Genomic DNA, 112,750 nt, shown 5'->3' with positions numbered 1-112,750 from the left:
TTTATAAAAACACAGCCCCAAAAACAAAGGGCGACGAGTCAATACAATTAATTGACGTTTAATACAACCGACATATTGATTTGATAACATAACATGGCACCTGGCTGCAAAGGTGTGGCTGCACGCATGGGCCTGCGTCCATTTTCGATAGACCCCGCATTTACTCTGAAGTTATGAAATTGATTCTTAAATACGTAGGTCAAGGCCGAGTGGATATTTTTATCGATTTCTCGGGATTTAATTTAGTTATAGGAAATGGTCAGGGTAAGGAAAAAGTGGCGAAAATACATTTTCTGACACGTGATGTATAAAATAAGTATACTTTATAGTAAAAACTATTATATTTCAACCCTTTAAATTTATACCCCCTGTAATTACTTTGAAAGGAAGATATTCCTTGCAGTTTATTACATTACATATTCATAGAGATATACTAAATAAAAAAAAAAACATATTAAGAAAATATTTTAATACAATAATTTGTCGCAAACGTTAAATTTTCCGACAACATTCTACATATTTGTTTTCTAACATAACCCAAGTAATCAGTAGACTCTCGGCACTGGCGGGATACTCTGCACCTCGTCGTTCAAAGGTGTGTCGATGACCGGACGGTAAGTGATGGTCACTTTACCGGTGCACAAGTCCACGGTAGATATCGAGTGCTTGCGCCAGTGTTTGTCCATGGGCTTTTTCGTCTAAAAAATAATTAATAAACATAGCATTAATCACAGTTGACAGAGGTTTTATTATATCACAAATTCGCCAGCTATTTCGGGACGATCGGGACTTCTATTTGAGAAGACAGCTTTCCAGAGGCTGCCATTGCTCTTTACCTCTCTACCACACCTTTCGCCATGGAATATTCTATGACAAAGGAGACAATCCACATTACCTGTCCTTTAGTATCTTTACTGTAATCCATCTCGTCCTGTCTCTTCGGGTGGTCGTCTCTGAAGTGTGCGCCGCGGCTCTCCGTGCGGTTCTTGGCGCATGCTGTCACCTGCACGGCCCCTAGCAGCATATTCTGCAGCTCCAGGGTCTCGATCAGGTCGCTGTTCCAGTTAAGCCTCCTGTCCGATACCCTAATATTCTCGAAAGCCCTGTACCAGCTCTGAATTTCGTTATCGGCTAGAAATTAGACATTTATTTCATGTTACAAGTTGTGAACGTGTTTTTGAATGATTGTGAAGTAAAGGCTCACGGAACGCAATTAGATGAAGGAGCTATTACCATTGCAGGCCTAGTTAGTGGATCTCATTAAACCTAATGGCTATAAGTAAGTTATAAATTTAAACATTTTTAAGCACTTTTAAAAGTCACCACAATTATTTGTAGGTACATGTATTTGTTGAACAATTCAAACGATCTTGTGTATTTCAAAATGGCGGAAATTTGAAGCAAGCATGTGAACCTAATATACATATTTCGCATAATATGTATAAATAAAAATTAAATAATAATTAATCACATCCAATTCAACAAAAATAACGATATAATTTTATATTATTAATCAAATCGTTCATCTAGTAAGTATTTATTTAGTATAAATGTTATAATTATGAGTTAGATTACGAATGGATAAATTAATAATAAGATCTTATTATTTTAGTATATAAATAAATAAAAACAGACGTCATTTTATTGTTCGCATCTGGACCTGCGCCTCAATGAGTAATGGTCATTGCTCTTTAACATACAGATAGGCTATATCCTGCATTAACATATTATAATTTATAGGCTACTTTTGAGATCGTGAAAGTAAGTTCTGACATAGTCACAGCATTTAGTATCTCTTGAAAAGATCTTTCTCGTGGACGTTCCACGAGCTGTACCGATTATGTCAAAATTCGTGTGTGATATCTAAATATGTTAACACTCAAACCTGTCTAACGTCTAGTTATTTATACTGTGTAATTTGTCGGTTTAATTGAGAAAATTATTTTACTTAGATAATAATACGTAAAGAATATTCAATGCGCTATACTGCGGCTATAATTTACGTATGAAATATAATAACTTTAGGAGTAGATATAACATGTTTACTCCACCTATATCTGTCACTTAAGACGTACCTTATCTACTCAAGTGTTCACAAGAATAATGGAAATACTGATCTATGCCTCCATTACCTTCTTAGAAAAAGCTGAAGCCCCACGGGATCGGTTGTAAGAATATTTGATACATAATCAAGGTATTACTTAGCATCAAATATTGTTTCCATAATTAATAATTGCGCGCCAGCTTGTTGCCGAGAAACAATAAATTAATGGCTTCAGCAACTTCAACAGTTGTCCGTCTCATATTATTGTATACTGTATATCGGCAACAAGTAAAAAATGTCTGAGCGGCAGTGGCAAAGGGTCCATATAATCCGTTTTCTGCCGGCTTCCCTTAATGTAGAAGTTATGCAGAATTTAATTATAATTAGGACGATTTGCAGCCCGCATTTATGCATATTAGTACTTATATACCTAGATTCCCTTTCGGAAAATTTCACCTTTCACCACTGCTGCGGAGTGTAAGTTGATAAGTGAGATTGATGAACATAAACCCACCTTCCCCCAGTAGCTTGGCCTCTCTAAACACTCCGCATTTGTTCTGCATGGTTTGCCTCATGGCTGCCCTTAGCTCGGCCGTCGGCGCGCATCCATTCGCGTTCCGTATTTTGTCCAGGTTATCAAGGATAGGCTCACAGATATCCTGAAACATCCATCACTTACCAACCATTCACCACTACTGTAAAAATAAATTCTAAATGCAGCTGTGATGGTATGGAATTTTGACGTCAACCACAACTAATGAGAAAACTACGAAGAGGGCTATTAAGGAAATATCTGCTTGTCTATCTTTGTAGGATCTATATATATTTTTAAACTGTACAAAAATAATAATAATATCTAAAACACTAACATCTTTCAAATTAGGTTGTTTGTCGCCAGGTTTGTGATTTTTGCCGATGTTGTCGCTGATGGCTCTTCCAAAGATGACGACGTCAAGGATCGAGTTAGCTCCAAGTCTGTTGGCACCGTGACAGTTGCTGACCGCCTCGCCAGCTGCGTGGAGACCCGCCACAACACAATCTTTGCCATCCTGATGGATTATAACCTGGAATATAATGTAGTTTGATAATCAGGTGAGTTACTTCTATTAGTATATTTAAGAGACGAGCGGGACACACAATTGATATCATCTGTCGGTTCATAAATATAAACACCTTCTAGAAATCTACAGTTTATTGCCTAGGGTTGACATAGGCTTCAAAGTTTTTCAAATTGAAACACAGTTACATATTTACGCTGCTACTGGTGTTAGCGACAACTATTTATTTTACACCAGGAATTAGTTATTTTACATAACATTTGAAATTTAATAAAGAATTTTATGTCCTAGATGTTTCTGTATGGAATTTTGGTAATATAAATTTTACAGTCCCGTTAACCCCAAAGATGCTTTGTGATTCACATAGATCTCATACTTCTCCTTTATAGTTAATAGGTATCCCCCCCATCGTGTAATGTACGGTGGGTATAACTGGTACGGGCTGGGTAAACACATCCACTCCTGTGAATGTCCAGGCAGTCTCGCTGATGCCCGGCAATCGGTTTTTGATCACCTCGGGCTTGAGATGGTGAAGCTGCAGGTATACATGATCTTTCTTTGGCCCCACGCCGCGACCTTTAGCAATGCAAAAATGTGTGATTAATACAAGCAAATATGAAGTAGTGCAGTTTACTTTCAACAAAGATTGTTTTAATTAAATGATAAGCAGGAATACATTCTTTTACAAGGGTAGGCACAGGTGTAATACATCCATATTTCGCTAGCTATTTTGAATCTCATGTATTAAGAGGCGAGTTTATTGCCGTTTATTGGGCACATTTTCTGACTCCTGGCTAATAATGAGTAGAAAAACCCAATATCTATTTTGACCAAGCCGGATCTAGCCGGAACCACGCCATCAAGCACCCAGCACTATACTATCTACGTACACAAAGTCATTTTCACATTGCGTTATTAAATGAAACCACATACTAGTCTTTACCTTTGCGGATGTTGTGCCAAAAATCATCCATTAATAACGAATATTTTCACCAAAAATCATGCTTTTAGTATTCAGATTTTTTTTATTATTTTGTGGTTTAATGCGAATGTGGCGTGTGCGTGGGTGTTTTCTGATTGAAAGTGTGATGTTGCCGCTGCGACGAATTCTCTTAGAGTAGTAGTAGTGGCTTTAGAGCGCGTAAAATTAAAATTACTTTTTATTAATATTTAGTTTTGTTCGACACTTAAACTTTTTTATTTTACATCTACGGCTCAAGTAACTTATTGTAAAGTGTTATTTTCAAGTAGATAAGTATGTATGTGGTTTCAGTTAGTAACGCGATGTCAAATTGACCCTGTATAAAATGTTTCTGTTATTCCTAATTATTTGCTATTGTTAATTAATTGTAGTCATTTCCACCTGCACGAATCTCAGTTGCCATAGATCTGGACACGACGTCTCGACTAGCCAAGTCTTTAGCTTTCGGCGCGTACTGCTCCATGAATCGCTTGCCCTCGCTGTTGACGAGATAGCCACCTTCTCCTCGGCATCCTTCTGTCATCAGACAGCCAGATCCGTACATACCTGTGGAGATATTATTTAAGCTTAATATATTGGTAATAGGTTCTTAAACCTATTTCGTCTACTGCGTACCTACTTCAATAATAAATTATTTCCTAAGACACCCAAATTATTTCAAATATATAACTATTGTCATTTTTTAGTCATTTTTCAGTGTTGATCACATGTTTACTAATTATTAAAAATGTGAAAGTATGTGTGTTTGTTTGATTGTTGCTTTAACGGCAAATTTTCCGAATAAATTTAAATGCAATTTGGTTATTACTTCATCGCCCCCAATATCTTCTAGAGGGTAACGCTAAAATGATACTTTCGTCCTAAAAGCGCCCATAAGGGAACCTTATTGCTCACTGAGCAAGACTGCTATGGATGTAAAGTGAGCCTAACTGCTTTGAAGCCATTAAAGAAGTCTTCCCATTTAACCAGGCCATACCATGACCGTGCTATCAACGTATTAGGCACGGAAAAAACAAAACCTCTAGAACGAGACACTGTAATATACTCGTGCATAACGATTTTAGTGGTCTCGTCGCCTTCCATGCACGGTACCGGCAGAATATTCTAGCAGACAATTATTGATGGTCCGTGCGTGGCGTGAATGATCTAATGGGTACCTATACTTTCGTACAGTTCATATAAAGACTACTCTTTTGCCTGGCACGTTCCTAGCACTGTAGGTAACCATCAAAGTGGGCAGAGCTCTTAACCGTGATTCCTTAGTCTTCACATTAAAGGTCGGCGGTCCATTATTTTTGTGGCATTGGAAGTGTTCATCGGTGGTATTTTTTAACGTCAGACATTAGGTGACTCTTTTGTTCGTTTAATGACATACGCAACATGGAATATATATTTTTTTATATTATCTCAGTTTTAGGAAAGGTTCTCTAATATTGTTGTAGCTTAGTAATGTAAATATATAATTAATTATACAAGGTGTTGCTCGCTGCTTCGCCCGCGTGGAAAGCTTTTCTGGTACAGGTCACTAAATCATGAATAAGTCGCCAGCGCTGTCTCTTTTAAAAATCGGATAAAAATCTATTTTCTCGGTAATTCCGCAAATTACCGGGAACAAAGTATCTAATACATATATGTTTGTTAACCCAAGACATGATCTATCTGTGTGCCTAAATTCCTCGAGCTGTTTCCGGGGTTCGGTTGACACTTCTAACAAATATACAAAGATTTCACAATCTTTTGCATTTACAATATAAATATGATAAGATTAGCCGCAAAAACGCCGTGTAAGTCTCCTCACCTGTCGGATGGAACTGTATGAACTCCATGTCCTGCAGCGGTATGCCGGCTCGCACCGCCATAGCGCATCCATCCCCAGTGCACGTGTGTGCCGCGGTGCATGAGAAAAACATGCGCGGGTAGCCGCCCGTCGCGATCACAGTGTTCTTAGCTTGGAATCTACATACATACACAGCATCATATCTATAGAGGCAACTCTGCCTATCCTTTAAGGGCTAACCTGTTCCAGGGTAGGCACAGTTGTTATATACGCACACTGCATCAGACGAGCATTTTACCACTTACTTATTAGCCACTCTTAGTAATTTATTAGTAATATAATCTGTTAAATCCGTCAGAACAACGAAAGCTAAATAAATCAATCAACAAATAAAAATGTATGTGCTGGAACAACATTCGTAGCTTTATTATCACCAACGTAATTAAGTAGTTAGTAAGTGCATTACGCAAATACACTTCCACCAGGACCTGGGCCGTAGCCACCGTATAGCTAGAAGGTGCAGGGCACTGGACCGTGATCAGTGATCTTTTTTTTTCTAAGTCACCAACCTTCGATAACTAACCAAAGTATCAGCCCAAACTGCAAGGGCGTAGATAGGGGGAACAGGCATGAAAGAGCCCACGCCAGAAAAATCTTTGCCTAGAAAATATTACAGGGGTTTCGCGTTTTACAGCCTTTTGTAGAATACGGCGAGCTTTTTTCGCTTTTTTTGTTCGCCCTTGAATATACCCCAATGCTAAACAATTTAATCGGGAACCGTTTTTGCTCCCGCTCGGGTCACTCGCGTTGGTTTACTTCGTGACTGGACGTGTTACTAAAGATACCGGGACAGGGGGGCATATTTTATGCACTTGGGCTCTTCGTTAAAGTTATGCCACCAGAAAGGCGACATAATTTCGACGATCGTTGAATCGACTCCAACAACTTTACAATTTAGTCATGCCAGAATATAAAATAAAAGTTATTATTTTCACCTGTGCAAACTGCTGTCGTCCATATCAATGGCTAGAGCTCCCACCACCTGCCCATCTTGCACTAACAAGTCCAGCACAAAGTATTCGGTGAACAAGTCTATGTTCTTAAATTTTGTGCTGTACCCGTATAGAGTGTGTAGGAGAGAGTGGCCCGTTCTGAAAATATGATTTTAGTATTAGGTCCTTTTTGTTTCGTTTCTTGGTGATAGGCAGATGGCAATGATGTTGTAAATAGATTAATACTATTAGTCATTTCTTTCCCGTCGTTCAATATTGTTTACTTACTCACTTACTACTTTTGCTTTACTTGCGAAAGTAACTAGGTTTGTCTGTCTGTTTATTATGTACACTTTAATGGTTAAACCATTATACCGATTTTAATTGAAAAAGAAATGTGTAGAAAAAATGAATAGAAAGAATATTTATCACAAACTGAAATTAAAATAATAAAATTACTGTAATTATTATTTATATTTGCTGACAACTTTGAATCAGTCACTGAAGTAGTGGCCTCTGGTCTTCGTCCTTATCATTCCCTAGTGCTTTCGTTTTATATCGGTTATTAAACGTATGAGTAGTGACCTCTAGTTGTTATGATGTGCATTTTCTGATGCATTTAATACAAAATGGAGAATTTGAATGCCCTCTGGTTTTCATCTGTTGCCTATACCAATTGCTTTTGAAGTGAGAATTAAACTAGTGACCTCTAGTTTTCACCCTGTTAATCAGGTGAATAACTTAGGTAAGTATCAGTTACGCGTGAAGAGTGCAGAGGGCATATGACAGCGTCCAGGTCTATAGAGAATCTACACAAATTATAGTTGGTAGCACAAAATTGATACAAGTACACAGTGTGGAAAAAAATATCCTGACCTATAATTTAATTTTTTTTAAGTGACAAATTATAATATATTCGTTACAGCCAATTATTGTTTATAGGCAACGTGACCATAATATTATGTTTTTTTTAGATGGAAGCCTGTTTTTTTGGATATTATTGAAGCAAAACTATAAGGTTGTGCGTATTGAATTACTTACTTATATTGAATATCTTTAAAATTTATTTATATTTACAAATTATATTATGAGGCATGTCGTCTAAATACTTTTAGAACTTATACCTGTGTATGTTTTTATAACATTTATAAATTTTCTCGCTTTTTACATAAATAATGCATGTAGGTAGAACGTAATAGAATTTTACAACATTCGACTTGTTTTTATTTTTATTGTTGGAACATCCAAATATACGACAGTAAATTTATTATTTATATTATATTGATAATGATCAACAAATTAAACGTTATTTTTTATTTTTATTACAATGTCAACTATTAATAAGGTAAAAGTTTCAGATTGTGTCAATAGATGGCAGAGCATTTTACGTGCAAGTTTCCTATCGTTTTAAAATAAAATGTTCGGCTCTTTGATTTACTAAGGTTAGCTCTAGATGGCGCCTCTGTTATTAACTTAAGTTCTGGATATATCCTCAAGATGGCGTTCAAACTACTGTAAGCTATTCTCACTAGATGGCAGTATTTCCCTTAAACAATTATGACGTGCAGTAATAAAATTATAATCCAGGCACACGTAGCACATGTTATTAGCTTCCCGTACATTGGTTAATGCCTGATGTAAGTTATATCTACCTATTATAGTGATAGCGACTAACAACTTTAACCTTATAGTAATTACGTTACCACTTACCCATGACGCAACATACATTATTTAAAAAAAAATCGGCGTATCTTTACACCGAATTAACAACATTTTTCTTTTTAGAATTGGGTTATAAAGATTATAATTGCCGGCAAACAACCTAAACACACTGCCGTGTGGCGGTTTTTTTTATTACGTTGTGTGCTATTATAATAAGGCGACAATTACCTATCCGCAACGCAGCAGGTCCTCTTTGCTACCTCTTTGCCATTATGAGTGGTGCCACCTCCGAAGGATCTTTGATAGATTTTCCCCTCTGGGGTTCTTGAGAAAGGCATGCCCATGTTGTCTAGTTCGTAAGCTACCGAGGGAGCTCCCTGCGTCAGGATTTGAATGGAATCCTAAAAATTAGGTATAGGGATATAGGTTACTTGACAAAGTATTTCCTAGGAATTTTTATCCAGTGAACCAGTAGTTAACATTAAAGTACAGAGTGTTATTATGAAGGCCCCCATGCTCTGCCAATATTTCGTCCCAATATGACAGCAACACCGATATTAAAAAGGTTAAGAAAAAGAATGCTTAAACATAATATAATACCTAAGTATAAATAATTTTACATTTGCCTGCAGCTACACTGCCCCTGAATAAATAAATTAAAGTGTTAAATATTTCTATTGGTTTATAGAACTACCTGTTTGAGGAAGTTTTATTGGCCTTTAACTTAACAGCGTACATCGCACTGTACACACATTAAGAGTTTGTTTTACAACTTTTGAGTAAATGCTATTCATCACATAAATGTATAGGCTTACTAATTACAGGTCACATTATAATTTAAGCTCTCAAATAAATGGTAATAAAATGAATTCTATCTACATTCGCTGTAAGATACGACAACTGTCTAACGAAATTTAAAACTTAAAACTTGTTAAACAGACCCTTAAAAACAATAACATTATTTATAGAAAATTATTCCGTTCTGTTTTTAGTTATTTTATTGACAAATTTTAATGTAACTTGGCTATGTTTAGTATTTGCAACGACAATTTATGTATACTGGATATAATATGGTCGGTGAATTTTTAATTTGATGTTAAGAAGATCATGCATTACTGAATACGATAATTTCTGTAATTAGCCAAATACAAACTGGATTTATCATCAAACATGTTTAATAATGTTCGCCTTTACAATAAGTATGGTAATAAGATTAAATAATAAATTGAAACATATTGAAATAAATTCATACATATTATCTCAAAATTCTTATTCATACTCAAGGTCCTAATGTAAACAGTATCATTCATATAAATAAACAACACAGCGTAAAACCGGCATGTTGAAATACTATTCAGTTTATTTTTGCGAACTTCCTGGAAAGCCGGCTAGACGGCGAGTACTGAATGAAAGCAAAGCCTGAAATACCTGGAAAGTCAATGTACGGATAAATATAGCGCACGGCGCGACGTAGTACATTGATCGAGAACGCTGGATGGTGCATGTTTAAAAGCGACACTTGGATTTCTTGACTGATTGACTGGTCAAACTAGCATCAATTTAATTAGTGGGTTACAAAAGGCGGGGTGGTCATGGACTGAGTATTTGTGACAGCTTTAATAACTTTCAGGTGACTTTAATATCGTGTTTGGCTCTCTCAAATTCGGATTTTTCATAGGCCCGTTTAAGTATTTTGAGCAACTTATTACTGAAATTGTGATATCTTAAATAAGTAACTTTAAGCACAAAGTTTCAAGGCTCATTTTTTCTTGTACGGTACATACTATCTCTATTACGAATACAGCGGAGTTTAGTAATTTTGAATTTAGATGAGATTTTAAATAATTTAGAATGTTTTCTTATAATTTTATTAATCTTGTATATAAAAAATTCCGAAGACTGGTTGGCATCATTGGAATTGGTTATAAGGACTGAAGTCTGTATTGATTAAAGATAAGTGATCTGTGATACAAGTATCAATGTAGGTACCTACTAGACTTAAACTCGCATTTCAGAAACACGTAGTCTTTTGCCCACGTGTTGGAAGGGTGTGAGTGTGAAGAAGCCCTTGTAAAGCGGTTAGATTGAGATATTCGTGCTTGTTCTGGTGGGTCTCTTAGGTGTTGATATTAATGTTCATATCACCCATCATAATAATAGTTTTGATTGTTATTATAGAAAATGGCACTGTGTCAGGACTAGCAAAAATTGTTTAGATTGTGAAAAGATGATGAACGATAAATGGCAACAATGGCTAGGCTGTTGGGTACGAGTGTACAGACCAAACAGTTACCTTCATCGAATCGAGATTCGGAAATTATATGTACAATATTACGCCAACATTTTGATTATAACTGTGTGGAGTTGAGTATGATAGGCAACCTTCCAGATGTGGATTTCGAATTCGAATTCACAGTACCTTTTCCGCCGCGGCGTCTCAAAAGTACAAAAGGGAATGGTTATAGCTTTGGAGATTATAAAGGAAATTATTTAGGTACATTAAATTTTTTAAGACAAATATTTCAGAACTTTAATTCAAATTGCTGACAAAATTAAACCAGATAAAGTTAAATATGTAAAGAATTGGTTGCAACGCAAACAAAAATTAATAAAGCGAACGATTTTAATGAAATTAATAATTATCTGATAAAAATAAGCGAACTGAATCAGGCGACGGGTTTTTCAGTTTCTATAAAATTGTAAGTTATTTAAATAAATTATAATTAATTGAGTCTTGTTGGAAGTAAAACCATTCATGCTCTTTGTATTGGATCTGATTCCTTGTACGGAATTTAATAAAAAAGGTAGTCAAGTAGATCTGTAGAGAATATAACAATATACATTTTGCGATATCAATGAACGATACGACAATAATCCTACCGTAACCATAAAGGCTGCAAAGTCTACGAAACGTTGACAGAAATTATAATATAAAAATCCCCGATGGAATACAAAAAAGTTTTATATCAAAGTTTTATTCGCGTTTAATTTATAAGTTTCACAGTAGTCACTTGTATAAGCTACTAACAAATATTTACTGTGTTGTGACTGCACGAAGGACATTATTTTCGCAACTAGAAGCTTACTTATAAATTGCGTATATGTACTTTATAGACGTAAAATTTACAAAAGTAATTGCAGCGTTATGATTTATTTGCAATAGAAATTCGAGTTATATCAATAAGTCCTTCCATGACTACAGTACCTGATCTCCAAGCCAATCCGATCCCTTCACGGTGTCGTAGTAATGCCAGCGCCAGTCATCTTCGTGCATGCTGCCTGTGAATAATTTTTTTTTAACCTTCCCATAAATAATACTCGAGTACTGCTCTCTCAGACCGACAAATAAAAAGAATCGTTTTCTCAATAATTTGCATCACTAGGACTTAAAGGTGTCTTAATACCTCCATAATTTGATATTGGCATTGATTAGCGTAGCCGTTTCCCTCGTGCCAGTTTGACAGTGGACACGTGATATCTTTTTACATTTAACGGTCCGTGAAACTGGGCCCTTATTCTGTATGATAGTGTAAACGCGTAACGCGGCCGTGTCATGTTATCTTCGAGAAATGTGCGTGGAATGGTATTCTGTAAGCCAAATTTCTATAATCCTAAACATGATGCGTTGTGTTACGTGCTTGTTACGCACTGTTAAAATAACGTGCGGGATAGAGAATAAGGCCCCTGACGCGAATATAGGTGTCACTAATATATAGGTAGATATTATATTATAATCTTACCTATAATATTATAGTACACGTTTGTAATTTAAGAAATAAAAGTACTTATTTTATTTTAAGTGGGTGTAAATAAAACACTTATTAATATGTGTAATATAAGTAATATATTATCATATTATTTGAAAACATTTCATTTATTTGTATCATACTGTGTAAACAATTTATGCATGGCCTACAGTTGAATTATTTTTATTGCTAACCAAATTCGCTTGGGGCCTCGCGTGGCTGAACCAAACCAGATTATGTCCATTTAAATAAATTAAAATATTTTTAAATTAAAACATATTTATCGGTTACAAAATATGTTGCATGCAAAATATGTTTTATCCACCATGTCAGTCAGTCAGTTTGACAGATTTTATAAATGTTCTAAGGCTGTCATTGTATTAGCGGTTTCGCGATATGTTGTGTCCCAACTCGTTTTGAATTGAATCGTTATAGAGATTCGATAATGGTATCGGACCCTCTGTACAAACTATGTGTCTATTTATATATGTACGTTCAAGAGTAATTTCTTACGGTGAATGTTTGGGGCGCTGCAAGATACACAGACTGATATCTTTGTCTGGTAGGTAAAGATGTACTTAGTATTTAAGAATGAAAGTGCACAAACTTGAGATTCAAATATGCATTGAAAATTTAAACATAAAGGATCATCCGCCACTAGTCCGTGAGCTCTTACTGCCTAGATCGGACCGTTAACTTTGAAATTTTTAAATGAATGTAGTTTAATTCTAACATTTTGGATGACCAACGTTTCAATCTGTCCCGTGACCAAAAAGGCTGAAAACCTTAAAAACGTCGCCCCGGGAAAAATATACGTATGTTTTGAATTCTAAAACAGGTAACGTTAAAGCCGGTTTAGGATTTGTAGAACTGATCGCCCCTCCATATTTTCCATTATATACACAGATACAATTAGAAATACAGCGGTGGGTTTTGATTAAACACGCACATACAGGGTGTCTTAAAGAATCATGATTATAGGGGAGCGATTCTATAAGAGGACTGTATTTGTAGGTGCGAGCAAATTCTTGATAAAAATTATCGCTTTTCTATTAGAATTTTATTATTTTCTTTGTTACGGAAATCTTTTGATGCAAGCAAAGCTGCGAGATAAAACGAGTAATTACAATATGTAGTTGCTGAAGTTGCTTTAGGGGCGATGTATAAGTTTGTATTCTGGATATTTCGACAATTAAATAAAAACTTATTTGTTTGACCGGTTCGGTGGCGTAGATGTACCAACCTGAGTCTGAGTTTTATAAAGGTAGTCTTTTAAATTAAAACCAAGCAGTGCAATATGTTATTTAACATCTAATTTGTTATCTTCACATCGGTGTTAAGAATGTAGACAACATTTTAATTTTTTCTTGTTGTTGTTCTGATACATTACACTTGTTACTCCAAACTGAGAGCATCGGATAGGCGGTAATGTTAAGGCCCGACTAAGAAGGATGTCACGATTTCCGTATGCAATTATCTGTAAGCTATTATACTATCAAACAGTTATGCGAGATGTATCCAGCCTATTCCAACACACTAATGCCAATATTACAATTATAGTATTCAAAGTAAGAGTCGTATATCTGAAATCTTCTTAATTAACTAATTGCAGTGTTTACTTGACAAACTGTAGAATTAGTAACAGTTCGAAATGGAAAATCTCATGAACATGAAAAAAGGTGATGTACCTATAGCGGCATTCATGCCTCCTTGCGCTGCGATGGTATGAGATCTGGTTGGGAAGAGCTTGGAGACCAGCGCCACGGAGAACTGTTGCTCAGCCAGCCCTACAGAGGCGCGCAGGCCGGCACCACCAGCGCCGATCACCAAGCAGTCATGGCAGTGGTGCTCGATCGTGTAGGACGCATTGCGGACAGGAACACCTAGTGGTACAGCAAAATATGATGAATGCAGAATCATTTGGATAAAATTAATTCGGATCATGGAACTGGGCGTGTGAATGTAACAAAAATGGATCAACCGAAGTCTATTTTCTAGCATATTGCGCGCAAGATGGTTTAATAGATTTTGCATAATTAAGTTTATATAAAGAATGAGTGAAGAATAAATTGAAGATTTAATGAATTGCGCTAAAATTTCCACCGCTAGGTTCATACAGAGCTTGATTATCGGATGGTAAGTGTAATTTAAATAAGTACTGAGTAGTAAAGATTCGGAAATGTTATTTAACCCGGCGAGCGTGTGGTGAAAAAATGTAACAAGGAGTATGAGGCAGGGTATGACATACCCCTTAAAAAAATTGGCTATAAAACTTGTTTCTGAAGAAGTATTATACTATTTATTTTTTGGTATAATAAGACAATACCATCATAACGCATTGGAAATAAAACAATCGCGCCATTTTAACAATTTTATTTTTTTACCTCGATGGAAATAAGTCATTTTGAATTTCAAACAAACACTTTCAGTCTCTTAAAAACTAAAAGGAACTAAAGTAAAACCAGTTTTATGATAAACTTAATCGTATGATAGAATATGAAATAATTTTCTTTATAAACTAAAAAAAATCACAAAAAAATTTAGGAACATCTTAGGAACTGGAGATAAAATCTGTGCAGTTTTTGCAAAAAAACGTTGCATGCTCCACACTAATAGCCTTTCCTCAGCTTGTTCATGAGTATTTTGTCTTATGATTATTTTTGTTGGGGTAATCTCTACATCTAATAAAATGACCAGGAACATTTTCAGTCGATGAAAGTGATTCGTTGATCTGGGAAGAAATTCTCTGACGTATATAAATCGGAATATATATTTTTTGTCATTTCACATCTTCAGGTGTTCGTAAACTAAAGCCAAGCCTAAGTTACGGATGAAATCGGTCCATTTAGTGTCTTTGCCCTGATTTTCACGAAACATAGGACCCCTGGGTGCCCGTGGGCCCCTCTCAGGGGATCCGCAAGTAAAATAAAAGTTAAAAGAAAAACTATAAAGTGCACGCTTTTGCACTCTTGTATATCTAAAAAATAAATACAGAAGTAAACTGCTAGTAAAAACAAATTTAAGAATCCAACTGAACAACATCAACCCATACATTACGATTTTGGTCGCAAAAAAGGTCGCATAAGGTGGCATTAGTGGTCCGCACTAAATAAAAGTTTGCGAAACCCTGTTCTAGTAAGTACATCTTCTATCATGGACCGAAGTTGTTTTTTTCTATTTTCAACATCCATTTTCTATTAAAATCTACAATTAAACAAAGAAAATAAGTTAAAATAGCAGAAAAAGCAATTTTAGTTTTTGTCACACCAGCTATGAGGCGGGGTATCATGTACCCGAACTCAGTTTGCAAGCGTGTAACTCGAATGCAGGTTGCCGCGACACTGTGATCACCCCACTATTACCTTCCGCAACCCTGTAACTCCAGCTACTCAAAAAGACTATAAGTTTGAAAATCAGGCACAAAAAATATACGCCAGTAATTAACATGGGGGGTATGACATACCCCGCCACACGCTCGCCGGGTTAAATCTAAATTATTCTAAAATTGTACACCAATCAAATAAAAATAACTGAACTTATCTGTGCGATAATTTAACTACAAATAGGGAACAAATAATTTTCAAGCATTTTCTACATATAGATACGGTTGCGTGACGTCAATGCCAACTAGAAAATTGCAGTTTGTAGCAAATAGTGGTACAGCAAACCACACTAAGTATTGTCCGATAGGAGGATGAATACAGGAACAACTTTATGTCTCCAGTACGAGGCGATTTGACAACTGATGTTCTTATATTTTTACCTCAGAACAAGAACAAGCATAGAAGGAATCTAAATTACCCTCATATACTTATACTATTTTTTCAAATAGACCAAAACCGTTGAAAAGAACGAGACAAATATTATGTTGCTAAGGTCGGCTTGCGTACACTTTAATATAATCAAATGGTTACCTTTGGTCATCTTTATGATGCCGAATTAAAAAGCAAATAAAATGTCAAATGTTCCAACTTGCCAATCTCAAAACAATGTCACAAACGCGTCCACACAATTTAGTTACGTTATACTTCAGCGCGTGCTTTTCAAAAGTGGCCTCATGTTGTGTAATATTTTTGTTGTTAATTTTAATAAAAACACAGTGCTGTTTAAGTAAAATATAGCCCTACGAACAAGCTATGGCCTGCGTTATTGTGTGTTGTAAATCTCATTCTTCTCGTAAAGAAAATGAAACTGAAATGATCAGCTTCCATCGGTGAGTAAACAAAAAACCTAATATATTTGCTTAAACCCTGTACATAAGTGCAAAAAGTGTTATTAATTATACTTTATTATGCCGTTGTCATATTATAATCTGCTGTTGGCCATTCGATCCAGTCATTATTAAGTATTTTTTATTTTTACCAATTTACGTAGTCTTTTTCAATAGTGATGTGCTGCATATTCTGTCGATAACATGGATGTTAGTATATTGTAGTTTACTATTTTGCATAAATTGCCTTTTACTTTCAATATACGTTGGTGTAGTGGTAAAAGCCACTTGGAAACCGTGCGCGAAGGCTGGGGTCGAGGAAACTATCTGATTTTCATAGTGTGTTTCATACAATGTGTTTCATTGCAGATTCTCCACAGATGATGCTATGAGGCAAAAATGGATCGTTTCCATAGCTCGTCCCAATTGGAATTGGAAAAAACAGCACCGTGTTTGCTCTAAGCATTTCGACAAAGTTTTATTAACATTGAAATAAGTTATGAAACATATGTGACATGAATGATACCGCTGTGTTTTAATTTTACTGTCCCATTTTAGTAGCTTCTGTCAAATCACACCTCTTGGGTATCTTTTAATCCCTAAGAAAGTCAGAAAAGAACAGAAAGTGTACTGGCTTTCTCCTAGACGAAATTCCGGCCGATTTCTTGTTTGTTACTTACAGCGGTTTACATTCCTTCCGAAATGTCTAACATTTTCTTAATTTAATAATCTAAAAGCTTTAGACAAAATTTAGCTCGAAAAAAGCCGGTAGTTCTATAATTTATTGTAATTTAACAGCTTCTTAATGAGTGTTTTTATATACCCAGACTTCTTTTGGTACTTGAATACCAAATCAGGATATTGATATATTTTTTTGCCTTTATCTAAAATTGCAATTTGCAACGGTTTGTAGTTGACTGACCGAAAAGTGTCTATTTCAGCAGGTCTGTGAATTTACCATAGCCGATAGACAAAGCATTTATCGATATCGATAAGATGTCAGAAGCGATCGCAACACAATTAAATTTCTTGCTGTCTAAGACAGAGTACACTCAAATGTCATAGTGTTACTTCTATGCTTGTCATTGTTCTGAGATTTTTACACTACGAAGTCATTACCTTGATACATTATAAAACATCCTGTAAATAATCAACGCCGAGACTACATATGCCGCTCTTTTATAAAATATCATGCATACTGCACGCACAAATTCGTTAGGCGTAACAAGCATCGATGCATTGACCGCAGTTAATTAAAAATTCCCCTAGCCTTTCATCTCATAGCAGGAGAAATTGGAGATGCAGCGATCATTAAATATTTGTTTCTATTAATCTATAGTGATAAATATGTGTTATTGCACATTTTTTTAGATACCTTCTATTAAACGTGTTATAACTTATCAACAACGTTTTATGCACTATTTATTATAAAGGGTCATTTTAACATCGCGTTACTAAATTAAACCACATACTTATCTACTCGGAAATAATAAGTTACTTGAGCCGTAGACGTAAAATAAAAAAGTGTAATTTAATTAAAAATAATGAATCTTTTAAAAACAGAATTAAAACCTACAAAAATGCATATTCACATAGTCGTGTCGCTAACTTCTACAGATTACCTTCTCTTTTGAAAACTTAACTATATAACATTATGTATAAGAACTGGATATCCTTAGGTGCGGGATACTTCCAATAGGACAATCTGGAAATTTTTGAGGCAGGCCCATCAATGCTCACCACTGGACATCTTGCGGCTGATGATGATAATGATGAGAACCACTACTTATTTATCAAAAACTAGAATTTGCTGTAAGGTGTTTATGTTAAAATTTTGTTATACAATCCGAATAATTTGCGATAAATTAATAGGTGTTAGGTTTACACAATAATCAATGAATGAGCCTTGTCTTCCAAAATACACTTATCCTCTCAATGGTTATAATATTATATATTATATATAATATGTTATAATATGTTGTATTCCAATACCAAAAGTATTCAATGAAAATATTAGTTGAAATAAATTCTCATAACGCGTAACAACCCTACATCTATAGAGTTGCGAAGCCCACCGCGTCCCCGACACAACAAATCGCTCTCGCCGTGCAAACCCACCGAGAGTTGACGCCAAAAAAAAAGTAACGAGTACATAGATACGTTGTCCGAACTCAATACTGGCAAGCCGAAAGCAAGGTAATTGCCCGACATTCACTTAGTCAACGTCCAACCACTAACGCGGCTAGTCGGTTTACTATCTTTTTGTATTTTTATACATAAAATGCCTTTCTGTGTTTTTAGACGATTACAAATTATACTGTGAATGAAATAAACGTTGCATTTCATACGTTAGTAATAAGTTACACTAATTAACTTATTTTTTAACTAATAAATGCATTTTATTCGACTGTCATGGCGATGGTGCGGTTGATGCTCGGGCTCACTCGGGCCCATTCGCGCTCACTCGGCCTTATCAATGCGAGATGCTAGGACTGTGACTATAGTAAATAGTGCGCTGTTTTTATATGCAATTTTGTTAGTCTATGAATGCGTATATTTGTAAAACGTCATTGAAGGAGTACCTGCTAATAATATAGGTTTTCGGGAGAGCTTCTTCGCGAATTTCATCAGTCTCTGCAAAAAATAATGTCGTTTGCTAAATTTTTTAAAATAATGTTTTGTTTTTTGACTATTGTTTAAACTATGTAAATGCATTTACTTTTTAATTGTTGGTACCTCCTACAGTAATGGACTTGGCTGGGTAAGTAAGTACAGTATATTTATTAGATATTTGAAATAAACAATTGTAAATAGATCAATATTTAACAAATAACGAAACGTAAAATGCAATAAAATATGCAAGTTATTATAAATGTAATATATTTTACTAATTTATGAATGAAGCAGAAATTCTATTCATGCATACTATACGTTCCAGCTCATCAATTATTTAAAACTTGCGTACTTTTTGTGGCCTTGGCATTGAAGCAGAAATGTGCATGATTAAACATGAACGTATAATCATAATCTGGAGTCTAGGCCAAGTTATAATCAAATTTTTCAACATAAATTAAAATTATCATATGCCTATTGGCGTTAATTCTGGCGTAGCGCTTGTATTACACCTTTTTGCTCGAGGGGTATGCTTAATTACTTCGAACGTTCGTTGTATACGGAACGACCAACAGTAATAACTAGGGTATCCAAGACTTGCGGTCTTTTAGGGACTTTTTTGTATTATATTCACCTCTGAAGAAAAGGATTGTGCTTTATTACTTTTAATATTTGTAAACCTCGTTAAACTTTATTCTATAGTTATTACTAGAGGCCACATTAACAACCTAATTATATTGTCATGAACTGTCGCATTACTCGAGGCGTAAGTACGACTGATAGCAATAATTTGCTATCAAGTAAGTATATAATTTAAGATTGGTTTTTGATCTAAAATATATTTTTTCCTAACAGGTACAGAGCGTTAAAACCTTTGAGCAGTTCAAGCATAATAGCAGATGTAACTTAGTTGCAAACAAAACCATATAAAAGTCACATAAGTAGGTAGCTCAATCGTCCGACAAAATAAACGAAGTGTTCAGTGGAGGCTCCTTTAATGTAAGAATCATAACTTAGGTACCTACGCCATAAATAATAAATTCTAACAAAATAAGTCCATTGTCGCAAACAAATTTAGTGATAATTGTTGTAAATATGGTATATGTTCTTAGTAATTAAATAAAGTTAGTAAAAAGATGTTATTGACATGAGTGTTTATTTCGGACTAAAAGGGAAGTAACTATGGCAAACAAAATACAATTAGTTCTAAAAATAGAACATATAAAAATAATAAGTCACGACGAAGGTTACAATCTCCAACAGCCGCCCTTAATCGCAGTTGTGACAGAAACAAAACAAATAAAATAATTAAGTTTCTAAACCTAAGTTAACTACACATCGTTTGTGTGCTAGAGGTCCGAGGGCCTTCGTTAGTACATCAGCAGGCATATCGTTACTTTTTATATATTCTAACTTAACAATATTATTAGATACCTTTTCCTAATAAAGTGAAACCTAGTATCTATATGCTTCGTCCTGCTGTGGTGTACAGGATTTCGAACAAGATTAATGGCACTTTGGCTGTCAGAAGCTAAGTTAACTGAACAAAGTATACCTGTTATCTCGTATATAAACCGACGTAAGTAACACGCTTCCTTCGTGGCAGACGCTAATGCCATATATTCTGACTCGGCCGAACTTAACGCAACAGTAGGTTGCTTCTTGGACTCCCATGATACTGGACCTCCACTTAACTTGTAAACATAACCGGTGTATGACCTTCTGTCGATTGGACAGTTTGCCCAGTCTGCGTCACAAAAAAACCCTTTAAATGGTTCTTCATTCTTATGACTTGACCATCCGTTCTTCTTGCCATATTATTTTAAACTAATGGAGTATCCACGGTCTTACACTCCTTCATATTAAATTTTTCTAATATAGAAAGAATATAATTTCGCTGGTTCAACCTTATACTCTCGGAATCACTTTCAACTTGTAGTCCCAAATAACATTTCAGTATTCCGAGATCTTTTAATGAAAAATATTTCGACAAATCATTCTTGACAGTGTCAAATGTTAAATCAGAATTAAAGAAGACTATTATGTCATCAACAAAGATTCCTAATATTACAAGTTCTTTACCAAAGAGTTTGGTAGTTTAATTTTGTAAATCCATTTACATGGCATAACCTTTTTTTTTAGGCTTATCTACTAAATTCCATGTATGGAGTTTCATTAAAGAACTATACTCACCAGCCATATTATGGTGCCACTTATCAGCATCATCGGCATGAGTAGCTTCGTAATATGTCGTAGGTTCATTAGAATCTACCATTGACGTATTGTAAGCTTTATAAAAATTTGTTGCTTTTCTGTCTCTGGAAGGGTATCTGCGCTCAGGGTGCGATTCCTGTTCCAAATTCGCTGTCTCTTTTTCCACACTAGGCATCCTTAAGTCACTGAGAGACTCTCGCTCTTCCAGAGTCACTGACTCTTTTGCACTTTCTAGATTTACTGGTAAAATTGCTTCAGCCGCCGGGCTGATATTCTCATCACAGTCATAGAATTGACAGTCATGATCAAACTCAGAATCAATCTCTTTTGCTCATCAAATAACAATATAGATTCTGACTCTGCGACAGACTCAGATTGCTTCTGCTTTAGCGCTGTAAAGCAATTTTCAAAAAAGGTTGCATCTCTGGATATAATAACTTTTCGTGGGTTAGCAGGATCCCTAAAAATATAAGTGCCTGGATTTTCAGAATAACCGACGAAAATTGCTTCCTGTGCCTTGACATCTAATTTCTTCCTGTGACACGAAGGTATATGGACTAGAGCTCTACAACCAAATACTTTTAGATGGCTAAGATCACCTTTTCGTCCATACCATTTGTCATAAGGAATTTGTCCACCTAAGGCTCGATGAGGAGACCTATTCTTAAGGTAAATGGCAACTTGGAATGCATCTTGCCAGAATGCTTTCGGTAGTGAACTTTCAGCTAGCAACGTTCTTGCCTTTTCTGTAACCGAACGATGGGTGCGTTCCGCTACTCCAACTTGCTGAGGACTATAAGGCGTCGTTGTTTGATGTTCAATACCTTTTGAAGCAAGATAATCAACAAACTCTTTATTCACGAACTCCTTACCTCCATCAGTCCTTATTGCTTTAATTGTTTTATCTAACTGATTTTCAACAAAACATTGAAACACACAAAATATATCTTTGACTTCTGTTTTAGAAGAAATAAAATAAGCAAACACTTTTCGCGTATAATCGTCTACTATTGTCAACATGTATCTATTTCCTTGAAAAGAAGTTGTAGACACCGGTCCCATCAAATCCATATGGATCAGTTCCAAAGGGGAAGTAGCCCTATTAAACGCTAACCTTTTGAAAGGTTTTCTTGCTTGTTTACCTTCCACGCAAGCGATACAACTAGTTTTATCTACTCCTGTATACTTTATACCTACCTTGTGATTTTTCAGTTGGTTCATGCCTATACGACACAAATGTCCTAACCTCTTATGCCAAATTTGATAACTATCCTGACAGCCAGAGTGCACATCTTGTGTCAAAAAATTATCCGCCACATTCTCGGAAACATTTACAGTTCCATCTAAAACGTATAGTCCACCACAGGGCGAGGCATGAGCAACAGATTCACCTGTAAAATTAAAAGTATTAGATTTATAAAAGTTACATCCATTTTTATCAAAAACACAAATAAAACCCTTTTCAACAGTTTTATATACAGATAACAAACTAGCTTTCAAATCTGGTATATAAGCAACATCACTAATATTGTTGACCACGTTCTCGGGCGTGTTTATTGAAATATTTCCAATTCCGCAGCACTTAATCTGTTCTCCATTTGCGACAGTAACAGAACCTTGATTTTGTATCGAGATATTCTGAAACCAGTCCCGTCTAGAAGTCATGTGTCTAGTACAACCTGAATCTACATAAATTATGTCCTTTCTTGGGTTTCCAGAAGTATTAAGACTTGTAAATATCGTATCATTGGTATTTACCGCATTGCCTTTCTCCTTCTTGTTTCTCTGTGGACAGTCTGGTCTCTTATGTCCAGGTGTCTTGCACTCATAACAAACTATATTCTTCTTCATTGACTTAGGCTTCTTCTTCGCATGAAAAACAGAGTCTAATGACGTAGCCACATCTTTGGACATTTCATTAAGCAGTTTTGTTTTCACCAACTCTGTAGTCACGTCTACATTGCAATTTTCTAAAGCCATAATGAGAGGTTCATACCTTGGAGTTAGACCTCCCAAAAGTATTGCAGCAATAGACTTGTCCTCTATGACTACATCAATATCCGCAAGATCCTGTGCGGTTGACATAACTGCGTTAATATATAGTTCAATATTTTTGAACTCTGATAGACTCAACCTGTACAGTCTACGCTCCAAAAATAATCTTCGTCCTATTCCCTTATCTTCAAAGGCTTTTTGCAAACAAGTCCATGCCTCAGATGCAGTTTTCGCACATCTTATATGGGTTATCGCTGCACCTTCTACTGATAAGCATATCTTTGCTAATGCCTTTGCGTCTTTGCGTACCTTTGTAGAGGCAGGGGTTGTGTCTCCATCTCGGTATCCACTAATTGTTTCCCATAAATCCTCATGGATAAGGTAATTTCGCATCTTGAACTTCCAAGTCGGATATCCATCTTTTATCCTCAAGCAAGGAAATGGAAAAGATGTGATCGACGCAGGGGAATACAATTAGTTCTAAAAATAGAACATATAAAAAATAATAAGTCACGACGAAGGTTACAATCTCCAACAATAATAAATTGGGTAATGGAGTTAAGACTTGCGTCTGCGTCGTAATATGCAGGGAACAGTCCATTAACAATTACATTACCAATAATTAATAGGTATATTATACTGATGATAAATATTCAAACTTTATTTATTCATTTAGATTTTCCAGCATATTCCACTAAATTTAATGTTTTTTTTAAATACAAAATAAAGAAACTAAACAGAGTATCATCTTAATTTTATCATAATCGAACTTAGCAAATAGAATAATTTGGTAATACTACAGCAGAAACATTGTGTCGGCTAGTCGCGTGTGCTCAATAAAAATCATTATTGTTTCCGAACTAAAATTGTAAAGGCTTATCGATTTTCCTCTCCTGATTTCGGAGCGTCAAAGAGGACACGATCTTTTGTATACGGGAGCCTGTCTGGGCTTTAACTTGTAATCACCCCATATTTGTCAACATTTATGTTATGGTTAATAATTATATATTAACCGGCAACGATTATGGCGATAACATATGTTCCACATTATTCTTCGTTGGGTAACAATGTCTCAAATTATGCTTCTTTCTCTACATGCCAGTTGTGTAATACAAATTTTTGTCAACTACTAACAAGCGATTTCATAGTCTTAAAATTCATTTGCAATACGTCAATCATGATCAAATGAAACATTAATTTTGAAGATCAACTCATTCATTAGAGAAGGGAAACTCATACATTGAAGATAGTACCATTGTTTGCAAATATAGTTTGATGTCTTTGTTGCATAGTAATAATTTTGACAATAAGTTTTTAACAGAGCGAAAGCTGTTTTTGAAATATCGTCTCAATAACTAATATACCGTCATGTTATTTATTAACAGCGTTGGCGCGTTTAAATAATCTAAATGTATGCATTGTTTGCATACAATTTTATCGGAGTAGAATAGTCTAAATATCTTTGAGATATTTAGAGAGATTTACCTCGCGTTTAACTTATGTAAAGCGGTAGATATTTTAAATATAAGCTTTAAGTTTATTGAATATAAAACCTTTAAAGCTCATCCTTACATACTTACCTTGCACCATAAGTAATTATTAAATAAATGTATAACGTGACCAATCCGGTTTTTAGGAGCAAGAAGTCACTGTTAGGGCGAACGATAGGGCTGTTTACAAATAGCCCTATCGTTTTTCTTCGTTGATATGCCTGCGGGGCCAAAACAATTGTGAGTAGGGGAGACCGAGGAGGATTGTGACAGAGGAGAGTTGTGACAAAGATGATTTCTCAGAACCTCCGACCGTTAGGGAACTGGCTACAGCGCACGATTGTTTCTTTAGAGAAACGCTACACGATACTGTAAGCGCCAGTGGCGCATGGCCAGCGATTTCGTAAGTATGACGTCTGCATGGAAAAAAAACTGAAAAGTAAGTTTTATATCAAAATTTTGATTGTATTTATATCGATACATATTATGTTCAGGTGGATTTGCTATTTTTTCTTATATTTTGCGGTTTATGAAGTTTCTAAGCATGGCACTGTATTTTTGTGTTTGGATCTTGTTTCGAAATTAAGCAATATTATTTTGACCAGGTCACGATTTCTGGCACCTAGGAAAGTTGTGACAGCGTGTCACAACTCTCCTAGGCTAAGTTCATTTTCTGATTAACTTGTTTTACATGCTTTTTGCAATGTTTGTTTTCTATTTATATGTATAAATTCGTTTGTTTTAATTAATTCTTATAACCTACTTTGACTTTAAAGTATGCTATAATTAAAATTCGTCTTTAAAATGATTTTTTTGTTAGGAACTCGTTTGGGTATGCGGTTTAATGTTGAATGCTGAATTATCTATTTTTTGTTTTAGAATGCCGAATAATTACACGCAAAAGACTGATATGGGCCTCGCTAGTATCAATATTTATGAATTGGCCTCTGAAGAAGTTGCTAATAAGAGGTCAAGGTCTTCAAAATGTCGCGTCCTCTTTCAATCTCAACTACATATCTTTACATAGGTTTATTAAGAAGAAAAAGGCTTTTCAAGATAATGCAACTGATGTGGCTCCGTCTATGAGTTATGTCAGTCTTAAGTTATTTACAGAAGACGGAGAAAATATATTATGCGATTATTTATTGACATGTGCAGCATCCAATAATGGGCTGACAACAAAAGAAACGAGAAGCATTTAATTATTTTGCCTTTATGTTGGCAAAAAAATTAGAAGCCAGGAGAAGTGTAGCTCAGTGCCAGATCAAATGCAAAGTGGGTCCAGTGTCTGAAATGCAGAGGCTGGTCTCACGAAGATTGCACTGGGGGCGAGCTGCGATGTCTGTCATTTATTTATTTTTGCTTATCAGACTAGATTAAGATTTTTCACTGAATTTAAAACGACTGATCTCATAAATATGTCATAAATACTTATAAAACATTTAATGCTTGATATGTTAATGTTTCATGTTATTGTAGTTCTTATAATTCTGTCATAAATAAATAAAGTATTTTTATGCAAAAAAAAGTTTATTTTGTTTATAATACATACAGGGTCATTTTGACATTGCGAATGAAACCACATGAAACCACATACTCGTCTTCATCTTTGCTAACATTGTGCCAAAAATCACACATTAATAACTAATATTTTCACGAGTAATCCTGGTTTTAGTTTTCTGATTATTTGATCATTTTGTACTTTAATGCGAATATGGCGTGTATGGGGGTGTATTTCTGGCTGGAAGTATGATGTTGCCGCTGCGACAAATTCTCTTAGAGTAGTAGTAGTGGCTTTAGGATGTGTAAAATTGGAATTGCTTTTTATTAATATTTATTTTGTTCAAAACTTATACTTTTTTATTTTACATCTACGGCTCAAGTAACTTATTGTAAAGTGTTATTTCCAAGTAGATGAGTATGTGGTTTCATTTAGTAAATCGTTGTCAAAATGACCCTGTATGTAAATTTACTTGTCTATCAAATATAATCCAGATACACAGCTGTCACAACTTACCTTTGTACCTGTCACAACTTACCTCGGCGTTAGGAGAGTTGTGACAAAGGGAGTAGTTTCAGTTTTCATGGACTTTCTCAGATATCATATACCTTTTTATTTACTTTAATGACTGTTTTCAAAACGATAAGGACTGAGCTATAATGAGGCATACAGTTCATAATCGTGGTATATTTCTTTCTTGAGATATGTTCATTTAAGTAAAAATTGTCACAACCTTCCTAGGTCTCCCCTACAATGGTGTGCATTAGGGAATGGCTAATATTTTGCAACTCGTGATAAAATTACAGAAATGTAATGAGGGGGCTATATTTCCTCTCCGGAACTTAGAAAATTATATTAAATTACGAGGCTATACCTATTTCAAGTAAATTTTATTTGACAGGTATCATATTGGACAGCGAACGTAGATGGTACACATTAATTGATTACATTTTATGAGGGAGCATACTGTGACATTTGTATTTGGTTGGACTATACATTTATTTGATTATAATTAGCATTTACTGAAAAGTTATGATATTTTTCCTCTGAGTTCAATGCTTAGTTACAAAGTAGTGTTGATTTTTGTTAATTAATATTAGTATTAATTCATTTCATTTAGATGAAAGTTTTAATTTATCATATGCAAGAATATGATGACCTTCACTAACGAACTAACGTATATTCTAATGAGCTATTGCTCGCGACTTCGCCCGCATCAAATAGTTTTTCGGCATCAAAGTCTGGTTATAGAATATTTTCCAGCTATATAAATAAGCTATAGATATATGTCATATCCTTCCCAAGGTCTCAAACTATACCTATAGCTATACCAAATTTTATCGAAATCCTTTTGGTAGTTTTTAAGTTTCTCAAGTTCAAATAAATAAATAGACACAACGAAGGATTTTTTTTATAATATGTAAAAATAATAATGAAACGCAGTATTTTAAAGGCGTACTAAAATACAAACGAGATTTTAACGCTTTACATAAGCAACGGTTAGTCGTACCGATATGGCTTAAAAATAGATTTTCTTAAGAAATAATAATTATTGAGTAATATTTTTATTATAGTGTACCATTTCTGCGGGAAATCACGGCATAAAGGCCGGTCCTTTTGAAAGGCTTGCGTGGGGACATGGATCCAACACGTAGAGGCCCCTTTAGGATACATTACTCTAGTTGGGATTTATATTATTATTATCTTTATTTTCAAGGCTTTTTTTTTAAATATATATTCTTAAAAAACATGCACATAAAAAAATTAATGACCCTCCGATGGCGAAGCTCAAGACCCAAGCCACCTGCGGTTAGGGATTCAAAGTGAGGAATCTCCTCACAATATTATTATTAGCATTATTTTCTTATTAAGTTATTAAACAATACTTACATTACAAGCAAAAAACATTGTTTACAAATATAATATTAATCCACGTAATAAAAATATACGTATTTAGAAAATCGACAAATGTCAATGTCAAAGACGACACTTTGTTTTCATAGTATTTCTGATAATTGTTTAAAGTTTTCGTTATTCATCCAATGAGGTTTCATGCTTGCTTCTACTAAAGCGGCTTGAACAGGATCAATATTTTAATGAGAATTTAAGGGCGGTATATAAAGCGTACGTTCAAACTGTTACAGTTACAATGCGGCATTTACCACCCATTACGCTATATTGGCGAAAATATCACGTGTTAACAAAAGCAAACTTAACATACTGAAAAAAAATTAAATACCGAGATTGTACCGAACAATACCGTTACATAATTGATCATTCCCCAGGAAGCGCCTGTGCAGTGCGTAGTCAGGTGTATACTTATTACGTAACTCATACGTTCTTGCAAGACTGTGACGCGTACTGCGTCTACAATAAACCATTTCGGTTGCTGTTTGTCCTGTTGTAAGTACATATTTCCCCAAATATTGCTGTGGTGACGTCAAAGGAATTGACCTGTTTACATTCTCGCGTTTTCCAGTTTATTTCCCATGACCCTTCTCGTTACCAAGACAATAGGGTAGACGCGGTAGTACATTAATTAAACAGAGAAATTGTCGAAAGAGTCCTTCATGGCCCTCCGTAATTTTCTGCTCGCATAGAAATGGCGGTCGGATAATAACGCTCAGTCCTTTCCATGTGAAAGATGTAGTAATAATGTCTGCTTCTGAGGTACCTGCGATATTGTATATGTCTCTCGCTCGCGCATGAATGTCTATATAATATATATAAGCCTTTGTGATGTATGTACATCGACTAAGTACATAAATCAGGGTTTTATTTCATGTGGTATATTGTATTTTAATTAGTTTGAAAAACATTGTTCAAAATTCCTAACTAGCTGTTCAAAATACGATCTCAAAAAGTTGTAATAATATTTTTAACGTATTGTTATTATTATATTCTAACCCTCTTATTCATAGACGTTATTTATCTAAGGACGGAACATTGATATGACAACAAGTCTGTTTCTCAGTGCTGACGGTTGGTCAGCTTTCCGCATATATTATAATTCTTTTTGATGGCAGCTTTTGCAGTGCGCAGACATAGGGCCGTTGTGATTGGCTAGTATTGAAATACAACTTGAATCTAGTTGGCTGTCAGATAAACAAAGCTGAGAAACAGACTTGTTATCACAGCAATGCTCCGTCTTTCGATAAAAAACGTATATGAATAAGGAGGTAAGATGTTTGGGTATCGTTCATCAATTGAGATTAACTGCAGTAGCATTCAGAGCTCAATTCAGTATTCAAAACTCGCGAAAACACAAGAAATAATACAATCATGATCAATATTTAATTATAATTATTAAGTAAGGATTAGCTCGTGTCTGCGGGTCCGCGTGTGTGAAGAAGATTCTCCGGGATAAAAAAGTGGAACGGACTGCCGAGACGAATGTCCGCAGGTTCAAAACCCAAGGGCACACACCTCTGATTTTTCTAAAATTATGTGTAAATTTTTTGTAACAGGAAGGAAAATATCGTGGGAAAACCTGCATATCTGAGAAGTTCTCTATAGGAAATTTGAGGGTGTATGTAGTCTACCAATTCGCACTAGGGCGGCGTGGTAGACTAACGCTTAATGACTCTCAGTAGTATTGGATGTCCATGCACAGCAGTGAGACTGTATATAATACAGGGTTGCTATTATTAGTCGTTCCCGAGATTACGTGGTTATATTAAGTTCATATTGTGTACTTATTATAGTTACTATGCCCATCACGTACTTTGGGAGTGTAGTTTCTGGAATGAAGAGCGCAACATCATGTTAAACAGTATGCAAATATCATTTGGGGTTAAATAATGGACATTGTAGAAACTAGACAGAATTTCCGTGCTTTTAGGCATTTTTGCCATACCTATTGCAATCAAATCTAACAGACAGGTTGATTGACTGATTGTCTTGCTAAACACAAATCTCGAGAGCAGCTGAACCGATTTCGCTAATTATTTTTTATAATATTCCTTGAAGTTCGAGGATGGTTCTTACGGAGAGATAAATTTAAAAAATTGCCTGAAAAAGCCTAAAACAATGCATTTATACATTCCCATACAAAATATTATAGGAGTATTGAAGTTGGCAGTGTGATACCCTCCTGCTTTAGAAAGCACGTAAAACCGTTGGTCCTGCGCTCCACCGTCTCACCGGACTATGAAAGTAAGGAACAGGGAGTGAACCTGTGTATTGCGCACACACTTATGCACTATAAAATTATATCCGCCGGCGCCGAGGCCGAAACTCAGCTAGGAGGGATTCATTCATAAAATGGTGGGCATTTCATAAAATACCTAACAGTAATCATCTTGATTACCTATTCTCTTTGTATGAAAATAATAAATCTGCTATTTCTGATGTCCATATATTTTTTAAAATTAAGTTTGTCGAACTTGTTGGTTGGTCCCTTTTAGTATGAATGGGTCTGTGCACATGTAGCAGAGGGTCGACAAAAGAGAGTAAAGCTCCCCTACGTTCAGGGACTCAAGGTCAAAAGGGAGACAAATATCAAAAAACAGTTCATGGTAAACATATGGCCTCTGCACAAGTAGAATTTTTATGTAATGAATTTGCATTTAATTAGTCTATATTATATACTAGCAATATTTACATTCCACTATATTATTGTTTTAAGATTTTTAATGTAATTGATTTTAAATCAAACAATCTTTTTGTATGTAGCGAAAGGCCTTCAATGAGATTACAGTTCCTTTACATTAATCAAGGTTAAAAAGTAAACGAACCTGAGGGTTAACTGATGATTACTTATTTTATGACTATTAAATTAAAATGTGTATAGTCGGTCACAAGGGGCTGAACTTATTCAAATCTTTAAATCATCTATACTCGAAAAATTAATGCAACACATTCATAATCTTTACCAATAATAAACGTTTTGTGTTTATTTTTCGGTACTGAAAATTATAGAGACAATTTGGAGTATTGAGTTTGTACAGCTGCTCTTGTAAATTAAGAAACATATAATATTAAAATACGAAATACATTTTTAACTAAACAGTAAACTAATATCAACATACAACGAATAAACTGCTATTTTAAATGACTACTATCATTAATTATTGAATCATGTTAACTTTAATATTCGTTTCTTTACAAGTAAGGTGATTTTTTTCCACACGAGAAAGAAATATGTTACATAACATACAACAAACTCACAATAATTTGCTGACGGCATCGGCTCATTCCACTTCATTGAGAGAGTAGCAATACTAGCAAACTTCAGCGTGTTCAGCTATATCTTTGAAATCCGCATTGACGTCAATAGCGCTTTGTGAACCTACACGACGTGACCTCAGTCTCAAGCCTATGCCTCTTGTTTTAGCATTTCGTGGCAATATTTTATCGCTGGTTAACTTCGCTGTTTATTGATTTATTTCAATTAAAGCTATCCTTGTAAAATCTGGTTGAATAAAAGTTCAATAATTGTATTGAGTTTTACTTTAATGCAATAAAAATTCACTAGCAGCTTGTGTAATCAATATAGCAAAACGTATGATGGCTACTATTGCATTAAATAACGCGTGAAAGTATAGTGTGTATTGTGTAATAAAGTTTCTGGACTAAACTATGTTATTTTTTCCCAACGTCATAATGTCTCATTGAAGGTCGTTGTGACGAGAACTCAATTCAATGAGAGAAGCTTATAATATCGGTGGTTAAATTATAATGTCCTACGAACAGTAGTACGTAATAGTGACCGGTGCGCATCCGCAGCGTGGCCGCTGTTATTGCGGATTCGCTCGGATGTCTCCAGTATTTTTTTTATGTAGTCACGTTAAAGTGACCTCACTCCACTTGATTGGTAAATGGAGTAGGGTCCAATAGAATGTCTACTGACGACCGATGATTACTTCTCGGGAGTCAACAGTCGACAAAATTATGCCGGCCTGTTGGAACCGGATATAAATAGGCTGATCTCGGACCATGACACACTTACGTGGGCCAGTATGACGAGTTTTAACACATTATGTACGGTCGTTGCTATCCGGGCGGATATAAAATATAGGTATCCTATCACTAGCAAAATGAGTTGTATGATGAGAGCCATAGAGTACTGTTTATTCTGCTTGATTTTAAAAACCTTGTGGCATTACGTAACCTAAATACACTCTTCAGCTCAGCTAGTATTAATCGTAGATGTCTTCTTGTTCTATAATTGTCATAATAATAATACGTAAATAACTTCGCATTTCTTGTTTGCTTTTGGGTAGTTCCCTGGTATATCTGAAATCTCTAGTCTAATTCTAATGGAATTTAAATCGGGCACTTTCGATGTTGTACTGAGTCCTTTATAGAAAAAACGCTTCGCAAAGAAATTGTACCCGAACACTTAACGTACTCAAAAAAAAATATACTTCTCATATTTCGAGGTCGGTTAGTAACGTCTAATTAATAGGGGTTGTCGTCTCGGTGGCACCACTGAAGTCCACCCCGAGACTGCCAAGAGCTCAGTGCACACCGCGCTCACCCCGACGAAATACGTTTCGCGAATATCGCGGGTCACTGACCTTCTGCTAGATTACGTCACGGGAATATAAGCGCGGTACGCTTATCTTGGAGTAAAAAAAAATCTAATAAATTCATCGAATATTTTATTAAGCCAAAATGAAATAATAATCGACATCATCAATTAATCCATTGACAATTGTTGGTACTTTAAGAGCCCCTTCTAAAAATTAAGTTGCTGGGGCGAGGTCCATAAGAGGCGCATGCGTTATGTCTGCACGTTATTCAGCCGTCGCGTATACTGTGAACAATCGAATCAGTGGTCGTTTTAATGTATGACTACAGTAAAAAATCCAAACGTTCGGCGCGGAACGCTTAGTGATACGTGTTTAAAATTTTTTTATTCGGACCAATATATTTTAATGTGTAATATTTTATATTATCTACTTAATTTATAAATACTTATAATCAAAGTTTTAAGTGATAATAAAATTAAGTATAACATTAAATAATTCATAAATAAGAAACCATTCAATTTTTTGGTAATAAAATGCATTAAGTAGAACCTATACATGTGTACCGAAATTACAAAATATATTGAAACCTTGAATGGTTTTATCGTAACAAACACCAACGGTCTTATAAAACACATCAAATAATAAATAATTATGCTAAAACCTACGTACGAAGTTGATATAATAAAACAATTAATATAACCAAAGAAAGAACTGCATTGCGCGATCGTGCTGGTGCTTGCATCACTTCACTACCTCAACAAACGGCGGCGCGACGACACGCCACCGTCCGTATGTTACCCATAGAGATACCATTTGAACAGTGCCTTACACAGTGATAACAATAAAATAGTGACAGTAACTAAGATACAGAAGACGACGCGCAGGTGAGTACCTTGTATTATTAAACATTGCAGGTTATGTTGTGGTGTTTACAACTATCGCAGTAATTATTGCTATCTCGGTCTTGCACTAGGTTGCAAATAGGTTAGAGCACAATGTTATATTGGAAAGAGTTACCTCCCTAATAATTTACAGTATATATCGTACTAAAAGTGTTCGATAAACATTTATAACCTAAAAATCATAACCACGAGGCGCCGGCTCCACCGTAATATGCTTTGCTACGACTTCTTTTTCGCGTAGCGCTCTACGATATATTATTCGTAGACGCTGTTTATGTTCACGAATTTTACATACAGAACTTACATAATATTATTATTTAAATTATGTATATTATTATTGCTAATAATTTTTATTTTAAATAAGATATTAAAATATTGTTATATAGTAATATATCTACTTTATATTATAGTGCCGAGTGAAAATGAAAAGGTATTCTTGGTATCTCATTAGTTTGTTCCGTTCAACTTTAAAATCATCTAGTTTAGCGCAATATGGACTGCGATGCAGCGACGGAACGTTGTGGGATGAAGGTTGATGCAGGCTTATTGTTTGGGTGACCTACATTACCGTTATTAATTATGTCTGTAGTCTCGTTATCAATTGCAACGTGATAATTGTATAAAGGTTACCTCGGAAGATGCGCTTCGTCCAATGAAACATTCTTGTCTGGGCAGGAGAAGGGGTTAGTATAACTATAGTAATGTTATATTTATGCGTGTTTAAAGAAAATAATATTTATGGTAACGTATCTGTTCAAATATAGAATCTTTATAGTTTCTAAGTACCTATACTTGTCACTAAGTTACGTTTTTATATTTTTCTTATTATGTGAAGTAAAGTAAATACTTAACTCTTATTATATTTCTGTAAAAAAAAAAATATTGGCAATATTGGCAAGAACAAAAAAGTGTATAATATGCGATTTGAAGTTTTCAATTTCTTCAGTTACTTAGGTGGGTGATTATACATTAGATGAGCGCAATCCAATTTTTATGCAAATAAATACATACATCAATCTCATATTATGTAACATCTTGAGAATCTGTAAAAATTCAGATACATACTTGGCAGTACTATTTCCACATCTTAGCGAGAAAGAGATGGCGACATCGAATCTGATAGGCATGAGCTAAATGCGCATGCTACAAATCAATCTTAATTTCGAGAAAAATACATTTAAGTAAATAGTATAAGTAATAAATATAATATAAAAAAAATCTACGTTGTACCTTACATTCGCTCATTTTATTAGTCAATACTTTTATTGGATGGCCTTGAGCTCGGTCTCATATTATTATGCCGGTCGGTGCTTTATCCGCAACCCTCGGCGAACGCTTTAATCGCCCCAAATAAGTCTCAACGTTATCGATCCATACATTTCGACTGTTTCGTTGTTTTTCATACTGCTTACCAGTGGCGAAGGGTGAAATTTTTCAAAAGGTAACCCGTGGCAATATAAATGCCTTTGTTAACGTATCGCGGCTCATTTAATAGAAAATAAAATTTAAGAGAAACATAAATAAAGCCAAAAGGGAAGCCGGTAGGAATCGGGTTGTATGGACGCTTCGCCACTGCTGCTTACTACTTTTCTGTGTTACTCATAAGTGTGCGTTTGCGATAGTTATAGTGTTTTGTCTTTCTATGTCTAATTATATGTCACATCAAAAGAAGAAAGAAAAGTCGTTGCATGACTATATCATGCGCATACGTACGTTTACAGTACTATATATAGCAGCGTTATCTGTTTCACTCTCGTCGAATAAATGGAGTAGTAACAATACATGGCCGCGTGCCATGCATCCACCATCCGATTTGGTTTTTTGGCACGAAAACTACGACTCAGTATCTGGGTTACGCTTATTAATGGATAAGAAAATAGGGTAAACAGTGAAACCTAAAAACGTAGAAATAGTTCAGTTTCTTTTTTATTTCATGTAAAGACTTAAACTGATACACAAATGGACATATTCAAATCTATACTATTATATAAAGCTGAAGAGTTTGTTTGTTTGTTTGTTTGTTTGTTTGTTTGTTTGTTTGTTTGTTTGTTTGTTTGTTTGAACGCGCTAATCTCAGGAACTACCGGTCCAAACTGAAAAATTCTTTTTGCGTTGGATAGCCCTATGTTCGTGGAGTGCTATAGGCTATATATCATCACGCTATACCCAATAGGAGCGGAGCAGTAATGCCTAATCTTAGGAACTACCGGTCCGAACTGAAAAATTCTTTTTACGTTGGATAGCCCTTTGTTCGTGGAGTGCTATAGGCTATATATCATCACGCTATACCCAATAGGAGCGGAGCAGTAATGGCTAATCTCAGGAACTACCGGTCCAAACTGAAAAAATATTTTTGCGTTGGATAGCCTTTTGTTCGTGGAGTGCTATAGGCTATATCATCACGCTATACCCAATAGGAGCAGAGCAGTAATGGCTAATCTCAGGAACTACCGGTTCGAACTAAAAAAATCATTTTGTATTGGATAGCCCTTTGTTCGTGAAGTGCTATAGGCTATATATCATCACGCTATGACCAATAGGAGCAGAGCAGTAATGGATAATCTCAGAAACTAGGAGTTTGAACTGAATAATTCTTTTTGTGTTGGATAGCCCTTTGTTCCTGAAATGCTATAGGCTATATATATCATCACGCTATGCCCAATAGGAGCGGAGCAGTAATCGCTAATCTCAGGAACTACCGGTTCGAACTGAAAAAATATTTTTGTGTTGGATAGCCCTTTGTTCCTGGAGTGCTATAGGTTATATATCGTCACGCTATGACCAATAGGAGCGGAGCAGTAATGAAACATGATGCAAAAACGGGGACAATTTATTAGTTTTGAGAGCTTCTGTTGCGTGCGCTGCGTAAACGGTTAAAGTTATGCAACAATAATGTATGACGGGGATTGTTTCTCTTAAAAAGTTCTACAAAAATATATCATAAAACAAAGTCCCGCGCTGCATCGGTCTACCCGAACGTGTTACACTCAAAAACTACCCAACGTATTAGGATAAAATTTGGTATGGAGACAGTTTGAGACCCTGGGAAGAACATAGGCTCCCGGGAAAATATATAGCATGACTTTTATAACGGAAAACTTTAGCCCGAAAAACTTTATAACGCGGGCGGAGCTGCGGGCAAAAGCTAGTATTAATATAAAAGCTATTAAAAATGCAAAAGTGAGTTTGCCTGTCCGCTAAATTTCATGGCCAATGGGCTAAATTGATTATTTCTTTATACGAGGGTAGTTTGAATAGAATGCGTTAGTCATGGGGTGCTTTCATTTTTAACCAGTCCAGCGGGGGATGATAAGTACTGAATGAAAGCTATAATTACTTAGATAAAATCTGAGCGCTGCCTAGGGTTGAGGAACGATACGAGTGTTCGCGTAACTCTATTACAATATCCATGTTGGTTAATTACTAATTTTAATTTTGAGCCGATTAACTTTACGGACAAGTCAAACTTAGTAGTGTGAATTTCGTACTATATAATCAACTTTATGAATTAGTTCTATCTACTAATTACCAAATGTTACGCGCCGCTATCCCAGGCGATTAACATCGGGCGTTTCCGGAAGTATTCGGCTGCTCGGGCATGCTGGCAGAAGAGAAGATATGTAACGCGGCGACTGTTCTATAATTCTCTCTGGTTACACGTAGTCAAAAAAATGTCTAAAATTGTATTCTGTAATTATTTTTGCTAATATAAGTTTAATACTATAAAAACAGGGTTTAACAATATGTAACTAAATTAATCTAATTAATAAGTTTACAATTTAAGTTAGTAAAAATATATTTATTTTCATAGAATTCATCTTAAAAAAATAATGGCTTATTTTCATTGCCTAATTTACCTACAGTGATAACAAAATATCAACTATGCTTCTACTATTAGTAAGACAACATATTTTATTAAAATTCTGAGGAGCTCATGCGCGGACTGTATTCATCACTTCTACCCGATGTCGTTGTGCGTTTAAAATAACTGAGATATCTAATACCTTATTTGAATTAATTCCTCTTATGGCCGGAGCGCGGCAATCTTTCAGGAACCGTGTAGCTAATCTCAAGACCAAATCAGTGTCAGTAATCACAGACAAAGACGTTCCATGTAAATTTGTAATTCTAACATTTGATCTGTAGCCGCACATCATTTGAGGCTTACTACCTGCTAATTTGTTAATAGGCTTGTTAGCCTATGGAATGAAAAAGACTTAGATTAATCTGAAGAACTATAGTAATTCATTCTTATGAAAGTAAGAGAAAAAAAAGATGTTTTTCTTTATATTTTATATACAGGATAACTACATTGAAATTGCATTATAATTATCTTATAAAATGGGTACAGCTCTGCAGTGGGTAACAAATAACAATATACAAATATATAATAACCACAGTTACGTTACTTTTGAACAAAGATACCTATTTAGGTATCTTTGTTCAAAAGTAACGTAATACGTATTAAAATTAATATTAAATATTAATAAAATATTAATAAAATGAATATTCAAAAGTAACGTAATACGTATTAAAATTAATATTAAGCATTATTTGCTTATTAAATGTGTCTAGCTATCATAACACGGAACTTGACTGGCTTTCTCATTTTCATCTAATGTGTCATGCCCCATTTAGAATATTGTCGACTATCAATTATGAGTAACGTAAAGTCGGTCGCCCTATTCCATTAAAAGGAACAAATCTTTTAGCAATTATGGTTGTCTTACTTGAAGAACAGCTTCGATAGCCACATAGGTAAGGTAGTCAAAAAATTCTCTATTAACCTATATAGTTAATAGAGGATTTTTATTTCTATTAACCTATACAGTAGACGTCATACGGCCAACCAACCTTATAGTACCGAATAAGCTGTTTACGCGCTCGTGTTCGTGACTATTCATCATCATCAGTATTCGATTAGTATCTAAAACAAAGGTAAGGGTATGTACTACCCTTTGTTTGCCAAGACACGGCTATGGCCCGTTCACCCATATATAAGTTAATCATCTTTCTTTGCTTTGACAATTCGTTTACTAAGTCGATAGATTATTATGAATTGTTAAAACGATGTGGTATTTGTATTTATTGATAGCATAACCTATATTCCGTGATTAAAAGTTTAAGAGTACATTAATCAAGACGATAATAAGTATAGCTTTGCGATTTTTTGTTAAGTAAGTCCGATTATACCTACATTATTGATGTTGATTATAATGTTAAAGAGTTGAGGTGCAGTCTAAAGCAGTACGAACAAAAGAAACAGCTAATATTTTATTATTTTATAAAACTACAAGTTGGGTCAATTACGAGTTTATAGATTCAGCACGTAATGCTATATAGTTTGTAATATCTTTACTCTCTAGTCTAATATACCTATACAAAATCCTAGTCTAATTCACAATTTAGTTTATAATGTGAATTTTTATTCAACCTAAAACAATTGTTATACTTACCTAAGAAGTGAGACGTCTATCACGGATGTTTGTATGAACACAACTTTATGCAGAATACAGACAATGTTGCTAGCGTCTCTCGTTTAGTGGCTTCGTATCGTTTCGTTATTATGTATATGAATCACCAAAATGATTTTACGAGCATAACTTCCAAACGACTGCACCAAATTGGATAAATCTTTCTTTTAAGTGTTCATTATTGTCCGGAGAAGGTTTGTATGTAATAAATATTAAAAAAAATAGAAAAGGGAGTGTGCGTTTGAGACAGGTGAAAAATAATATGGCAGTACAAAGTTCGCTGGGTCGGTTAGTTTTCTATATTAAGGACTCATAGAGCGGAACATTGAATGTGATTTTGTCAAAATGTTGAAATAGATTTGATATACATATTTTTAAAATAGATATTAATTTATAATAATATGATAGTAAAATCTTATTTAGTTCCATCTATTTCAGAATCATGACACTAGCTCGCAGCCTGAAGTTGTTGCTTTTACACTATGCCTTGTGATGCACAGATGGCGTAATACGGAATTTCAACCTGCATTTTGTAGATGGCGCTGTAAACATATTGCAACCAATGCACAATATTCCCCTGGCATGTTTCTTTTATGGAATATTGCATAGAGTTTCGAAATGTGAAGGTCCGCCACCATTATTTAAAAAAAACTGTGATACGAATTTATATTCGGCCTGATCAGTCTATGCGATGAGTATTCAAATCCTTGAAACAAGAAGGTATTCGCAGTGAACCCCAAGTGCATTATCATGTACCAGTATATACATTACGCAAACGATTTAGCAACTTTTTCTTAAATTATGCTAATTTAATGTAGACATAGATTTATTTGAAAACATGCATCGCCATCTGTCATGCTATATAACAATAAGGCGTTTAATTTAGTATCTAACTTTACACACTTATTACGCTAAGACATAAAATGTGATTATTTCGGAACACAAGCATAATAACAACAAAATATACAATACACACACATACATAAAGACACATCGATAAGAAGGGGAAGAAAAAGCAAATCTTAGACAGTTTATGGAATTATTTACTTGTTAAACTTTTTAAGAACATATCTAAGTATTTAAATAAGCCAACAACATATTTTTTTTACAATAAAGCAAATAAGATTGAAAGAACGGCTGCAGCTACCATACTTTTATACGATGTATCGTATACGTCTTTCATTGCAAGCATTTTGCCGAGGGTCCACATGCAGTACCTCATCCCGTTGCAGTAGTGAAAACAAAAGGGAGCACCCAAAAGTATTTTGATCACGAACAATGACATCCTGGAGAGGTCTAAGCTTTGGATGATGGTTACGTAGGTTTCAACGCCGTTTGAGAGAAACAGCGTCCCTCCAGACAACAGCAGTGCGTAGAACGTCAATATTGAGCCTGGAAACAAGAAATATTTCGTTAGAATTCGCAACCTTTATTTTTATAGTAATAATAATAATATACTGTGCCACTGCTAGGTACGGGCCTCCTGTAGTACTAAGAGGGAAAAAGCCTTAGTCCACCACGCTGGCCTATTGCGAATTGGTAAATTTCACACACCCGCAAAATTCCTACAAAGAACTCATCAGGATGTTTTCCTTCACCGTTAAAGCAAGCGATAATTCACAAAGAATACACACATCTTTTCTAAAAAAAATCATAGGTGTGTGCCATTGGGTTTTTAACCTGCAGACATTCATCTCGGCAGTCCGTTACACAATCAACTAGGCTATCGTCCCTTTTCAAAAATACACATATTTTTTAGAAAAGTTACCGATGTGTGCCCGTGTGATTTGAACCTGCGGACTTCTTGGCAGTCCATACTATAACTTACTAGGCTATCGCCGCTATAGTAGAAATCAGATAATGGAATTATTATTAATAATATTAATAATTCCGTTATCTATACTATTACATAAGTTTTATTGTAATTTACTTATAGGCATAGTGTAACTGTAGTTTAGTGAACTAGAGTGTGCTAATTATGGCCCACGAGAAGTATTTCGTACAAACTACAAGTATTTATAATTAATAATTGTGTTCCGTATTACGCTTTTTATTAAAATAAATTAACGCACATTTATCCAATTTATTGTTCCATAGTTTCCAAATGCTTCGTTAGATTACTAATTATAATATATTTTTTATTTTACGGTGTTGTTATGTTTTCCATACTATTTTTATTTTACATACTGTTATTATAGGCTACGGAAAGTTTCAATTATTTAATTTAATTTATTGTCTCCTTGTTTTAATAAAAAAAAACTGTCAATAGTTATAATAGTTTCCAGAGCCCTAATAAATAAATAAGAAAAAAAAAAGAAAGTTCTAATTAAATTTTGAAGGAATGCCATCCTTACGCAATATATAATACATATTATTTTTCATGTTGTAACTAAAATATATGAGGATTTTAATCATAATTTTTTGTTTTTATTTCTTTACAAAACGATTTTATAAACATTTTAAAACTATGTGAATCATAAAATCCTTTGTTACCTTGTACTCAATTTTTAATACATCGTGAATGGAAATATTAATAGATTGGGCCAAAATGTTTTTTTTTTTAAATCCTATACGAAAGTTAATTATTTTCAAACTATTTAGAATTAATTTAATTTAAAGATAAAGTACTTCTAAGACCAAATAAATTTCAATAGTAAAATAAAAACTAAGCGGGATTAGAGGATTTTTTATTGTTTAAAATTATGGGATTACGGAACGAGTAATATAATATTTATAATAGTTAAATAAAATATAAAATTGATGCTAAGTCTTCAATAAATCCCCAATTTATTTTTAAAAAATAATTAATTTCTAAATGTGCAAAACACTTAAAATACTTCCACTTTTATCCAGATTTCTAATGAGGTAAATTAATTGAATTAAATATCTATAATACTGATAGATTTCGAAGTTATAGTATGAAAATTATAATTATTAGCCTTTAAAGGTAACATTATTTATTAAGGAAATCTAGAAAGCTAAATTCTAGAAAACATAAAAATTTCCAAGTCTATTCAGTAATTTTTTTTAATATTTAATTTTGTATGCTCTGATAGGCCTTATATCTATAAATTCAATTAATCTTAAATTACTTGGAATCTATTATGTTTCGCCAACAACTGAGGGAACCATGTGCATAGATTTCAGCTTTTCTGTTTAGAGCATGTATATTATAGTTCACAAGCATTTTTGGAGGTGTTAGATAAACGAAATAACATGTTGAAATTCAAGTGCAACCAGCGCTAGTTTTTCTAAAATAAATATTTTGAATTTTAAGATTTTACCTAAACATAACTTTGTATCAATTAGGATTTTTTTTATCGTATCACTATGCAATTAAAATAGATATATAGCTGAAATATTGCATAAAAGTATGAGTTGCAGGAATTAAAATTGTTTTGTTTTAGATATTTAACGTATAATTAGTTGCAATAAATAATATTTTCCGCTTAACTATTTTGGTCAATTTAAAAAAAGACTAATTACGTCAGTTATTTTTTCTGCTAAAACCTCAAAATATGACAGAAATCCATGTCAATTGCTATTGTACTATATAGTATATACGTTCTTTTAATAGAGATATTGATGCAATTTTTTTATATAGTCTTACCTCAAACCTACGAGGATGTTGACTCAGTCTCCTTTGACACTAAATCGCAAATTCACACCAGGATCTACCTCTAACTAAGCAAAGCCTATCTAACTTGTATGAGTTCATAACCACCCCTTAGTCCTTGCAGTAAACAATTTAAGAAGCAATATAACTTTCACTACAAATATGGTGTAAAATAATCACATGAACTGATCAGACCGTCTAAATTATTACATTGGTCATTATTGTGACGTCACGCTCAAATAATCCATCAAAATCGGCGGGTATGCGTGCGCATCCCCGATGCAAGTGATTTTCGAAATCCGTATGCATCCATTAAAAATGACAGCATATTAATGAATGATCCTTCGCGATGTACCCGTTTATCTTGTTAACATTGCGTGAAATAGATGTATCGAATAGTCATTATTTATTTTAATTGAACAACTCTAGAGAGCGCTGCACTGGACTGCGCTAACGAACTCCCGGCGCGCCTATCAGGGACTGAATGCATGCATTCCCGTTCTTCCCTGAAGTTGTAACAAGGTGTGAATAGCGCTGAGCCTCTAGGTTACATCCCAATTTTATTATTAAAAAAATCTATACAACGCTGTGTTTCTGTAAGAATGACGTAACGTATCAGTATATAAAGTAGGTACTTAATACAAATTGATTTGGTGTAATATTTTTCATACATCATATTACTATTATTCATATTGGATTATTTTTCATATCGTTCAGTTATTGAGTACGGCGTATAAGGTATACAAATTTAAAATCCTATCTATTATACTATTTCCCTACGATGGACCTTATACTATTACATCTTGTAAAATTCGTCTCGGGTACGATTACTGTTCTTAAATTAAATTTATGTATTTCCGCTAAACTTAATAAAAAAATATATTATATTTACTTCTTTTAGGGGAAGGGTACATTTTTGAAAATCTACAGCGAGATCATTTTGTTGATCTGAAATTTAAAATAATAATATTTGCCAACATACTTTTGGTATTTAAGTATTTGGTTTTATAATAATAATATGACAATGAAGCTTGCATTAATCTAGTATCGAAGTATACAAAGATGTTCAAAAACAGTTTTATATTCAACAAAAATGTTAATCAATATAATTTATACATATTTGGATACAACTCTTAAAAATGAGCTTATTAAAATAAATAATTTAATGATACAGGCCTTTGTTGTTGAGATTTTTTAAATATTATTTTACTTCAAAATTACATTTAAATTGCATGTTTTCGAAATAATAAATATAGCTAGATTGAGACGCACTCCTACAAATAAAAAAAAAAACAAATAATGATTATTTATTAGTAAAAATAGCTGCGCATGTAATTTTATAAGTTTTTCTTTTTAATCTTTCCTTTATATCCGCAAATCCGAAAATGTCTGCGTAATTACGCATTCCACCTCTTTTGACGAATCAATGTACTTATTTTTCGAGTTACTCTGCCAAGATGATATATACAATAAGTATATTATATTTTTTTACGTAGTTACAGAGCAACATTCGTCCACTGTACCCAATTGAAATACAATTATGTTTTTGACATCCCGATTCAAACTGCGGGCAAATAATTTAAAAAAGGGTGATTAACTTACGAGCTTTAAACTCATATCGTTATGGGAACGCATACTTCCCGGTTCGACATCGGCGACACACGACATCCTTGTTAAAATTTTCGCATGCACAGTTTTATAAATCTGTTTTGGAAAAGGAAAATTTGGATAGAGCGCAATCCTTCCGGTGGTTTAAATACAACCCGTATCTCCATCATTAGAGTCAGCCATATTCATAATTCAGGATCAAACAGTTATGACAAAACAACACGAGCGGGACATATTAAAAAGAGCAGTCGACGGTAAATGCCGGCTTTGTTCAGTAAAAGAGTTAGACCACACAAATATAAGTAGTTTCCGGACGTAAAAAACTAGCGGGCACTTAATACACTAAGCGACACAACAATATAGTACAATATATTTACTGGACCCTAGATAAAAACATAAATATCCGGTGTCAAACCTGTAGTGGCAAGAACACTTGATGCAACCGCAAGTTAAAGAAAATGATAGCGCCAAACTAATGTGGGAGACACCAGTCCAAACAGATAATACAATAGACCACAATAGGCCGGATATAAGATACATTAACAAAATAGAGAATAATACATACTTAATAGATATCACAGTTCCATCAAACTATAACATAGGAGCAAAAGCAATTTAAAAATTAAGTAGGTAAATACCGTCCACTGAAACATGAAATAGCCAGATTGTGGAACACATAAACAGAAATCATTCCCATAGTAGTAGGAGCCACGGGGGTAATTTAGAAATCTTTAGACATATACTGCAATAAATTGGACTCAGGCATAAACATACATATCATCGAGAAACAGGCATCCATCCATACTACAAAAATAATAAGCAAAGTCCTAGGGGATTTCGTTTTCACTTAAAGGGAAACTGGCCCACCCTTTTCCCCAGGGTCTCAGGGCAGGCGCTCAGTATACCGAGCTTAGCTCGAGCAGAGAAAAACCTCTAATATATGTTGAAAAAGAACAAAAAACATCGGGGAATCTGGGTAAAACAATGATTAACATTAATATGTTATGAACTTAATAAAAGCGTTACGTCATGGGAAGGTAATTTCCGTAATTATGTATAGACATACCTACATATGCTTGAACCACTGTATAAAAAACTCTTAAACTTAGTTATAACTAAAGAGGTTACGTGTATGAGATTAGCTGTATATTTACTTTTATAGTATATATTTATTTGAATAAAGCGGCGGCTCGGTGTTCACCACACGTTCACCGTACGATCCGAGAAAATTTTCAAATCGGCTACATCGCCGCCAATTTTCTCGACAGGAGTAGGTACGCTTATTTCTGGTGGACACACTCATCACCGAACTATAACGAACGTCTTTTACTCTTATTTATACTCATACGCTTATCACCTGCTTAGGGTCCCAAACGTCACGTGGAATAAAGTGGATTGAAGTTGGAGTGGATTTAACACACGGTATTAAATGTTATATAAGATATCATTTACATCAGTCCTCACTATTAAGTAATCAAAATAAAGACGGGTAGTGGGTACAGACTACAGACTAGAAATGTTTCAAAATAAAACATAGAAGCGCAGTGCTGGCCGCGCCACCTGAGCGGGAATAATCTCATAATCCTCTTATCTGCCTAAAGTTTTTTTTTATAGATACAGTGCTAATGCACCCCGCATAGTATGTGGCATAACACACAACACTAACATCCGAGTAGTTTGTGATTAAACACGAATGTTCATTTCGTATTTCACTCCACTAGCCAGGCTGCGTAAGTAAACTACAAACAACGGAAATAAGATGTCGCTGATATAAATTTTACCATTATTTTCTATCAGGGACATCTAGTAGAGTATTCTTGAAACTTTAAAAACTCTAGGTAGTTCATATTGTTACAGCTAAATTAGTAAAAAAATATATGCATAAACTGCACGCATAAAAATGAATTCTTACTGATTTTTGGTATTGGATATTGTTTGGTGGTCCATATAATGTATTGAATCAAGTACCCTAGGCTTGGTAAAACTTTAATGGAGCCCTCTCAAAGCTCTCAGCTGTATTTAGTAAAAATATATTGAAAGCGCCATCTGTATCGACTACATCCTTACGTGTTACGATGTACCTGTTATAAGATGGCGCTTCGATTAACTTAGGTTGATAATATTATCATTTTATATAATTTTAACACGTCCTATCGTAGGTACTTCCTAAGGAAAGAATGCAAGTCTCGGAAAGAGAAATTATTAGACATAAGTATTATTTGTGTATTTGGCAGGTAATTGTTTGGGATAAGGCTATGTAGTCTTGTCTTTACTTATTAGTTATTATTAACTATTGAAGCTACTGCAAAAACAATTGTATTTAAAAAAATATTGTTAATGAAAAACTAATTACAACACAATATTTAAAAAAAATCCTGTTTTTTAAAGGAGCATAGCAAAGCGACTCTACTGCATCTAATGGAAGATAGAGTGGGATACAGACAAGGTGTTCACTAGCGAAAGATGACTATTCATCGCCAGTCTACACCATAATATCGAATGACGTAGACGAAACACTGATTTTAATTTAAGATTTTTTCTTAGTGTAGGAACAAAGGCCTACTTAGAAGCATTGTATCATGTAACGTAAGTTGAATTACTCGCATTCTGCGACACTCGATAAAAATACAATTACCTATCTTGTATTTTATTCTATTATTTTTGTTTGTTATAATAAGGTTGTGTAAACATAATTAATGATTTTATATTCGAAGAGGTATGGGTTAGGCAGAGGTAACTAGAGCATTCATTTTTCACCATGTATATTTCACCCCGTAATGCGACAGGGCGGAAAGCCTCTCCCCAAATTAGACAAATTCTAGACCCCAAGCAGATTCTGAGCAGAGGATTGATTTTACTTTATACAACGCGGGGATCGAACGAGGGGCCCCAGCTTGGCACTCACGTCTCGATACAATTTCATCACTAAGGCCTTTGGCGACGCCAATAATTTTTGGTGAAATATAGTTTTGGTTTGAATTATTTGAATTCCGAACCCACGATGAAATGTTTTTGTGCTTACTAGTCACTTGAGAGTTTTTTAATGTCGTAGGTGATGAAATATTTTTGTTATAATGCCTTCTTAACCTTTTTAACTGGTTGAGTAGCTGGCTCATCATCAACATAGGCTTTAGGTAATTGAACCCAACCACTATACATATTATATTTCATTTGAAAGTCAAGAAATAAATAATTTATTTTCATAAAATTTATTTTAATGAAACAAGGATACTCCGTTCAACCATTTATTGAACATTTGACATATTATGCATTATGCACGCCTAAGAAATTCCATAATTATACAGCCTTACTTATTTTTATTTTTTTATTAAAAACTCCGCAAAGCTATGCTTATGACTAGTCTGCTCTTAAACTTTTAATCAGTGCTTAACTTTTTCTTACTCAAAAACTTAGGTTACCTGCTGCTTTTTGAAGACGCACATAGATAGTTAACGGTCGACGCAGATTATACCTATGCAAGAACTAAAAGGAACTAATATGACGCCAAGACGATGATTTTTGCACCTATGGTAACGTAAATATCTTTGGAATTTGACAGAATGATAGGATGACGTTTGAAGGATAATTTCCCAGTTTTCACCAAGTTTTAGCTTTCGGAATAAACTGTTAATTGTTACGCTTTTACAAAAACATATTTAGAAAAATATTATTATAACCATTCAACACTTGAAGGAAAAAAGCGGCATGTAGGAAACTTTACATCGGGGCATATTATAATTATCGAAATACGTTTTTCATAAAAGTCACAGTTCTCTCTCTGCCTTTACAATGATATTTAACAACAAAAGACTTAGATTTTCTCAGGCAGTTGTAAATCAAAGCCGGCTATCTAGGTTCCTAAGTAGGTTTAGACTAGGCACCGGCGATGTTTCATTTTGACAGCCATTTAAGTAATACTTAATCACCTCCAAACGCTAAAACAAGTTTATAAGTAAAATTATTGGTAATCGTTGACAAAGCAATTGATTAAAAGACAAAACGATTTTATAAATAAGACTATTAATTGACAAGGAACCGAAAAACAAAATAATTTACTACTTTACGGGTGCTATTTTTTCTCTTTCACAGTGGAGTGACTTGTTCTTCAGCTCCGATAATAATTATAATATATTCGTTAAGCCCACGTATTGTGTACATGTACATGAGACGTAGGTCTCTATATTGCTACAGGTTGCAATATATAGATCTACGTCTTATGTTGGAAGTTGTATCGGCAATTACATATTTCCCATTCTTTAGTTCTTCATACATATTTTAATCTATTTAAAAATTTAATTTTAAGTTTTTTCTACCTTAATTTTATGGCTTGCACTGTTTGCTTATCGATAGGCCATTTCGCCAATATCAAGTAATATACTAATATCAAAGCGTCACGGCGTATATTATTTTGACACTTAAGACTTAAGCCTTTCTGTTTTTTTCGAATCAATAATATTTTATTCTAGCGGCACCGAAAGACGTTTGTCTGTCCCATAAAGGAAAAATCCTAGAATACGTTGTAGTAGGAACTAAGTATAGCGCCACATACCGGGCTACCACCTACAAATGTGATTCTAAACCATTCAAGGATCCACACAAAACATATAAATAAAATCATCAAAATCAGCTCAACGGTTTAAGAAGAGTTCAATAACATACATACATGCAGAAGAATTATAATATATACATTTAGTTTTCACTAAATTCACTTTTATCAAATAGACGAAATTGAAATAGTCGTTAAGTTTTCGGAAATTGTCCAATTTTCTTTTTGTAAGAACCTTTAACAAAGTTTTTAAATTTTTTAATAAAAACATGAATGACATCGATTTAGTCGTTCTCAAGTTATGGCCTGAGAAACGGAAATAGAGATTCATTTTTATATACCATACTTACTATAGATTATTTACGTTTACCCGAATGTTGGACATCGAAATAAAACTAGTTTCCGGATTTTATCGCGGCTTTCGTGTATTTTATTTTTCTCGCAACGTTTCAAAGACTTTTCAGCCTTCACAGTCACGGGACTGATAGAAAATCTTCGAAACGTTTGGGAAAAGAGAAAATACATGAAAACTGCGATAAAAATTTTGAAAACTTTTTTACTTCCAATATTTTATTTATTATTAAAGATTCTTTTGCCAATTATCAGATAAAAAAATGAATTAAATTATAATCTGACTGAATATAAATGTGAGATAAATTGACAACTTTATGTATCCACACAACTGAGCAGGTGTACAAAAATACTACCTACTGTCATATTTAATTTGTTTGTGTTTGAATGTATCCTACGAATAAATTTTATTTAATTAAAACATCAATCCGTATGAGGACCTAAAGAAAGAAGGAAGAAGTAATCAATTTCGACTGTTTGACAGTTTATAACATTTGCGCTTATAGTTCACAAACCATAAAATTAGAAGATACCTTTAAGAGGCGCGCATTCAAAATTTTTGTTATAGGCCAAAAATTATTTTAATTCTATCAATATCTTGAACTTTTGAAGATTGTACTTTACAACTTTTGTTTCATCATCACAATTATTTATGTAGATACGAAGCATAATTATTTTGCCGACGGGCGCCGCATGCTGCCCTTATATCGGTTCCATGTTTAATTTGCGCAGTTCTATGAATAATCCAAATTTCCACTAACTGTTTCGGGAAGTCTTCTTTTGGGTCTTAACATTTTTAATCCGTGGGTTGGGACTTTCTTTCCCCTATGAGTTTATATATTAATAATAAAGTGGATACAAAATTAAGTGATTAATTAGGAATAACAAAAATTATATATTCGGCACCCAGCAAACAATCGAATTTATATTATAATGAAAACAGCTATAAAATCTTGTAGGTACGTTCATATTTATTACAAGCCCTGTACCTCCTAAACAACATATCTGTTCGACGAAAAAATTTCGACGACAAACAACATATCTGTGCGAAGACAAAAGAAGTATTGTTAATTTTAAGGCATATTTAAATGGTTTATTTGGTGCTTTCAAGAAATAGATCTGAGTGGAAAGACTACTGCAGACCAGTTCTTTACAACTAGTTTCTACTCTAACAGTAATGCCCAAAGTTAATGATTCTTTTGCCTAAATTAAAACGTTTGTGTTGTAACAACTCATAAATATTAGTTTAGATTTGATTTTTACTTAATTCACGAAACTGACTTAAGAGTCCTATTTAAGTGTATGATAATTGATAATATTTGATCAAAACTAAGCTCATTATTCATGTATCCCACGAGTGAGTAACTGTACACTGTACGTAAGTCTCATAATAGCCAGTAATTGCTTGCTACAATGTCCTTCAAACCGGAACACAACAGCGCATGGCTTTTAGCGATAGAAAAAGAGTTTGTGTCGGTACTAACCCCAACGGCCCCTCATATACGAGAGACTTATCATCAGTATAGATATTGTCAACTAATTTGGCTTTCCGAGCGCGGAATTCGGTTTGAAACAAAGGTTAATCTGTCGGTAATAATGGCTTTTATGAGGGATTAAATTACCTTGAGGGATTAAAATACAGTGTTGTCGTCTGAGGCAGATTATCAAATCATTATCAGACACTTTTAAATTTGTACTAGAGAGGGTCTTTACTTAGCAGTGTCACGGCATTGTATAATACAGGATGTATTATTTGAATTACCTGTAATTCTTTGCAGAATAGACGTCATAGCAGGCAGTGTGGGCGCATATATAGTGAGGTGAGGTGACATCGGTCTCTTCAGAGTCATGTTTTTCTGATCGTGGTCCGTGTAGCACGGTGGCACGTAGGGCTTGAAGGATAGTTGATGCTTGTGCCTGACGTGCTCGGACAAGACACACGAGCTAATCTTTGTATTCGGAAGGACACCCCGTAGTCTTACGCTGAAATAAAACATGACTTTAATGTAACTGTCATAATGATAAATTTTACGCCATTATAATGATTGAAGGTGCGATCAGTGTAATAAATTTTTAACTCATAGCCATTTAATTATTTTACCTATCTTACTCCACGTGGCCTAAAATTAATTAAATCAGTAGTTTAATAAACAGAAATTTTACAACTTTACCTATTCATAAATACGAAATATATTTTTATATTAAAGAACACTAATTAATTATCCATTTATCGATGCACTTGAATGCGGTTTAGAATAATCAGAAATTATGTCAATTTATTATACGATACATTCTTAGCATCAATATAAAATGTGGATATTTTTTTCGACATGCTATATGGATAATCCACGATGCCAAGATAGGGGGCCAATTATACGCTGCACTAGTCGTAATTACGATAAAATTAACTTCGATATAGTTTAATAATTTAATAAACACAAGTAAATATCTCATGATTCAAGAGGTCTGTTTTATTACATACTTCTTTTTAATAGCTACCTATACCGCAGTTCATAGAGATTAATCAGCCAATCAATACAGTATGTATGGATTTGTAAATAGAACTCGACATTTGGACGTGTAGATTTGGATTTATTGATACCACATCTGTTTATAAATATGTTACTAGCTTTTGCTCGTAGCTTCGCACGCCTGATAGAGTTTTCAGGGAGAAATGCCCCGCTATGTAAATAAATACATTTTATCTCGGGAAAATTCCTTAGATAAAAAGTAATTTGTGTCCTTTCCAGAATCTCAATCTATTTTTGTACCAAATTTCTTTGAAATCCATTGGCTACTTTTTGAGTTTATCGCTTTAAGATAGGCAGACAAACACGGTGGCGACTTTGTTTTATAATGTATTTGGTCGCGGCGTCGCCCGTGTGAAGAAGTTTTCCGGGATATTTTTTTTCCGACTCACTTGATATGTTTTGTTATATTATGACCAATTTACACAAAATCATTATAAATTCTAGCCTATGTGTTATTCTGAAATATAACCAATATTACTGTAAAGTTTCATCTAAATCCGTTTAATAGTTTTTTCGTGGAAGAGAACAAACATACATCCATCCTCACAAACATTCACAACGATAATATTTAATATCAATAGGATTTTTTATAAATTTGAAGAGCAACAATTCTGTCACACATGGTTGTTGCATAACTTTAACAATTGAAGCTTAACACGCAATAGAAGCTCTCAAAAGGAATAAACCCGTTTTGCATCATTTTTCTTTGATTCTCCGTCCCTATTGATTATAGTGTGATATTATATAGCCTTCCTCTATAAATGGGTTAACCGACACTAAAATATTTTTTCAATTGGCACCACTAGTTCCTGAGATTAGCGCGTTGAAACAAACAATAAAACTCTTTAGCATTATATTATAGTAGTATAGCAGTGTAGATTTGACGTAGATATTCTGTGAAATTTTGGATAGCGGCACATTTGTGTCACAAACAACAATATTTTCAGGAAACCTACTTCACGCGACGTAACGTTATACATCTTAATTACACAAAATGTGAACTTCTATATCAAAGGGAAGAAATATAGGATTTACTTGAGCGAAATTGTTGTGGAATGCGTATTAGTCTTATATTGTACTCCGCCTCTGAGACGGCGATATACCACATATTTTTTTTAATTACTTTATAAACTACAATAAATGAAGTACAATAAGTACGTTTTTATTTTATTTAAAGAGTAATAACAGTTGTTTATAGTTTATGCGTATCACAGTTAATAATATACTGGCCTATGATTACCAAACACTAAAATATATACATAAGTACAATAAGGACATTATTTCAGACAGTTTTTGTTGAGAAACAGGCGGGGCAAATTAATGCCCTGATAAATAACTTATATTAAAATGACACGAACATCTTTTCGTATCAAACGTGCTATGTGCATTTTATTAGGTATCAATTATAGATAAGTTATTGCACATGCATAATATATACTTACCAATAACATATCCTTATAATTTGCCTTATGGCTGATTACCTAATACCTATAATAAAAGCTAACCTATAAATAAAGGAGTTTGTTTGTTTCAACGAGCTCATATCTGGAACTACTAAACCGATTTTGAAATGTTATTCACTAACAGGAAGCTACTCCTGAGTCCAATAAGTTATTATTTATCCTGGAAAAATATTTATCTCAGATTTTTTCCACACGGGCGGATCCGCAGGCAAAAACTAGTTATTATCAATCAATAAATTTAAATATTTAGCTGCACCTACTAGTCAGGCTACTCATACTAAATATGTGATATTTCACATCAATCTATCTATATATTTAAAAATGAATCCCTATTTCCCTTGGTCACGCCATCACGCGTGAAAGGCTGGACCGATTTCTCTTTTTTTGTTTTGTTTGTTATTGTCAGAATAAGGTTCTTATGAAAGAAAAAAAAAAGAAAAAATTGCGCGAAAAATTAGAAAATTTAAGCAAACAATGAAAATATTATTTTTTTATAACTGTCAATAATTTTTTGAAATAACTGTCAGCGCTTGACAGAATGCGCGATGCAAATCAATATTTAATACGGGACAACGTCTGTCGGGTCAACTAGTACCTACATGATATTAATATGTGATATAAAATATTAATCCTACAATATCGCTCGCGAGTTTTGGCGCGGTGATTTTGAAATGGCGTGCGTCGAGCTGCAGCTCAGCGTCAGCATCCCCCGTGTCGCTAGCCACCTGATTGGTCAGAGCCGTTCCGACGCGGTGTGCGCGGCGAATCACGGCAAGCGTCGGTAGGCCGCAATTCGCGAAACGTTACACTTCAGCCGATACCAGGACATGCCCTCGGGCTCACGGAGTCGACGATACCGAACAATTAATTCTCTGCTTGTTTTTTATTGTAATTATTTTTTCCTATGAGCGAATCAATAAATGAAGGGATGGAGCAATTATGAAATTTTAATCTAGTTCATCTAAATCAATGACGTTTTATAAATAGATGCGTCATACACTAACAAAATGGCACATAAAAATGGCGCACTATTTGCTATAGTCACGTACCTGTACATATAATTACAAATTGGCTCGAAGAAGGAATAAAAAGATGCAGCATACATTCGTTAGAAAAGGATATATACATACATATACATCGACAGTTACGTAACAACGTTAGTGCCGCACGCTCATTGGTCGTCAAGTCGGGCAATTACCTTACTTTCATCTTGCCAGTTTTGAGCTCGGACAGCGTATTTATGTAATAAAAACATCTTAGCAAATATCAGTTAGATTGTCTGGCCAGATCATCCCTTGGACCAATAAGGTCAAATATCTAGGTGTGTACCTTGATCAGAGGTTGACTTTCGTCCCACACGTAAATGCGGTACGCGCGCGAGCCGCAATCGCGATGGGCCAGCTTCACTGGCTCTTAAACAAAAATAGTAAGATGTCTATCCGCAACAAGATTAGGATCTTTACTACGTGCGTTAGACCGATCATGACGTACGCGTCCCCCGCGTTCGCGCATGTACCGCCTGCTCGACTTCAGCGTCTGCAGGTGTTACAAAACAAATTCCTCAGACGTGCTCTCGATGCCCTGTGGTACGTTCGCAATCGCAACCTCCACGTAGACACCGATATGCCGACCATCAGGCACTTTATGCACATGGCCAGCAGACGCTATTTCGATAAGGCGGTCAATCATCCGAATCCGCTAATCCGATTAAATTCCAAATACACTCCATTCAACCGCGCGAAATGGAGAAGACCGCGTTCAGTTCTATCAGATCCAGAGCACGATATAACTCTGGCAATCCGTAGAAAGCACGAGCTGCTCAAAAAGCTCAAACACTCCACACGACCGCTGCTCCGTCCTCGCCGTCGAGGACCTCGCCCCGTCCCCCGTCTTCCCGACCCTTCTGATAATTCGGGCCCGGGCGCCGATGTAATCATGATAGATAGTTAGGCCGCTTGCGCACCTTTCGCATTTCCATAATCGTTGATGTCCCCAAAACATCTTCTCTCAGTAGCCGTCCTGAGCCGAGGCCGTGACCCTTTAGAGGGTCGCCCTCAGCATGGTCACTTAAGGGCTCGCAGTGCCTAAAGCACTCACCCGCAAGATCGGTGTGTTTGTATAAGCCGGCCCTGCCAGGATAACAAAAGTGTCAGGAAAAAAAAAAAAAAAATTAGCAAATAATATAAATATTCTCATAACGCATGATTATAACATTTTTAGTTCTTTACCTCAAATACCTTGGCTATTTAGATCTAAAATGTTTTTAATACATAGATACGTTGTCCGAGCTCAATATTGGCAAGACGAAAACAAGGTAATTGCCCGACATTCACTTAGTCAACCTGAAACCACTGTCGCGGCTAGTCGGCTTACTAACTTTTTGTATTTTTATAAATAAAATACCTTCCTGTATTTTTAGACGATGTGCAAATTATACTCCAACTGTGAATGAAAAAAACTTTTCATTTCAGACGTTAGCAATAAGTATACACTATTTAAATTATTTTTAACTAATAAATGCATTTTATTCGACTATCATGGCGACCAGAGACCAATAAACTAGACGGCCACGGCGCGGCGCGGCGGTCGACGCTCGGGCTGTATCAATGCAAGCTGCTATAGCTGTACAAGTATGTGACTATAGTAAATAGTGCGCTGTTTTATGTGCAGTTTTGTTAGTCTACGACGCGTCTATTTGTAAAACGTCATTGATATTTATAGTGATAATATACTGCGAATTAAGGAATGTATTACCAATAAACTTGGCTCTAACCACTGTGGTCAATTAGTCAGCTTTAGCAATATGGTTCAGAACATATCATGATTCACATCTTATAAGAATATTACGGTTGTCCCTGTGACAAAGATCCGGTCAAAGAAATTAAGGCACAAAACTAAAAGTAAAAAAATAATTTCCTTGGATCAATAAATTCTAAAGGGAACCAACTGACTTTAACTTGTTATATAATAAATACTGCATTTGATACATTTTGTAAGGAGTTAAATTTAGTAGTCACTAGATCAGTGTCAGTGAGTAATGAAACTACATTCAACATTTGGGTCAGCGCAGGCATCCATAATGGAGCGAAATATTATAACAATATCGGTATTCTCAAAAAATCTACAATTATAATGAAGATAAGTTCGTTAAATCCTATTCTAAACTATTAAGACAGTTCTGTCATATAGTTAAATCTTTATGCTTAAGTAATAAGATAAAAACTAAAAATAAAATTTAAAATATTTTGATAATTTATATTAGTATATTGATAATTTTGTACATTACTGTAAAATTTCATACTTTGTATATTCGTTACGTACCTATAAGATCTTTTGTGTTAAATAAAAATATTTTTTATTTTCATTTATTCATTTAATTTGGAGTGTAATTAGCAAAGAAATTGATGAGACTACTTTTTGAAACGGAGTTCAGTCTCAATATTAATAAACAAATTATTAATTCGGACTTAGATCGAGCTAGAGGCCTTTGAAAACTTTTTCACTGATATACCACTTTCAAAAAAACAACAAAAAATCTCATCTATAATTGTCAACAATTAATGGAATATAAGAATATGTGTCTGAATCCATTTTTATTTTACCGTGTTAATAGTTTAGACGTAATAAAAAAAAACAATATTCAGATCACATGACGTTACTTCTGGGGTATTTCTACAAAAAAAAAACGTTCCTAATGTTTGTACTAGCTTCCCAGTTGGGTATATATTTTTACTCATTTATATAGTGTAATAAGTGATAGAATATTTTTCGATAAAATGAAATGAAGTAACTAACATATAAAAAAACGCTTATTTTGCATTGATCTTTCGCTATTTGACGGTAGATTGACTAACCATCAAATATGCGCAAAATTTTTGTACTACAATCTTTCCAATGTCCGCTTTATATGATCTTAGAACTCTTTGTCTAACATCTATTTTATCTCCAATGACAATTGACAGCTTCTTCATACACATCACTAATTAAACATTGTATCGCAAATAGTTACTACAATAATAGTTGGCGTTTCATGTCATAAATGAATCACATAACAAGACTTAGTTTTATATCCTGCTCTGGAAAATAAAAATGTATATGCCGATCAGTTTCAATTTCTGAAAAAATATTTTTGCCACGCGCGGGGCAGAAGTGGGGGCGTTCGAACGTCGACTGAAACATGCCATGCCATCCTGAATGCGGGTTTTATGAATGAATTTTTAACTAAGACTAGCTGACCCGATAGACGTTGTCCCGTCTTAACTATGAATTTGCAGCGCGCATTCTGTCAATCGCTGACAGTTATTTCAAACAATTGATAGTTATATAAAATTAATATTTTCGTTAAGTTTCTTTCAATTTTTTAATTTTCCGCGCAATTGTTAGGTTTTTTCTTTCATAAGAACTTTATCCTGATAATAACAAACACAACAACAACAAAAAATTATGAAATAGGTCCAGCCGTTCACGCGTGATGGCGTGACCAAGGGAAATAGGGATTCATTTTTATATATATAGATTTATTTCAATTTATCGCTTATCTATAAAATGTTGGATTTACCTTGACAAGAAAAATGTCCGGAGTTCACCCGGACACTTTTTACAAGCCCCTGCCGGACTGCCCTTCAAACTAGGACAAAACCGGGGAATTCCGGACGGATGGCATCCCTAATCATACCTAATATTGAATTTATAAGTTTTCATAGACAACAAACCTATATAAGAATTTTGTCTATCTTAAAACCTTACAATAATAAACACTGCTTTTGAATAATATAAGTACTTTTTATTAGTTATACCAATTCGAATTCAATATTCATAGTTAACAACGTCTGTCGGGTCACCTAGTTTAAGTATAAAACAAAAACCAGGACTATAACACCGACCACTGTACCCCATGATTTTGGATACTTCGCAATAACGATAGATAATAGTCGCGTGCATATTGATCGGGCGGCACACGGGCCGCTGTGCAAACCACATCTAATCTATCAAATGTCTCAATGTCGAAGTTGATAGAATACACATTGCCTCGACCGAGCACCCATCAACGCGTGTCAGTTCACACCCGCCATCAATTTGGGAGAGTTACTTACGTCGCTAGCTAGTGCAATCGATACAATATAAATAGGTGGTAAATAATATTTTCCTGTTATATTAAGGGCTCATCTCGGCTCACAGTTCATGAGTAACATTTATGTGATGTTTATTACACAAAAGGGAGTGTGTATTATTTTGGTTATTTCCAGCCATACTTAGTTAGGGCAGTTGATATCTCCATCGCTTTTTACGCTAATTGTAATATATATATATATATATATATATATATTAATATCTGACTATTATTTAAGATAAGGATGTCCGAAACAATATAAAGTATTCCTATTAAATACTGACCTCTGGATACATTGAGCAATAGGGTATTATACTCTTTTTTGTCACTCTTACTCTACTTTACTCTTTTTTAAAAGTGTCTCAAAATAATCTTAAGATGATAAAATATCCCTAGAAATTTTATAAAAAAAATATTCAATCAATAAGTGCCATTAAAATACATTTAAATATTACATTTTAAATTTTCCCGTGTAAATAAACGAAAACGCTAGAGGCCACGGTGCTGACGTCATCTCGACAGTAAACATCAAGTGACAATAGGGTTGCCACCTTTTTGTCAAAAAAGTATGAAATTGTTTATCTAGATAAAAATCGAAAAAATGTCGCTTAGGTCAATTAGCCTTTCAACCGTCGATAGTTTTGTGTGCTTTTAGCACACGCTAATAATTTTTTGTACGCTTTAAAACTCTCAAAGCTATTTTTACAATCTAAAATTAAATTTAAATAAATAAATAGGTTGTATTTTTTAAATTGTTGTCAACATAATATGTACTACGTTCTATTATACCTAATAGTATCGATAAATAGTTCAGTACTTATCCAATTATAAGGTATAAATAAAACACATATCCACTCTAAGTGATTCGTTTTACATATCACAGTAAAGATTAGAAATAAAGTATTTTCGTATACTATATTTTTATACAAAAGTATAAAGTATATTTATCGAAAATAAAGTAGGTTACGTTATTATAAAGTATGGTTAACAACCCTAAGTGACAACGCTGTGCATAGAGAAAGAGGAAAGTATTATAATTAAAATGAGCGACTATCCTTATCATTGGTACACACCAATGATAAGAATACTAGTGTAAAAACGCCGAAGAATTGTGGATTCAAGTGCCAACTGATATAACTATGAGGAAAATTTGGTTACAGCTTCCGAGGAGAGATCCAAATTTATTGTCCAACAAATTTGTTTATTTCGATAAATTAGAAATAGTGAACGCGTATTGACACTTCAAGTAGTTTACTGCCTTGATGATGTCATGTCATGGCGGCACTCGTTTCGCATATTTGGAAAACAGATAAAAAAAGTCAAAGCTTTGAATTGAATTTAAAAATTTAATTTTTAACTTTATGATTTGAATCTACCATTTTCCGATTGCTTTTTGATTAAACTATCTTGTTTATGTATTTTTGGATTTTTTCTCACATACACTAATGTACCCTATTGTAGCGCGGCTGCGGTCATGCGGCTTATTTCTAGGTATTTCACCGTAAAGGAATTGGAATGTTCTTGTATTGTAACAGAATTAGCCGAATGAATAGGGTTAGAAATTTATTAAAAGTTAAAGGAATGAAGGCCAATGTTTTGATGACATAGTCTAATGTTATTTAATTTAAAAGAACACAGTCCGAAATTTCCCTAAACACGTCTGTATAAAAACTTAGCGCAGTAAAATTTACGTTAGAATATTCACATATTTTTTTTGTGTTAATTCTGTTTACTTATATTTATATTTCACCTGTAGAATCATGTTTGCATTTGCAATGTAATTGGAAACGTACGCAACGTTCGAGTGTGCACCGCTGATGTAAATTATTGTTTCATTCATATTCAATTATTGTACGCTATATTCAAATAGAATCCTCGTGTTATTTGATATCTGTTTTATTAGTTTTATAGTGGCAAATATGCTTGAAAGAAATGGAGTGTAATACACAAAATTGACAGTCAGCTGTACCGACACAGGTACTTACAAATATACTACTTAGAAGAACGTTTTAGGACATCTATGTAGTTACTGCAATTTTGGCGATTTGTTAATTAATCAATGCGAAAACCAAGGCCAATACAGGTACAACCCTAGGTAGGTGGCTTTTAAAGTTCACAACATGCATGAATTGCGGAAACTATACAGGTGGCCCATAATACTATGCTTACCGGCCGACGACAAACTTAGGCATATCTACTGGACGTCGCGCATTATAAATTTCATTGTGCGAGCCGGGTCGTAAGTAACCAGTAAATAGCTTGATTTATTTTCACATTAATTATGTATGATGTATGTGCAAAACATATTAATTATCGCAAGTTTCGTAATATCTACTCAAATGAAATGATATTGAAACTTGCGCGAGACGTATTAGATTACTAGATAACAACACGGTTTTACTCACGTACTCTTAGTCGGAATAACCTTCATAATACAGTGTATAAAATAAGGTGAGACTGGTCAGGAGATTCCGATTAAGAATACGCGAGTGAAATCGTGTTGCTATCTAGTCATTTATATGAAATGCTTTCATCAATATTACCAAATTTATAGCTATGAGGGATCTTAAGATATTGCTTGTTTAACCAGAAAAGTAAAACTAATTTCGATGAAATTCTAGTCTTAATTTTAGAGATATGCATGTTTGTGTTCGATTAGTGTGTTCTAGTATGTCTCTAAGAATTCCTACAGGGTGCTGTAAGTAAATTGTTTGCTATTTAAAGGCATTACAGTATATCAGACTGTGCTCAAAATTGTCCGATGAGTTTGACGTATGTTGTGCGTACCATGGGCAATGTCAGAAATGTATTGGCATGTACACTAATAACAATCGTAGTGGTTTATTGCCTGATTGGACCAAATACTTGTTCTGATGGTCTCTATTTCGTATTTCCACCTTGCTTTTGGTCGACCTCTTTTGTGCCCATGAGGATCACTCCACATGGTCACGGTCTTCGCCCACTTATTGTCAGTGTAGCATGTCACGTGACCCGCCCACCTCCATTTCAGGCCTCGTGCAAAGAACAGGACATCCATTACGCCACTTTGTTTTCTTATTGTCCCGAGACGGACTCTGTTCTTCAATTTTATATTTAGTTATCTGCGTTCTGAGGCTCTTTGATATGATGTTAACTTTCCGTTGGTTGTTGAATCAAATATCCACGTTTGACATCATTTCATCTCATTGATGAGATTATTTTAAATTATTTATTTTTATCATTGATCTGAAGTTATGGATTCAGCGTGAATATTGAAATCTACTGTTACGACAAAGGTAATGCAATGGTTCAGTTAATGATATTGAGGGTATACAAACGTCTGTCTTTGCGCTAAAATAAAAACGTGACAATTATACGGTTGTTAGTTTCACGATCCGACGAGGCATGTTTATACGAACATACATAGATTGTTTAATGAAATCTATAATATATGTTTATTAAACTATTAAAAAAACTATTTTCACATGCTACAGAAATTCTTTACATCACCGAACAAGAAATATTTTGAAATCTGTGATGAATTCAGCCGGAATGTAGCCAGGGGGACACAGGTGGTTAAACATTCGATGTAACAGGTTACATCGAAATTTTATTTATTATTTTTGCGAACTCACATTCACAGTTTATCCCAGTAATTTTCATTTCACTGAATATTCGAAAAAGAGTTTCGGTTCTTGTAGTTTACACAGACGGACCATTCGGAGATTTTAACGTGTACATTGTGACTGAAATACTATATAAAAAGTCGTCTGGTTTTTTATAGTCTGTTGTTTGTGCTATACGGGTAAAAAGTTTTATCATTTAGCCAAGTTATCTTTATGATTTTAAAAGTATAGTGTTAGAAAAAATGTGGTGTACAAACACGTACCTATAACTTAAACTCAAAGGTACTCGTAGGCTCGTAGCATGAAAGACTATTATTAATATTTCAAATTCGGAATATTTGAAATCAATCGTACTTTGGTGGTATTTTCGTTAATCATTTAGTCTGCAGGATCCGACTTCTTAACAAATTACAGCAGATACAGCGTATTTGAACTCAAAGTATCGTTTGAATAGGTGATAGCAAAATGAAATGAGGTCCAAGGTAAGGAAAGTGGTAATTTTAAATGATTAAAATAAAAATTGTCGTCTTTTTTATTTTTTTTGTTTCCGATAATTAGTGATTACTAATTTTGCTAATAATCTAGGAAATGCTGGTCTTTTATTTTAAAACGTAATCTTATACTTTAAGGGAATGGATGTACTGAAAACTCCCTGAAATGTATAAACCTTGCAAATGTATACCGCTAGAATCTAAGATATTTTTATTACATAGATACGTCGTCCGAGCTCAATACTGGCAAGAAGAAAGCAAGGTAATTGCCCGAAAATTACTTAGTCAACCTTCAACCACTCTCGCGGCTAGTCGGCTTACTAACTTTTGGAATTTTTTATAAATAAAATGCCTTCCTGTGTTTTTAGAGGATGTACAAATTATACTCTAACTGTGAATGAAAAAAACGTTTCATTTCACACGTTAGTAATAAGTATACACTATTAACTTATTTTTTAACTAATAAATGCATTTTATGCGACTGTGATGGCGATGGCGGTCGACGCTCGGAACGTATCAATGCGAGCTGGAACTGTCGATGTATATAATATTTCCTTTTCTAATGAACCTATGCCTAATCTTTGTCTTCCTTCTTCAAGCGAATTTGTAATTATATGTACAGGTATGTGACTATAGTGAATAGTGCGCCGTTTTTAAGTGCAATTTTGTTAGTCTATGACGCGTCTATTTGTAAAATGTCATTGGCTAGAAGACTATTGTTACATTCATGGAAATACGATCATTTTTAAGGCTTTGACTTGGCGTGATATTGTATTTTATATTACGAACAATCCTTGAAATATTTATAACATTTTTATAAATGTTTCAAAAATTATAGATGTTGTCCCTGGGCGCAGATTCGCGCTTTCTCTTATTTTATACATATATTTATGTGCTCAATGAACCTGACATGACAACAAGAGCCAACATCCTACTTATAAATGCGAAAGTTTGTGAGGATGTATGTTTGTATGTATGTTTGGTCCCCTTACACGAAAAAACTACGCAACAGATTTGGACGAAACTTTACAATAATATTGTTTATACGTCAGAACTATTTATAATGATTTTATGTAATTGGGTCATAATATAACGATACACATCAAGTAGGTCAGCTAAAAATTTTATTTTAGCGTAAACCGTTGGAGCTAGAAAAGATGATGTAACGTAGGATAGTTTGTCTTAAATAGTTTTTTAATTAAAAGTCCGCGGCAACATATATTTAACTTTCATGTGAAAGTTGCTGTGACCAAAATAGTGATTTTCTCAAAATCTATTAAACGTATTTGTATAAAGTTTAGTATGGAGATAGTTGACCCTGGGATGGTTATATACTACTTTCCATCCTGGGAAAATATATAGCGGGACTTTTATGCCGAAAAACTCCTTCACACGGGCGTAGCCGCAAGTAAAAGCTAGTTTAATATAAATACATAATAAAAACGTCCTAAAAAATTCAAATGAACTGGAGGGAAACACAGTGGATTAATTATACGACTGGAATCGCTGATACGTGTGACAAACAACTTTAAATTTGCCTGCAGCTATTTTTATTCGGACTTGGTGAATGATATTGCAACAGTGGTAAATGTTTGAAAGGTTCTATATGCACAGACGAAACATTAGCTATGAAAAATATAACAGTTTTGGAGATTAACACTTACCCTCTAGAACAAAAGTAGTCGTTTGGAGAACGTTGTCTCAATAAGCTTACATTTCCATAATATAATCGGTACATATTTTATACGTGGCAAATAAATTTATAACAAAATTGCAATCTTAAAAAGTAATTCTAAACATCAATGTCATGTGTCACATTAATGCATAAAAAATATAATGTCTGACAGATTTGTAGCGCAGGTTTATTGCAATTTATAAAAAAATATGTAAAATAAAAATATGCATTTTGTATGTACTAAATTCATATTTTTATATGTACATTGTACACGTCTTTAAGGGACAAAATAATTAAAGATACTACAAAATATATAGAAAATGTTGTTTAATATAAAACGTGGAGCCTGCCTGCAAGGTGGACGGACAACCTGGCTAAGGTCGCAGGAAGTCGCTGGACGCAGGCCGCTTCCAACAGGTCGACGTGGAGATCCTTGGGGGAGGCCTATGTTCAGCAGTGGACTTCCTGTGGCTGAGATGATGAAAGTAAATAGTGTTAATTTAGCCCAGCAGTTATGGTCAACTTGCGGCTGCAGAGCTTCCGCTACCAACTTCACTTGACCTGGTCAACCAGACATTTTTACAAAATTAAAAATTGATTTCCCAAGATTACTTGACTTATACAGGGTGTACCAGAAAATAAGCGTGGGGTATCCGAATCGCCCCCATGTATGTTCCGCGATTTTTCATAATTTTCGAGTTATGAATATTTTTCTGAATTTTTGAGAAATTTCGATTTGAACGATTAAATGTTTTCTTTTTAAAAAAGTAGTAGACTTATTTGAGATATTTTTATTGCAACAAAATTTTCAGCTTCATAACTTTAATGAAAATTATGAAAATGACTTAAAGTTTCTTCTTTAAATTTAAAAACTTAAACAAGTGACTTCGTGGTTCTAAGGTAGATCAAAAACTTCTCCAGACTGACAACTTACATATTCATTAAAAAAACACAATCCTTCATAGAGGCTATTTTGGCTAAAATCGGCCTAAAAATACAGAGGTGGAAAATTCTTAAAATTTGCCATCAGATTACAATTATTTATTGTGACGTCTCATCATTTCTATGGTCAATTACTTTATTAACTAACCAAAAATGACTGCAAGAAAGCTATGACTTAAGCATTTGGCATATTCTTATGTTTAAGTTCAATTAATTTTACATTATTAGTTCTCGTGGTTTAAGGGTTGTGAATGTGGATGCAACTCTTTTACCTACAATTACAATGGTCCGAGGGGATAAGAGACCGAATTATTGCTATGTGATATAGAACTGTGGCCTGTGTAAAATAATTTTAAATTGAATCTTATAAGTGAAAATTTATTTTCGTCGTACAACTCTATTGTCTAATTTATTCGTATAATATTTTATCTAAGAACAAATTTTTTCTCGTGATTCAATAATCAGGCATTGTTAAACACATTACACTATGACGTACTGCATGTATGCTACAATGTTTAAAACTTATCGCTTCTCTGGCGTTGTGGACAAAATTGCTCGATCCATTTCAGTGCAATACGTCACATTGAAATATAATTTCATAATTTTCATTCATAACAGAATACAAATAAAAATTATTTTAGAAGAAAACAACCTAACGAATTTTACTATTTAACGCTTTCAAATAAACCGAATCTTAAACCCTATTATTAGTTAAAAGATTATTGTAAGAACAAAATGTGTATTTGTTCTTCAACCTTAAAAGTCACAATATTACAGTTGGTCTAAAATTATAAAACTTTATTATTATTCAATTGGTTTGAAGTTGGATGGAATTTATTCGAAATAAAGAACCAGCTCCCATACAAAAAGGCGACATGTCCTTTCCATATTTGGTTTTTGTTTGTTAATATCATAAATGAGGTACTCAATATAAATGAAATACAGTGTTAGACTTTAATTTTGTTGTAATTGATTTTAAAATATTATTAATACATATTTTTTTTAATATAGTTACTACAGTAGAATACTTTTAAAATGTAACACTGACCACGAATTTACATTGAGTCGTATTTTCCACTAATAATGTCATCAAGAACACCTAAGTTACCAATGCTGACTTTAGCCCATTAATATAAGCATTTCCAAAACGTTTCCTAATTTGTTGGTCACAAAAAATGGAACTGCGCTCTGTTCGAAATACAATCATCATAGTTCATATTATCACAAAATGGAGCAAAAAAGGACTGTTCGACCAAAAACACAAAACTCTAAAAAGGTTTTTTTTTCCTAATTAAGAAACATCTTGAAGATGCATGTAATCCTAACCGATTCCGTTTACCACCAAAACGCAAAGTCACAAAGTTGCTTAGTGGAGTTTTTTGATAATCGTAGATCCTGGTTCTACTAGCCGACGGATCGTGTCATGTAGTTTGTTGTACGCACGCGTTGTAGTGCTAGTGAGGGCAGATGGGAGGTTTAAATATTAGTACCGCCCCATTCTAAAGCGCCCAGGGTAGAATGTAGGAGTTTATTTTTATATCTTTTTACAAAATATAATATTTATATTAATATATTATTAATCGTGCACTTTGACGCATAATTACTTTGAAACAACTTTTTATATTAGATACATTTTATATCTTTAAAGTTTGAATAATAATTTATCTATTGACATATTCATGTAAATATTTGCGGTTGAATTCCCATCTATGCCATATCTGTATTGAAAAATTCGAAGTGTTAATTATCTCGAGTTCTAAAGTGTAACCCTCCTCAAAATGTATAAGCACATAATCATTGTGTTCGGAAGCATAACTCTGAGGCAATATGTGATATAGTAATATTGAGTGCCCTATGGATTAAGGACACAAATTCAGGATTGATAGAATGGTAACTAGACATTTTATTCATAGTATTCTTAATGCCTATTCTCTATTTAGCATTGATGTGTAAACACAAATTCTAATTTTAACAAACCTAAAAGTCATTATAGCATAAAGATAGAAACAGGAAATTCATTTGAGAAAAAGAAAACGGCAAAAAGAAAATTTAAATAATAATTATACAGGAAAATCCCCTAAAATATAGAATTGCTGTAACACAGAGAAGAAAAAGAGAAGGTGCAGCGCTAAATTAAAAGAAACTAATGAGAATTAGATTTGTTTTTATATTTTTTTCCATACCAAAGTTTTATTATATACGTATAATAATACTATACAAAATTAATAATTAATGTAATATTTTTCCAATCGCTAAGTCCGTCTCTGGTTACATACAGAGCGATACACAGACCTGTTTGAGAAGGATGCGCGGATCGGACTTGCAGTTTAGCAGAGGTATGAAGCAGTCATGTTTTCTTACTTCGTGTGTTTTTGTTGCCGGAAGGGGCCTTCTGAGTCATCTAGCTCCAGTAGTTTATCTGTGACCCAGGAAAAACTGGTGGACAATAAGAACAAAAGGAAAATGTTTAAAATGGAGATCGTGGGACCCCGCTCGCCGACCAGAATTCCAATCCAATCGAGTGTAGTAGCTGACATTGCGGAGCTAAAAAAATGCAGCACCCCTTCCAAATACAAGGTGCATATGCCAGGCATAGTAGCAGAGGAAGAAAATGGCACCTCATCATCCATTCCTGGGGGTGATATCTCTCAGGGCACCGATGTGGCCGAAGAGAAAATCGGCAAACCGGCCCATGATGATGACAACCACAGTAACATCAAAGAGTAACCTTATCCATGTAAGCATCGACTAATTCTATTAAATCCTACTTATTTCTCAAATTATTCATTACTAACTTTATATTGTATGCAAAATAAGTGAACAATTTTTAAGATATTGCCTAAAATAGCTAGCTGTGTAAAACGCAAATGATGATGAATTATTACAGCGATTGTTAGTCAAATATATTTAATATTGCATACCCTCAGTTGTGCACACGGCGAAAGTTGTTTAGCTACGTTGCACTCAAGATAATATTATAACGTTAGCCTTAATTTTTCATTTATTTATGTGCACTTTTTGCAAAGCACATTATTAAGAGAATACACAAGATCTATCCATTAAATTATTCCTAATTTTATAAAAACAGTATCAAACTTTAATTTTTCTTTTACAGGCACCCATCCACTCACCACCACCACCCACCCCAGCTTTCAAGGCATTGGTCGTCGGTTGTTTTTACGCCACATTAATGTAAAATTTTTCGAACTGTAGTCCCAAATATATTTCTATCGTTTGAATGTTTATTTCATTTACTAAGCCCTGCCACAAATACTAAACATTTTACATGCAGATTTCATACCTACTCATGCCACTGTCCATTGGCACTAGAAAAGCAATTTTATGGCCATAATATACTTATTACACACAATATAGACTAAAACGGTAAAATAGTATAATATAATTTTCTTGCAAGAATTAACAATAATAATAATAATATCAGCCCTGTATTATATTCTGTCCCACTGCTTGACACGGGCCTCTACTACTGAGAGGGATTAGCCCTTAGTCCACCACGCTGGTCTAATGCGGATTGGTAGACTTCATACACCCTCAAAAATTCCTATAGAGAATTTCTCAGGTATGCAGGTTTCCTCACGATGTTTTCCTTCACCATTGAAGCAAGCGATAATTCACAAAGAATACACACATATTTTTTTAGAAAAGTCAGAGGCGTATGGCCCTTGGGATTTGAACCTGCGGACATTCGTCTCGGCAGTCCGTTCCACAACCAACTAAGCTATCGCCGCTTGTAAGAATTACTTGTAGTAATTAAAAACGACTGTGTTACCTGTACTGTTTTAAAATATTATAACACATGCATTAGAATTTATATTTTACTTTAAAATTATTCATCATTTAACTTTATAGGTCAAATAATGTAACAGTCAAATAGGTTAGCACTGATTAGTTTCATAATTAATATAATTATTTGATGAAAGCACAGAGTTGCACTGCGAATAAATATGTGCGAATGTTATTTAAAATATTATGTGCTCATTGTGACACCCTGCAGGTGCGTGCAGTGTATATATAAAATTTTATATACATTCTACGCCAGCCCAACGATGTCATTATTGAAAAAATAACCGCGCATTCAAGGTTGTGATATTGCATTTGAGATGATAAGTGAACTTGGCGTTAAATTCAATCTAAACTCAATATTAATAATCTTTGAACTCGTTTATTGTTTTAAAAATATTGTTTACAACTATTTGCACATAAATGTTGCAAAGTTTTGATCATATTTTTATTCTAGATTAAAAATGATTAATTTAATTTTTGAAACTTAACTATTGATTTAATTTGCCACTCGATATGGCAAATTAAATCAATAGTAGGAAGAAAATAATGACTTGCAGTATCTTGTGGTAACAATGGCTATGATTAACAAGCAGTTGAACATTAACAACTGCTTGTTAATCCTAGCAATCCAATCAATCCTAACAAAGTTATGTATCAGTCGTGACGGCCGTTCCAGAGTTTTGATAACATCTGTAGCTTCCACAATTAATGACATGCTACATGATACTGCATTTTACAGAAGATAAAGTAAGTATGTGACCAAATACCCCAGTGAAGCCAATAGCGAATAAAGTTTAAGATAAATGATCATAAAATATTATCACGTAATATTTAAGTTCCATTTCCAATAGGCCGATCTGGCAATTTTTAGGGGCGACTCATCTGCAGCTTGTTTTACTGTTAACTCATCAATACATAAATCGTTTCTTTGGCAAAGTCCATGACATTGAACATGTGTGTAGAAAGTTATAACGTGGTATTTTCTTTAAAATTAAAATATTTTTCGGATTTTATCGCGGTTTTAATATTTTAGTTTCCTCTCGACGTTTCGAAGAATGCAGCCTTCTTGGTCGCAGGGGAGACTGTCAATCAGTCGGGTCAGGTCAGTTAGGCGATAAAATCCAAAAATTGGTTTAATTTTAATGTGTAACACTCGCGTAAACATTAATATTTTCTGTTTTACTGAGTCATGGTTGAAACCAGATAGGACGGCGTTTTGTGTCAATGGCTACAGTGTTGCCAGCTCGTTTTTTTACGATATCAGAAGAAGGTGGTGGCACCATGATCCTTATTATGGGTGGTGTCTTTTACAAAGATAGACAAGATATTGCAAAACTCAAAACAATAAATCTGATAGCGATTCTCGGGATACATGCACTTAATATAACTTTCTTGTAATTGCTTGCCTGTTAATAAATAAAATAAACACATGTTTGTAAACATAACGTCATGAATGGTAATGCTCTTTAGCTTTTAGTTTTTTGTTTTTCACTAATGTTTATGCCTTTGGCGCCCGTAACATCCCAAAGCGGCCCAGCGGATGCTTAGCGTTGGTTTTTATGAGCATAATGGTTTTTATACTGAGTTAGTGTCGCTTTTGTGACTTGTTTTTTGGTATTTGTAGTCTTTCTTGTTACAAATAAACATTTTATATCTTCTTTTCTAAATTATAATGTTTTTAAAATAGGTATGTAGATAAGGAGATTATCGTACATAGCTAGTCGTTTTTATAATAAAACTACGTAAAACAATAACACTTCATGCATCAGATTACTTGTTTGCATTAAAGTTTATAATAGACATGGTATTTTTAACCGACTTCAAAAAAGGAGGAGGTTATCAATTCGACGTGAATGTTTTTTTTTATATGTTTGTTACCTCAGAACTCGCTCATTTATGAACCGATTTGGAAAAATCTTTTTTTATTCCAAAGAATTTACCACCGGATTGGTGCCATAGATTTTTTCAAAATCGCTTCGGTAGTTTGGTTTAAAAACTAAAAAAACTAGAATAATTATGTCGTCCAAGAAAACGAAATCGCAAATTTAGCATTCTAGTGACGTTTTAAGTTATGTTTTTGCGTTGGCTTTCGGTGAGTGTACTTCTTATATACTTATACATATAGCCAAACACCTTTTCCCCGTATCAGGGGTAGGCTGAGGTGTAACACCACAGCGCGATAGTCGTATTGTGAGCGAAACACGACTACGCCATCGAGACAGTCTAGTTTTTACTAACACAAAAAGGAAAAAATTAAAAATAATTTTAACAAAAAATTAAACCGCCTTCAAAAACCACTCAAAACCAAAAAAATAATTTCACATAACAAGTATATATTGGATATCAATTTTGGAGTCGGTGCCTAATTAAAATTGCTAGTTAGCTATATTTGTTGCATAGTCCATCTATGAGCTAAATTTCTTTCATATCAATTTAAGGAGTAGGTTTGCGTGTACTACAACATACACAGTGAAAGGTGTAATACCAAGCACATGTATGGTGTTTCATCTTTTTATTTCCTCTTTTTTCGAGGCAGGGAGTGTAATACACCCACATTTGACCAGCTATATGTAACAGGGGAAGAATTTGGGTAGCGTACAGTTCACAAATTTAAATATTTCCTTAATAGCTTCCATTTGCTGTGCTGCGGCGATGTGTTTATCTCCAGTGACGTTCTGACTTGCTGACTTTGTACGCTGGCAGCACATTGTTTTCGTATATTCGTTAATGTATTTATCTAGTTTAACTAGCAATTTTAATTAGGCACCGACTCCAAAATTAGTATCCAATATATACTTGTTATGTGAAATTATTTTTTGGTTTTGAGTGGCTTTTGAAGGCGGTTTAATTTTTTGTTAAAATTATTTTTATTTTTTGCTTTTTTGCGCTAGTAAAAAATAGACCGTCTACGACTATCGCGCTGAGGAGTTACACCTCTGAGTACCACTGAAAAGGGGAAAAGGTGTGATGCTATATATATGTATGTAAGAAGTAGATTCAAGCAAACCTAACGCAAAAACACAACTGATATTATTTGGCTCACTGTACAAGTATCGCGCTGTGGTGTTACACCTCTGCCTACCCCTGAAAAGGGGAAAAGGTGTGATGCTATATATATGTATGTATGTAAGAAGTAGAGTCAACTAAACCCAACGCAAAAACACAACTAATGTGTTTCGCTCGCAGTACGACTATCACGCTAAAATTTTACACCTCTGCCTACCCCTGAAAAGGGGAAAAGGCGTGCTGCTATATATATATGAATGTAAGAAGTAGATTCAAGCAAACCTAACGCAAAAACACAACTGATATATTAGGCTCACAGTACAACTATCGCGCTGTGGTGTAACAACTCTGCCTATCCCTGAAGAGGGGAAAAGGTGTAATGCTATATATATGTATGTAAAAAGTAAATTCATGCAAACCTAACGCAAAAACACAACTGATATATTTCGATCATACTATAAATATTGCGCTGTGGTGTTACATCTCTGCCTACCCCTAAAAAGGGGAAAAAGTGTGATGCTATATACATATATGTATGTATGTAAGAAGTAGAGTCAATTAACCCCAACCCAAAAACACAACTGATATGTTTCACACACAGTACGACTATCGCGATGAAATGTTACGCCTCTGCCTACCCCCTGATACGGGGAAAAGATGTTATGCTATATGTATAAGTATGTGAGAAGTACAGGCAACCAAACTCAATGCAAAAACATAACTAAATACGTCACAGGAAAGCTAAATTCGCGGTTTCGTTTTCTTGGACGACATAATTATTCTAGTTTTTAATTTTAAAACAAAACTACCGAAGCGATCTTGAAAAAAAATTTATGGGACCAATCTGGAGAGAAATTCTTTCGAATAAAAAAAGAATTTTCCAAATCGGTTCATAAATGAGCGAGTACTGAGGTAACAAACATACAAAAAAAAAAAATTCACGTCGAATTGATAACCTCCTCCTTTTTTTTGAAGTCGGTTAAAAACGAATTCTTTTATGGTTAAAACATCAAGATATGAAACTAACTTGTAATGGATCTGATTGATTATTGATTATGGAAACTTTAAAACTTTTACTACGTGCTCACTGAGGTAAAAGTTTAGCTATCCGCTTGATAAAAATTCACTCAATCGAGCGCATAATATACTGAATAGTACCCGAGACACCGAGCTGCTTGCTCGGTTGCTTAATAGATAAATCGTTGGTGTGTATTGGGTATTTCAAACTAGGTCATATATAAATTTCCATTTTAAGATAACATTCAGCAACAGTCAAAACAGTCGATTTCAGTTAAGTTCTATCAACGATCGTTGTTAGTTCTGTTAAAAGTTTATTAATAAGTAAGATTTAGAAATTTATAGTTTTAGTCATTTCCATTCTCGACGTGCGAAATAGGCGCATAGATATTATTAGATTGCATAAAAAATTAGACTTTATCCCCACGATATTCTTGATTAGGTACTGATTAAAATACAGAAAAGTGCCAGTTCGACTCGCACTTCGAGGAGTCGGTATAAACGTATTATAGGTAAGGTATTTAACTTTGTCGTTCGATCCCTAGACAAGTTTATAAGGTGTATTTACCCTAAACGCAAATAGGAAATTCGCTTAGTATATATCTATGGTATTCAGTGTTTTTCCTTACATCTGCTGTAAGACATTGGTTCTTGCCAAATTTATTGGTTCTAGTTCGACGGAAAGTCTTTTCAACGTGCACGGCACAATGACCCCGCTACATATGATTGTAAGTGCAGTGCGATCCAATAAAATGTCGACTGTCGTTGGATGATTACCCCTCAGCAGTCAACACAGTTAAGCCGGTCTGTTGGAACTAGATGTACTTTATTTATTTTTTTTGGCTCGATTTGCCGCCCTTATCGTCTGGCCGCCCTAGGCCCGTGCCCACTGTGCCTTAGGGCAAATCCGCCATTGTAAACAACCAATTAAGTTTACAATAAATCACGATGAATTTTTGTATTAATTACATTCATCAAATTCACGAAGTTAAAACAGTTTTTCCAACCTTAATAAAATGATGGCCGCGCGGTCGGCTGTCGATGCTGTAACGTCGTGTCGGTAGCACCGGCGGGGCTAGGCGATGCACTTTGGGCGGAAAAACGAGGTACCACATGGCAAGAAATTTGATTTCTTTTGCGCTGTTTGTCAAGTCTGAGTACGAGATAATAATAAAATAATTGTTGTGACATGAAGTATTATTCAAATTTGAATATGGTTTAAACAAATATTAAAAAAAAAGCGGATTTTGTCAATTACAAATATATGAAAACCGGTTTTGTTTTCGTCTTAACTTTATTAGTATACGATAGATGTAAGGCTGAAACTTTTAGGTATTAAAATTTAACTATTTTTCGGTTTTTATCGCGGTTATACTTTGTTTTTCTCCCGATGTTTCGAAGACTTTGCAGCTTTCGTGGTCACGGTAGGGACTGAGGTGTTCATCCGCAAAGTCAAAGTTATAATATTTATCTATGTATTAAGTATTTACGTAAGTAGGTATTTCTAAGATTTTGGTACGTAAACGTAATAATATAATTAACGTGGTTGCTTCAATAAAAAATATATATATATATATATCAAAATTGACACTAATTTATGAAACTCATAAGTAGTCATAAGCTACAAATAACAAAGTTTATGTCGGATGTAACATTTAAAAGTTATTAAAATGAATAACTCATATTTTATGTCAATTAAATGCCTGTTGAAAGCTTTTTTAAATTAAATGTATAATCATTTTTACTTTTTATATGATATTATAGACAAAATATACGTCTTGTTTCGTGACGCACAATGCCCCGACTATTTTACGAACTGAGTGTAAGAAAAGGAGCCCATCACCATAACTATGACGTCTTGTTTCCCTTACAGACCGAACTAATATAAGATTGAATTTCAGAAATTTGTTTTGTAAATATAAAATTAACATAAACGTGTAGAAACAATGACAGTAAGTTTTGTTCTTGTTTCTTTAGAGCTTAAGTGGTACTGACACACTGCAGATAATTTTGTCGAGTGAGAGTAATACGGCCAAGCAAACCCATTTTTCTTGAACGAATGTACTTATTAGCAGAAATATATCGTGAGACCTAATACGCATACTTAAGTATACATAATATTATTTATTTAAATCATTTTAGTGTGAAAATTTAATTTGTAATTAGTAGATATTAAAATAAGCAGTAGTCTTATAAGTCCTTGTAACATAAGAAAAAAATATCGATAACTTTAATTGATTAATTTCACAACAAATTACTTCTCAGAAATAGTAAAGATTTCGGCAACAAATGGCACTTTTTAAAATGTATGTAAACTTCTAGAATAATTCACGTCTGGTTTGTGACGTCTTGTTTCAAATATGACAGCGACTAATTATCAATTGGTAATCACATTTGGAGCTCAAACTTGGCCCAAATGTCTATAACTAACTATACTGTTTAATATATTTGCACAAACTAAAACGACCAGCAGGACGATCGTCCTGGGCCGAGGTTCGTGACCCGCTAGTGGGTCGCCCTCAAACACATTGTTATATTACATATTTAACACATTGTTATATATATATACTTTATTGTTATGTGCGTATATTGATGCCCTAACAATATTGTTATCCGTTAGCTAAAAACTCAATGTGCATCGATATATATTTACTGTACTAGATTTGGCGTTCCGCACATTCACTGTGTCCAACTGAATTAAACTGCAATCCATTCAAACTGACTTTCGTATGGTCAATATTAACAGCTTGTGGTTGTGTACGGAGTGGCGCTCATGATATATGGACTCGAGTCTAAGCGTAAACCTGGATTTGAATAAAAAATGTTAGTCAAATAAATAAAATTATTTGTTGTTCAATAAATAGGTTGTAACAGTGACATATTGGTTGCCATTATAGTTCAGATTTTGAGTAAATTGTTTATATGGACGTTGGTGTCTATAGAATATACGTCAATGTCAAGATGACTTTAAATCTTGACTCGAACGGCCCCGTTCCAAATATATAGGTAATTTTATTAAAAATGCATATTTTGCACATTTTATAATTATTCTGATAAAAGTACCCTATACAATTAAGAATGTCCAATGTCCATATCTAGTAACAACCATTAAGTGACCCTGTCCTATGGGTATTTTTTTTTTATTTCTCTAGTTCCCCTATTACGAGAATAAGGCCATTTTTGAAATCTTTATTTTATTAGACCTTAAATCTATTCTGTCCATCTTATTACCACTGTACTGTGGGTTAGGGGCGTTTGAATAATTCTAGCACGGCACGCGCAGGGGCGGTTGCGAAAAATTAGACACTTCCGTCGGAGGCAGTCCGCAGCCGTCCCTAATGCGCCGAAGATGGCCACCACTGTGTTAAAGATATACATAGTGTTAGATATTCATCCCGGCGGTCGCCCAACGTTTGCCATTTTTCCGATCGGCTCAACATCGGATCGTAAGCCACAGTGACCCCAACATAACCATTCAGTCACTAGTCATGAACGCTGGACGGCAGTAAAAAGGCGCTTTCGCCACGAAAGGAAAAAAGGGTTCTTTTAAATGATATTTGTCATTAGAACTTTGATATTATAGATTAAAAATGTTAGAATTAGTAGGAAGGAGTTAGTAGACATGTGTTTGGTCAAAAAGGACAAACCTCATGTTAAAATTCTGGTTAACAGATTTTACTCGATGGTTCTAAAATATTTGGAAATTGCACATTGACATTTGACACTTGATATCTACATAACGCCTTTTGCAAACCGACTCGGCGAACCGCGGTAAATCTGTCTACATTAAGAAAATGTATGGTGCATCTCGTTGTAGTTGTTTGTGGTTTCCTATAATTATCTCTCTTTCTATATATAGGTAATATTGTTGTTACTCGCGATGCTCTTCTCACACGGACGCCACGGTACCGCCATTTTAGTTCCGCCACTGGAAGAGAAACGATGCGGTTTGTCTTTTTGGACAGAAATCGCAGTGAAAAAACAGGGCAGAGGTGGATTCCGGGAAAATGATTAATGGAATTCAGATTACGGTTATTCATATAAAAATTAAAGTGGCGAAAAATATGTAAATAAATTGTTTTTTTTTTCTGCAAGTTTATTTCTCTTTTGATTACTTTCATGAACCCATACATACCCTTCGTCTTCTTTTTAATGTTAATACAAGAAGTAATTTATTCTTCTTCTTCAAATACCAAAGAGACCAGTCTGACTCAGACGACGTATTGAGTAAGAAATGCGAAATGGCGAAATTAGTGCGAAACACCCTCTTAAATTTCGATAATATTTCGCTTTTCTTGTAGATACGCGTTTCGCTACCGCGATTCGCCGCTTCGGTGTGCAAAAGGCGTAATAAATACAATAATTAATAATTAATACCCTTTTTCGACCCCTGATATAAAAGGAGGGTTGTTATAAGTAAGTATAGTTGGATATCAGGACGTCTACTCCCAAAATTGACAACGATATATCGGAAACGTATGCCTGCCTGATATCGTACCTCGCAAACGAATGGTTTATTTTTGGTACGGTTGTTTGAACGTCGATATTATGGAGAATTTTCTTTGATTAATTAATGGAGGTCTGTTCCGACGTTTAAATATTATAATTAGTTGGTATCTTCACAGGCCCCATTGACAGGGCAAAACAATAGCAATTTGCAACATTTTTTTTGTTGGTACCTACATATTTTGTATGCATTGACGAAAGATATTTTTATAATACAGAGCCAAAGTCCCAGAATATTTTTTCAACGTTTACTATTATAGGAAAAAAGATATTCCAGTTTAAAGTTTTAGAGGTCCGAAATGGAATATAATTTATTTTGTAATAAATAATATTATGTTCCATTCAGGCTTATACTCGTATTCACCTTTAAAATAATACCTAAATATGGAAGAAATTTTTTTTATATTGTAATTATGAAACTTATAAACACTGGAGAATATTATGAACAAATAATTCGCCAGTGTTCTTTAGTGTAAAGTTACGACCACCAATTTATTTTATTTATTTACGCTACCAATTTGATGATTCCGAATCCAGTGCCCAATCACCCAAAGAATATTAATTTTATGATATTCAATATATAAATCCAGTTACAATTGATTGCCTGATAAGCTCTATGTATTGATGTTGATCATGATGAGGAACTAGTTAATGTACATGAACTGTCTATTGTCTTCCCTTATTGTTAAACTACTAGGTATGAAAAAAGTATGTTAGTACTACGACTAATATCAATACTTATTATTATCAGAAGTCTTAATAATTTTATATTATATCTATCAAAGTAGCTATTGTCTTGTTAAATTGAATAGGTAGATTAAGTAATTTATAGATTTAATCATGTACGAATAATGATTAATGTGAAAATAAAAAAAAAAAACTTTCACGCTAACGATGAGTAAAATTATATATGCATAAGTTAAGATCAAATAGAATTAAGTATAATTATAATAATGATGTATAGAAAGTTAAGATTATTTGTATATTTTGTGTATCTGTGAAATTACTTCCGTAATTGCCTTACGGAACACGTTAATATAAATTGTATACATCATACACTTTTATATTTGTTAGCGGCCATGGCGTATAATCAATGCCAACGCAACTTGTCAACCTTTTAAAATAAATGTACGATGCAAACCAATAAGATTTTAGAAAGTATTTGTATAGTTTTTTTTTTTACAAAGCTATAGCCGGCCCGCGGCCATATGGTAATGATTCGGCCGGCTGAGAGCTATTTGTTTATACTGTGTGTAACCAAATATTACATTTACAGCTTTTAGAGAGCCGCTGCAGTTTTAGCGATAAATTATAATCCGATCATGCGAATAACAATGTCCCTAAGTAAATGTATTACTCTCGAACTTTTTTAATCGCATCTAAAACTAAAAACAGACAATTTAAGGCGATACCTCAAGGTCCATTTTCATACATTTTGTTTCACCTTTAATCTGGGTAACTAAACAAGTATTGGCAAGTAAAGAATTTATATTCACGTTTAGTTAGTGATTAGTTCTCGCAGTTGAAAGAAAAACGTAAAAATAATTAATAATCATGGATATTTCTGCCTTTAAAATTTCGTCATATTAAATTAAGCCTTAAGAAATGGCCGAATTACAAATATTGCAGACAACTCACTAAGAAATAATTAACTTTCAGCCACATTGCCGAATAGAACGATACATACATAACAACGAGAGAGTGAGCTAACTCCCTTAATTGGTACTGTATTTCCTTTTTTTTTATGGGAACTGCTGCAGTTGTCGTCGGGGTAACCTTTGAACTGTGATCAGGAATACTCCAAGCCTTAGTTACTGCAGTGTTTCTGGGAAGGTAGAGGAGAAAGAAAATGTAAGGGAAACCAATCAAAATGACAAGGCAGTTAGACCATCTTCTGGATTAGCATATAAATTTAAGCTGCATTTTATATTATTGTTGTAATTTGCTTCCATAGGAAATATTTGACTTGCTATAAGACTACATAGATTTATTTTAATAAAACTATTTGTGTATTATAGTGCATAATACAGTAGGAAAATACTTACAAATGTAAAAAAAATAATAATGATCGTCAAAATAACGCTCTACAGTTCATTATCGGAAAAGTTTCGTGGCAAATTAAATTCTATTTTATCTAAAACCCTGGTCTTAAACGAATAAAGTTGTTAACCTATTTAGCAATAGCGGCGACCAAACCCTGCCTGAAGGGGTTTTTGCAGATATGTCGCCAAATTTGAGATACTGTCCAGTCAGGTGACTTAAAGAGGTTATTTTCCACCTACGAACTAACATTTAGTGACAAACTTTACAAGTCAGAATCAAATATTGAATGTATATTGACATAAGAATTATGGTTGGTTATTATGAAAATTAACATACTTTCGAATAAGAAATAATATTTTGATAACGCATAATATCATTAAATATTTTGCCTTTTGTGTGCACATTTGCAAATATATTCTGGCATATTCATAGTCCATATATTCCGATGTCAAGTAATTACTAGGTATTCATGTTGTGTTCTTGGTGCACTATGTCAGATTGAGTTAGTTCGGTCTTTGTGAGCACCTTAGTGGAATTGAATAGCGTAGAACGAGTACGACGGTTTCTGGGAAGAGATATTGTATACCTACAACTGAGTACTGGACATAATGAGACTTAACTTCTCACGCCTCAGGATGGTGAGAGCACAGTGAAATACCAAACAATACTTTGTAATTCAAGGTGTTGGGTGGTGTTGCTACTGTTTACGGGCGGTCGTATCGCTTACCATCAGATGAATGGAAAGAAACTTTAAAAATGTTCGTAAGCATACTAAAATTTGCACATGGATAGTAAGCGCAACGTCTCCCGTTTGGAGACTTTATGTAGCTGCGTTGTGTTTAATGAAAAATACTTAAGAAAGAAAAAAAAATATTCGGGATACATTTTAAACGTAGAATTTTGAAGATTTAATATTGCGTTACTAAATTAAACCACAAACTTGTTGAAAATAACACGTTAAATAAGTTATTGGGACCCTTGATAATATATACAAAAATAAATTTCTAACTAATAAATATCAATAAAAAAATTGTCAAGCTTTACTGTGAGTAATTTACTCAAAGTCACTCCATATTCGCACTTAAAAACAAAGACATTAAAAAATCAGAAACGTTAAACTGAGATTTTTAGTGAAAATATTCATTATTCATACATACTTTTTAGCCATATTTTACCAAAGTCGAGTGTGTTTTTTCTTATATTGTATAAGTGTATAATGTAGTAGTGTGTATGCAAAGGTGTCTATTTTTCAAACAAATGTCTGCGGGATTTATAAAAATAAAGTCTTGCAAAAGTTGGAAGGATTTTACGATGTTCATCATTTCGGGAACGTCACTAACGGCGGTTTGTCAAAGAACACGTAATTAGCGATGTACGAAACGCCCACTGCAAGCACGCTGGACTTCATTAATACCCAACTATTACTTCGATATTAGCGTTTAACATGGTATCATAATTGCACAATAATTAGGCACATGGAAAAGCGCCTTTATACTAAATATTTTGTGAATTCGGACTGTATTCACAAATATAGTAGCTTAACAATTGATATAGTAAGTCTATAAATGAATCCTAACAAGTTCTGCTTAATTATCTTGCACAAAATTATATTGATAGTATATCATCAGTTCAATATTTAAACTAGTTTGAATTGATAGTGTATAATTTTCTAGGTACGATTTTTATTCGTTTAAAGCAATAAAAGTGTGAATATGGGAGGATGTTTGGGCTTCCGGAAACTTCACTCAATATGCCTCCGGGCTACAGCACTCAATAGCAGGATGTCACTTCAGATTAGTTTTAAATAGCGGTACTAACTCAGTAAAACTCATTCATGCTTTTAGACAAATATATCTACTACTGCTAGAGCTACGTCTACCGTTGTAAATTAGAGAATATTGGGTAAAGAAGCAATCAAATGTTACGAAAAATCTAGTATATATTTTTATAAATGGTGCCGGAAGCGTAAATTATAAAACAGGTAAATTAGATCTTATAACAAGGGTTTGAGTTCAAAGGTTGTTGCAATTAATAAAATCATGGTCGCTGATTATAAATTCTATATTTCCAAATTGCTCAAATCATAAAAAGATCTAAACTCAAAATATAGGACAGCGAATTTTATGCATGAAAAAATATTTCTAGCACTTGTCGGCCTCCGCCACCCTCGCTCGGCTTACGCATTGTGTAAACAGTTTCAACATGACCTAACCAAGTTTAGAATTTATATGACATAACTTTTTTAATAAGCACATGTTATTATAAAGTGAGTATACAGTTGTCGATGGCATAAATAAATATTACAAAATTGTTTCTGTATTTTCGTTTATATTAATTAATCTTATCCAGGCAGTGCTGAGAATACTATTTTAATTGCATAAAAATACTTTTAAAATGTATTATAATATCACAGTTCGCAAGAACTGTGCAATTATGGTTATTCATGAGACGTAATCAAAAGAAATCTTACGTTAATATGTATAAGGAACCATCTAATGTAAAGCACACACGAGTTACTCACGCTCAGCGTTTATACCTCCTGTGACGCATCATGTACAGTCTAAGAATGCGCGCGGACAATAATAATAAGTATCATTCGGTCATAAAATTTTTTAATTTCTAAATTACCCTATTATTTATTCCCCTGGTCAAATATAGTATGAAGTAATTTATGTGCATTTCCTCATCCAATTGTCTTCATAAACATACATATCTTGATCTAATTTTCGTCACAAATTCCATTCCTTTTTATCCCTTAAATCCTATTCATCCCAACTGACGTTTCCAAGTTTATTTTTAATTCCTATTACATTTATTATTTTGATACCAAATCTACGTGAAATTATAATGAAAATCATATTAATATAAAACTATTTCCTCTCACTATTTCCCTTTGAAATTAATGTAAAGCAACAACAAAGGATACGTATCCCTTATCACGAAATCTATACACACATTTTACAAACTTCATGTTAGGTATGAAAGCTCTGCATATTGTGAACTCATCCGAGAGGAAAGAATTTTACAAAATATGAACTCTGAAAATGCAAAACGGGAGATAGATGTTATGTAGAAATTTTAGTCTATTTAGTATTAAATGTGTTATTCTCACATAAGTTAACTTTTATGTGAGAATGTGTCATCACTGAATCAATCACACGAATATTCTTTTAAGGTGGACAATTACTAACGTGTTTTTTTTAGCACTTGTATTTTATGCTAGAAGCTTTTCTCAAGCACTCAATGAATCTGTTTATTGTTTAGTGCTTGAAGATTCTGGTCGAGTCTGTCATTTGAATGTTAGTAAATTATAGAAGAGATTGGTGGTCATTTCGTTATTAAAAAAATCATCTGACAGATCGACGGTCATGTGAGGAATTGTTCACATTGGGCTATCACTGAAAAAAAATACCGCTTAGTTGAGGGAATTGAAACAATGTTGCAATGTTTTAAGTATAATATCCATATTAACGATAAATTGTCGAAAATTTGTAGTAAGGACTGCAAACTCGTGGTTGTGGTGTGCCTTATTCTACCACCAGTTCCGAGTGTTCTCACTAGAGACAAGAGAGAGAGAAAAGAAAAGATCAACTCCAGAGAAACTCTGGTGTTGCCCTTTTCAAAATGAGTTTAAGGTAAAGACTACAGTACATTATAAAGAGAGGAGTAAAACACTACAATTGTTGTTTAGAGTAGTTTATTTATATGCTCATAAAATAATGAATATATTAATTCAAATTTTCATATGTGTGCACAACCTTCTCAGGAATCATGATTTTTTTACTATGCTTATAATTATTTCCTTTTAGCACCCCTAGCAATTAGAAATAGTCAGCGAAATGGGCTGAACAGTCCACACAAGCAGTAACCGTTCACGAGTATGAAGCATGTGCCAGCCATCGGCCTCCTCAACCATATTGTAGGGAAGTGGCCGACCCGTCACACAACGCCGCCGCAGGTACAGACTGTTAGAGATTATTTCATACCCAAGCCGCTTACAGTTATGTTACGAATGAAGAGCAAGGAAACAAATATATATATCGATCAACTGACATGATTCCTAAGAAAATCACACAACAATGCTTAGTGCCAGGCATTTATATCCTCTAGGTATTCTGAGATGTTGTAATAAGCTTTATTACACAACTTGCGCTTAATAGTGGCTTGGAAGGCCTTATAGCGGAACGACTCAATATCATTTCAAATAAGGCGGATTATCAATAGCTGCTATAAAACTTGAATGTAATTTTTTTATCAATGAAAGAAATGTGACCGGATTATAAAACATGCTCGCATGTCATAGTAGAACCTAATTTCGTGCTAATTTCTATAAATAAACCAAATAATTTCACGAATCGTGGACTCCAAAAATAATGGGTCTGATCAAATAAAAAAGAAGCAGAGGTTCATTTACCAGTTAGAAACAAAACAAAACGATCATCATAGTTTTACAGAAAAAATGTAATGAAGTTATAAAGCTGACTAGTATAAAGAGATCTTGCTCGGCACGATGGCGGCACTTTAATACTAAACTGTCTTTTTCTTATGTTCTCTTAAACTAATTTATTTTCATGAACTAATCGTAGACCGCCGGACCAAGCCAATCGATGATTTATTTGCGGATATTTGCAATTTGACATGAATTTCGTCGAAAACATTTTAGTATCTAGGTATCGAAATATTAACTTAAACAAATAGCCAAGTGTCAATAAACTCGTTTTAAATGTGTTTGTGAATGAGTTGAAACATAAATGAGAAGCAGATTGACGATATTTATAATCTGAAAAGGTATTACACCGCATCCCTTTAAGAAATCTATATAATATATATAAAAGAAAGTGGTGTTAGTTACACTATTTATAACTCAAGAACGGATGAACCGATTTGGCTGAAAATTGAAGAGGTAGCTTAGAACCAGGAGACGGACATAGGATACTTTTTATCCCGTTCCCACGGGAACGGGAGGTGACATATAGGTGGTATAAGAAAGCAAAATTTGGTATGGAGATAGTATAAGACCCTGGGAAGGTTATAGGCTACTATCCCGGAAAAACATATAGTGGGACTTTTATCCAGGAAAACTCCTTCACGCGGGCGAAGTCGCGAGCAAAAGCTAGTTTAATATAAAAGTTAAATCATCTTGACATTGTTTTCTTGCTTTTTTTATTGTAGATGTTACTATACAACGCTCCGTTCTCAAAATTATCTTGCGGATCTCAGTTCCCGGAACTCTGGCTTTTATACTATATCTGACGGATCAAAAATGAACGTGTAAACTAACATTCTTAATTTTTGCTACGACACAAAGTTATTTGATAATCTACTTTTGCAATCGTAGAATATCCAATATAATACGGGTGCTATAATTAATTAACCGTTTACTATGAATGTAAACCAGTATTCAGAACTACACACAGGCCGAAAAAAAACATGCAATATATATTTCCTGCACCATCAATTACTAACATCGCTTGAAATACATAACAAAAAATTATAACACCTTCAAAAACCACTAAAAGCTAAAAAATAATTTAGTATTACCTATATACTGGTTACCAATTTGGACTCGGTGTATAATAAAAATTAAACCTTGTTTACGTACATTTGTTCACGTATTTATCTAGCTTAACTAGCAGTTTTAATTCGCACTTTTAATTTTTAGCATTGACTCCAAAACAAAAGTATTTATCTTTTGCTTTTTTGTGTTACTAAAATCAGTACTTTAAGACTTTCCAGATGTATCTCCAAAGTCAAGGGTCCAACAACATTGAATTTTATTCATTATCATAATTGCAGTCTGCAAAGGAAGCACCAGCTTTCAACTAAAAAAAGAATCATCAAAATCGGTTCAACCAGTCAAAATTTTTTGAAATCAGTTATAAAGGACTTGATGTAGCCATTATCAATAATGTAAAGTGGAAAGCGTTTTTTTTTTTTTGTGTTGCGTTAAAAGATAGACCGAATTAAAATACCAATAATATACGCTACCCCGCATGAAATGAAAAACCATAAAGATATCAGAGTGTAGTTCGCAAAAATAAGCACTAAATTAATCAGGTATTTTTCGTATTCCTTTAACGTATGAAATTACAAATATTTATTCCAATATTTAAACAGTGAGAGAGGTTATATGATCAAGTAAACATGAGCACGGAAGTAATTTACGATTTAAAAATAAATGAAGTGCAAAAATCGCGAAAAGCTTGTCATTTTCTGACTGAAAAAGTACCAAGAAGTGGATTAAAAGTGATAAAACCGGATACTACACTAAAGAAGGAAAGAAAATCAGAAATAAAGGCGCGAAGAATCGTTCAAAGATTATCAAGGAAACAAAATAATATAGTGTAGATGAAAATATTCCCTGCACACATGAAAGGTCAGTCAGTGTTTACATTAAGAAAAATATTATTGGACATTATTAATAATAAAATGAAAATTAGTTGTCAGCAGAGTGAAGTAGAATATATAAGAAGAATGGGAAGAAAGGGCGATCTGATTAGGTCAGTAGTAATAAAATTTACAACAATAGGGAAAGAAATAGATATTGAAAAAAAGGAAGTTTCTTCAAGGAACCAAAATGTATGTTAAAGAAGACTACCCTTAAAAAGTTCTACAAAAGCGCAAGGAACTACAGGAAGTGCTGAAAACGAAGAAAGAAGAAGGAAAAAGGGTAGTTCTAAGGTATGACAAGATAATAAATTTAAGTGAAACTCATCAAACAAACAACAAAAACGACTATGGAAGAATAACCCAAAAAAGGAATTTATCAGTTACCAAACAACTTGGAGAGTAATATACAACAGAAGACAGACAAAATGATATGCCAAAAAGCAAATAAGAATAAAACATACCCAGTATTCATGAACATGCGCATGATACCCTCGAAACACATACGGCATCTGATAACAAGACGAAAAATCCTGGAAACTCAGAGTAGCAATTACTAGCCCTCCAACCAACCTCCCCGAGCCAGCTAGTCATCGTGGGGAAGTGCGAATGCAACCCTTCAGTGAGTCCTACAATTAGTAATTAGCAAAAAATGCAGACTAATTTTAAAGAATTCCTTTATATAGCAACGTTAAACACATTAACACTTCGGTCAGAAGAAAACCTTGTAGAGTTGATAGCATTTTTAGAATACATTAATCGGTCTATCATTGGACTAAGCGAAGTACGCAGAACAGGGGAAGTGATAGAGGAGTATGAAGATTTTATTTATTATTACAAAGGTAAAACACCGAGGAAATATGGAATCGGATACATTATAAGAAAGTAACTTAAAAAAAATATTATTGAATTGAGTCCAGTGAATAGAAAATAAATGCCTTTTCCACACAACTTAACTCCAGCGTAATTAAATACACAAGTAAGAACCTAATTTTAATGGGTGACTTCAATGCCCAAGTAAGAACACGAAACGAAGTAGAGGAATCAATAAACGGATTATACAGTGCAGGAAAAAGATCTAGCAATGGAGAAAAATTACTGGATACTTGCGTGCTACCTGTTCTGACATACGGCTGCCAAACATGGGCTCTAAATAAAATACAAAAAAGAAATTAGAAACTTGTTAGAGTGCTATGGAGAGGAGCATTTTGGACAAAAAACTTTGGGACAGAATAAGCAACGAAACTCTCAGAAGATGAGATGGGCAGGCCACTTAATGAGAGGTACAGAAAAATGGAGCAGTATCATCACAACGTGGTATACGAGAGGACTCAAAAGAAAAATAAAACGTCCTGTAAGGAGATGGGCAGACGACATAACGGCAGTAGCAGGCAAAGTCTGGAGCAGAGTCACACAAGACAGAATGAGGTGGAAGATACTGCAGGATGCCTTCGTCACGAGACGAACAGATGTAGAAAATATAACAAATAATTTAACGAAATTTACAATACTATAGATTTGTATTTAGTTGTAAGATTAACCTGTAGAAAATTCTTTTTTCTTTTTTTGTGTTTCTTTTAGTAATTGTACATCTGAAATAAAGGGTATTATAATAGTAATTATAAAAAATTAAACAGCGAAGCATAATATCACTGATCGAGTAAGAGTTGTTCTTGAATTGAAATGAAATATGTAGGTACAAATACAATGAGCGTATATTTCATCCTATTATGTCTATAATTCCTTATATATTGTTTAAATTTTATTGTTATAATATCGTTGATGTAGCAAGCAAGGCGAAGGAATGTAGTGAAAATGTTTGATGTTTTGGCCAAAGAGCGGACAAGAAGGGACGGCAACGCGAGTATTATGTTATATAGAGCCGCCGCTCAGCACCAGACTTCCCATACAGTTGAGGCGCTTCGTCGTGTATTTATCATATACATATCCATAGATGCATGATAAATAACCTTAAGGACCTTTTAGACCACGACAGACTTATAATCTGAGGATAAATTCAGTGTAGTCTAAAAATAATAGTAGAATTGATAGCCATCTGACATCAATCTTCTATGCAGGATGCAATCGTAGAGACAGCTGTCTAAAATACGCTATCCAATCTGGTAATTGAATCACGGATCCCAATGGATAATCAGTATAAAACGCCGCTTAATTAAATAGACGTTAACAACAATTGGTTGTGGAACGGACTGCCGAGACGAATGTCCGCAGGTTCAAATCCCAAGGGCACACACCTCTGATTTTTCTAATAAATTATGTGTGTATTCTTTATGAATTATCGCTTGCTTTAACGGTGAAGGAAAACATCGTGAGGAAACCTGCATACCTGAGAAGTTCTCTATAGGAATTTCGAGGGTGTGTAAAGTCTACCAATCCGCACTAGGCCAGCGTGGTGGACTAAGGCCTAATCCCTCTCAGTAGTTAGAGGAGGCCCGTGCTCAGCAGTGGGCAAGTATATAATACAAGGCTGATATTATTATTATTATTATTTTTTTGTACCATTACTGAATCTCGGCTCTTAGGCCGGGTTGCAGGATGCGGACGGGCCAAAGCCAAGTCTGCAGCAACATAAAATAAAATATTGTTTGTAACGTGAGAGATAAAAGAAACTTAATCGTGGTCTAGCTGCAGAAATTTTCTCACAATGCGACAAGTGTTGAGGATGACTGCTTTTTGAAGATTGATGTATAGGAATTTTGGTAGATGAAGTGTCTGGAGGGAGTTGTGGAGGTGTGTAGGAATCACGCCCATGGTTGACAAAACTATTGGGACTATTACTGCCTTTTGAAGACGCCACATTCGAGTAACTTCGTCTTTAAGTTCAATGTATTTAGAAAGTTTTTCAGCTATTGTAGATTGAATGTTGTGAGTGTTCGGTATTGCTATATCTATGATGTAAGCAGACTTCTGAATTTTATCAATTAATATAATATCTGGTCTATTGTAGTGTATCGTTCTGTCTGTAAGTATGGCGCGGTCGAAGTAAAGTTTATGTGTCGAATTTTCTGATATTATTGCCGGCGAATACTTGTAATAAGGTGTTGATGAATCTATAAGTTTGTACTTAAGGGCTAGAGTCTGGTGGATTATGTGTGCAACCTGATCATGTCTGTATTTGTAGTCTGTTTGGACTATGGATTTGCAAGCGCCTGTAATGTGCTGAATTGTTTCCGACGAACTATTGCATCTTCTACACATATCGGTCGGAAGGTTTGTAGCTTTTATAATATACTTTTGGTAGTAGTAGTAGTTAGTAGTAGCCACTCGTTCGACGCATCTTTGTCGACGTTAGGCTGGTTCAGATCGAGACGATGTCTACCATGAAGAGCTTTCCGGGTCCACTTCCTGATTTTGGTTGGATTATCTACTTGCGTTTCATTGGGCTGGGTACATTTACTACGCAAATTAAGGGGTGTAAACTTGGTATCATTAAACACTATTGCTGAATGTAGTTGGGAGTCGGTTTGTTTGTTATGGAAGTAATACCTGAGGGTTGTTATTTGCTTACTATGAAGATTATTGATGTCTATGAGGCCTCTGCCACCTTCCCTGCGTGGCAGAGTTTGCCTTTGAACACAGGCTCGTGGATGGTGTTTCCTATGCTTAGTAAGAGCTACATTAATGACACGTTGGAGATTTTTAAGATCGGATTTTGACCATCTAATAATACCGAATGAGTACGTTAAAACAGGGATAGCGTAAGTATTTATTGCTTTAAAGATATGTTTAGAGTTTAAGTGGGTTTTTAAAACTGAGTTAAGTCTGTATCTGAATGCCTCTAAGAGTTTTGTTTTTGTTTCCTTTTGGAGTATTTGACGAGCCTGATGGAACCCTAAGTATTTATATGCTTCATACTCAGTGAGTGATAGGTTGGTCTGGCCTGTCTGCATTTGGTAAGAGTAATCATAAAAGTGTCCTGCTTTGATTGAGTTATTTCTGCATTTATCAATGCCGAATTCCATATGAATATCTGATGAGAATTTTTGGGTTTGCTCTATTAGTTCGTCTATATCAGCAGAGGATTGTGCGTACAATTTAATGTCATCCATGTATAAAAGATGATTTAATTTAAATGTTAGGTTAGCCTGTCCGTCGGTTTCTTTATAATCTAGTGTATATCCGGTTTCTATGGAGTTTAACATATTGGAAAGGGGGTTCAAAGCAAGACAAAACCACAACGGACTGAGTGCATCGCCCTGGAATATTCCTCTTTTAATTTTGATGGGGTCGGTCACTAGAGAACCATCAGGAATTTTTAACTGGAGGCGAGTTGACCAATGTGCAGCAGTGGTTCGCAAGAAAGTAATAAGTTGGGGATGAATTTTATAGATGCGCAGTACTGAGAATAACCATGAATGTGGAACGGAATCAAAAGCTTTCTTGTAGTCAATATAAGTGGTGTATAGATCTTCTTTATATTTATGTGCGCGATTTACAATAACCGAGTCAATTGTGACCTGTTCCTTACACCCCTGACTAAATTTCCTACAGCCTTTTTGTTGTTCAGTTAGTATGTTATGATTAGCGAGGTGAGTGTAAATTAAATCTGAGAGGCACGCTGTAATTATTTTATAAATTGTCTGTAGGCAAGTAATAGGTCTATATTTTGCTGGATTGGCTGTATCATTTTGGTCTTTTGGTAGCATATACGTATTTCCTGCTGTTATGTAAGAAGGCATTTCTTCAGGGCTTTCAATAAATCTATTGATATAGTTATGTAGGGTTGTATGTGTGTAAATTTTTTATACCAAAAATTATGGATGTGATCTGAACCAGTAGTTTTCCAATTATGAAGTCTGTTAATGACGTTTTGGTATGTTCGTAGGGGTATTCTTTCATATAGCATAGGTGGGGTGCAATTGTGTTTATCTTGTTCTATCTTGATCCAGTCAGCCTCAGCATTATGTTCGACAGGATTTGACCATATGTTAGCCCAGTATTGTTGTAATTGTATTGGGTCAGGTGTTAATAAATTCACGAGCAGCAGCTGTGGTTTGTGTAGTTTGAGTATTTGTTACGGGACCTAGTGTACGATAAAACTTTCTTTCATTATTGTTGAAGTCATTGTTTTGAGTTTTGCGGAGGGTACATTGTTTGTATCTATTTAGTCGGTTACAGGCTATCGTTAGTTTCTGTTTCAAGGTGTCAAGGAAATGAGATAATTGTGAATTAGGTTCTTCGTGGATTGTGTGAATTCTGTACTGTGTTAAGATGTTTTGTACTTGTTGATTTAAATAGTCGCTTCTAATCCCATTCATGTAATGTGTCAATCTGCTTATTTTAGCTCGTAGATCTGCAATTTTTCTTTCCAGGCGTTTTTGCCAATGTGGTTTAGTTCGACTTACCATCAGGATTCGGTTACCATCAGGGTTATTGCAATTCATGGGGCTTAGTTTGCTACCGTTGACTTTAGCTGCAGTCCATGCCGAACAGTATAAGACAGTCTGTAAATATTTGTAGTCGGTATCATTATTTGCCTTTTGTGGTATTATTTTATCTATACTATTATATAAAGCTGAAGAGTTTGTTTGTTTGTTTGTTTGTTTGTTTGATCGCGCTAATCTCAGGAACCACCGGTCCAAACTGAAAAAATCTTTTTGCGTTGGATAGCCCTTTGTTCGTGGAGTGCTATAGGCTATATATCATCACGCTATACCCAATAGGAGCGGAGCAGTAATGGCTAATCTCAGGAACTACCGGTCCAAACTGAAAAATTCTTTTGCGTTGGATAGCCTTTTGTTCGTGGAGTGCTATAAGGCTATATGTCATCACGCTATACCCAATAGGAGCAGAGCAGTAATGGCTAATCTCAGAAACTAGGAGTTTGAACTGAATAATTATTTTTGTGTTGGATAGCCATTTGTTCCTGGAATGCTATAGGCTATATATATCTTCACGCTATGCCCAATAGGAGCGGAGCAGTAATCGCTAATCTCAGGAACTACCGGTTCGAACTGAAAAAATATTTTTGTGTTGGATAGCCCTTTGTTCCTGGAGTGCTATAGGTTATATATCGTCACGCTATGACCAATAGGAGCGGAGCAGTAATGAAACATGATGCAAAAACGGGGACAATTTATTAGTTTTGAGAGCTTCTGTTGCGTGCGCTGCGTAAACGGTTAAAGTTATGCAACAATAATGTATGACGGGATTGTTCCTCTTAAAAAAGTTCTACAAAAATATATCATAAAACAAAGTCCCCGCTGCATCGGTCTGCCCGAACGTGTTAAACTCAAAACTACCCAACGTATTAGGATAAAATTTGGTATGGAGACAGTTTGAGACCCCGGGAAGAACATAGGCTCCCGGGAAAATATATAGCGTGACTTTTATAACGGAAAACTTTAGCCCGAAAAACTTTATAACGCGGGCGGAGCCGCGGGCAAAAGCTAGTTGTTAATATAATTCACAATTTGCAGAAATTTTTTAGATGATTTTTGTTTAGGAATAAATGGTCTATTAGTTGGATCAGTATCTATAAAGCATTCGAAAGCTTGGCAAAAGGTATCGTTTATTTCTTGATTCCGTTCATCTTGTTCTTGTGTTGTTACTTCCAGTGATTCAGTTTGTGTAAGGCAATTTGGTTGTATGTTACTAAGGAAGTCACTTTCAGGAAGTGTCAAATCATCTATAGTTGAATGTGGGGTCTGGTGTGCCGTATTTTGTTCCGAAGTGTTTGTTTGTAGTCCAAAATCGTTAATTTGCAGTTCTTGAGCTACTTGTTCCTTTATTGCTGCAATTCTTTCGGGTGAAATTAAACGATTGTTAATTATAACTCTCCGCTGATCAGAGACACGCTGTTCGCTAACGTGTGCTAGGTGTGGGAAGGCGGTTACGAAGTGTTGGTGTAATAGTGTTCTGTAGGATGTTTTGTCTGTTTCTGATTTAGTTATTTTGTAGTATGCTGCAATGATAGTTTCGTTGTATTCGGTTGTCCATCTCATACGCTGCCCCAGTTGTTGTGTTCCCTGTATATATAACTGTGATTGAATTTGTTGTGTCTGTTGTATTTGTGTGTGTGTCTTTTCTAAATCTTCTTTTACTTCTCTATAAATACTATCTATAGTTTGTTGTGGCAGTAGGTTGTTACGTACAATTGCTCTTCGTTGGTCACCTAATCTTTGTCTGCTTACTGTCATATGTGGAAATTTTTCTTGAAATTTTGAATGTAACGGTTCTAGATAGGTTTTGGTGTCAGTTCCCATAGATGTTAAAGAAAGATATGTTCGTAGGATAAATTCGTTCATATCAGAGGTCCATTTCCTACGTGTCATAGTGGTCATGGTGGTGGGCATAGGGTTATCGACAGTCAATGTCTCCTGCGCAACACCCCCCGACATTAGAGAACTGGCCGAAGATGGTGTAGATGATGGGCTAAATGATGGGTCAGACCCGGTGTAACTTGTGAGAGTACTAGGTTTACGAATAAAAGCCCGTTGGCGTAAACCCTCACGGCCGGTGTTCGCATTGCTGCCACGTCCAGCGCCGGCACTGGACGCGCCCCGACGTCCCTCGGGCAGCGGCACTTCGGCTGTAATATATTTATCGATGAGGACCCGCCTGTTCAATCCAGCATCGCCAACGTTACCCGAACTGTAGCACCCAGCGTCGGCTCCAGATGCGCCCCGGCGACCCCCGGGCAGCGACCGTAAATTGTATCTCTTATTTTCCATTCTCCATAAATTGGGTTACCATAGCCACGTTAGCCACGCCAGTAAATTGATATCGTGTGTCCGCCCCCCACATGATCAGGTGGTCGATCAGGACGTGTGGTTGGATTTTAGGGGGCTTATTATTATTATTATTAACAACAATTGACAACATTTCAAAATGTAAACGTGCCTGAGACAATAATATTATTCCTTAATTTTTCTACTCTGAGTTCGATTACGTATTTTTAATATTTTTTTGATACTTAATTTTGAAGAAAAATATTTAAAACTGAAAAATGCTTGATAATGATACAGTTAAAGTTGTTCCTTACTATTTAATTTAAAAACTAAGACACAGTGATTTGTCAATGTCAAATGTCAATATTACAATAGGAGAGAAACAAAAAACTGTCACTTGACTTCTTATTGCAAAGCGAAGGTCATTACGTGTTGAGCCGTATATATGATGTCATTTGGCGCTTACGTCGTTTTAGAATAAAACAAAATTCAAAGTGAAAACCATGAAAGAAAATGACAAAGTTTTGAATAAATAAAAAATATGAGTCTAATAATTTTAGATCTACTTTCATAAAATATAAACATTTGAGTAAGTCGATAAAATTAAATGTCAAATACACTCAGATAGTATTCTAGTTCCAAGGATAAATTAACAATCCCATTCTAAGAAAATATCTATATTTCAGCTGTAGTTTAATTGGACCTGCTTGCATAAATATTCCTATTGCCTGAGAAGCTTTTACATTATTTATTAATTTTATATTTCTGTTTGTTAAACCACGAGAACTTACCAATTAACTTGGATTCCTACGTTATATTACCACTGCTTATGTTGGAGCGTTATACTTGTACAACACTCAAACCGCGCATGGGTAATAAAAAATAATAACAAAAAATTTAATTCCGTAAAATTCTAAGCAAGCTTTCATTAACGCAGTGAGTATGTATATCTGCTGTAGTTATTTTAATAACGCATTCGATATAACGTTCCACTTATTAGTTCCAAAAGGTATTGAATATAGTTGCCTGCGGTTAGTTCTATTAGTGTCCATGGAAATTACACATAGCAAAATACGACACAATTTTGAATTATACCATTTGCAATTCACATTAAAATTATTGCAATCAAAGTAAGTAGTTGTAAGTAATTTTACCACCACCGCTACCAGCCTGCCAAACGTCTACTTCCTTCAACGAATCCGATTTTGGATACATTATTTTTTATCAAAATTGAACCCTGTACTTCCAGCGAAATAGCGTCTGTGTGTTGTCTTGAACTTTAAATTTCCTTTTTTTTTATATATAACGCTACGTGTTGCTCACGATATTCCCCGTGTGAATAACCTCCCCCACTGCAATAGTCCCTAAAACACACTACGACGCCAAAGCTATTTCTTTGACAAGTATCATTAAAAAAATATGTTATATCCAACTGGAGCATTACTGATATAAAAGTATACCACGTGTTTATCTAAAATATGATCCACCCGTGTGCTAAATTTCATTTAAATCCAATCAGTGGTTTACTTAAAACTAACATCCAAAGATTTTCTCAAACTTAAGCTTTTATATTAGTTAGAGTAAGAAGTAAGCGCCAGGGGCGTAGCTACCGCCGTATTAGCCGTATCAATGTGTAAATGATACGAGATCCTTGAGCTTGAGGGGCCCCTGTTGGCGCACACCTACTTTAAATATATCGGGGGTCCCAAAAACTCACACTATCCTGCGGACATCAACAAAAAAAAGTATAGTTTGTTTTACAATCAGCCTATATGTAACCTTGACCCCTCTGGGGCATCCAATACTGGATCAATATCATATTAAAAAAAAACCTACTTATTTATTTGCCAACCTAGGAATCGAACCTGAGGCATTTCTTCTTCTAATACAATGAAGAAGCGATAATTTGTAGTAATTAGTTTCATTTAAATAAGTTATGAGGGTAGCTTATCGACTAATAAATATAAATAACAATAAAGTATATTAAAAGTTTGTGACGATAAATTATTTTTGTGACGCTATAAAAAATAACTAGATGATAATTCTAATGTTACCTCTAAAAATATATTTAATCAATTTTTTTATTTGTATCATAATAAAAACGAGACTTCGAAAATATATTGTTTTAAATATGCCAAGTTACATATAATCAATGTTTGATTTACTGTTGAATGAATTTATTGAAATCATGTTGCCCAATATTACAGAAAGCATACTGTAAGTATAAAGCTACAAAATATTAATATATTTCGTGACTATGCGTAGCGGAATAAGGCTGCAAATAGTCAAAGCCGCACCGTTAGTATATTTTGAAGGTGCTATCGTAGAGGACGCTGCCCCATGTGCAATCGTATTTCGTTCGCAGACCTCATAGAGTACACTCCCGGCGGTTAGTCTGGCGAAGTAGTAGTGATCGCGCGGGAAAACGTTATTATGTAATATGTGTTCTTACACAGTTTCGATGATACGTTAGATATTTTGAATGGTTTAGTTCCGTTTTTAATTCGCAATCATGATTCGAAAATATAAATTCGACAAACATAAACATAAAATAATTTATCGCTGTCGCCAATAACCGAAGATATTACCAACGGTGCTTTCAACTCTGAGAAAATAAAGTTTAAAGAGGAAATCTACAACCCAGGTATGTTTTATAACTTTTAACGCGAGTGTTTTTTATTGGCATGCTTATTGAGACTCCATTTTTAAACATTTTTCGCTTGTTCGTCATTGGATGGACATTCGTCCGTCGGATACCAAAATTCTCAAATTAAAAGTTTAAATTATTTATTAATCGCGTAAGTGAACATAATTTCATTGATGACAGCTTAATGATATACATAATAATACGATTATTTATTACAATAAAGTGTTACTTATGTGACTATAAAAAATAATATAAAGCAAAGCACAGTGAAATCAATAAATCCAACTGGCAGGTATGTTGATATTGTTTTTATGAAATTATTTCAATATTGCGTTCGGCTCCTCTTTGTTGAGGACGATATAGGGAAGGCAGAAAGACATCCCAATCTTTCTTTTTGCCATCACCATTAAATTATCGTTTTAATTTATTTGTTTAGTCTATCGTATAAAGTCAAATTAGATATAATATTATAGAATAAATATAACGAAATTATCGGTCGATTATTTTATAAAATATATAACATGTCAACAAGTGTTTAATATTATAATATCAATATTACAAATAACTAGGTATATAGGAGACACTTTGGACAGTTAAATAATAGTGCTAATATGGTCATGACCGATGACCGGACCGATTTTTCAATCCGCTTGTCGTTCAGATAATCAGATTAATTATAATAACCTATTTAGAGGGGTTCCTTCAAATTAGCCGCGATGATTTCTTAATCCGTTTGAATTACCATAACATAAACAATGCAAAATTTAAAAAAATCATAACAGTCCAGCCATGAAAATGTGCTTAGCGTCCAGGGGTATTGTAGCGCGATTCTAGCACCAGGTACGCTGGAGTAGCAATGTCGCTTGCTGCACTATGCTGTATGACGGGCATCCTTTCTATTATTCTATGCACCAGTCTCGCTTAATCTTCGTTATTACCCGCCACTTATGTCAAACTGGTCCGTCGCCTATTGTGCTATGCTCCGTAGTTTTCCATAATTTTTGTAAAGAAAACAAAGATGTTAGGAAGAAGTTCTTTCAAAGAACACATAAGTGTGTAGCCGATTTGTAATTTTGAATTAGTTCAGCTACTTATTTAGGTGAATCTACATTATACCTATAAAACAATATTATTATGTTTGAAAGCGACAAACATGTATTTTCCATTGAGATAAAATAAAAACTTTTTCACTAGATAAGAATAAGAATAAAAGCAACCTTTTCAAATAACAGTTGTGCTAATAGGAGGTACCAAAAGAACATATTTTTAAATTGATAAATAGGCACATAAAAGATATTACCGCAAAATCCAATATTATATTGATCACTAAAAATGTATTAAGTATATTTAAGTCCAGTTGCACGGATTAGAATTTAGAACTGTCAACCCTAATTCACAAACTGGCTCATTTCAACCACAACTAACCTTGTTTAGACTATCCCTACCCAAATATCACAAATTCAGCCGTAAACGAACACAAAATAACTTTTTATATGTGATTCAGGCAGTTATAAACAGTGACTATTGTTTTAATAGTCCATAGCTTTAACGTTACGTTCATTTATTACCATTCGTTTATAATATTTCCTGTTGTATCTTTGATTTAATACAATTGTTGCACACAATACAGGTAGTATTTTAACAGAAACTAATGACGGAATAATAAATTTTATTTTAGTGGGGATCGCAATTATTGGTCTCTTAATTAATTATATTAACTTGGTAGGTTTATAATTTTAGACCATGGTATAAAAGGTAGTCCTTATTTCGATCATTTCCTTTATTCCCCTGACGCGACTCTAAAGTATTCGTACACCTCTATTAGTATTTTCATCAAATGCGCGCCTGCATCATCGATCGATGGCCTGGAGTCCTTTATACATTATGGAATGAAATATGTGATTTTTATCGCTCTAGGCAAAATTACGAAAGTAAACATTTAATTCCCCTGGTATGAGTGCACTCGATTATTGACAATATAAATGCTTACGACTCGTTTTTAAATAAATTGCCCTTGACTGATTTTTGTTACTTTTATTTATTTATTTACTCTTTCTTGTACACCGGAGACATAGATAATGGAACAAGATAATAGGAAAAAGTACAAATCGCGGTCTTATAGCACAAGGCAATCTCTTACAGACAACCATGGGATGGATATAAGAGAAAACGGAATAATATGGGACAGTATGAGGTGTACGAAGTATACTAATATGAGAAGTTTAAAAAGATAAAAAAAAACATAAAGATAAAAATATATACAAATGTTATACAATATAAGAATACATACAAATATGGCTTCAATATGTACATATATAGGTACTACATATAACTTACTGTTAACTTACTTAATAACAACAAAATAACAGAGGCATGCGTCCGTTTCTTGCTTTTAAATTCTTCTTAAGCATTTAAAACCCGGTGATGTTAATGTTCAATGATGGATTGCTGTGTGTAAGCAATTTTACATGCATTTCCTATGTCAAGGTTTAATAATAATGCTATTTTACGCAATTTAAAAGTATTGTTGTATTTTAATTTCTCTGGTTAGAATATATTGGCGATTCGGATCACCACGTTTCCTTTGGCTCCTTTGGCAGTTCATGATTAATATATAATCAGGGCACCTGCGCAGAAACACGTCTCCGATGTTTAATTTGGCTTCAATTCATCGTCGGGCTTCATGTATCGATCGCTGTAAAGTTTAGTCAGGGTAAGCAATGTGGGCGCCGTAAAACCAATTTCTTAAAAAATAATTACCGACGATATAAAAAGGGAATTAGAATCTATTAAACTGACCTCAAAGTTTCCATAAAAATTACTGTTGATAACGTCTTTTGCGTTTCGTACACTATTTGAAAATAGGTTTTTATTGCTTTTCATCCTACACGGATTTAAATATCGTTGCTAAAGCTTCTTCGCTGCCGCCATCTAAATAATAGTTTAAGAGCCCGTGAACCCCAGACCTTCGTTATTTTATAAAAGCTGAAAGTTTGTCAGCGCTTGCTCCCAACACAGGTAAGAACGATGGGCCATTATGAAGTTTGGGTTACCGTGGCTTTGACAGATAAACGGTACTAAAGGTGTGTAAAATACCGATATAATTTCATAAAATAATAAAGTGAGATTTTTTGGTGTTACCTTCAGAAAATTATTAAAAATCACGTTATTCATTGCCAGACACTTAACATCGTAGCAATCCCTTGACAGACACCCTTAGTGTTCATGAAATTATAATTTTATTTACGTTATAGTATAAAAGCTGATTTTTATATATAATACTTGGGTAATAAGTAAATGATGTTTCCTCGTTAGCCAGACGTTTTTGATAGTTCTAACCCCCTGTCAGACAAACATTGTAAATCTTAAGAAGAGATTCGTGATCAGAAAGACTTATGCAAATAAACCTTTTTGCGCAGATTTATATTACTGATAAACCATGTAAATTTTAAAAACATCTTAAGAAAAAACATTCGATATTACAACTACCTTAAATTGTTAAAAATTGTAATTTATTCTGCCATTAACAGGTTTAAAAAAAGCCAAATAAAATATTTCTTAAAAATTTAATTAAAAATAGTTTAATAACAATTCAAGTTATTATAAGGAATAAAAAAATAGATTGACGACATTTCATATCATTATGTTGTATAAAAGACAATATCATTAAATTCATTATCATTATCATCACCAATGTTATCATTTTCTTCGTCACTGTTGCTCCATTCGATGTCAAGGTCTTTTTCTTCTTCGTCAGTTTCTGCAAAAATGTGAAGAAGTTAATGGGATTGAAAATATTAAAATAAAATGTAAAATAGATTGAAGTAGTTATGCCTGAGACAGTTTTCAGTGAATCTCTAACCTTTGGTAACTGATCACCTTCGAACCATTTAAAATGGTACTGATTATTTTCGAGTAGCCATCCATTATTCTCGGGTTGTTACAAATTAATGTATCACCCATGACTTGTTTTTAACACACAATCACTTTTATTTAAAAAGTCACATAAACAAATTTTAAACTTATAATTTACGTATCATACACCAATAATATTAAATTTACTTTATAGTCTGTAATATTCGAAATCTTTTATGTTATTAATTAATAATGCATATTAATTATTAATATAAATTAATAATATTTGAAGAGCTTTTAGCTGATTTAAATATGTGCTGAGTACTAAAAAACTCATGTAGACTCAACTCGCCATCTCACTCGCACCCACCCGTGTATATACTGCCTCGCGCTCGCTCCTCCAGCTACCCTTGCTTGTCTGGCAAAGGGTTGGAACTATCAAAAATGTATGGCTAACGAGGAAACATAATTAACTTATCACCCAAGTATTATATATAAAAATCACTATACTACTTTTATACTATAGCGTAAATAAAATTATAATTTCATGAACATTAAGGGTATCTGTCAAGGGATTGCCACTATGATAAGTGTCTGGCAATGAATAACGTGATTTTTAATAATTTTCTGAAGTAATGCCAAAAAATCTCAATTTATTATTTGATGAAATTAGATCGGTATTTTACACACCTTTAGTACCGTTTATCTGCCAAAGTCACGGTAACCCAAACTTCATAATGGCCCATCGTTCTTACCTGTGTTGGGAGCATGCGCTGACAAACTTTCAGCTTTCATAAAATGACGAAGGTCTGGGGTTCACGGGCTCTTACTCTATAAAATTCAGAACGAAAAATTTTCAACCTTGAAACCGCGTTTGAGGCATATTTTTTTTCTAGGATAGTCTTGTTCTGATGAATGTGCAGATAGTGATCTATCCGCTCATTATATTTAACTCTTGTTATTTATTGGTATTTTTCCCCTGTATGGTTTCGTTTGTTTCAATTGTCTTTGTCCTATGTCGCTAGAAGGAAATTCTCATATTTTTTTTGGACAAGCAAGTTCGCCTAAACCCGGTCCACTGTAATTAAAATCCGCCCAAGTGCTAGTCGGACTCGCGCACCAAGGCATTCGTACAAACCAGTAGGTATGTAAATAAAAGTTCACCCATCACGATAATGAAAATCCATAACATTACAATATGGAAAGCTGGAGGAAAATTAAATAAAGACAAAGGTCTAAAAAATGAGGTTTTCGCAATTTTTCCTTTATATGTGCTATAAAACACTGCTTCATGCCTAATTTCAAGATACTAGCTCGACTGGAAGTACCCTTTAGGTTATGGTTCCATTGCAAGTTTGAAAATATGCGGCTTAAATTGCTGTTTCTTTTGATTGCGTTGACATAGAAGTTTGATTTTGTTACAGCTTAAAGGTATTATAGACTTGCGTATTTGATATGAATTTCAATTACATACCTCTACGTGTTCATGAGGAAAAGGGTAGTAACTTTAAAATAATTAAAAATATTTTTATTATATGATGTAACTTTTACGGTTTCTGCTATTTTTCTTTTATCTATACTATAAGACCTGGCTTCGTACCAAATTTCAAGATTCTGAGTTGACGGGAAGAACCTTGTTTTGATTCCCTTGCGAGATTCAAAAATTTGCGGCATAAACGGCCGTATCTTTTGATTGCGTTGGCTTAAAAGTTTGATTTTTTCACAGCTTCAAGGGACAGTAGACCTAAATATCTGATAGAAATTTCAGCTTAATACCTGCACGCATTCCTGAGAAAAAGGGTTTTGACAGACGGACGGACGGATGGACAGACAACAAAGTGATCCAAGGGTTCCGTTTTTAAACATACACACACAAAAACTTGAGAAGCAACCTAAAAAAAATATTTAACAGAAAAAGCTAGGTATAGCAATATTGCATTTGCAAAAGATTTTTTAAATTTTATGTAATAGCGTGCGTTACGGAAAAATCGTCAATTTTTGAGCGTGTTAACAGTTTTTGCGAATTATGTTTTATAAGAATTCAATAGAAGTTATCATAATTAATCATTAATTTGGTAATATTTTACAAAATATTCTAAACAGTGAATATTTTTAATTCCTTAATATTAGCAGTTCATATTTAAAAGGGTGAAGAAGAAAAAGGAAAGGGTTTAAAGATTTAAAAGGGTGCCATAATACTTTTAAAAATATGTAAGAAATGTAAGAACTTCGCATGTATGCTTCAGACTACTAAAACCATTTTTATTAAGGGGATCCTAAGTAAAGAACACATATATTCCGATCTAGGTTGTAATTTGAACAAAAACAAAAATTATCTTGAAATATTTTTAGAAGCTATATATCATCTAGATTCCTTTTATGCCCAGCACTATTATGACTAACATAATATTAAGTATATAAATTTATAGTGCCGAAAAAAAAAATTATAAATTTTAAAAAATAATAAATATTTTTTTTTATATAATTATTATTTTTTTACCTTAATAAAATTATATACTTATTATTAGTTTTGTATTGATTAATAGGGTATTTGACAAATTTTCGTAAAGTACTTTAAAATGTTCTAGAGTCTCTAAAGATACGCTTGACAATGATTTTTTTTATATTTAGAGCCATTTTAATAGCAAAAAGATAGTTTTAATAAATACATTTTGTGTTTCCCGCTGAAACGCTAAGTCACGTGACAAATAAAGGGCGTGACGTCATGATGTAATAGTCTTAATGTAAACAATACGTGAGATTCGTTTTTGGGTCCTTTGTTCCCTGAATTAAATAAAATAAATAAATAAAAATTATAAAAAGCACCACCTGATAATGTATCCATATTTGCAATATAAATAAATTCAATTATAGCTATGTTTGGTTTTAAAATTAGTTTAAGCGCTTGATATTGGCCTTCACGAGTGACACTAGATATTTAAAAAATAAGTAAACCGCCTTCAAAAGCCAGTAAAAACCAAAAAATAATTTAACATTACCTATATACTGGTTACCAATTTTAGAGTCGGTACCTAATAACAATCAAACATTGTTTCCGTACATTTTTTCACGTATTTATTTAGCTTAACTAGCAATTTTAAAGACTTATGTTTAATTTTTATTAGGTACCGACTCCAAAATTGGTAACCAGCATAATTTAATTTTTTTTTTGTTTTTGGTGTTTTTTGAAGGCGGTTTTTTTTTTGTTAAATAGGTTTTATTTTTTGCTTAATTTACTTCATAAAATTTGCGAAAAACTATGTGTGAGTCTATAAAATTTTAGCGTTGCCTCCGATTTCTCCAGGATCCAATCATCAGATCCTGACTTGCTGCCTATGGCACCACTTCAGAAGTATTCGCTTTCGAACAAAAAAAGAATTTTGAAAATCGGTCCACATTGGAGGAGTTATTGCAAAACAAAAAAAATAAAAAGAAAAATTGAGAATACTTCCTTTTGTGACGTCGGTTAAAAATTAAAAAGAAATAACAAATCAACAAAATCATCTATCCACCTGACTCAAACCGTAACATGATTACCAAGTCCACATGTCTTCGTGTATAAATTTTGAAAAACACTTGGAATATTTTACGATAGCAAAATTAATTGCTTTTAATAAGACAAATAATTACATGCTCTAGACCGGATCTCAGCGTATAGACGTGTTTCGAGAAATGTGAATAAACAAGCCTGAAGATTTGTTTGGTTTATGTTACTATATACCTAATAACTTTACTGAAAACAAAAACTACCTAAAATTAGGTAAATTCTTGCACGGGATCAATCAGGATCTTTTTTGGGACGGTGAAATATATATATTCTGTTTATTATCTCCGTAAATATTCACTAAATTACACTTTAAACTTACTTCACTCAATCATGGAGTCGTAGGAAAAGTTGTCAGAAAACAATAGCAAGTTATTTAAATTCTAAGATGTTACAACTTCTTCGAGCTTAACCTAACGCCCCTCATTTATCTGAAAGGATTTTGAGCACACAATTAGTGTTTTATATTATATTTACTTTAAAATCAAAACCGAATAGAAAGTAGGTAATTGATCAATTTTCTAGATCACTGATAAAATAATAGAGTGGTAATATTGCGCGCTTGGTAAACTATGCACGTATGCGTCTAATTGTGTTTAGGCGGAAGTTGACTCCAGGAAGTGGAGTCGGTATCATGTTTCATTAGTTTAGACTTTAATTCAAACCATTATACATAACGTGTTCGTATTGAAATTATCAATATGATTGAAAATGTGATTGACGAACTTCCGAGAAATGAAAAAATAACAATACGACATATCTGAGGTTAAGAACTTCTAAAGTTTTGTGTGATTTGTCAAGCTCTGAATTTTTGTATCAATTATAATCATACCTTTGTGTCTAACACCTGTGTATTCAAGAAATAGTCTAATACAGAAATTTGATTTCATTGAATGTTATATTGTAATTATCATTTGTTAAGCGGCGATAGACTATTTGGGTGTGGAATTGGCTTCGGAAACGAACATCCGCAACTTCAATTCCAACACACCTCTGACTTTTCTAAAATTATGTGTACCTATATTCTTTGTGAATTATCGTTTGCCGTAATGGTAAGGGATAACATTGTGAAGAAATCTGAATACCTGAGAAGTTCTCTATGGGATATTTGAGGGTGTATAGTCTACTAACCCGCACTAGTCCAGCTTGGTGGCGTAGGGCCTAATCTCTCTCATTAGTAGAGGAGGCCCATGCCCGGCAGTGAGGCGATATATAAATTCAGAGCTGATATTATTATTATTAATGATTTCCTATGTTTACGTGAATGTTGGACATTAAAATTAAACTATTTTTCGGATTTTATCGCGGTTTTAATATTTTACTTTTCTCCCAACGTTTCGCATGGTCACGGGGGTCTGAGGTGTTGGTCATCCGCAAAGTCAAGTTACAATATCTACCTCCATTTTACAATTATACATCTTTTAATTCTTTTTTAAATTTTAGCTATTGGTGGTCCGATCTACGCAGAATGAGCACACAGTGTCTTGAACTCTGGCAGCCGGTCATTTGGGTTCCGAGTTAATTATATACACAGGAGTAACAGCTCAGCGCAATAGTCGTGCCGCGAGTGAAACATATTGTGTTTTTGCATTGGGTTTGGTTGAGTCTACTACTTACATACTTATATAATATAAATAGCATCACACCTTTTCCCTTTTCACGGGTAGGCAGAGGTGTAGCTCCTCAGTCTATGTTTTACTAACACAAAACGGCAAACAATAAAAAAAATTAACAAATAATTAAACCGCCTTCAAAAACCACTCAAAACCAAACAATAATTTCACATAACAAGTATAATATACTGGATACCAGTTTGGAGTCGGTGCCTAATTAAAATTGGTAGTAAAGCTAGGTAAATGCATTATATAAATAAAATAATAATAAAAGTAAAAAAATATATAATTATATTAATTATTAATTTATTAAGTATATTTTTCTCCTTTGCAATGTCGAGATAAATTTGGCAGTATTATACAATACTAAATTTGCCGTGTTTACCTTTTCAGATGACCTCGAATGGGCGAAGGTGGTGAAGTCACTAATCGACAAATACACACGTAAGTGTCATTATATAATACTAATACGATAGTAAAAGTTGGTGCTTACGAGTAAATTTCTATCATAACAGGGTCGATTATTGAACCATTAGATAAAATAAAATGTGTATCAATGTAAAACTCAATTATTTAAGAATAATAAATATTTATTCTTACGATTAATGTTCTTAATCTATTGCGGTATATTTTATGTTTTGAATACATTTTATCTAAAGATTAATAAATCGGGCCTTATCAGGCATTTTTAATTATATGAAGTAATTGTGTTTCACTGCCGGTGGCCTCTTTCATCTAACATAAGAGGATAAAATAGGCCTTGGGTTCATATTGGTAATCAATTTCCATTTTGCATAGGCATAATAATGAAACCAAGAAATTTCGCCGGCTCAGACAATACACCGACTAAAACATAAATCACTAAATTATGTTTGTTTATGAGCCGGTAAACTACTACACATTTTTAAAAAGTTAAATAGCAAATGAAATGCCAGCTAGCAAACAAAGAAATGAGTATACAAAAACAATGTTCAATTTAAATTAAGCACCGACTCCAAAGAAATGTGGATATATACATAAAAACACGCTTTAAAAAAATTACCTTGCTTGTGTTTTAATAATTTCTTTTCAAACCGTATGAAAAGTATAATTACTTTTGCACTGTACTTGGCTTTAAATACAATATTATTACACTATTATGGGATGCTAGCAAGATATGGCATTACAAGACTTTCCTAGTTTTACTAAATGCAGAATAAAAGCCGCATAGTTGCACCACTTTTAAAAAACGCTCTATTAATAAAAATCTGTTGTTTTTAATGTTGAATTCAAAATGTATATTGAAACATTGGTCATTCGTCTTCTATAATAGCCCGTTTATATTAATATTAATTATAGGGTTTTTGAATAAATCTTGTTTCATCTGATCTCTAAAAAGTGGGATACTTGCCTACTATGCCTCATAGTAGGCTAACGTCAAAAATGCTTTTGGGGATACTTGGCCCATGTGAGGATAGATGCCTCTCTAGGTTTCTTTCAGATAGAAACAAACTTGTATTAAATTAAGTAATCTGTCTTTATATTAAGACGTAATCAAAATTATAAAATAAAAAAAAAATAGACCACAAACTGGTAATTGACTTTACGTGTGAAACCGCGTTGTGCGATCCGGGTCTGCTCGGTTCAGGCGGGCTCGGGTCGTGTCAATGTGGCTAAAAACTTAAAACTTAATAATGAAACTTAAACTTAACATGTTCATCACTTCTTTTTAGATAGTATTTTACTATATGTAAAGACCTTTAATTAAGTGACTGTATTACAATATAGCTTCTACGTTGTGTCATTATGTAACCTGTAGGACTTCCGTTAAAAAATAAAAAATTAGGTATACAAATTATTGAAAAAATATTATTCGTGGTCACAGGGCGGACTAAGGTGTTAGTCATCCAAAAAGTAAAAGTTACAATATCTACCTACATTTTACAATTATTCCACAATTTATTTCAATTTAGCTCTTGACGGTCCGATCTACGCAGAATGATTTCTTGATGTCTGACAGCCGGTCTTTTATGTTCCGATTTAATTAAATGTAGATAGTAGGATCTCAGGCTTTTTCAAGCTTCCAACCATTTTCTCTATTGAAATTCGGATATTTTTTAATTTCAATAGCCTCGCGAATCATCGTAGGCAGGAATCAGAGTTCTTTGGCAAGGGTTTGTGGTTTGTTCAGACACAGATAGATAATTGCCATGCGGCAACTATCCGCAAAAGTCGATAGGGCAACTATCCTTTTTGGTACGGATACTTGCCCTTTCTATTTGTGAAATATATTAGAAAAGTATAAAATAGAAAATTTAACACTGGCTAAATACAGTCTATGGTTCTTAAGTTTGTCACCGGATGGAATGTCTTGTGTTATTTTTCTCTATGCAACGGTGTTATTGTCAATATAGTACATGTGCATAATTAAATTAAAGTTTGCTGATTTAATAAGGTTACAGTTCTACTTTATTCAAATGTGGAATAACCAAACAAAATACATAATAATAATATAATAATAACAGCCCTGTATTATATACTTGCCTACTGCTGAGCACGGGCCTCCTCTACTACTGAGAAGAATTAGGCCTTAGTCCACGACGCTGGCCTAGTCCTGGATTGGTAGACTTCACACACATTCGAAACTCCTATAGAGAACTTCTCAGATGTGCAGGTTACCTCACGATGTTTTCCTTCATCGTTAAAATACATAAAAATTATTTAAAAATAAAGAGTAATAAACAGTGTAATTTAAACGCTTATGCATTCTAAAAAACAAAAAAAATACAGTAATCTTAATCTATATAATATATAAAAGAAAGTTGTGTTAATTACACTATTTATAACTCAAGAATGGCTGAACCGATTTGGCTGAAAATTAATAGAGAGGTCGCTTAAAACCAGGAGACGGACATAGGATACTTTTTATCCTGTTCCCACGGGAACGGGACGTGACATAAAATGTAGTATAACAAAACGAAATTTGGTATGGAGGTAGTTTAAGACTCCGGGAAGGTTGTAGGCTACTATCTCGGGAAAATATACAGCCGGAATTTTATCCCGGAAACCTCCTTAACGCGGGCGAAGCCGCGAGCAAAAGCTAGAAAGTAATAAAAATATTCAACAGAGATTGCTTACTTATATAATTTCAACGCTCGTCAAAGCTTAGCTGTGGAAGATATTTGTGCATGAATTATAATCAATCGCTGACACTATCAACAATCGTATCATGGTGTATTCGAAACTAAGGCATGTATCCGTTTGTGGCAACTATCCGGCATTTACATTATACACCAGTAGTAAGTAGTAAGTAGTCAGACTATGAAACATTTATATAACCTTTATTATACCGTTTTTTTCTCTACCATTGCTTCCTATCTTAGTTACATTATTAAGCTGTGTAGGGATATTTAACGGAATATTCCCAGATAAATTAAAATACACAATAATTAATGCTTTATGCAAAAAAGAAGATTAATACATAATAAAAAAAGACATATTGGTCTGGTACCGGTTTTTACAAAAAAGGTTCGTAAGGGGTTTTATAGTTTTGTCGAGAAATAATCAACTTAAAAATAATTTAGGGAAAACTATACTACACTAAGTCATGCATTTTTGTCATAAAGATGACAAAATTCATAAAATTAACATCACGTATCAAGATAACACTATACCACTATACGATATGAGATTTTTAGGAGTACAAAACATATTTACAAGGATAACATACCCAATTTTAACCGTTTAGAGGTCAACCTGAGAGATTAATTTGTCTCCGATATTTATCTTGGCTATTTGCTGAAAAGAATTTGGATTTGAACCAAGGGGTGGAGCTGGCGCTCGCACTGGAGATGACAGCCAGGCACGCGAGAATAGCGGCGAGCGTTAGCGGCGGCGGCGGGGGCGGAGACACTATAGCGTTCGCGCGCGAGCCGCTCCAGCCATAGCATTGGTTTCTTACAGTCTTTTTAGGTTGGTCAACAAACTAATTAACCTTAGGATTGGTGGGAGGAAAAAATATAATAATTGTAATTTAACGGCTAATTTAAAAAAAAATCTACCTCACTGTCTCTTAAGGCTGATTTTAGCCAAAGTAGCCCCCATGAAGGACGTGTTTTTTTTTAATAAATATGTAATTTGAGAGTCTGGATAATATATTGACCCACTTTAGAACCACGAAGTCACCTGTTTAGACTTTTAATTTAAGTTATAACGCATAGAACGTAAGTTTTTCACTTTACACCAACATTTTCATTAAAGTTATGAAGCTGATTGCTTTTAGCAAAAAAGATTAACTACTGAAAATTTACTTGCAACTAAAAAATCACGAAGAAGTCATCTACTTTAAAAAAAAAACATTTAATTCTTTCAATCGAAAAACCTTAATTGAGAAAAATATTCATAACTCGAAATCTATGAAAAATCGCGGAATATAACTACATGGGGGTGATTCGGATACCCAAAGGGGTGCTCTATCTCGGGACCTTCGTTTGACACTACTTTCTAGGACACTCTGTATATTACAAATCTATACTATTATATAAAGCTGAAGAGTTTGTTTGTTTGTTTGTTTGTTTGTTTGTTTGTTTGTTTGTTTGTTTGTTTGTTTGTTTGAACGCGCTAATCTCAGGAACTACCGGTCCAAATCGAAAAATTCTTTTTGCGTTGGATAGCCCTTTGTTCGTGGAGTGCTATAGGCTATATATCATCACGCTATACCCAATAGGAGCGGAGCAGTAATGGCTCATCTCAGGAAATACCGGTCCAAACTGAAAAATTCTTTTTGTGTTGGATAGCCCTTTGTTCGTGGAGTGCTATAGGCTATATATCATCACGCTATACCCAATAGGAGCGGAGCAGTAATGGCTCATCTCAGGAACTACCGGTCCAAACTGAAAAATTCTTTTGCGTTGGATAGCCCTTTATTCCTGGAGTACTATAGGCTATATATCATCACGCTATACCCAATAGGAGCGGAGCAGTAATGGCTAATCTCAGGAACTACCGGTCCAAACTGAAAAAATCTTTTTGCGTTGGATAGCCCTTTGTTCCTGGAGTGCTATAGGCTATATATCATCACGCTATGACTAATAGGAGCGGAGCAGTAATGAAACATGTTGCAAAAACAGAGAAAATTATTAGTTTTGAGAGCTTCCGTTGCCTGCGCTGCGTAAACGGTTAAAGTTATGCAACAATGATGTATGACGGGATTGTTCCTCTTAAAAAGTTCTAAAAAATATATTATAAAACAAAGTCCCCCGCTGCATCTGTCTGGCTGAGCGTGTTAAACTCAAAAACTACCCAACGTATTAAGATGAAATTTGATATGGAGATAGTTTGAGACCCTGGGATGAACATAGGCTCCCGGGAAACTACTACTTTTATAACGGAAAACTTTAGCCTGAAAAACTTTATAACGCGGGCGGAGCCGCGGGCAAAAGCTAGTAATAAATATATTAAATTCGACGGTGGAATTTCGACCAAAGGACGACCACTAGTGATATCAAAATACACAGTATTCTGAAAAATTAGGAGTAAGTAACCCACGGTCGATTGCATTAATGAATATAATTATTGAATACCATTGTATTACGTTAATGTATCGATGCGTTAATGTAATATAAATTGGTGCCTAAAAATGGCAAATAGGCAACACAATGTAGGCATACGAAACACATTGTATGATGCTTTCATTGAAAATAATATTTTGTGTAATATTAATAGGTATTTAATTTCAATTATTGAATCGCAAAATTTTACCGATTCCAAAAACTTTCCACAAAATGTTGTTTAGTCAACGACGCACACGTGTTTCCATTTTATATCAGACGTTCGTTTTTTGTTGAGCTTTTGCTGTATTTTTGTTGTTATATTTTTAGTACGTATTGTGTTTTGCACGTGCTGTGCCGGTTGTGAAGTAACAATAGTTTCAAATATTCTCATATGGTTGTTTTATTTTTTTATTACTTCGTCGATTAAATTAGTTCAATATCCCGGCAATCATATATTTCGTGAACTACCAAAAGGCTTTTGACGGTGTCCTTGTGGAGACCGGAGTTCGGGAACACCTTGTATTACTCACACGCAGCCTCAACGCAAAGGAATATGGGACCGTAAAAATAGGACACACGACATCGGGTCATTTCCAATTTCAGAAAGGTGTGAGGCAAGGTTGTATTATATCGCCAATTCTTTTTAACATCTATGGCCAACATATAATGCGCAAGACTCTTGAAGGATGGGCAGGTGGGATCAAATTGGAGGTGTTGCTATCTTAAATCTTCGGTACGCCGCGATGGCAGCATACTTTTCGAATTCAATAGAAGAAGAAATGGCAGACTTACCAACGCGTTTGGATCAGTACAGCAAAAACGGTCTCACAACTATCAAAAAAAAAACAAACTGAGGATAGTGAACCGTTTGCAGACCATTAGGAATACTGGTATACTTGGGGAATACGACACCGTAGATAAGTCTCCATATATCGGTTCCGTGTTAAACAACAAGAGAAACTGCGGACCTGAGATCTGTCAAAGCATCGGAATGGCCAAAACTGCCATGATTCAACTCCAAACAGTCTGGAAGGATAGCAACATCTCCAATAGAACTAAAATTCGAATAGTCGATACATTGATCCTTCCGATTTTTCTGTACAGTTGCGTATCTTGGACTGTTAGAGCAGGAGACAGGAGGAGGACAGATACGTTTGAAATGTAGTGCAAGCCCAAGATGTTAAGAATGCCGTGGACCGCATCAAAATACGATGGCCATCCTGAAACAACTGCATTTAAAACGAAGTCAAAGACCTGTTTATACAGGACTATAAAGTACTTTGGATATGTCCAAAAATTCTAAAAGTATCGTTCGCCCGACGCGACGTTAATCAGCCAACCTGGAAAAGCTGGTCATGGTTGGAAAGTTGAAAGGGATGAGACCACGAGGACGAAACCCCAAAAGATGGATAGACCAGATTTCCAGTGCGTTGGATGTTTCCATTAATACAGCATTTCATCAGGCAAAAGGCCAAAGTCGGTGGAGAAATATCACAGTGAAGATAATTGAGAGACACTATCCTCAATAATGAGGGACAAACTGGAGAGAGAAAAACAATAAGTGCACATCAAAAAATATTGAAATATTTTATTTCTCGTGTTTAACAACAGGCGTAATTTAGCCTCTTGTTTTGTTAGAATGATATTTTTGAAGGCAAACATGTACATACTTATATATAATGCAGTGAATTTTTAAAATCCTTATTCACAACTAGAGCATTTTTTAAACCACTTATTTTACTTAGTTCGGGATTTCTTTTGTAATAGTGTATTCCAAGTTTATTTCAAACATATATTATCCTTTCCAATTAAGATTCTGAGATCATGCTGTCTATCCCAAAACTACGATTTCAAAATTATTAAGTTTAAAGCTGTCAATACAGTGTACGGCCAAGTAGTAATTTTACTCGGATATAAAGAACAAAGGATACCCGCAAACTGTTCTAAAAAATCCACTAGTTTAGGTCTTGTAGTTAGAGACACATTTTTTACATTATTAAGCTCCGTGGAAGTGCCTGAAAAATGTGTGCCC

At 34.2% G+C, this 112,750-nt stretch overlaps 3 protein-coding genes and 1 long non-coding RNA gene across 4 annotated transcripts in view; 2 read left to right on the top strand and 2 right to left on the bottom strand.

Moving 5' to 3' along the window:
• Positions 1–452: 452 nt before the first annotated feature.
• LOC115455776 (succinate dehydrogenase [ubiquinone] flavoprotein subunit, mitochondrial) lies at positions 453–28,265 on the bottom strand. Its single transcript, XM_030184475.2, has 13 exons — positions 28,175–28,265; positions 19,054–19,105; positions 13,950–14,144; positions 11,721–11,794; positions 8,744–8,916; positions 6,857–7,012; positions 5,883–6,040; positions 4,466–4,630; positions 3,479–3,678; positions 2,914–3,108; positions 2,559–2,703; positions 896–1,131; positions 453–698 (listed from the first exon to the last, which is right to left on the bottom strand). The coding sequence occupies exons 1-13, from the start codon at positions 28,190–28,192 to the stop codon at positions 546–548; spliced, it is 1,920 nt and encodes a 639-aa protein (XP_030040335.1). The 5' UTR covers positions 28,193–28,265; the 3' UTR covers positions 453–545.
• Positions 28,266–40,158: 11,893 nt separating this feature from the next.
• LOC115455763 (succinate dehydrogenase cytochrome b560 subunit, mitochondrial) lies at positions 40,159–64,282 on the bottom strand. Its single transcript, XM_030184448.2, has 3 exons — positions 64,122–64,282; positions 51,020–51,240; positions 40,159–40,528 (listed from the first exon to the last, which is right to left on the bottom strand). Exons 1-3 carry the CDS (start codon positions 64,193–64,195, stop codon positions 40,242–40,244), a joined length of 582 nt encoding a protein of 193 aa, XP_030040308.2. The 5' UTR covers positions 64,196–64,282; the 3' UTR covers positions 40,159–40,241.
• Positions 64,283–67,405: 3,123 nt separating this feature from the next.
• LOC119190874 lies at positions 67,406–68,313 on the top strand. The gene is made up of 2 exons (XR_005113256.1): positions 67,406–67,811; positions 68,190–68,313. It is a non-coding gene; the product is annotated as an uncharacterized LOC119190874 (long non-coding RNA).
• Positions 68,314–105,586: 37,273 nt separating this feature from the next.
• Positions 105,587–112,750, top strand: part of LOC115455762 (protein SCAI) — a 25,188-nt gene continuing 18,024 nt past the window's right edge. The window contains exon 1 of the mRNA XM_030184447.2: positions 105,587–105,631. The gene's annotated coding sequence lies outside the window, so the exon portion shown is untranslated. The remainder of the gene's footprint in view (positions 105,632–112,750) is intronic.

This window comes from Manduca sexta, chromosome 27, assembly GCF_014839805.1.
Source record: "Manduca sexta isolate Smith_Timp_Sample1 chromosome 27, JHU_Msex_v1.0, whole genome shotgun sequence".
Taxonomy (NCBI): domain Eukaryota; kingdom Metazoa; phylum Arthropoda; class Insecta; order Lepidoptera; family Sphingidae; genus Manduca; species Manduca sexta.
The sequence above is the reverse complement of the archived record's forward strand: the minus strand, read 5'-3'. Positions and strand labels throughout refer to the sequence as shown.

Bases quoted from the DNA above. Each gene is read 5' to 3' on its own strand.
- LOC115455776 (XM_030184475.2), bottom strand. The intron at 11,795-13,949 runs GTACATCACCTT...AATTATTCACAG, and splicing joins AGGCATGAATGCCGCTATAG to GCAGCATGCACGAAGATGAC. The intron at 1,132-2,558 runs GTGGGTTTATGT...TCTAATTTCTAG, and splicing joins GGCCAAGCTACTGGGGGAAG to CCGATAACGAAATTCAGAGC.
- LOC115455763 (XM_030184448.2), bottom strand. From the start codon at position 64,195: ATGTACCGATTATATTATGGAAATGTAAGCTTATTGAGACAACGTTCT. The intron at 51,241-64,121 runs GTAAGTGTTAAT...GTTTTATTTCAG, and splicing joins GACTACTTTTGTTCTAGAGG to CGTAAGACTACGGGGTGTCC. The intron at 40,529-51,019 runs GTAATTCAAATA...TCTTGTTTCCAG, and splicing joins TATTCTGCAAAGAATTACAG to GCTCAATATTGACGTTCTAC.